The sequence below is a fragment of the Styela clava genome, chromosome 3 (assembly GCF_964204865.1).
Source record: "Styela clava chromosome 3, kaStyClav1.hap1.2, whole genome shotgun sequence".
NCBI lineage: Eukaryota > Metazoa > Chordata > Ascidiacea > Stolidobranchia > Styelidae > Styela > Styela clava.
The window spans coordinates 5,591,410-5,712,143 of NC_135252.1; the positions used below are offsets into that span (position 1 = coordinate 5,591,410).

Sequence of the window (120,734 nt, forward strand, 5' to 3'; positions counted from 1 at the left end):
AAAATGCTGTGTGACCTTTCCTGACCTCAGACAGGGCATTTGCTTTGCAGGCTTTGGCTTCGCCTTCGACTGTATTATGCTGTTTGTTGAAAGCAAGTTCTATACCGCTCTGTGTGAATCATCTTTATACATTTTGTCAATACCGCATTGCCGTTCATCGAAAATATAGTTCAGTAGTTAAGGAGTGGAAAAATTAATTCAATCAATTTTATTTTGGTCACTCCTGCACTCTGAAAGAAACAAAACAACAACAAACAGACAAACAAAGTGCAGAGGACCAGGAGGACGGGCATAACTTAATAAAACAGTTACAAACGTACAAGTACCGTACGTGCCCGTCCACCAAAAACAGTCAAAAGAACACAATCTGACAATAAAGTAAAGACACATGTAAAATCGGGCCATACAGTACCGGTACCGTACCTTTCTGCCTTTAATCTGTTAATTGAAAATTAGTTCTTGTTATACCGGTACCACACAGATATCAGGATATAGACTAGCTGAAGTCAGAATGTAGCTGGGATAGGATCTACGGGTCTTACTACTAACTGAATACAGCGCGAAACCCCGCACAGAGCGCAAAACAGAGGGAAAACAGGAGACGCAGTTATTATCACTTCATGCAGTCATGACGGCTCCTGCCACGAAAGAACCACGGCGCCTCTCGTCATGGTTTTATGACGCTTTTAACGGTATATTTACAAGGTTATGTACCAGATGTTAGGTCATCATGCGAAATTTTATCTACTTTTTTTTTTATCTAACCCTAAAGCCAAATCAATCAAAACTGTATCCATATGGGGAATGTTCCAAATTACGGTACCCAAAATGTGTCACCAGCAGGGGCAGACTTTCTATCAGCCTTGGTTTGTGTTTTTAATTTGCTGCGTGGTAGTCTACCCCGACTAAAAAAAAAGTACCCCAACTCATTGCAAAATTTTTTTTTGCTTTGCACGGTTTCCCTCTGTTCCGCGCTGTTTCCCTCTGTTTTGCGCTGTATTCAGTAAGTAGTAAGACCGAGGATCTACTGATCTACCGCTACATATTTATCTTGGGGGAGAGGAAAGCAGATAATCCAAAGTTTCAACGGTTCCCGACTGTCTGAAGTTATTCGGTAGAATAAAATACGGCATATTATAGCTGTATAGCGCAGCAGTGATAAGTTATCACTGTATCATGACTGGCCACCACATTCTGGCATTTGCTCTATACTGCTGTATTAGTACAAAAATGACGGAGCTTAACAACGATTCACAATTCAAATACAGAAATCATTGACTGATTGAGAAAAAAAATTATTTCATTCACTGAAATTTCCCTGATTATACATATCAGTCACTCTTGGCAGCTTGGGGCATTGATTGACTGATTGAGGAGTTCAGCAATCCTCTCACAAATATTAAACCCGTAACCCACTCACTGCTAATAAAGACATGATTTAGATGTGCATCAGTATGAGTACAAGCAAATTTATCGCTATACAGCTATATTATCAGGCCATGCTCAACAGGAAGTTTTTGGTAATTCTGTAATTGCATTAACGATAACTGAATGATGTTGGATAGGTAAGGTACATTTTGATTAAACTTCAGCAATTCATGCTCGGTAATTTATATATTATCAGTAATATGTGAATAATAAATTACTGACTTGAAATTTGTATGTCTTTTGTGTTCCTTTTATATTTCTAAATGCTGAAATGTTTGTGATTCAGCAGCTGTGTTCATTAGTATATGATCAAAAAGATTTGAATTTGTTAGCTGTATACTAGTTTACTTGCAACATGACGCAGTCTATCATGGTGCAAGTTGGACAATGTGGAAATCAAATTGGATGTAGATTCTGGGATTTATGTCTTCGAGAGCATTCATTCCATGACCAGAAAGGAGTTTATAATGATTCTGTATCAAGTTTCTTTCGGAATACTGACTCTCGTTTTGACTCTGGGGCTGATATACCAGTGGGTCAAGGAAAATCAAAAATAAGCAATTTGAAAGCTCGTGCTATACTCGTGGATATGGAGGAAGGAGTTATAAATGAAATGCTTCAAACTAGATTAGGTTCAATATTTGATCACAAGCAATTAATAACAGATGTATCTGGATCTGGAAATAATTGGGCAGTTGGGAATAAAGAGTATGGTACTCTGTATAAAGACCAAATTATTGAACAAGTTCGTAAAGCTGCAGAAGCGTGTGATTGTTTGCAATGTTTCTTTATTGTTCACTCAATGGGAGGGGGAACTGGTTCAGGTCTTGGGACAGCAATTCTTGCTCTCTTGAAAGACGAATATCCTGAAGTTTATCGGTTTGTCACAGCTGTTTATCCATCACAGGATGATGATGTTATTACATCTCCTTATAATTCTGTTTTAGCTATGAGACAGTTGACTGAATATGCTGACTGTGTGTTACCCATAGATAACCAATCATTGGTAAACATTTATGATAAAGTTAGTCAAGCTCAATCAAAAAATAAATTCAGTTCTGATCGGTCTGTTAAGGCTGATTCACTTGTAACATCTAATAAAGGATGTTTAGAGCAGAAAAAAGAAAAACCCTTTGACAGTATGAATAACATTGTTGCTAATACTATTCTTAACATGACTAGTTCATCAAGATTTGAAGGATCTCTGAATGTTGATCTGAATGAAATTGCAATGAATTTAGTTCCGTTTCCGAAAATGCATTATTTAGTATCTAGCGTTGCGCCACTTTATATTTCTAAAGATGTCGGTTTGCCACCAAGGCGTCTCGATCAAGCATTTGGAGATTTATTTACCAAAGATCATCAACTGGTAACAGCAGATCCTGCTCGTAGTTTATATCTGGCTTGTGCTCTTATGGTACGAGGTTCAGATGTGAGTGTGTCGGATTTGCGCCGTAATATAGATAAATTGAAAGCCAACTTAAATTTTGTGCCTTGGAATATGGAAGGTTGGAAAACAGGATTGTGTAACTTCCCGCCGGTTGGCCAACCTTATTCATTACTTTGTTTATCAAATAATACATGCGTTCAGCATGCATTTAGAAATCTTCGAGAAAGGTTTTCCAAGTTATATAAACGGAAAGCTCATATTCATCATTATGAAAGAGTTGATGGTTTCGATCTCTCACTTTTCGATGAAGGTCGAGAATCATTGAATTCTGTCATTGCAGAATATCAAGAAATGGAAAATATGGTGTTCAAATCGCAAGATGGTGTTTCCAATGTGCCTCGATTGAAATTACTGTAGATCAAATTTTGTTAGTTACAATTGACTCGGAAATATGCAACATTTAATTGATAGCCTACTGGGAGAAAATTAAGAAAAATATTTGTGTTTTTGTCCTTTAACTGGCAAGTGTTTTACTTTTGTTGTAAAGCTAAAGAAAATATTGATTGCCTGAAATAGAAATTTTCCCTTTTTTCTTTTTCAACTATGTAATCACCTAACCTTCATATAATATTTTTTTGCATTTTGTGATTGTGAATATTCATTTTTTATCCAAGTGCCTTTACTATGAAATGTTACCACTGTCTAGGTCTAATTTTTCGAACCACTGGATTTTGTATTTTACCTTTTTTGCTATATTTGTAAACTATTCAAAATTCTTGATAGTGAAATAAAGGTTCCTTCATTTTTTCAGCATTGAGTAAGTTGTATTTCTATCTAGATTGTGAGATTTATTCCTCAACACTGTTATCATGGTGAGTTGAATATAAAGCAGATAGTCGTAAATCCCATTTGTTTTCATTGTTAATTGTGAGAGAATCTTCAGGTAGTTTACCTGTCATACTCAAGTAGTAATCTAATCATTCTGTAGTAAATCTATTTAAATAAATTTCTCTGCAGTCAATTTAAATGATATCGTGATTTTTATTTCTTTGTTTTTTCGCCCCGTTTTGACTTTAAGTTATGGTATTTATTGTTTTATTAAGAGTAAATCCAGCGTTCGAGTGTATGTCAGATTGCGACCGGTCATTCACGAAGAAAATCAAGAACCTGAAGAGACTTGTCTGAGAACCACAAGTCATAATAAAGTAGAGGTAATCAGAAGCAACATTGTTTTGTGTAACCTAATTAATTTATTAAGCTGAAAAATTTATTTAGTTCAAGGATATTTTTTATGTTCTAGCTAGCTGGCATAGATGAAAAATTTCATCATACATTTTGGCAATTCGTTGATAATTTGAAAATATAGTTATAAGGTACGAACTTGATAATGATATACAAACTCAGTTATATTTCGCTATTATATGGATTAGAAATTCATTATGAATCCTTTTTTTTTGGCGTGTGTTGAAGAATACTCTATTTCTGTTTAATTGTTTGTACCGTAATTATTTCTTTAATACATTATTTGTAGCTTCTCAACTGGAGGGACACAAGAGAGACATTGGAATACACATTCAAGCAGGTATTTGCCGAAGATTCCACCCAGGAGGAAGTCTACTGCACTTGTGTTCAACCTGTTTTGTCAAGATTCATTGAACAGAGACAGAATGTTACAATATTTACTTATGGACCAACTGGAGCAGGTAACAACAGAAATTTGTTTTCCATTATATATTACATTCATTTAGAAGTAGTCAGCGAGCTTTTTCTTCCCCTTTTTTTCTAAGAACATCCAATCATGTTTTTTTCTGTACCGGTTAATGGTCTCGGCATTTGAAACCATTACATTGAGTTTTGATCTTTATTAGAAATATGAACCCATCGTCCATTCCTCACAGAGGCGCAGGTCAGTAATGCTAAGCATGAAAGTTTTTTCACTTATGAATCTCTGTGGTTTATGAAATGAGTTTTCATTGTTTGCAGGGAAAACTTTCACAATCTTGGGAACCAATGAACATCCTGGTATCATACCAAGAACCATACGGTCATTGTTTAGTAAAGTTCGTCAAATGACAACACAGGATGACAACTTTTTACTCTCAATGTCCTATTTGGAAATTTACCAAGAAAAGGTAAATTTTTTGTGGAAGCACGGTGTAGTATCTTACTACAAATATACTTCAGTACATATGAGAATATTTTGTTATTTTCACATAACCATCTCATGGTGCCCGGAACATAGGAGGTAATCATCTCAAAATAAAGATGATATAAACTTGATAATATGAAAACCCAGTATAGCTTTAGTTAACTACTTTGTTTTACCTAAAAAAAGTGAGATTAAAGATGTTAATAAATACGTACTCAGTGACGCAGATGCTGAAGATAAATGAAGGGGTGAATCTGCGACTGCAACCCAAATTTTTAGATGAAAAGTGGCGATATAAAATACTAAAAATAAAATGGAAAACACTAAGTCATGTTTTAGGAAGCCTGCGACAAATAAAAAGCATTTTGTACAATGTAAACGCTAAATTTTGCACTATGATTATTTGGCTTTGGAAACCATACTGTCACTGTAATCGAAACACAATCAATTGTACTTTCGATGTACCTTTTGATCCATTCTAAAACTACTGACAGGGTCATGATGTGACTTTTTCCCGGATGATAGTAATATATAAGATAATTAATGTTTAATCAATTTTTCATTGCACTAAAATAAATTTTACTTATTGGGATTTTATTGCAGACCACTAAAAATAACCTGAATGGCAGCATTGGCGTTTCTCTGAGATTTTATCGCAGATCTTTTAGCGGCGATGACCACTTTATATATGCTGAAAAGTCGTCTATTTCAATTTGCGCGTAATTGCACCAACTGTTTCAGAAGCTGTTGCATGGGAATTTCCTATTCTCATTTCAGACCCCTCCCTTATGAAATCCAAATTTTAAACAGGTATATGATCTTCTGAAGAAAGAAAATAAGGATCTCAACATTAGGCAAGACCAAGAGGGAAATATATTTGTTCCTGGTATCACTCAACAGAATATTACTAACTTTGAAACATTCGAAAGATTGTTTATTCCGGCAAGTGAAAACAGACGAGTCGCTGCGACAAAACTTAACACTAGATCAAGTCGTTCACATTCGATATTACAGATACAGGTATCACATATTACTTCATCTTCTGGCTTTTGTATGGGTCAGCCTCCTACAGAGATGTACAATATTTTTCATTTAGCCGTCCCCATTACGTGAAGTGCGACTGCTTTACTAATGGTGTCGTTGGTATTCTCCCCTTGTTGTTATTTTGTGGCTGAAACACACTCCATCACAGCCACAATTTTCATCTTCAACATCTCCAATAATGGACAAACAAAGCATATTGTTTTATTGTAACCTTTCTTTGGGAATAGCAATTCAATCAAGATTTGTGTGTATATGTTTACCCAACTTTGTTGCCCTATTTGATAATGTGTATTCTTGTATTTCAGATGAAAAGTTGGAACACATCGAAACCTAACCATCATCAAATTGCCAAACTTTATCTTATTGATCTTGCAGGTTGTTGATCTTTTGATGCTTTTAGAACTGACATGGGCTAACTACGGCCTGTGGGCCAATTGGGTAATTCAATCAGGCCCGCCTGATGCTGCCACAACCAAACTAAAACCAAATATAGATCTTTTAGCTGAAAAATAACTCAAGAAATTTGTTGATATTTCATTTAAATTTAGTTTTGGCACGAAACTTATTGTTTTTCTTGCTTTTGTAACACTGTAAATATTGTCCATAATATGCAACTTTTGACATCACACTTACATGGCCCGCCAGTCAAGGTGGGCAAAATTTTTAGCCTCTGGTCTAAAAAACCTTGCCCACTCCTGATCTAGAACAATAAAAGGAATAAGAGTGAAAAAAAATATTTTCTCATATTTACTATTTTGATTTTGCTATATCATAGTGATTAGGGCTGGGCAAAATATTCGAATATCGAATCCAAAATCAAACTATTCGAATGGCATTTTACTATTCGAATACCCGGTACCACGTGACCTGCGCCGCGCCGCGCCAAAATCGGAAATTGCCATTGCCGTCTGTAACAGTTACCGTGATTAGGCGCTCGTTAAAGAGACGATTTTTCAGCGTATAATGATTTTTCTGTTGCATAAAATATTCAATCCATGACAACTACAAGATTGTAAAATGTCTTTATATATTAATTTAAATATGTCAAACGTAACTCGCGGTTGCTTCTTCTCAAGTCAAAATTAAAACATTACTTCTCTGAAATGCCACGGTGATCTTTGGACATGAAAGTATGAGATAAACTGCCGTGTGACTCAGTGTTAACTCTAAGCAAATTATGAGTGCGAAAGTGCTTCGCAGTCCAAAAAAAAAAGTGCGAAAGTGCTTTTGCCGATTTTAACAAGTTAGGTGCCCTAGCCTTTCATATAACCCATTTAAAACGGCATAGATACTCGAAAAAGCGCTCCTCCGGTTAATATTATGAATTAAAGAGGAGCCTTTTCGTTAAGGGAGCGAATTCATCGGCAACGAAATGACATCTGCTAACACCTGCCTACCTACTTTCATGCAATGTATCACGGTGTCAGTTGCTTACTCGTGTAAACAGCAAAGACTTTCACATTTGTTACTCCTTCCATCTAACAGACACGAGGCCGGCTGGAAACCATATTAGTTACAGGGTGGATCGTTTGTACAAATCCGGTGCAAAATAACCCCCCCCCCCCCAAATATAAATAGCAATCAACTAATTAGGGTTAGGTGCGCTAGAAATTCAACTTTTCGATTCATCCCTAAACATAATCTGATAATTATTAATTTGTGATTTTGAACCATGTTGAAAGTCGCCACCCGCTGTTTTAAAAGATAGGTTAACCTACGTTCCCTCCGTATATTACGCAGGATACTCCCCTGTTTTAGGAGATAGGTTGACCTACATTCCTTTCAAACTTTTTTCTCCGAAATATTACACAAGATCACTTTGAAAATCCTCCCGTTTCGTGAGCTAGCGTGACCTAATTTCTCATTTACATTTATATTATACTATTTCAGAGCTTACCCAAAGACAAGTAATTTTTAAATGTCCACATGCCTTGGTTTGCGTGCGAGTTAGTTTAAATCGGGCAGAAAACATCATATATTGGCAAAATGTTTAGTAATGTCATGTACTTTCAGCATTCATAAATAGCACTCTTTGTAATGCTGCTGACCTAGTATCAAATATTCGCATCACAACGCCACTTGCGAGGTTTCCATATATTTCAATTACACTAATAGGAAGGATGACATCAAAGAGTTTTCTTTTGCGAAGGTACACTAAATATAACGAGGGTGATTCTTGAGAAAAACATGAATATAAAAAATAAACGAATGATATGATAATGGATCCCAAATAATTTTGAGAGTGTCTCGAAATACCAATCCATTTGATAAATAATTTTTATTCGACCACATGAACGCTGATATCCTGAAAATTAATGTTGAAAGAGAATTACGCATTTTCAGATATCGGACATCCAGTCGCGATATTCAATCGTTCATATGCACAAATCTCACATTAATAGTAATTGCTACCCAAGTTTGTAAAGTTTAGAAACCAACAAACAGAAAATAACTAACCTAAAACACAATTAAAATTCAGTCGGCGATAAATTCGTCGCCAAGACGATGCCATACAAAACAAAAAAGATTTGGTCGCGAGATTTACGTGAGATGACTGCCGTTGTTTTTTAAGCAGAATGTAGAAAAATTTATAATTAATAAACGGGAGTTACCACGCCCTTTACACATCGTGTGTATTAAACTTCCCTGGTAGGTACTTTGGTAAGTACTATTATTATTGTACCTATACACCTGTTGGAGTATTTCGGACAATTTCGAATTTAAAATAAATGAAAACCAGACATATAATGAAGACGCAAAAGTAAAATGAACATTTATTGAAAAAGTTATTATTTAAGAAAGACAACATGATCGTACAATTCCGCCAAAACCTCGATGTTCGCAAGTGAGATGATAAATAAATACTTCCCTGTATTCGATCAATTAACTTTAGCGTATCGTTGTTCTGCCAACAAACAGCCTGGTGCAAAATATTTCCGTCCTGTGATATGCTCAAATATTCTCGATATTAATATCATACCCTCGCGTATGTACTTTCTATTAGCTCTTTAGTGATCCCTTCCATCCTTGGCCAAGTCATGTTTCGAATATGTGAACATTTTATTCGACCATACATGGCCGGCGGGATGTTAAAATTGTAAACAAGAGAGAGGTAAAATCAATCGCGAATTTCGTTATAACGGCTCGTTTACGAATTGTTGCGCCTGCTATCGTCGAAAATGATTACATTTGCTGTATTTTGAGGCATTTAAGCAGTAATAATTAGGGCATGACATCATCAAAATCGTCAAGTGAGATCTTGAAATTGCAAATTCCGTAAATAAAATTGCGAATTATTCGGTAACGAATTCAGCTTTAATGACCGTCGGGGTATTGTTTTGTTGAAAATTATTATTAATTTGAGAGCGCCAAAAACATACAGTCCATACCGATGCGACTGCAATTTATATGGTCGCAATTGGTGTGGCGTGTTTATTAATAGTGTAAAATAAATTATACGAATATCAATTATAACCAAGCCTGTCAGCCTGTTTATTTTCTGTGGGCAGGAATTGTAAAATACCATCTTGAGACAAATTCACTTCTATTATAAAATCTTAATTTTCAGTTATTATCGTTATACAAATAACGTGTGGCAACTTTTTAATTTATCGCCGATCAAAAAACCGCCCCACACTCGTCCAAACGTGTGTCGAGATTGAACGACAGGAACAGATTCATCGACGACCTTAATTAGGGAAAATATGTATTTTATTGGGAATGCAAAATAAATGTAACAAAAGGCATGTTTTGTGATATAACTTTGTATTTTCGGAAACGGGTTGCCGTGAAAGGTAAAATTTGATCTAAATTAATTGCAAAAATGTTTTATTTTAAATGTAACAAAACACATTTTGCGATATAACCTTGTATTTTCGAAAACGGGTTTCCTGAAAAGTAAAATATGATCTAAATTAATCGCAAAAATGTTTTATTTTAAATGTAACAAAACACATTTTCGCGATATAACCTTGTATTTTTGGAAACGGGTGTCGTGAAAAGCAAAATATGATCTAAATTAATCGCAAAAATGTATTATTTTAAATGTAACAAAACACATTTTTCGAGATACAACTGTATTTTCAGATACCGGGTGGCATGGAGAGTAAAATGTGATCTGAATTCACCGTAAATAACGTTTCATTCCAAATGTATCATAACGCATTTTTTTGCGATATAACTTTGTATTTTCGAAAACGGGGCGTCACGAAAATTATTAATCTAATGTTTTATCTATCGTCTAACTAACGTCTGGAACACATCATTTTCGGGGAGAACTCTAGCCCGCGAAACGTCATTTAATTTAAAATAGAGAATGTTTCAGCATTTCAAAACGAAAAATCACCAGTAAGTGGACAGGGATTCAACCCTCCGGATTCAGTATTCTATATCCCCGTGTCAGAACTTTCTGAAGAATGGAACAAAGAACCCGTCAAACGCTGCGGAAGAAGGGGAGTATTTTTGCACTAATAATTAGGGCGTGACAACATCAAAATCGTCAAGAAACTGGTGAATTTGCAAATTCCATAAATAAAATTGTGAATTGCTCGGTAACATTTTAGCTATAATTATCGCCGGGGTATTGTTTTGTTGAAAACACGTTGAAACTTGAGGGAATTAGTTACAATTAGCGCCTGACCTCTATTAGGCACTCGAGCACTCGAAAAAAAGCACTCGAGCCGAATCTTTTTAGCATTAAGTCGCATACGTAAAATATCCTGTAAAAGAAGTGCTGTTCATTAACGTTATCTCGTCTTATGACCACGCAGAAATGCCTTTATAGCCGAATTATTCAATCACTATTTCAAATCAACATTCAGGATTGGCACAATTTTAGATTTGCGAAGTTTATCACCATAGTAATACATGAGAAAGTTAATTATCGTCTTAATAAATATCTGCATCACGGTATGGACAATAATATTACCATTCGCATAAAATTGGGACGGTAAATTTACAAATCTTGATAGGTAATATTAAAGCCAGCGCAAATGTTAATTTGAGTCCTCAATTCTTCAACAGCTGTTGCCGATGTGAACGAACGGGTAAACCCGAAATATAAAACTTCGATTTCCGCCGACCCACAAGAATTCATATTTGTAAAAAAGAGAGGGCGGGAATATAGATTACCCAAAACCTGGATATCGCCGCCAAAGCGATCGGTGACAAGAACAATTAGCGATTACAACGGAATTAACCAGTAAAAAGGCTTTGTTGCCGATTTTTTAATGTTTCCACCACGTTTATTCCGTACTCCTTAAAAATATTCGATTTAAAAAAATATTGAATTTTGCCCACCCCTCCTCGCATATCAATGAGAAATAGTTGTGTAAATATCGCAAAATGCCACGTCCTTTCAACATTGTGATTACAATAAAATGGTATTTTGTGAATTTGTTTATTTGCAAATCTGTGACATGCTGCTAAAAGTTTCGTCTGATTTGAAAATAGTGCAGTTTGGTCACAATTCATCCAAAGTGACTATAACAGGTTACTAACACTTTTTATAGTCATTTTGAATTCATCGATATCATTGATAGTCACATGACCACTCTCGTTCAAAAAAAACGCTCCGGGAGCGTTTTTTTGCGGGAGAAGCGGAATCCGTGTGCTTGTATAATAATCATATTATAAACAAGAATTTTGCCGTTAATGCAAAAGCTTATCTCCTATGTCTGCATCTCATAGGTTAGAATTCCGGTAAATATCGTTATGATATGCAGAATTGAGTTACAAAAGTACCAGTATGTTACTTATTTGTCAACTTAATACTCGAAAATATTTGTTAACTTTGAATTTTTATTTCATTCAAAATCGGAAAAAAGTGCTATTTCTCTTCAAAATCGGAAAAAAGTGCTATTTCGCAGTCCCTAAAAAAAGTTGCGAAAGTGCTTCGCAATTTTCGCAAAAAAGTGCGCTAATAGTGAACACTGCCGTGTGTATTTAATTTTAATGGAATCTTGCGAACTCGTTATCGCCGTTAGAAAAATCTCAATAAATGATATAAAAGTCCGTAGAGTACAATTTTATTTCGTACGATGAAAATACATATCAAAAAATAAATCAAAAATACATATTCATCGCGCGATTAGGCCACTTGTTAAAAGAGCCCACAATGAATAATGACTTTCCTGTTGTGCAAAGTAATAAATTCGTGACCGATAAGGGCATATTCTAAATTTTGAGTCGACAAAATATAATCTCCATAATTTTAAAATACCACGGCAATCTGCGGACACAGTGTGGTAAACTGCCCGAATATATAAAGCTTTGATCCTTATTTTCAGGACTTTATTGATTATCTTATATATATCATCACAACCCGGGGAAAATTGTCCTGTTCCAAACCTTCTATAATGTTGAGAAGAAAATTTTCGACGGCAGTTTAAAGTAATGGATAATAAGGCCAATCTTGTCCACAATTAACAGTGCTTCGATTTCAGTGACGATATGTTTTAAACGCCGACCAAACATAATGTGTGCAAGAGCCAAGAGGCACACAAAATTTTTCGATTTTTAATGTTTAAAAAGGCGTTTTTAAACTGTCGCAGGCCTCAATAAAACTCATATTGTTTATAGTTTTATTTCCAGTATTTTATATTCCCGCTTTTTCAATAAAAAAATTTGCGTTGTCTTCAGAAACTCGCCGCTGATGAACATATATAAATTAAACTATCGCCGGATTCGCAATTCCGTGCGTGTACAAAAATAAAATAATTATCATCGTTAACGTCGCACAACGTTGTGGAAAATTTTTGATTTAGAGGAAATAAAACCAACGTAAAGTTGGTTACGGCCTAAATACCACGTCACGCTGATAATAACAATCAGCGATTATAGCAAAATGCTATTGCACGCGTTTTGGGGAGTTTTTCAGTTTTAAATTTTTTTTATACCTAATATATAAAACTTCGATGTCCCCCGACCTGCAAGAATTAATACTTTCAAAAAATGAATCGGGCGGGAAGACAGATTACGAACTTTAGAATCGCGGCGACAAAAACAATTAGCGATTTTTGATGAATTTAACCAGTAAAAAAAAAACGCTTTGTTGCCGACTTTTCAAAATTTCTTCTAATTTTTGAAGGGAGTATCGGCTTCCGAAGGACACCCCTGTTGTATTTGAAAAAACATATTCGGTATTCGTAAAAAATATTCGAACTATTCGATTCGAAAAAAAATATTAGATTTTGCCACCCCTACTTGTGATATGCAATTTATGTAGACATAATTGACAAATTGTTGTCACTTGTCAGACATTTGACTCTTGGTATTTGGTATTTCCCGATTAAGGTTCAGAGGACAATCGAAGAACTGGTAATACTGGAGTTCGCTTGAAAGAATCAGGATCAATCAACTCATCATTACATGTCCTTGGTAAAGTGGTCGATGCATTAAACGCTGGGACATCTGCTAGAATACCATATAGAGATAGCAAATTAACAAGATTACTTCAGGTAAGAATTGACTTTTAGTTCCTCTTTTCTACAATGGACCCTGATATTTCTAATTTGAACATTATTTATACACCCGATAAATCTTGGCCTAGTCTTGATGAAGACAACTGTTAGAGCAGTGCCAGATCATGAGCTGGGTGAATTGAAGGCACTAGGTCTAGTAATTGAAGAGTCAAAATGGGAAAAATTAGTAGTTTTGATTTTGTACAAGTGATTGGAACTGGTGGCCATGTTATTGGCATTTTGACTTGTGTCTTCTATTCCCATCGCCGGTCTGCGGGAAGATTACTAACGGTCTGCAGAAAGATTACACAAAAACGGACAACGTTCTAAAAACACTTCTACAATCTAACAAAAACGAATCCCCGCGATTAAATTTCAAATTATAAAGAATTGAAAGACGTATTTGCGATATATATCTTGGCAGTCTTTTGGTCGATACTCTTAGATAAATATTCAGACATTGCAAGAGAAGCTTCACAGACAGTGGTCCTTTTTTATGCCAGGTCGTGTTTTCGATATTTACAATAACTGAAAAAACGAAATACCGAAATAGGGTGGACGACTGGACGTAAGAAACACGTTACGTGTATCACTTTCGACCATACCTTCAAATTGGGAACAGTTAATGCCAGCAAACAAATACAGATCTTGCACTAAATAGCATCACCAGTACCCCTGTGGCCCTGTTTTTGAAGATATTTTCAACATGAATTTTCTAACGCGCATAATTTACTACATAAGCTTAGCTCGTTTGTATAAAGGTGGTCCGCCAAAATTTTGGTCAGGTTTTACCGGGCCGTCACTTAAAAAGTTGCCAACCTCTGATATAGATATTCATCAAACAGAGGAAAATTGTCTCAAATTTATCATTTTTTGTAATTCATAACATTGAATGTCAGAAAGGAAACGTTGAATCAGTTGAAATTTGAGAGAAATCAAATATTGCTTCCATCCCAGAGAAGATCAATAAGAATGTAATTGGAAGATAATATCGTTTATTATTCAATAGGATTCTCTCGGAGGTTCGGCTCACACATGCATGATTGTGAATGTTTCACCTGAGATGTCTTCTCTACTCGATACTCATTCAACAATGAATTTCGCTACAAAGAGTAAAAACATAATTAACAGGTAATTATGGTTTTTGATTCCTAACATTGTAAATGCTGTCTAACTCAGGGTTTCCCTAACTTTTTCGGCTGTGGCCCCTGTTTGTGAATTTTATTTTTGACGGACCCCCATCCTATGCACATTAATTTCTGTGCCTAACCAACAAGGAAGGATAATGTTTCATTTATAACACAAGCGACACTAATGTGATGGATGAGGTTGCTTTTCATTGCGCAATTTATCAATTCTCTGAGCAGTTTGTGAAAAGCAAACACGCGGGTCCTACTATACGGCAAGCATCGATCTCTATTTTGTCGTCATACTGGTAAGAGCTGGAAATGCATTGCATTTTCTGACAGCAATGGATATTTGTCCGCAACGCTCAACCAAAAATATGCAATGGCTTTTGGATTGAAATCAATCATACTCTTTTCATATCGTTGCGGACCGACCCCCTGTGCAGTCATCCCGGCCCCCTAGCGGACCCGAGTTTGGGAAACCCCGGTCTAACTAATAGGCGAGAATATATTATTATCTTTAATTTTATGTATCTATGAAGTTTTTTTGTAATATCATAATCCCCCTATTTCAATTATTCTATGTTCAAGTAAATATGTTGCTATGCAAAATTTGTCATTTTTGTATCATATCTTCTGTAACAAAGTACCCTTAAAATATTTAATATTCGAAATCAAATTCCTGTTAACTAAGTTCTCTGAATAAACTCAGGCCTTATATACCGAAGCAATAAAATATAAATTCTAATTCATATTCAGACCATTCACACGTGAAACCAAGTCGGAGGTGGAAGATAAGCCTGTAATAAAACAGGAAACACAACAGAAAGAAACCTGTGATTCACCTGCAGAACAAAATCCCTTACCTTTTCTCAGCCCACTCATAAAAAAGCATGTCAGCAAAATTGAATCAAAGGTACTTTTATGATTTTGGTTAAGCATTTAATACATGATAACTTTATGTAGCATTGTATGTGTCAGAATTCAGAAAATAGGGGTAAATTCTGATTCATAGGCTACCATTTGGTTTTTTAATTAAGTAAATGAATTTACTATTTTTATTTGAATATACTGATTGAACATCAAAAAATTTGGTAAAAAAATTATATTGTGATTAGCAGTTGGAGTCACCTGAGACTTACTACCTATTCCACTCTTGTTCGCCCTTGTGGATCGGCTCGGCATGAGTATAATGCTACGATCCTTCAAGCAAGAAACTTGACGATTTGATAACTATTTTTTATGTCAATGTGATCACTTTTCCTACTGTAGTTGAAATAGGCTTGTCTGAAGAAGTCTGTCTATGGTCAGATGAAATGTTCTCGAAATACATTCGTATTGGTGTGCATCACGACTCCTGCAGCATTCAATAAATAATAATGTGTTGTTTCTCATTTGTGACTTGCAAATTTTATTTCTCAGTTATATAGCAGATTGGAAGATCTTGAAAAATTGGTTATGAAAGCACAAAGTACTCGTGATATAGAATCACATCCAAAACCTTTTTTGCAATTATCGGATCAAGAAGAGAAATTTAGGAAACACGATGATCATTTAGATGAAATTAGGAAATCTTCAAAGCAGTTTAAGGTACTCGTACTACTCAATAGAAGTAAATAATGGTATAATTTCATGCGAGTGGCCTGTTCAAATTCGAGATGATATTCAGGTTCTGTTAAAGATTGCATTCTATCTCTGGTAAACTGGCATATTTGACTAGCAAAATTGTTTTTCCATGAAGTATTTGTAATCCTTTGTACACAAGCATGGTTTCAGAGATTTTGGTTTTGTGAGTAATGTTGTAATGTGGTGTTTCACACATTTGTTCAGTGTCAAGACAAGCTGTTTTTTTTAACGTCATCAATCGCCATGCTGATTTTAAAATTATATTCGACAGTCTCTGCATTATCAGCATAAACTCCTCAAAGAAGAAAAAGAGAATGAAAGAAAAAGGCAGTCAGAGGTAGTCTTGCATGACGACTTTTCTCCATTATTAATCAAGCGTAAGAAAATTTCTACAGCCTCGAAGCTGAATCTGCCTGCCAAGACTACGACTCTTTCGTTACATCGTCGTACATTACTTACTATTGAGAAACAACAGTTATCAAAGACGAGTCAAGAAATTATTACTATAAAAGTACCAGCAGACACCAGGAACATACATGGTTTGTATTTCTCTATTCATGAAGCCTTTTACAATGTGTTGCCAGTTATCATGGCTTAGGTTATAGGATTGCCATAAAATTTGTTATTTATCAAATTCAATCATAATGATATACAGAGAGGTATAATGGGCCATGATTGTTGTTATCTTGAAACCTCTTTGAATATTGGTTGCATTATGATTTCATATTTCGATAGATGTCTTCTGGGATATTCAATATGAAATTGTTTGTGGGGAATTCCAGAATAACTGAAATACTGAACGAACTATTTGTATATGAATATACTCATTCAAAATCATTTTCATCATATCATATTATAAATGCCATGCATATCTTGAATGACTGTCAGATTGAACTAGAACTAGGTCTGCTTAGTAGATGAAATGGAGGATTCAGATCTGAACATCCCTTACAAAAGTTTCAATTGCAATCAAATTGTGATAACATCAAAGCCTGATTTTTCGCAAACAAGATCTCTGTGGGAAGGATTAGGCTTCGGAAGGTGAAGTGAAGTTTTGTTAGAATAGTTGAAATCATCGTGTTTCTTATCCAAAACTTCAAAATGAGGTGCTTGAAATATTATCTCCAATTCAATTTGTTATTCAAGAAAATATTAGATTTATAGAAAATATAGTTTTGATTTAACTGAATTTGGTACCCTTGTTTCACCCTTCTAATCTATTTTTTTACTTCTATCAGATTCAAAACCTTATTAATTGTCATTCATTGTTTTTAGCTTCAAAAATTTTAGAAATCCTTAACAACGGATCAGAAAAAGATTTGAAAAAATTGCATGGAATTGGGGGAGTTAGAGCTTCACAAATATTCAGTTATCGTAATGAGAATGGAAGCTTTGAAAATGTAGAAGACTTAGAAAAAGTTCTGCCAAAACAATTTGTTCATAAATTTTTGGAAGTGAGTATTTAGTTAGCGAATAAGTTTGTGGGATCAAATGGTTGTCATTGTCACCCAGTCAATTCAAATATTAGAGTTCCCTACAATTGACTTTGTACTCCCAAATTATTACTAGCCCAAATTAATTTTTTTCGGGGTGTAGCCAAATTTATCTTATCAAAATATTTTGAATATGATGTAGCTCTAAAAGTCCAGTATAACTGAGGTGGCCTCCTTATGAAACAAGGCATTTGATACTAATAAATACCTGTTACTTAATTTTGTTTTCAGAGTACATTGTTGCACAACTGTCATGTCCAATTGCAATGAAGAATAATATCATGTATATAGAATGTTGTTTTGATGATTTTTATCCTCCCTTTCCAATATCTTGTTAAAATATGAATTTTAGAATGAATTGTTTGTATATTTAGACACTCTAATCTGAAACTATTTTGATACAATCATATGATACAACTGTTTCTAGCACTCATGCTTATTGCCTGCTATTGGTCGATTAGGAATCATGGCCGCTTGTATATAAGTCAAAAGTACTCTCCTAAAAGTGGAAATTTTCAGAAATGAAATTTACCAGTTTTATGATATGTTTGTAATGTATTATTGTGTATTTGTAATATAATGCTATTTAAACAGTTTGCCAAGACTTTACTTATTAAACTTGAATCTTTGACTTTTGATTGCTGTTTATTCATTGAAGTAGAATGTTTGTTTCAAGTTTATGTTACCAATATATTGCTTGAGCTTACTCAACAACAGAAAAGCTTAAAATAAGTCGAAGCGTATCAGCAGTGAACGATTAGACATGGTCGTTTCAACATTTTTGGTTCGCATTGCTCTCTTTTCCAGATAAGACGCATTGGGCTTTTTGAACTTCCCACCTCTATGAAACCTCACAGCAGGCCTTTCCAACCTTTTTGGTGTCACGAGCCACTATTCCATGAGGAACTTCATTGCGGACCACAAACGTTTTTACCAAACTTCAATGCCAGTCAAGTTTTGATTTACGTTAGAAGTTGCATAATACAAGAAAAAAGGGTACTCCTAAAGTAAGTATGCACACCAAGATGTCGCATAACCTGAACCCTAACCTGGTACACAACCTGACTTCAGGAGGTCCAAAAAAAGTTTATTTACGTAAGATCAATCAACACAACATTTACTGGGGTCTGAGTGGGGCTTGTCAAAATATTCGTCAAGATTTTAGAATATCGGTTTACATACAATTCAAATCCAGTGACGCGTCGTTGAATTGCACAACGCGCTTGCCGATTTCTGACGAACACACCAGAATCTGCACACACATTTCGTTAACAGACAAATGTCAATCATTCATCAGAACGAGGCAATTTATATGAATAGATGAAAAAAAGCTACATGTCAGAAAGTATACAAGAAAACCCAATAGCATCTTCAATAATTTTCTACAAAAAACTAAAGAAACCTAGCTATGAGATGAGGTGAAATCATATCAATAGTAAGGATTTGACAGCATTCACTGAGATTAGCTCATCATTGTGTCACATATTCTGCTAATAAATGTTGTTTTAATTTGCGATTGAACAGTTTTAGGGAACATTGTTTTATACTCTGGGGAATGCTCTGACAGACTCCAATGCCCTCTAGCTCAAGCGATTTCTGCATGGCTGACGACCAAAATATATTAATTTGGAAACGTGAAGATGCCAATAAGTCAGGTTTTATTGGGATATTCAACAGATACGCAGTAACGACATTCAGAAGTTTTATTTAACACGAAAATAACATAGCCAATGGACCTTTCCCCGACCTTTGAGCTATACTTTACCATTGCAAAATTTTCAGGGCTATTTTAAGAGTGCTTTTGCGAGTTGGCGCCTGTAAAATGGGGTATGTGTTTTAAACATCTAATGTTTCACCTACATCTAATGTTGGTGTGTCGGGTTCTGTAGCATGCACAGCAAATTATTTTATTTATTTATTTTTCAAATGGCTGTTTACACTCTGACATCTGCATGCGCATGTTCCCTTTTTGCTTAACGTTGGATTTTTGACATTACACATGCATGGTCTTTGTTTCTATATGGGTGGTGTGATACCTTATGAGGGTTAGCTCCTGTACCTATTATTGTAATTAGGCGACCAGTGGAGATATATTGGGTTCTCCCCTTCATTTTGATTTGTTGTGGTATTCTATGATTTGTTTTGTGTGTATACAAAATTTTATCCAAGGTTGAGGTTCTGCTGTGAAGTTAATGTGAAGGCCAACATACGAATGGTCAGTGTGGTTTGAGAGTTTCTGCATGGTTTGCAAGGAATTCACCCTGTGTCCCAACCATATTTCAACTCTGGTCTTTGAACTAGCGTTTTATAGATAGATAACTAATAATCAATATCTACTCGAAATAATAATTAATTCTAAACAAAAGTGTAGGGTAGTGCTGTTTCCAAATATGTAACCCTTGAATATCCTACTCGCAGATTTATTTTCTGTTTTTCAGGTCGTTCCGTGATGATCAATACAATGGCTAGTTTATTGAATATAAATGGTGTCTACAACAACAAAATTCGCAGGCTGATGTCTCATCCACGATAAACTTGAATTGACATCTATTACGCCACAATAATTAAATGAAGAAATGATCCTGTGAAATAACAATACTAATTCCTACATTCCTAATTCCTTTATCCTTGCAGAAGTCAATATCTAAGAATGAAAAAAAAAACCTTATAACCTTAGCAACCAACATATTCCTATACCCTGTCTTTCTACCATAATTAATTATAATTACTCATACTTATAAAGTTACTGATAGATTTAAATACTTATTGCAATCTGGACTATAATAGGCTCTAGTTTGGGCAATGAAGTGGTCTAGCCCAGTGGTTCCCAAACTTTTTGTACCATCGCCCCCCTATAGTAGTTTATACAACTTCATCGCCCCCCGGCACTGCAAAAAAAAAATGAAAGTCTGAAACGAATATATTACAGACCAAATGAGAAGACAAATCATAGTTTATAGTGTTTTTTAATGAGATGGATGAGCTTGGTGTTCTTCAGCGAGTTTTTTTAAAATTACCCCGTTTACTGATTGAAAGGCGATTTAGTTGTTTTGATAGCAATAGCAGCACGGCTAAAAACTCTTTCATCGTATCAGAGGTCGGAAATGAAAGAATCCAGGGTTCTACCTTCTCGAAGATCTTGCCTTATAGCATTTATCTCCCTAAATTCACCCCATTAAACATTAAAATAATGAAAACAAATTTAATTTTCCAAAACAGCCTAATGACCTTCACCAAAATACATGATATATAACGGTCTTCGGTAAAATTCATCCTCGATTCTTCGTCCTCCGGTCCGATCACCAGTCCATAGAATCAATCAGCCCTTTGTCTTCGATTTGTGGACTCGGATGGCCCAGGGGTCGGCAAATTTTACATCGCTCGCGGGACAAAATTTAGGGTTGCTATTTTGCGGATCGCATATATTTTTTGAAAGTTAAAAACGGAACATCGTGCGAAAACTGCGACAATTCGTGAACTCAACTTAGTCGTCTTATTAAAAATTATTACAATGACATTTAATGTGTCACTGTCTTGTTGCCGCATCACGCTTGATAGCTTTACGACGCCAAGATTGGAGGATTTTCTAAATGGGCATCACTAACCTTAGTTTTTTGCTCGTTCTTTGTAATGTTCATTTTCGAAAATAATTGTTCGCACAAATATGTACTTCCAAACATCGAAGTGAATATTTTCGCAGGGTTTCTGAAATTTTGATAAAGTTTTGCTTTAAGAAGATATACATTCTTACAAAAATTAAGCAGTGACGAATCTCTCGAATACAATATGAATTTTATATCTGCGTGTTTCCATTTTTCTAATTATGATTGAATTGTAGGCTCGTTAAACGAGTAGCTGTTCAGGATATATATAATGAAATTTAGTCTAAACGTGTCTCGCGATAAATTCTGTTACGTAAAAAAATGTAATTTACTCCTCGAGCGTAGATAATAAATAAAATTAATTCATCGTTAAAACCGCCGTTTGGATGCTTCCCCTGGCATAGACTTCCTTGTATACTTCATGACGTTGGTCATTGAGCAAAATGCAAAAATAAACGTAACAATGCCCCTTTCGCATCTGCTCAGAGCCTCAGACACATTCCTCGCTCAGACAGACTTTCAGGCGTGGCCGTGAACATTACCTCTTTTTCGCGATTTTGAATTATATTCGTTAGTTTTTAGTTAAATAAGTCAATGATCATTCTATGAGTTTTAGTTCAATTACAGTAATCAAAAATTAGTGTAAAAATAGCTGTGGTAGACTAGGCAAAAATTCTTTACCGGTACTTTTAAAAAGCAGATTGCCGAATGGTATGAATTAGAATGATAGTTTGAAACAAATACTTTATTTTATAGGCAATAACTCGCGAAACCACTCTTGAAATAAGCACCGAAAAAATAAATTTTAGTATATAAAGTAAGGGAAGAATTTACCGGGGTCAAAGGTCGGGAAAAGGTCCATTCAGTGAAGCGTCCCGGGCCAGATTACTTCAGATTTCCCGACCACTGGGATACGCAAACTACCGTACCTTATTACTGCAAAGATGAGTCCAGCAATTCTTTCGCGTGTGACATCGCCCACGTGATTCAAACCTACGAAAGCACGCAGAGTACAGTAATCAAGTGAACGATGCGCCGACCAAAAACAGGTTTCGCGAAATCCGCCCCCTTCTGTATCGTTTTCGCCCACCGGGGGGCGATATCGCCCACTTTGGGAATCACTGGTCTAGCCCACCTCTTCATGCACCCAATTCTGGCAACTTTGGTTGGGCATTTTGGCATTTGACTCCATCTATAATCAGCTTGACAATATATTTTTTTATAAAAGTTTATCTTTACTGTTCACTCCCGTTTATAAAATTGATCAATTTGGCAGTGGCAATCATGATAAATTTTGATCTCATCGTCTGGTTCGATAACATTTATTAATATGGTGTGGCAAATAATTTTTATTTATTTATTTTTTATTAACTACCAGTATGTAATTTTTCATGTTCCCGTTACTTAATAACTTCTATATGGTTGTGTGTGTGGGTGCGTGTGAGCGTGTGTGAAATATTTCAATTATTTTAGGTGAGTGAACACGTACCACATCTTCTTGGCAAAACCTTCCATCTTATATACATTCTGTACGTTTTAAACCTTATCTAAGGTTTTGTTCGCTCTCCTGATTTCATAATCAGTTTTTACTTATTTATTTTTACCATTCATTTCATTGTTTTGCTGATTATGGAGTCGAAATAAACTTATACTTATACTTATAAACCATCACTATGATTCATCGCATACAACAATCTGTTTTTTAAAAGTACCGGTAAAGAATTTCAGGTTAGTCTATCACAGCTATTTTTTCACTAATTTTCATTACTGCAATTAAATCAAAACTTCTAGAAAGACAGAGTGATCATTGAATTATCTGATTTTTATTTAAATTTCCGAAACACAACTGAAAACTAACGAATAGAGTTCAAAATCGCGAAAACGAGGTAATGTTTACAACCACGCTTGAAAATCTGTCTGAGTGAGAAAAGTGTCTGAGCGGATGCGAAAAGGGGGCATTGTTACGTCACTTTTTGCATCTTGCTGATTGGCCAATGTTTCAAAGTAAAGAAGGAAGTCGATGCTCGGGGAACGGTCCATACAACATACAGTACTACAAAAATTTAAAGAGTCATAGTCAATTTTATTATTTCCAACCAGCAGAAAAATAACATACAAAATCAAAAAATAAACAAAATCCAACACACATTTTTACTGGGGAAGGGAAGCCGCGGGGAACCAAATTTGGTTATCGAGCAGCGACACCCAAGATTCTCCATCTAATTTAATTTGGAAGCTCGGAAGTTAAGTTTTAAGAATAAAATTAAGCCCTACTAAGAATAAAAAGTCTCCTAACCAATGCATTTGTAGCACGGGCAACAGTAACAAATTACAATTGTTACGTTACTGTGAACTTCTGTCTGATTGTACATTGCCATGGAAATAAACAAGGTCGTCAAAGCTCGGGTAACATCCACGGATCCATTTTCAGAAAAATCCAAAGTGTTGGCTTATTTCACCACAAGTTGGGACTAGAGACTCCTAAATAACCACAGGCAAGTCAACATAGCGTAAGTTGCTCAGTTCGTTCTACAGGCAGACAGGGGTGGTAGCCTTCAGTTCCAGGGATTTCGAAAGTTTGGCATGTTTTCAATTGGGCTCAATTTGACTATAATTTCAGAATTTGGGGAATGACAGAATGAAGTGGTCTAACCTACCTCTTCATGCAGTCATGTACCCAATTTCTGAAACTTCGGTTGGGCAATTTGACTCCAACTATAACAGTATACATATCTTTTTACTAAATGCAGAAATGTTTTTCTTTACTGTTCACTCACTTTTAGAAAATAGATCAATTTGGCAATGGTATCGGTATCCGTACCCCAACCAATATAAAATTATTACTATGATGTGGCAAGCACCTAATTTTTATTTATTTTTTGTTTACTGTTGTAGTTTATCTTGCGTTTTTCTTACTTCGTAATGTCTCTACAGCTCTATGGTCTGATGGTTGTGTGTCTGTGTGTGGGCATGTGTAAGTGAATTAATTCAATAATTTTAGGTGAGTGGGAACATGTGCCACTTCTTCGTTGTTCTTGCAGTCTTGGCAAAACCTTCCATCTTATATTCTTTTGTTTGCACTCCTGATTTTATAATCAGTTTTTATTCAATTATTTTATTGCCTGTTATGCTGATTATAGAGTCTAAATAAACTTATACTTCAGTACTTATAAGTGTAATACAGTATACTGATATAAATTTGAATTTCCATCCAGCCGATCCAGGAATGGTAGTGATCGAAGTCAAAATTTCCAAAGAAACGAAAAATGTAAAAAGGCACTTGGTTAAATTATTATTCTCAACAGACAACATTGTTAGATTATACTTTAATTTATAGGGGTCCGGTATAGTTCAGTACCACATGCACTTCCAGTTGGCCTGGATCAACAATTTTTCATATGTCATTCCTAATCCCTACCTGACTACGTCACCAGAAAATTACGCCACAGTGGCATAATAAAGCCATCCCCAAAGTGTACATGCGGTTGACCAAAACGCGCAGACGATCACCCAAAATCGAGCAAGCTATTTTTCTTGTTGCAACGATCCCGATATGAGAAAGATCGCTAGCGTTATTGAGTTCGGAATCGGCGGCGCAATGGAATTTCGGGTTGTTGTAGCTATGACATGATTGTGATGTGTCTTGTTTTGATTTCATGAAATTGTATTTGGGTAAATCCTGAAATCAGTGAATTGCTTAATTTAATAACCTATCCAACACTCCAACAGATACCTATTTATGATGTCTACTTAATTAGGACTTATTCTTAGTAATTTAATATTGATATTCAACTAAACATATTTCCTGTGGGCCGGTTACAAAATGGATTTCTTAGCTATGGGTGAATCATCGACTGCACAAGGAACCGAAATTGAGGCCTTGCTTCAAGGCTGTAGAAATGGAAAAACGTTAATGGTGGCAGCTACTTTGATAGAAATGCCCAAGAAAAGGAGAAAAGAAGTTCTAACTATGCAAAGTACTGATGAAAATTGTAAGTCAAACTAGACTACTCATGCATTTAATACCTGAAGTTTTATATATTTTAGATGGAAATCGGCTAAACATTTTACATATTGTTACATATTACAATTACATATTGTTTTATACATACAATTTTGTTATACAATTTGACTCAAAATGCCTTAAATAGCATTCTTTGAACATCATTTAATAAGCTCATAACAAGAGTTCTTGTAACCTTAAATGCAAGTTTTGATATTTTATCACTGAAAGTTTATATGTCATTTATATGTTCAATCCAAACTGTTTCAATTTTAATAAAATAAAATATTATTTTATTATTTAGGTCAAATATTCAGCCCATTTCTTCTTTGTGTAAGAAGTGGACATATTCAACTTGTTCGATTGCTTCTTACAATGTTTTCAATTAATCCAAATGACAAATGTCATACAGGAAATGTCAGTTTTGATGGATATATGGTTGAAGGTGATTCAATATGATATATTGTGTGATTCTAATGAATGTCAAGTTATATTAATTATAAAACTTGTGCGATATGGCCCAGTCTATGATGCCAATATCTAGAAAACAATTTTTCTCAAGCCTAAACGTTACATGTTGTTGTTAGCGTTTATCAATCACCCATACTTGTTGTATTAATCAATGTAGGCTATCTGATACAAAATCTTTATATTTATATAAGGTGTTCATAACTTCTTGTATTAAATTAGGTAAATGGGCTTTGATGAGCCTAGTGGCGATAAGGGTGGGCATGAAAAGATGTATTGATTAAATGAAGTAATATTAAACCTAAACTAACAAACCTGGTGACATATTGAAAGCAGACTTGATAACAAAATTGAAATAAGACTGTAACAGACAGGACTTTAGAAACAGACTTTTTAATGTAATATGTGATTCTAATTTTGAGAATGATTTTGTTTTCTGCTTATAGCTTAATTCATTTGTACCCTTTTTTCAATAAATATTTCTCATAACTACATAATATTTAAGTTTGTAAAATTTAAAGTTTATAATATGCATGAAAGCGCGCTGGAAGATTATGAATGTGTATTCTAAAATTCTCCTTGTCCAATTCTAAGAACTATTTTGTGCAGATGCGATTTGCTAAATAGTTTTGCAAAAACTTAACTTCGTTCATTGTCACAGGTGCAACACCTTTGTGGTGTGCGGCTGCTATTGGAAGTTATGAAATTGTGAAGATGTTGATAGAACATGACGCCAAGATAAATACATGTACAGCAACCAACTCTAGTCCTCTCCGTGCTGCTTGTTTTTGTGGAAACCTTCAGCTCGTTCAGTGAGTCGATGCAGGCGGTTGAATCTCTTAACCATTCAAAATATTATGATAAATAAGAACAAGAGTGCTATGCTCAAATAAATGAACATGAATGTCAAAACAAAGTAGTACGGGTATGCAATCTGGCACACTAGACTAGACTACCTTTATATTTGATGACATCATCACACACAAAGTACTAATGTCATAGAGCCCACAGACATTTATGAAATGAATAAAAGTAATAGTCTTCTAGCGGCAAATACAATCTTTAAGCACTGAAAATTGCAAAACAATTGGTGCAGTAGTTAATAATGAGAAAAGCGATTTTTTACAAGAAGAAAAAAGGAAAATACTAACAAAAACAACATAATAACAAAGTGATTCATAGGTACGTACACTTGTGTTCAATAACATAATCTCTCCTCACAAAATAGCAAGTATATTTGTCTGGGGTCAGTATATTTGTGCTTTTGTCATAGATAGAGATTATGTTATTCATATTTATCATTTTAATACTATCTCGTTCAAGCATCCTTGTGACAACGGCCACATACGATTCCGAAGTAAAAAGTAGCTAAGGAGAAAGGTCTTGTAGTTCAGTACACAACATCCTAGTAGCTAGTACCCGCTTAAATATTGTACTCAATTGTTTTAAAGCATTGGGTCTGTGAAATGGTTACACAGGTTTGCAAGGGCACTAGAAATGGCACATAATTAGATAACCACTTACAAAACTGCATATCGAATTAAGCGTTTTGATATAGGATGTCAGATGTCTATTGGATTGTATGTATAACATTTGATTTTTCAGGAAAAACAGTTGCAAACTGTTTATGTGCCTCTGCTATACTGTATCTGTACCCTCTACGCACAGTATATTGATTTACTTACTACATGGTAATCAAAACTGAGTGTTAGTTGTTAACTGATATTTGTGTAATTTGGTAGAATTATATGAGTGGGTCCGGCCCTAAAAAATTTGGGGCCTGATAATTATTCTGAAAAGAGTGCGTGGTTAAATATGGTGGGAACTCCTATTGTAAAGAACTTATGATATAGATACACTAAAACATGTATCAATATCATATCAAATAAGAAACGCGGAGTATAATAAATTTGAAAAAATTTAACTTCTTTATTTCAAGCACACACAATAACACACTGTGGTTAGCAAGCATAAGCTCATTAGAATACCAATCGACAGCACTATACATATACAGTTTTGATATAATATACAACTCATGTTTGAAAAATAAAACTATATCTACAGATTTTTAATCGAAAGTGGAGCAGATGTTGAAATATCCAATCTGTATGGTAATTCATGTCTGATGGTTGCGTCATATCGTGGTCATATACAAATTGTTGAATATCTGCTTGACAATGGAGCAAATCCCAATGTTCAGGTAAATCATGCTTTCAGATCATAATTATTCATAATGTGAAAGGCTGTATCAAAAATGTTGAAGTTAGCTATATAAATAATTATTTACATATTAATGCGTTTTTGGCTAGGCTCGCAAAAATGGTTTTTAGTTTAAAAAAACATTTTCAATTTTTTGCTGGATTTTATGATGTACCGGTATTTGAAATTGAATAATGGTATTCCATTTCTCGTCACAATGGAAATTTGCATGTTAAGTAAACTGCTGCTAGGTCTATGGCAAACTTTGGCCTGCGGAGTGATATAATCCGGCCCGCGACGCTTCACTGAATAATTGTAACAAAACAGCTGCTCTGACGATTATTTTCTTTACGTAACACAATTTATTGTGAGACACGTGTAGACTGAATTATATTATAATCTAACAAGTACAAAATTCACAATTACTCGTTTAATGAGCCTATAATTTAATTATAATTAGACAAATGGCAACAAAACGCAGAAAAGTTGATGCTAAGTGCAAAGGTTTCAATGGTGCCGAAAATATTCAAATGAAACTTTTTGAGATGCAATGCAATAAGGAATTAATCTTTATTCTATTCGAGACATGTATCACTGCTTGATTTTTATTATAAAAAGTATCATCCGTTCGGTTTTCAACTTTCTGAAAATATGTGTGACCCGCCAATGACTTGCATCCCTTAATTTTGGCCTGCGAGCGACAAAAGTTTGCCGACCCCTGTTCTATGGGGTCCTCGAATGATTGGTTAATCTTGGCTTTATCACATACGGTTTAGCCGGTGACCGTACATTTGAACCCATGTACATTTGAACCCATGCGTATATCCACGGGTTCAATCTATATGCGGGTGCTAAAACCCATGGGTTAGGGTTAGTATGGGTTTAACTATCCGTGAAACAAAAAAAATTCCATAGGTGCAATAGCATACAGGTGAAATTGTCATGGGTTCAAATGTACGTGGGTTCAAATGTAATGGAACCGGTTTAGCCAACTAGGCATCATGTGTATAATATCTTAATAATTTCATTTCAGGATGATTGTAAAGCAACTGCATTGCATTTTTCTGTTGATGGATCGCAACTGGATGTAGCTAGAGAATTAGTACAAAAAGGTGATTATTTTAACAGAATAAAAATTTTCATCTTTTTATAATCAAGAAACTATAAAGTTTTCTCACTGCTCAACAAAAATTAAGATTGAGTTTAGGATAGGATTTACATATTTATCCCGGGGGAGAGGAAAACCGATAAGACGGCTTAATGATATAGCAAACCACGGCCTTTCGTCCGGTTACCAGTTTATCTCGGTGTGAGATTAGTTAGCTAGTTATTTGTTTCAGATGCATGGTCTTGATGGTGGAGGAAGTCTTAACTGACTAATGGTTATGTGAACCACCGTACAGATGCGAAATAATGCTGTACCCGTACCGTACAGTCTACAGATATACATTTGAAAGTTTACCAAATATTCTACCCGTCAATACCACTCAAAAGTTTGTTTTTCGAATGCAGGTTGTGATATACATATTAGAAATGAAAACAGAATGACTGCACCAATGTCTGCTGCTGATAGTTGCAATCCTGAGATGGTAGAATTTTTTTCAAATCTTATTCAAGTCACCATACAGGAGAAAGTTAGTATTTGTTAAGCTTTATCTTTCTTCAACATTGGGATGCAATGGCCTGTTGGCTGAAGTGTTAGACTTAATTACGTTGGTAATGCTGATTAAAAACTCTGGTTCAAATCCCATGGTCACCCACCTGATGTGGGGTATAATAGTTTGAGTAGACATGGCCGAACCAGGAAGTAGCTGGCCTTCCTAAACCATAGGTAACAGTGCCTTGGTTGGATTGAAAGACATAAAAAAATACTGTATTGAAAACAGAATGGAGAATGTTGGGTACTCCCGTAGTTTGTGTACTAGGTTAGGATTGGTCCATAATTTTATTCCGATTTTCCTCATTTTAGTTCTATTAAGAGTTCGGGGACTGTCTGTGTTAACCAGATGAATATATCCCCTGCCCATAGGTTTTACAGTCCGTTTACACAATTTGATGTAAAATAGGCGAACTAAATTAGTTACCTCCATATTTGTACACACAATTCTAAAGCGTAAATTATTATTTCTACATTTGTCACAAATCCTCATTCGTCGCTTTGTTGTTCTCTTTCAGATAATGTTGTTGGAACTTCTAGGAGCATCTTTTGCTAACGATAAAGATCATTATGATGTTGATAAAACGTTTCATTATTTTTATTTGGCAATGCTATTGAGAAGTCAAGGTTTGTTTATATATCAATATTATTCTATCCAATAATGCATCGTTTCTATTTTTAAAAGTATTTAATTGCATATATATATATATCAAATCTTATATGTTCTCTAAACATTAGTTGCTTGTTCATTTAAATATTCCCAAATATTGATGTATACTATAGTACATTTTTTTGTTTAGTCCCATTGGTTCCCAAACTGTTAAAATACATACCCTCTCCAAACCCGTACCTTCTTCAAAAACTTGTTGCTTTTTTCTCTTCTATGAAAATACTAGATTTTGCTGGGGTTTTCATCAGTTATTTTTTGCATCATGTTCAATAATAGAAAGTTGGACAAATTAAATCAATTGAATAAATTTATAACAGTCAATGAATTAAAACAAATCACAGTCAATTTACTTCAAAATAATCTAATCATCATGAATGGTGCGGAGTAAAGGACTTTTACTCATAGTGCTCTAAGAATCACATCATGAACTAGGCCGGAGGCTGGATTGGGGAAACCTTCATTTATTTGTTGATTTTTTAACAAGAGGCTGAACAATCTATATTGAAATAGCTTGATATTCTATAGCAGGGGTTCACGAGAAGATTCCCAGGGGTACTTGGATGACAGTCAAGTTTTTGTATGTTGCTGTTTTGTTAATATCCTTTATTACTACCAGAGGAAAATGCATGCCCATTGAAACTAAACGCCAATTGAAACATAGATTTTCCCTGATCTTGCGTTGTTGTGATTGTGACGCAACAATGTAAAATTCAAGGCTTTGCGTACAAACTGTGAAATCTCTAAAGACAGCGTGCTGCGAGCATTGGAAACGTGATTACGCTTATTGAAACTTGGGAGAGATTTTGAGATTTCATTAGTTAGACAGACGATAAGGGCAGTAATATCAACAAGACGATTTAATTCAGTTAGATATGGTCAATGAATTGGTGTTGCAATAAATTGTTAGTCAATATATCACAATCTTGTTCGGTGTCTGATTACCGGGGGTTCGCATTGATTGTTTCGTGACTCGAGGGGTACTTAACAGAAAAATGTTGAGAACCCCTGTTCTATAGTCTGGTTAATTTAGTTTGAATGTTTCAAATTGTTTTGATTCCTTAAGTTTTCTTTTCTAAGTAATTGTGATGTATATTGTGGTGTTTATTACACAATACTTGAAGGCCGGACTGTGGTGTTGTGGAAATTTTCAATTAACTTCAAATTTGATTACGACTCCAATTCCAGGTCTCAAAATTTTTTTGTTTCCAGCTCCAAGCTCGAAGTAAAATCAACTTCTGATAGCAAAAACATTGATGTATGAAAACCTCCTTTAATAGACCCTAAAAACGTTTAATGAACTTCATGCTATTTGTGATTATTGAAAGTATGTATTTCGACTCCAGTGAATTCAAAATTTTGATTCTTTGCCTATAGGCAGCTTGAAAATTTAAAAAACTGCAACCCTGAATCCAGTGCAAACTTGCAGGAATCTGGCTCCACACACCTGCTTGAAGTCTCAGTAGTTACCTGAAATCTGGAAATACTTCTTTTCTATTTCGATTTCATCCGCTCTTTCATACTATTTTTCTGATGGATCTGTAAGCTTTCAGCTACCTTCTTATTATATGGATGGAATTTTACAGAAAACATTCCTAAAGAAATTCTTCCTCCTGTGCCAGCCTATTTAAACAGAAAAGAATGTCAAACGAAGGAAGAACTTCAGGAAATAGCAAATGACTTGGTGGGTACAAAATTAAATTTCTGATCATTTATGATGATCCTTCATAATGAGACCATAAACATTTTTGAACTATCATTATAATTAATAAAACATATGTCAAACTAGTAAAGCCTTAACCCAGACCTTCCCAAAAATGCTCTTATTTTTTACGCTGATTTCTCGAAATTGTCATTAGAAACAAGATCTGATATCGATTTTAGTATTATCGACGCAGTTACCTCATTAACCATTGAAATATGTGCTGTGAGTTAACTGCACAGGAAGGGTTACTATTACAGTAGAGTTTTTAAGCATATCTTTGTTTGAAACTAATATTTTCTACAGGATGCCCTACATATTGAGTCTCTCATTGTAAGGGAAAGAATTCTGGGCATTGACAATCCTGAAGTACCTCACCCCATCATATACAGAGGAGCGGTATATGCAGACCGTCTACAGTTTGCTAGGTTAGTATACTTAGTTTGCTAGGTTAGTATACAGGGATGACATGCCTCATGCATAATGTCTTATCAGACTTGGTGAAACTTTTTGTGCAGGGCTCGAATTATTTTCCTTCATTAAAATTGATTGGTTTGTGCATGCTGTTACCATTTCATGTTGTTGGGTATATTAGTTTCAGAGTTTATATCCTAATGCAGAAGCATCAGTTTGTGGCAACGTGCACTGGACTTAAAGCAAAAGAATAAAAAAGAGGCGCATGCAGATTTACTTCGTTTTGCAGAGGTTTGTTATCTTTCATGCTCTTTCTTATCATCTAGGTACCACAGTATAATAAAACAATATTGTCCTATCAATAAATATTTTATAGTATATCAGTTGAGAAGAGTTAGTGAGGGCCTAGAAAGTTCTATCACAAAGAGATCTGTGATTATAATCAGTAGTTTAGTGAGGCAATTTATTACAGATACTGGGCATTTAGTGGAATTACCCACTTTAAAGGTCTTACTGTTGCCACTATATTGAGTATTAAAAAATCCTATGTTACAATCCTTTCTAACACTTAACCGTTTTACCACCACTACTTACATAGTTTGTTGCAATTACGAATTTTCATCAAATCGGAAAAATTGTAGAAGTGTTGATTCGATTGGATTAGTATTTATTTGGAACTAATATATACTAAAATTACAATTAATCAGATATCACAATGATGCACTGTTATGTAAAAAAAAAGTCAGATTTTAAAAGGTTATAATAGTGAACGCATTGGAGAATGGTCAATTAATTCAAAAATACAACACAACTGGAACGAACCTCTTATTTTAAGAATAACTGGAACCTTTCCGATTTTCGATTCCCTACCCACCAGGAGATCGTTTAACCTGTGATGGCAAAAGAGTTATATAAGTCTGAACTCTGAAGTCATAATGAAATTTTGCTTTGGGGTATTGTCAAACACTATTTTTAATAATCTTATTTATATTTCTTCAGTATAGTATATAATATATATACATTAAGCTTTTACTTTCCTTCTTTGCAGATATTTTCACAAATGGTTTTATTGAGGGAAGAGATAGATGTGGAGGCTCTGGCTGCTGTGCTGGAATCATGTCTGACTGAACTTATAAGAACTAGAACAAAACTAATAGAAGCAAAGGTACTGTCATGCTCATTGCTCAACTATTTTGCATGAAAAAATTTTTCATTAGCAATTTGAAATTTGTGTAAATTTACAATGTTTTGAACAGTGTTTAATCTTTTGCAGAAAAAAATTCCAAATTTACCAAATTCTAACCCAAAACCTCATTCGTCCAAAAAGTCTTTCAAATCGGTTCATGTTATTTCTGATGAAGAAAAAGTCGATACATTGCAGACACAATTAAAAGGAAATATGCACGTTATGCTTTATTTATTACTTGTTGTCACTAAATCAGCTAAATCAAGAGGAGATTCATATAAATGTGGAAAAGTAACATATCAGTAAGTTATAGCAAAATATTGTTTTAGTTATTAAATAAAATACGTATATGCAGGTGTCAAACTGCGGCACTTCAATAGTGTATATCTATCTGCATTTTCAATATGTTTTATTCAACTTATTCTTTGTGAGGGCATACAATAATATTAATGATAACGGTTATAAATGACATTTATATGCATATGTAACAACATTGAATACGCCATGTTCATAATTTGAATTGTTTTCTTTCTAAGTTGCAACCATTCATTTTCATTTATAAATGAGGTCATGTATCTATTCTCTTTCAACTAAAACCTCCCAATTATTTAGATTCGTTATGCTGGATTTCAGAGACCAACATAATCGTACTCCATTGCACCTTGTCTTGGACGAATCCACTCCAGTTGATGATTTTCATGTCAAGTGGGTATCTGTATGTTATAAATGCATTTTTATTGCTTCAGTTTGCAATGACATAGTTGCTAGGGTGATTAGAACATGTACTTGACATAAAGTAGCGAAATTTACTATGTTCGAATAGGCATTTTAATCTATCGTGGGCCTCCAAAAACAGAAGTTTTGTATTTTATATTGTCGCTTTTCAATCTAGGAAATCTGTGTTGCGGATTCACATCTTTATTTATCTTTAACGTCTCATTGCCTATTAATATATAATAACTAGTTTATCTCAATGGATTCACAGCGAAAACAAAAATGTCCCATTAAAAGTACTTTCATCTATCCTTCCTTCCTTATTCATAGTGAAGGAGCGATAAATTCACAAGAAAAATATCACTCAAAGTTCAATTTTGCCCATTACCATGTTATATGGAGTCTTAATACTAAAGTGAAGTGTAGCAAGCACATTTTATTTGACAGAGATGTATGTTCGTTTCCCAACTCTGAAGTTGCAAGGTTACTGTTATCTTGTGGTGCAGATCCAAATGCTACTTGTGACAAAGGAAATACTCCACTTCATTTAATAGTACAGGTATTTCAATATTTGACAATTTATTGGTTTTGGATTATTTGAAGACAAATAATTCAACAAACCTATCAATAACTAAAAAATAATATTTCATGAATTCATGGTGAATTATCTTGTTAATCAAATGGTTTTGTCGGTGGTTTTTGCACCATGCTGATTGCTAGGAACACGCTTGTTATCGCATGTCTGATTACTCAGCACAGCTTGAAAACCCCTGGAGGATAATTATATGCGAGAGGATTGCTAGATTCTTTGTCGCCTTAGGGTGGTCCACTTGACGGCTGCTTACACCATCAAACCCATGCATCGCATCTGAGACAAATAACTGGTCAACTATTTCATTCCTGGCATGGACTGGTATTTGGAAAATAGGCCTTGGTTTTCCATATGATTAAGCTGTCTCAGCGGTTTTTACTCACTCAGGGATAAATATGAAAATCCTTTTCTATATCTACCATGTTATACCCTATTATACCCTGGTGTTTTTAGAATATTGTCCTTTGCTATTATAATTCTATATTCTATATTTTCAGTATGCCAAGCCCATCAGTGACTTCATGACGTTGCACACCGCAATTATTGATTTACTAGAAGCTGGAGCACATCCAGACATAAGGAATAAAAAACGTCAATCTGCACAGGACTTAGCAACAACTGGTGTAGCAGAAATTATATTAAAAAAGGAATCAAACTGGTCTTTGGCATGTTTTGCAGCTCGTGTCATCAGAAAACATGATATACCGTATATAGGTCAAGTACCGAAAACATTAGAAAATTTTATCGAAATGCATTGACCGTTATGAGGTGTTACTGGTTTACTTGCGGACCTTTTTTTATGTGACGCTTATTCCCGCATTTTGTTCTGAACAGGGCCATGTGCAAAAGCCACTTATATCTAACAATATGTAAGGAGCTGTCATTTTTTAAAACGGCCAGAAGAATTGGCATTGCCCCCCAAGTTATTACACCCAGGATTTGAACCCGAGATGCTAACACAGTTAGTTTATCATTTTAACTGGTAGGCTCCACTTGCCACCATGCTCACTTGACTCTATTCATTATATGCAGGGAAAAATTTAGTTACCATTAAATAGAAATTTTCTATATGATAATATTTCAAGCCGAATTTGTTCAAATTAAAAAAAATTCAAGACGGCAACAAGTCAAATCAGGCACACTTCTGACATCTCTTACTAATTAGCAATTGAAGCCTGTATGTTTTCCGAATAGTTCCATTTCAAAAGCATGAGCGTATAAACTGTAAAATTCACAGTGTTGATAGATTGTGAATTTTCAAAGCCAGTGGCTAAAATTCATGGAGATAAAATGAAGTGGCTAGCAATCCCCTTAGCCAATCCAGACAAATTGTTTGTAAACTTCTGAACTAAGTCTGATTCATACATTCTGATTTATTTTTTGAATTGCTTCATCTCTTCAGCGGTATTGTGCCAATTTTACTGCCATTGTTGACGAGCGCGACCTCGTTTTATCTTTTCTACAAGTTCACACATTATTTTGCAGTTCAAACACTATTCCCAAATTGCCTAATCAGGGGTTCCCAACCTTTTCCATCAAACTTCTCCCTCACTATAATAAAAACGACTTTGTTTGTTCAATCTTTAATGGATCCTTAGCTACCAGTCACACTGTCTCTTTTGTACAGTTCAAAATGTGTGCATAAAGAGGCATTATGGTTTTGTTAAAAAACTACAGCAATAACAAAACAAAATTCTTCTTGGTGGAAAAAGTTGACTTAATTGACTTTACTGGTTGGTAAGGTACCTACTCTATTTATTGCCTTTTAAATAATCTGCTCTTCTATTTTATCTTTATCGCTGGTGAGTATTCACTGTGCTGACCTCGTTTATCTTCCAGCGTAATAAATAAGATATTCATGCAATTATAATGTGTTATATTTCAGGCTAGAAAATATATAAGTTAGCAAGATTTTTGGAAGAACTTAATTTATATACACACAATAAGACGGTCAAGCTAAAGAAATAAGTGAGAAAGTTGACTTTAGGATTATTAAACATCCTGTGTCTAGTTAGTATACTGTGGATGAGTATATGAAGTGAAAGGATTTGCACAGCTATATCAAACCGAAGGTATTTGGATGTCGTGCTTTTGGTTGCCCTGTCATGATATAACGCATGCCTTTTCTGGTGGAAGTGAGTTTGCCTTTGATCGGATTGTCTCTGTAACAAATACATGTTGTTAATAATTATAACTCTCACTCTGAAGTGGGCAGTTTTCTGGGTAATTGTATTTGGGTTTAATATAAAAGTAGCTTGATATAAAAACAATAAAAAATGGTGTTTATGCCTTGTTTGTCCGCCAATTTTGGTCGACTGGCTATCTGAATAACTGATTGTTCTGGACAGATTTAGAGGTTGGGGGATGCAGTGACAAACAAGTGCTAGACCGGTTGGGAGAATTTTTCAACCTGCAGTGCGAGGTGTCGCTGAGACTTGTGAATAATAATCAGTTTACCTGCCACATCTCTCCTTTGAATTGCTACAAGCCCTTCAAATAATGAACGAACAGGGTTTTCTTGTCTAAGTATGCAACCATTTAACCATATGAGTAACATTCTGTATCCATGCTCTTTATAGCTTCGTTCACCAGTATATTGTTCTTCAATGGCCTGTACCTGGATAATAGAACTAATTGCTTTAAAAATTTGTTGGATTTTAATACTTTCTATAAAAGCAGCTTCGATGTCTCTCAGCGAAGTTGCCTGCGTCATCTCAAATATCGGCGCAGGTTCACTAAGCGACGTAAGTACTTCTATTTAGCGTGGAACAACCATTTTTGTATATGTTATTCCTAACCCCCACCTAGCTCCGTCATCCAATGATTACGTCACTCCGACCTCACGATCACGTCACAGAGTTTGCCAAAGTATAGCTACGATCGCCCGAAATGACATCTTGCTCGATTTTGGGTGATCGTCTGCGCGTCTTGGATGACAATTAGTATAGTTTGGAGGGCTTTATTACGTTACTGTGACGTCGTAGTGACATAATTTTTGAATGGCATATTCAGGTGGGGGTTAGGAATAACATATGCAAAAATGCTTGTGCCACGCCAACTAGAAGTACTTACCTACATCGTGTTGTGAACATGGCCCAAAATATCTGATATAGAATTATACCTGAGAATCGGTGAATCCCCACTGGAACGCTAGTTTCCTCCACTCGTCCTTTTTCAAATATTTTGTGGCAAGTTTATATAAAATTGTTCGTATATGTTGTGTTTCTGCGGAATTATCTGGTTTGAATGAAACATCTTGTGGTAGACCATCAAGTACATCATCCATAAAATCATTATTGTCAAGTGGATGACCGTTGTTCAGTTGATTATGTGGTGACTGAAACACAAGTGTCTAAATTATCTGAATGTTTAAAAGAGTTGCAGACAAAAACAAACCTCAGGTCGATTGACCATGTAGGCTACCGTAGGTAAAAATCAAAATGCCGGTTACAAAACATATAAATCTAGAAGACTCTTTCGATGTTGACTCAATATGGTTCAAGAGTTATATAGGTCAACATTCAGATATATATAAATCAATTAAGGACGAGGAAATCTCTCACCTTTAGATACAAATGATGTCGTTCAGCCTTCAATATCATGTCAACAATTGTAATATAACTCCCCCTCGCAGCTACATCTAGTGGGGTCTTGCCTCTCTGTGAAGAGAACCAATCAATCAATCATAATGCGCATATAAACATTGGTTTAGTAAGTTCAATTACAATATCAACAGAAATGTATATTTAGGGTTTCTATTTGGCTCCAATTTATACATGTGGGACATATATTTCTTTAGCATACCAAGGTGGACCTGGTGCCAAGAGCGTAGCCAGCTGAAAATTAGGGGGGAGGGACAAATATTTTTTTGTATAAAGTTGTATTTGCCTTTTGCTCCGAACAAGGCCAGATAAAAGTAGCCACTAATTAATTGCTTTCAAGGTATTACATCGAAAATTCAATATGACATCATAGTAACTAATACAAAATAAGCAATATATATACAAAATATGACATCGTGAAATCTAACACATGCCAATGTCTGTGATGTTTGAATTGAAACCTTGTCACAGAACAGACTTGACCGTCATGCCTATTGAATTAAAATCTTTCTTAATCTTTCTTAATCCTTTTTGTCCTATTTCAGAGTAAAAGGTACTAACTCGTGCCTAATCTAAGATATAATTAGATGATATATAACGGTGACCTTAACATGAGGCACTCCAGCGTAACGACGTAATGCCGGAATTTTTTTCAAAAAAAGAGTTATATAGCCTTTAAAAATGATGTTGAATTGAATATATTGAATGGGGAATGATGCCATATTTATAACAGACCACCCAAACAACCTTCTCACTGTTAGTAAAAAATGTCATTCACTGTTGTCACGTTCTACTAGGGAATTAATTATTTTTATATTTACCTGATCTGTTAATGAAAGGTTCATATTACAGTGGAGTAAAATTTCGGTAATTTCATAATATCCATTCTCCGTTGCTAAATGCAATGGAGTTTCTCTTCTTGCATCTTGAACATTAGCGTCAGCATTGTGCATGGCCAGTATTTGTACAATAGATGTCTTGTTTGCTGTAAAAAACAATATAAAATGGTGAAGTGAAGTAACAGTGAGAAAATGGAAATATTATTCATTGTGGCATTCCAATAAGTACAAAAATAGCACAGTGTTAATGAAAACATTCATAACGTCCTTGTTTTATTTTTTAGCTGTTTGCTCATATATTTACTCTGTCAGTAGATGGCCTCAAACTGAATTTGTTACAGGTGATAAAATCCAAGAAATGTTTATAACACCAATGCTTAACCGATATTGCCAGCCAGAGGCAAAGAAGTCAATATTACAGTTTTAATCTCCAATATTTCTTCTTAAACACCCACATCCGTTCTTAATAAACATCAACATGCAAAAGTAATCACCTTCGGGCTATCCTAATTAAACTACTGATTTCCAGCTTAGTCAACATATTTACTTTTTTTAGCGATCAATACGAACGAAAAACTCATTTCCTATAAATAACTAAATTGGGATAAAAAAGATACACATAATAACGGCAGGCTCCTTGTAAAATTCATTGCATGAAAAAAATGATTTATAAATGTGCCTAATTATGAAAAGGCCAACTTCTTATAATTGATGTCATATTTTTTTAATCGTTTCAAGACATACAGATATCACCTTATTGTTAGCCTACAGCAACTATGTAAAAATTCATAGTCATATTTCATGCATCAGATCATAAAATTAATTTTAGATTTTGAGGTCACAATTCTGTAATGGTTTTTAGGTTTTTGCTTATTATCTTCAATGCTAAACATCGCGACATGAGTCATCAACTATGCAATTCCTAGAAATTTCTAAATCTTGAGTTTCAAATTAAATGCATGGAGGAAACTCATATTGACACCAATGACTTTAAACAAGATTATCCTGAAAACCAAACAGGGAATTAATCAGGTGTTAGCAAAACTGTCAACAATTATTTAAGTTTCAACACTGCTGTTTTCAAGCTTTCTCTACAAGAAGCTGTGAATTATCAATGAGCCATGTGGCAGAGTGTGCTTCAAAAATCAGCCTTGATTCTTAATTAGAGTCTCGCTGATGATTTGCTAGGTTTGAGTCAATTCATGTCACTCAAACAACTCGAGTCTTTGACAAAGATGACGCAAATCTGAGTGGGGCAATCTCTACAAATATATATGTCACAGACAAATAAACGATAGATATGCCAAATTTCTATTTGTAATTTACATTCAAAAAAATATTTTAGTTTGAGTATTACAGTCAGTGGTACTCAGTAGTTCCCCCAAGTGCATGAAATACACTTTGTCAATACCAGGGTGGAGGAAGGCGTGATGAACCGATACTAGTTATCGAGCAGCGACACCCATGATTAGGCCTAACATTAATTGGTAATAGCATAAAAAAAATTCGAATAATAATGATTATTGAAAGAAGTCAAGTACAGAGCCAGAATTTCTGAAAAGAAATGAACAGGCAAGGCATCTCACTCACTTAATTATGATGAGTTGTCCACAAAAAAAAAAACTGTACCGCACTTGTCTCAATCAGAAGAATCCCAATTCATATGCCTACTCTAACCATTTGGCGCAAATTTAGTATTTAGTTTAATTATTTAATCCAGAATAGTGAAACACCACTTGTGATTTACAATTTTTTGAAATCTTTGGATTTTCCATTAATGAAATCACAGAAAAAAAGGTACTAACTTTGTGTCATGTGTATTTTAAAATAATCAGGCCATAAATATGGCCTTACCTTTTAATTATTGTAAAGGCATGGCATTAATATTAAAAGTACTACATAATTCCATTCCTATGAAAATATGTCACTTCATTTCAGAAAACAATTGCTTCTTGTGTTGACTCAAACCCAATTTTATGTTTTCTGTCGATGGCATTTCATCCGGTCTTTTCATTGATACCTTATCTCATTCCTGTTGATGTCATGCCGCACTATGCCATTAGTGAGCTTTTGTCTAGCCATGTTTTTATTATTCATGAATGTTTATAATGTCGCACACCCAGTACAATCTACATCAAAACATATAAATCAACTTGAACATAATCTTTTTCAGTCACTTTAACCTCAGTCAAACTATATTCTTGTAAATGTATAAATGTCTTATGCTCTGTTCTTACCTATAACAGCATAATGGAATGGTGTTTGGTTATGCTTGTTTCCTGCATCAACGTCAGCGCCACCATTTATGAGAGCAATAGTGGCCTCTTCGTGCCTTCCCGATACAGCTAGATGCAGCGGGCAAACTTCGTCCTTGAAAAATATTATTAGTTTTATTGAAATGCATATGCGATGGTATTAGCAATATGAGTGCTATTGACAAATGAAGGTCTCTAACATGTTCAGGGGGGGTACAAAATTTTCATTTTTGGGGGATTTTACCAAATTCAGGGGTAGCGATGAAATCATTTGTAACTTATAAAAATGTATTCGACTGACCATCTACACTGGTAGATACACCAGTGGATCAACACCACTCTATGGATATTCAAATACAATTGGTATATTAAAGTAAGGAGGGAAGTATGGTGTCACACCTCAAAATTAAGTATGTAATTTCCCCAAGTATGCATTTTTATGAAGTTAAAAAACATACAAAGTGCTAGAAATAAATATGTACATGTTATAAACCAGCAACATTCATGCTATACAGAAATGAGTATTTGTGAATGTCTAATTTTAATTTTTTTTTTTTAAATGAATGGAAGTGACCGTACTTCAGTTTCTGCATTGACATCTGCACCAAGTCTTATCAGCTCTTCAATAGCTTCAGTCTTGCCTTCTTCGGCCGCAAGATGCAGTGATGTTTTATTATCCTAGGAATATGAGACCCGGTATGTGAATAGAACTATGATAATTGGGAAAAAATACAGAAAGCATAAGGGCATGATCAATGGGTACTTACTGCATTTTTTTCTTCTATATTCGTTCCAGCATTTACTAAAATTGAAAGTAGTTCAGGGAATCCATTTTTAGCTGCGAGATGCAAAGGTGTGTTCTCTGCCTGAAATAGGATGGAAATTTGTAATGACAAGATACTGCCGATAGCAAACAACAAATTTTATTCAAATATTGTATTTATGTATTTTTTAAAAAAGAATGAGTATGTCTATCTACAGAGCATTTATTTAAATACAGATAGATTAGATACCGAAAGACAATGCTTAAATTGTCATATGGTAAATGGTAATTATTGTTATTATTCAACTTTTTTTTTATTGAGTTTTGTCCATTCACCTTGTCTTTGGCGTTTACGTCACACTGAAGTGCAATAAACGTCTCAAGCATTTCTTTTCTTCCATGTTTAGCTAAAACATGTAAACATGTTCTTCCCGCCTGCATCAAAATATGAACTTGAATGAGATGAAAAATAATTTTAATGAATATTTCATGCTTTGTGCATAACAAGGTTCTAATATATCAGCTTCCAGACTTACGAATAAACAATTCTCAGAATTAATGCTTACGTAACATTACATCATATAGCTTGTTTCTCTAATTCAATACTTAATGAATTCAAAAATTACATTTTATATATTCAAAATTTACTATTATCTATCAAAATGATGTCATATTCATGAAGAATTTATTTTGAGGAAAACAAAATTCTGAAGCTTATTTTCATTAAGGTCAAAAAATGTCATCTAAGTTAGCCTTTATTGTTGGCAATTGCGTCTATTCACACAATTGATATTTACGGTAAGTAAACACAATCTCTGTTGACATTGGAAGGCGGTACTGTGTTTACAGAGTAGGTGGATATGGGAAGCAAATAAATGGAGCATGTATTTTTCAAGGTGGTTCAGAATATTCTTTAGCTTGCACCACTAAGTTCCATATTCCACTCTGTTAACTACATCGACTGATACAATGTGAATAAATGATTGCCATGTATATTTGAAAATCTATAAGAATACTCAATTCATAAACTTGTCAATATTAGTCTTTGTTAAGCTGATTTATCTTATTCAATTATTACTAATTATTAAGTTTTTGTGTCTGTGGTATGATTTAAACTGAATTCAGTTTAAAAAAATAAATAAATGGAAATACCCTGAAATAAATAAATAAAAAAAAATTCTTATCTGTAGGGTGTATATGTAGTATATTAACATTTTGTACATAATAAATATCTGTATATAATATATCACATATAAGATCTCACATCATCTGTAATATTTCTATCAAATTCTTGAAGATCTTCTGTTAATATATGTTCCACCATAATGTGATTATTCTGTGCTGCACAATGTAGAAAACTAAATCCATTTTTGTTTTTGGCAGTGGATTTTGCACCAGCTCGAAGAAGCATTTCGACGCATACTTTGTGACCGAACCATGATGCCCATAGAAGTGCATTCATTCCAAACTGTTAAGGTAAGGAAAAAATTAATTAATTCATCATAGAGAAAAAACAACACAAAATAGCTGGGGAGAAACCTATAACAAAATGTTGCAAAATCAACGCTCCAGAAGTGTGTGAGCGAATATGGATGTAACTAATTTTGTTTGCCTCCTTTACATCAAGTTGTGTAAAGGGACTGAAACCTATGGGCATGGGGGATATTTACTTGGCTAACACAGACAGTCCCCAAACTCGTAAAAGAAATAAAATAAGGAAAATTGGTATAAAATTAGTGCCTAACCATAACCTGTTACACACACTACCGCAGTATTGCAAAATTTGCTTTGGGTGTATTTTCCCTGGTTTGAGTGAACTTTGTAGAAAAATGTTGATTACTTGTTCAAAAAAAAGGGTTGATTTTTTTGCCCAATTGTTTGTATGTGTATGTATACTTCAACTGAAGGAATGTACAGATATTTTCCAATATTCATTGTTTCTTAAATCTCTTTCATTACTAACTTCCCACAGTCAAAATCAAGCGAAAATAGTGCTTTTTGAGCCTATTGCAAAAAAATCTGGTTATTAAGTAAAAAATGATTATGTTTTTTAGATTTTTTATGAGTTGTTTTCACATCTTGACTCTGAACAAGGCTGTTGCAGTAGTGAATTATATTTCGGTATTTATAAAACACCTTGTTATAAAAAAAATTATCTAGCAAAAAAGGTGATTTTAGAAATAAATTTTATAAGAATTATTATTTATTTTTCATCCACACTATTCGCTGCGAACAAGGCAGTGGTACAGCAGATCGTCAGTGATATCTATAGAATGTGAATAGTTATCAGGAAAGTGATTCACTACTTGATTTAAGAAATTACCTTATCGGCAGCTTCTATGTTGGCATCTCTTTCAAGTAATATTTTTAGCACAGAAACATGTCCATTCCCAGCAGCCCAATGTATTGGTGTGCGGTCCGTCTGAAACAATGAATAACAGAAATGAGAAGAAATTTTCCAAAAATACTGTGAATTAATTAAAAGAAACTCAATACCTAAGATATGTCACTCAGAGTTAGAGATTGAATACTATTGAAATACTAAAAATCAGTCAACTAATAAAATGTTAAAAATTAATGATGTTGTTGACTGTATATTTATTACCTCATTTCGACAGTTGATGTCAGTTCCAAGCTCCAGTAATTCATCTACTGTTTCTGAATCTCCTCGTCTTGCCGCTGAATGCAGATCTTTTTCATCTCCCACCACTGAAATAGAATATATAATTTAACAATTGAGGTCACAAGTTAGTTTCAAATAAATTAGGTTGTGCGTCATTTTGCATATTAATCATCCCAGCCAGTTATCAAAGTGGCATGAAATAGCAATATTAAATCCCAAAAATGGGAATATTCCAATCAAACACACTTCCTTCATTCCCAGAATGAGGAGTCCAAATGATTCACATACTTCAGTACTCTGATTCATTTTCAATCCTTCCGTACTTGCCACCCAAACATGAATCTCATAAATACTTACGGTAAGTTGTATTTTTCTATTTCTAGCTATATATCTATGTACATTAGAATTAACAGTGGGTCAAAAATCAAACCGCCTACATTTGTGAAAGGAATAGATAAGATTTGGTGTATATTTAAAGTTTTTCATTATCATTATTAAGTTTCTACTCACATATTTCCTCATCGGGATCTACCATGTTAACAGAGTGTGTTCCACTTGATTTGCTTCCTCGAGATTCTGCTCGAAGAATAACACTGGTAGCTGAACCAATAGAGTCTGTGTCTCCCATATCAATTTTTTGAATTGACAGGCGAGATCCTGCTCTTGAGGTCTGAGATCCATGACCAGATGATTTTCGTGAATGAATTGAAGGTCTGGGTGATTTTGTGATTGGTGCATTTTCAAGAGATTCCGGTGTTGTCATAGGTTTGTTTTCATCAACAATTCCCAATCTCAATATATCTTCTTGCATTGATCTGTCAGAGTGATTGGATTTTTTACGTTGGTTGAAACTATCTTCTGATTCAGAAGTATTTCTGGTGGATGAGTGGGAATTTGGATAATATGCTTTTTCAGATAGAGAACTGGATCGTGTAGAGGTGGTATGGTGAAATCTGGGCTGCTGGCTTTCCGGTAAACTCCGACGCTGTGAGTTTTGTGATTTATGGTAAGCATGTCTTCTGTCCTGCTCATAAGAATGCCTCTGTTTTGTGTAATTATTGTTTACTCTGTTGTCAATAGGAGATTCCTCTACATTTAGAGGTGATTGGGCTTGTTTTATTCTAGATCTACTGCTCACACGTCTGACGCTTCGCATATCTATTTCTTGGTGTCTATGAGGTATTTGTGGCCGGTTTTCAGCTTCTGAATGAATGCTGCTTTCGCCTTCTAAATCTCCTAATGCAAGTGTGGGCGCTGATACAGCAGAAAACGTAGGAATTTTGCCGCCAAAATTTCTATTGGAATTTTGTACTTGGTGGTATTTTGCAGATTTAGGAAGACTACTTGAAGTTATTTCAGAATACCAGCTCTGGGTGTCACTCTGATCTACTGCAACATTGTAGTTCGCGGATAGATAGGTAGGGAATCGTTCTTCTTCCAAACCGCTTTCTGAACGAATTTCTGATATACTTTCGCTATCGTGATCTTGTGCGGTTTTTTTTCGATTAACTTCCCGATTGTAGTTTTTGTATGTGCTTGTTCTGTCAGAACGATTAGACCGTGATGCAACGGTGCTAACAGAAGATAACGAGAAGCGATCTTCCACGTCTACTCTGAGCAACTCATTCTGAAGACCCCGTTCAATACTTTCGTTTGTGTCTTTGTATTCATCAGAAACGAAACCACTTTCATACGTATCTCGTTGCGGTCTCTTATCACTTTCACTGTTTGCTGAAAAATATTCCTTTTCCGAATGTCCGTATCTTTTATTTCTGTGCTTGATTGCTGAATCCGAACCAGGTGCATCAATATTTCGACTTTCACGACTAAGTAAACTATTCAGCAGATAGTCGTCGTCTGTCTTTTTAGCGCTTGAGGCTGTATGTATTTCGGCGGCGTAGGCTTCCTCGTTTGTTTGTCTGTGGCGGCCGTTCCGAGTGGACAATTTTCGAAAATCACGGATTGGAACTGTTCTGTGATTTTCGTCGTTTGTTCGATACGTGATAGACGACGATGCTGACGACATTCTCTCAATATTGTCGTCAATCTTGTACTTCTGCATTCAAAATTCAATGGGTTCAAGAGCTGGTTAGGGGTATTTTCTATAAGCGTTTATGCATGCAATTTTATTGTGCTTTCGTGAACAATTAGACATATTATACAATTCCAGACTGTTGACAACGTATTTGCGTTGCGTTGTCAAATTGTTTTGCTTAAATATGAAGTAAATTTTATAAATCTAAACAAGGACGAACCCGATTAAGTAAAGTGGAACGCATGCCTATGAAATGTGACGATTGTGACTACGATTATGGTATACTAATACCTTCATTCCTACAATCGTAGCCTATTCCCAAATGGACTTATATTGCGCTTTTTGTATTCCCACAAATAGAGAATCACAGAATGTGAAAAATATGAGCTAAATTCCGGAAAAGATTTAGCACTCTGAAGTCGAGTAAATCAGTTTACTTGTAAAAAGGTCGTCAATAACTGTCACGATGAGAGGTTTGTCTGGTGTTCCAAAAGCTTTTCCCTTATGTGAGTAAAATTCAAATATCGTAACTAGATTCGAAATAAAAATATTCTGAAAATATTATAACAAAGTATTCCTGCATAAGTTATGCAGTTTTGTTTTGAGTCAGTGATTTCTTCGTTATAACTATAAATAGCGATATAAAATTTTATTTGTAACTACAATTATGAAACGATTGAGCTGTGAAAATTCTTTCTACTTTCTAGATGAGTGAATTCGTCCATGTACCAAGTTTGAACTATTCCTCGCCTGACAGACTCGCCTGTCTGATCCTGGTTGTATATGGTTTATCCCGTTTGTGATTTGTTGCGAATCCCACAAGAAGAAAACGAGACTGAAGAGCGAAAAATAATATTTGGTATATATACTTGTATTTATTTGTCTCTTTTACGATTCGTTACGAAACACCTAAGTTTACACTTTCTTCATTGTGAACCATATTCTTTGAACTACATTGTTGCCCTCGTATATGTCTTATCACTGCAGGCAAACAAACTTGTCGTTGGCGGAATCCCTTTTCAGTCTAGAAGCTTATCCTGTTCGAACAAACACGAGAACAATATATTTTAGGAGTGCCTTGAAGGAATTTAAACGAGTCTATTTAATTCTTTTCAGTCGTGAAGTATTAGTGCCCGCTTCATATGCTTTATTTTCTTACTTTATGTAAATAAAATTGTCACATCAATCGGAAAGTGGATATTCTGACGAGTGCGGGCCGTGAATAATCTGTGGTACCGAGTAACATATCGCACATAATCTCTTCTTGTTTGGATACGATTGTTTTACTGTGAATGCCAGTTTTCGTATTGAGTAGACGACTGAATGATCATGAATTGTAATTGTAAATTGCTCTGAATGTTTTCAAAAGTCGCCAAGACTGGAATGCTACTACTGAAATATCATTCGCGATTTCTACTTATGCCTTGACGAGAAATTATAATATTTCCCGACATACTCGTCGGGAACATACATCATCATACTCGTAAGTCGGGTTCTCGCAGGATGTTTTCCCAAAACGCGAACTCGACCTGTGACCTATGCAGGCTAATAAGAACCCGCTGATTATTCGTATGACGATCAAATGACATCAGTGGACCAGTGCCCTGCTCGCGCCGACTTGAAATATTTGAAGACCCATGTCAATCGATTTCACCCGCAGCCTTCCAACTACAAGTAGGTCGCATTTCATTTTTGGGGATCAGTCAGTGTTAGTCAATCACTTGCTTTTAGATTACCACACGGGGCGCTTGAGGAAAATCTATCGCAAAATTATGAAGAGGTCTGTCATTCGAGGTTATATTGCCCAATTTCTGCAGTTATTAAATGGTTTCTCAAAATCCCGTTTTAAATATTGTTTTTCGTTGGCTGGAATCCGAAATTACTTGGGCACTCCTCCCCAAGTCGAGAGCAGCCAACTTGCGAGAAGGAATATGCTTTTAAAAATCTAAAATTTGCAAAGCAAGTATTAGCAGGCTTACTTGGAAGAGAAACTGTTGTGGTATGACAATAATGAATAATTCGCCATTTTTCATTTCGGTATCAATCATCTGGTATCATTTAACAGCATGTTACCACAAATTCGCTCGTCTAAAACGTCGTTCTTGCAAATATTCACCCACATATATCTAGGGCTGAATTTGTCGTAAAAGGTATATTCATATGATAGTATATGTATTACAAAGCTAAATTCTGACAATAGTACAATATGCCCGAAACACCAGCCAACACTTCAATATTCGACGTTCATTTTAACACTGCATTCACTACTAATATTCCTTCAATATTTATTTTATCACATGCTTATCTTCCGGTACACCTTGCACCCTTCGGCCCTAAGCTGTCGCTGTCTTCAATGACAGAACCACCGATCTACGTCTGATCAACCTACTTATAGTGCGTTTTTTATGAATAATTTATTCACCATTACGCCAAGAGTTTGTTTTGTGTAGAACTGATAATTATCATTCAGTTGTATATAGTCATAATGTCAACATTTCCTATGGTTGTTTTTAACAGTCAACACACGACAAAGAAATAAGGATGGAATCTCTGATAAATTGTGTTTGACAAGGTAGGAAACAATTTCAGATTCTATGTCTGGTCATTATGTGTATTATACAATAAATAAAAATGTTGTGCCAGAAAAATACTTTGTGTTTTACTGAACTGATGGCATTGTATTAAATTAAAATTATTTAAGTAATATTAAATTTCATAGTAATTCACTTGCGAGAAATTAAACTTAGATATAATAGCCAGACGTCTTCTCACAACTTGAACTAACTTAGCAGAGTACAAGTCAAATTATGCATATAAAACGGGAAACCATTTTAAAGTGTTATTTTATAGGACAATGTAAAAATGCACTGCGACTAATATGCTTTAATTTTGCAATCAGGGTCGTTAATTGTTTAATGATACACGCTGAGTAAACTCGTAAGAAGAAACGATGATAAAACGAGAGTACCATCAACATATTTACTATTTGAAACCTTTCTCTCCGTGGTTGTCGTGGCCGAGTGGTTAAGGCGACAGACTAGAAATCTGTTGGGCTCTGCCCGCGCAGGTTCGAATCCTGCCGACAACGTGGGTTTTGTGTTCGAAAACTGATTTTATAAGGGTATTTTCAATTTTTTCTCAAAACGTTTCATGTAACACGTCATGTGAAGCATTCAAAACTCAACAAATCCGAAAGCTTTAGGAATCAGAAGATACCGAAGGCGAATTTTTCATAGATTCGACCTTTTCGGACAATCTCATCCAACCAAAATGCTGAACTGTTGTTCATGTTCGTATCGGTAATTCACATATGTCCGTATTAGAGAAAGTCGTTAATACAGCTTAGTCGTATATTTATGTCAATCTATAAGAAGCTATACTGATTGATATATTTCATTTAATTTGAAATACTGAGAGTACACGGTGGTAGATTTCGAAATGTCGTTGTTTCAAATTTGTCACGTCGACACGTTTTATGCAATGTCTCACTTTGCATCACCTAGAAATGTAATTTAAAGAATTTGAGTTAATTTTATGCCAACATTATGCCAGATTAAATCTAGCATGACAAAATCCCAGCGCGATGTACCCACTACCCACGTGTGATAGCATTTCATAATGAAAACATGATCGGGTGGCTACGATTAAGTATATATACATATTCTCCAACCAAACATTTAAAGATAGATAGTTTATATTGTAGACTCCATAAAACACACAAGTTATAAATGGAGAATTTTGGAGAGCGAGCAAAACCTTTAAAAAGTTTTAAACATGAGAAATATATTATGTGTCCGCTCACCAGCACACACAAAAATTTTTTCACAAAAAACACAAACTTGATTAAACGAAAGAAATTAACCACCAAAAAATACGAAAATGTATTGAACTTTCGGGCTGGTGTACTTTTAAAACACTTAATTTAATAATAACCCAATCAATCTGATATAGTAGAGTATATGCTTTATTTTGAATGTCTTGAAAGTATGGAAAATTTTCAATCTTAGTACACTGATACAGCAGCTATATACAGATATATATATGTTGGTAATTATTAAAGCGATCTTCATTTCTTCTTCACAAAAACGGTTTCCAATTGATCATCACAAACTAAAACCCGTAACGCCAGGTTACTACTGTATATAAGTATAAGTTTATTTCGACTCCATAATCAGCATAACAATAAAGTGCTTGACAAAAACATATAAATAAAAACTGATTATGAAATCAGGAGAGCAAACAAAACCTTAGATAAGATTTAAAACGTACATAATATAAGATGGAAGGTTTTGCCAACAGCCGCCTACAGTTTTAATACCAGCATCCCAGTATTATTACCAAAATAAACAATAACGGAAGGATGATAACAAAAGAAATTGTTGTGTTCACTTTTATTTCATAATTCCATTATCACGCTGTTTAAACGAACATGTTTTAAATCTGCTCTCGATAATGATTCGATTGAAACCAATTTGTTGTCGAGTAGACACCGTAGAATATTCAACTTACCTGAATTCTAATTTCTAACGTTTTATAGAGAGGGAAATGTAACTTTTTTGTGGATGAAGTTGACGCCAGGTTTTCGTTACAAACGTCAAATTTGCATCAGCTGATTTGAAAACGGTCCAGTCGACAGACGGTTCAATCAAAGATCGACCAGCTGAAATAAAGACCATAAATTGGCATTTTATACATTTTTTTTCACAATAAACCCCACCCAAAATATAAATGACATACATATATATATAGCAATCAATAACACATGTGAACATACCTAACAGTTGGGGTTACGTGAAACTAACTACCTTTCTTTGCTCTATGCCTTTGCGCAGGTGGAATCATATATATGCATATAACGCAAGGATGCTGTAGCAAGTGTGGAAATGACTATTCTATTTAATTCAAGAGTCTTGCTGCACACTTACACAAATATATTTCTGTAACGTTTCGTCTGACCGAGGTCTTGAATTAAATAGACTTGTGAACATGCTGTTAAAATAATAATCAAATGGAACCGTACTCGACCGTTTTGAAATTTTGCAATAGATCTTCAGGACTATGGGGGGTCAGCATAATTAGTACCTTTGTGAGAAAAATATCGATGTGTCATTGAAATTGTTTGACTGAATGAATTACTTTTATTACCCTATCATAATACTGGGCTTGAAAAGATAAATGTAAAATACCTGAAACTTCCGATTCGCATTCTCTTTGTTGCGGACTTCCTGTTGGAGAGGATGGGCCGCTTTCTGGATAACAGTAACAAAATTTTAACGCACCGCAACGCGGACATTTGAATGAAACCTAATAGTCCTCGCTATCATGTCCTGTTAATTCAATCGCGTTTGAATAACGTCACTGTATAAAAGCTACTACTTCACTGTAAATTTTACAAAAAAATGTGTATTCACTTTACAAAAAGAACTCTGACAACCCTCTCGCGCACAGTCGCACCTGATCAACCACCAGCTCCGTTCTTTTGTATTGTGTGCGCGATATCCAAAATTATCACACGACAATTACCGGAATACTAAAAATAGTAGTCATAATTACGCAAAAAAAGTAATGCAGGATTAAGTCGAAAATACCAGTAACTATTGTTGTAACGCTGACGCGATAAAACACAACTTAGGAACCTCGGTTTTCATCTTTTCTCTTGAAGGCAAGTCGTGCACTCCCAGCGTCAATATCTGATGAAACGTTGTCTCCATAATCTTCACTTATGTATGTCGATTCTATTTACACGCAGAAGTAAAAAGCGCTGAGATGTAAAAGCTACTTTTCTGTTCAGCGTGTATAATGTTCTGCGATTTGTTGACAAATAGGATAATTGAATTTGGTACAAAATATCTCTCTTTTCTTTTTGTTAGTCGATTCTTGCGGAACATTCGGCTATTTAAAATTTTTCCAAATATAACCTGGAAGTATAGCTTCACTTTATATGCAGATCTCAGGAAAAATGACCAAAGCTATCAATTCAAAAATTATTTGCTTGGAGCGTACAATATTACTTATACATCTTCCATGTTATTTAGTATAAGTAGAGAAGACAAGCTTTCATATATACATATATATATATATATCTGCAGTTGTACGAATATGTTCTGACCTGGCAATTGTTTTTATTTTTCTGCTAGGGTGCTGTGATCTATTTTAGCATAGATTTATGTAATTTAATAATAAATTCTTAATGTCTTACTGCTCTGTACTGATCCTATAACAGTATCAACAGTGAAAAGAGATTCCGATAAGTTCAAAGCAAGAAAGCTTGACTTTGGTCGCCTTGGATCTCGTCTTGAGTATGTGTGAGGATATCTCTGCATTTTGTCGCATTATCAGTTAAAATCGAAATGAATGATTAAATACGCTATTAAATGTGTTTCATTTAGCTATGTTACGTCACAAACACTCATTTTTATTTATTTTTTTGCTCTTCTTCTGGGCTGAGCATCGAAGTATTTATTGAATCCCATTTGTTCGAATGACCGAGTTAAAATTAGCGTTTTTAAAGGTGCTTAAACTGAAGTTTTAATATAAATATATATATACTTCAATTTATTTCCAGAATATTCACATCAACAATGTTATTACCAAGTGGTTCTAAATAAATGGCGTATTCTAATTTCTAGTGACTAGTCCAAACAAATAAACTTAGGTTCAAGTCAAAACCAGAGGTTTCAATCCAATGGTTTATTTAGGCCACAAAACGAATTAAAATGTATTTATTTTCCAGCAAATCTATCCGGGGTTAGCGAAAGGAATCTGTTATATGGCTCATAGCTTGATAAAACAAAAATTAAGTGCTTAAATTTGCAAATACATATTTGTTTGCAATCACTGCTGGAGACACTGATTTTTCTCTTTGTTTTTATCACGCTGCCTCACTGTGATGTCACAGAGCTGTGGGCCTGTGATATTACAGATATAGTTCAATTGCTGCCATTACAAGTTAATTAACTGCAACGGTGTAGCTGGCGCTGCCTTTTGCAGGTTTGTTGGTATAGGACGGAGTTACAGTAGGCAGTTAATTAAGCTATGCCAGTACGCTTCTAAATGCTGTTTTACAATGAAACAAGTGCACCCATCTCATTAAACTATGTCGTATATTTTTGTTCGTTTCAATGTGCACAAGGCCGGGAATCATTAAAAAAATTGCAAGGGTCCGCCATGGAATTTGTTTTTTTAATTTGGGAACGACTGGGCTTAACGCTTGGCCTACCTCACTGAGAAACTCACTAGCCATTGTCCCACGATTACCTACGGGGTTCGCAAAAAGAACTGCCTCCGATAAAATTGTTAGATTCATTGTCGTGGTAGTGAAATGCGGGCACGTAGCACCATCCTTCGTTCAGTCTGCATGAAATAACTGGCAAACTTTTTCCAAGGACCTATAATCGGATGGGAGTCGGCAATTCGTCACACGATTTAATTGTTTTTATTTGTCGTATATTACGTTATTATACTATAGTTATAAAATCATTAGGTATATTACGAGTAATTGATTGTTTCATATAGATAACACTCATTATATAAAAACCATATATGTATATCACACAAAATATGTATATATGTATATATATCACATATGTGTCCGAAGTTTAGAACCAATTAACTGTTATTTATTAAGTAGATAGTGCGTCCATCGTCGATCAATCTATCTTGATTGGCAGTATATGGTTGCCGGATGCTGGAAATCTGTTTCAACAATATTTTTTTCGTATTTGAGGTAAACATGCGCATTTATTAAACAAAAACTCTATCATGGTATTCGATTCTTCTAAACCACCGGAGAATCAGTAACAAGATTTCTCAGAAATGTTCGAGACTTTCATCAACCAAGTGAAAATCCTGAGAATGTCACAGCAGGATATTGGTAACCGAGAAGTGATCCTGAAAGTATTTCCACCCAGACTTCATCACCTTTTGATAGAGGTAATATGACAGTATTTGTCGACTGACTTTCTTCAGAATCTTTTGCACTGTTGTTTATTTGTAATGAAATCTGTGGGGTTCCGTTCATAACTATGGCAGCGTTGAGATAGCTGAAATTAATAAATATTTAATATAAGTATTTAACTTATAGTCTCATTGAAAAGAATATCTTCTCAACTTTGTTACCGATCAAAATATAATTTTAAGGCAGCGCGTATACCTTGCAAAATGGGTTAATTTTTATTTTATTTATAGGGTAACAAGTTTATTATATTTGTTTATAGGATATTCGATGATCAAATAAACCTATTGTGGAAATACGGCATCTATTCATCATAATTAATTGCCAAAATTCAAAGTCATAAAAATATTATCAAGGACAAGTAATTATATAAATAATATTTAACAGCGTTACCGTTAGATTATATTTTAGTTATGTACGTGACTAAAGTTCGATTTGCCCAGATACGACTCGAAATGTAGGGAAGAAATCTGAGTTATCAATATTTCCACTTAGTACCATTTCCTTAGTGAGTTTAATGAAATATTAAGTTTCATTCAATATCCTTATATCTAAAAGTGTTTGAATATGAATATCACCAGCGGGAATTTTACAACCTATTCATAATATCAGAAAATCACGCGATCACCTGTTTCCGTCCATCACTGTGACAAAGAATACATAATGAGCATTTTCAGGTGCTGTGAATTTTCCTGTGATGAAATTGTATGTTGAACCGTAATTTGCAAATTCGTGATTGAACTTGACGACTCCGCAGCAATAATGTGTTTTCGTCAATCCAGCACTGAATGCGATCTGTGCAACGACAACAGTTCAAATATATATATATCATTATTTATCGTATCGTTTCAGGCTGGTAGACAATCTTCAGTAGGAAAATCCACCAATACTAAATGCATAAGTGTATAAAATCAAAATAGTTTTTCGAATATTGGCCTAGACGCGGAACTTAACTTTTCAAATTTGAATCAACTTCTTATTGAGTTATATTTCACTGAATAACACACCCGACAAATTGTAAAAAATAGTCATTCGGCGCTCTATCGTTCGAACGGGTATGCTGAAAATATTTCTAAGCATTGAAAATTAAAATTATCTTCGAATTTTGAAATACTCCAATAAATGAAAAGTCGGAGATTACAAAGTGGGTTACCTTTCCGACAAATCCGGCCGATGTAGTCAATTGAAGTGGCATTTTTTGATTGTTATTTTTTCTTTCTTCACCATGAAAATTAGCTTGCAAAGGGCCCATCCTTCTCAATAACTTCAACTTTCGCTTGTCCTCTCGGTTTGCAACTCTGAAAAAAGGACTCAGTGAATTTTGATAATTTTTTGACTTATTCACGCGGAACAAGGGATTCGTGCAAGAGGCAACTTCGCCCTAGTGACCTTCTTCATTTATCGGGACTAAGTCTGAAGGACTAATTTGAGAATGGCATATAATACAATATCATTAAAAGAATAAAATGACTTTTCAATATATACGATAATATCAACGAAAAGCCATACTGAAGCTATCATGGGAGGACCGTCCTATTCGCTAAATAATGAAGACTAGTCTGACCACAGACCGCATATGTTTTTTATTGATAGCGTTTCTTCCTCTGCATTTAGTTCATTGAGTGCATTATATGATAAAAAAAAAATTCTGTTTTATTGACAAAACACGCTTCAAATAATAATTAGATTTAATTTCAGATCTAACAATGCTGTTCTCTCATTCGTGATTATTATAATTTTTGCTGGTATTTAAATATCTTCGGCATTTTCTGAATTGTACAAATTTAATTATGGTATGCTACATATTTAATGCTTTTGATTCAGTGAATATACCTTTTTCTTCGTTCCAACGTTTCAAAATCAAAATCGTTCAAGTAACTGTCATCATTATCATCATCGCCGAAACCATCCGATCCTCCTGCCATCCAAGCTTCCACTCTACTATTCACTCTCATTTCATCGGCATCTCCATTTAATACTGCTTCCAAATTGAGCCCACTTCTTTTTCGATCCCGCCCTTCTGATGCTGCAACACAGTTTATAGGAATGTAAACCGTTATATGTATACAGAATAGCAGCTGAACACTCGCACATCCGATGGAAACCTCCTTCAAATTTATATTTTAATCAAGAGATTGTTTTCAACAATATAGCGAATGCATAGGTTTTTTATACCTATCATTTAGACCTAAATGATACCAAATAAAATTCATCTTCAAGGTCTTACAACAAAAACTGCTACAAAATGAATCGAACTACCTTGCGCTATAAATTCGTCTTCTTCTCCTCCACGTCTGGGTATATTTCCTTTTAACGATCTTGTAGCTAAGTCATTCAGCGAAAACAGCGTTCCTTCGTTAGTGGTATTTCGAATTTGGAACAGTCCTAAAACAATCAAATAAGTTGCGGTTACAAACTACGTTGCTTGTCACCTATTGGGTTGACTTCATTTATTTCGGATACCCAACTAACCTTCGTCTACTCCCGTCGCCAGCAAAGCTGGAATAGACAGTCTGAGGAAAAGCATTGTTTCATTCAAAGCTTCCAGTCGATCTCGGTTTTCATCGACAGCTTCATTGCTTTCTCGTACAATCTGAATAAAAACTTTCCTAAAATTGCTGGTTTTATTCAACGTTTTGCTTTGCTAACGTTTTCGTTTTGTTTCATGGTTATTGTATGTGTTCTTTAGTAGGTCAATGCATTCATTATTCAATGTTGCAGAGCAGTCATATCATGAGTATAACTAATGCAGTTGCTCTTCATTTTGTTACTTAATTAATAACAAAACAATGCGTTCCAGGAGAAATTATACGAATGAATTGTAGATCAATTGAGTTTCAACTGGAATGAATGTTTCATTACTCATTCTAAGGCTATTTTAAGTTCACCTGAGTCAGGTAATCGATGCTTGTTGAAAAGTGGTTGAATTGATTCGATGTATTTGCTTTCATTATACGAACTGCGTCTCCATGTCTTGCTAATTGACGATTGGACGTATCAAATGCATCCTGGAATTATACAATTAAATCAGAGGTGTCGGTATATGCATTACATGGTTAGTTGGTAACGCATTCCGAAATCGTCTCGGTGCGACAAGGGCGCTATGTAAAATAACAATACCTCTTAGTGGATTTTTTTTTTGAAAAAAAAACGTCATTACCTCTTTCGATTTTAATTCGTTTGATTTAAATTATTGGATTCTATATACCTTCAATTTATAAATCCTACAATCAAATTTTAATCAAAAAAGAATAGCTGATTATAGGATGAGATACAAGAGTATATATAATATATATCAGTGGTTCTCAAACTTTTTTAGTTCCAGAGCCGCATTTCAAACCTCAAAGTTATAAAGAGCCGCACACAAACAGCGCAAGGTAAAATAGCAACAAACCTAAAGCGCGTATTTAAAATACCAAGTCATCGTAATAACAACACACGTAACAACTAGGGCTGGGCAAAATATTCGAATAGCATTTCCCATAGCATTCGATTTCCCAACGGCGCTCGCTATCAGAAAAAAACGACAAATTTGAAAAATCGTTGTCTTTGCGTTACGTTGTTATATGCTTATCTTTGCACTTAACGTATCGTTTCAATTCCATATTTTGCAAAAAAAACAACTTACGGACCGTTCCGTAAATTTAGAAACGTCAAATCAGATTAGGTATTTAAAATAAATTTCCCAGATTTTAAACTCCGCATGATTGGTGCCATGTCATTAGTCATTTCTTGCATTACCGAACATAAAGTGGATTAAAATTAAATGTTAAAATGACTTTTCGGCGTTTCATTGTGAAAAAGGCGATTTTAGGTCGTTAGAAAACTCTATAAATAGCATGGATTTGTGGTATGGTATGAGTTACTTGTATAAAAAACACTCATTAAGTTGTGACCGGATAGGAAATGTCATGCTCTACTCCCTTTAAAGCAGTGGTGGGATTCAGCCAGTTCGCTCTGGTTCTATAGAACCGTCTCACGGAATTTTTTGAGATCAGCGAACCGGTTAGCATTATCAGTTATCGTCAATGACTTTTTGTAACAGAACCGGCTGAAAAAAAAAATATGACTTTTGTAATGAAACCGGCTGACAGGAAATTTGAATCCCACCACTGCTTTAAAGCACTTTGTATTAGCTCTTTAGTGATCCCTTCCATCCTTGGCCAAGTAATGTTTCGAATATGTAAGCATTTTACTCGACCATGCATGGCTGTTGAGCCAAGGGTAGAACGTAAAATCAATCGTGAATTCCGTTGTAACAATGCACACTGACTATAGTTCACGAATTGTTGCGTCTATTATCATCGAAAATGATTACAATTGTTAAATTTTGAAGCATTTGGGCAGTAATAATTAGGCATTAGGGCATGACATATTCAAAATCATTAAGTGAAGTGCTGAATTGCAAATTCCGTAAATAAAATTGAGCATTACTCAGTAAGTATTTTAGCTATAATAACCATCAAGGTGTTGTTTTGTTGAATAAAGACAACGTTGAAACTTGAAGGACTTGTTATAATTAGCGTCTGAACCTCTATTAGGCACTAAGGTCTAGAAATGCCTTTGTTGCCACTTTATTTAATCGCTATTTTAAATCAACATTCAGGATTCACGTAATCGTAAATTTGATAGGTTTAACTATCTAATACTAATATAACACGAACACCATAGAAAAGCATGGGAAACTCAATTATCATTTTAATAATATCTGCATCTCGGTTACCGTTCACTTTAAACAGGCACTGTTAATTTACAAGCGGTGATAGGGAAGATCAAATCCAAGGCAGAAGATGAAAATCAGAATAAAATTAATTTGGTTTTGAAATCAGCCCCTAATGTATTCAACAGCTGTCGCTGATGTGAACGCAAGGGTATACTAGAAATAAGAAACTTCGATATCCGGCGACCCCTTATTCTTGCAAAAACGAGAAAGGGCGGGAATATAGAATATTAACTTTAGGATATAGCCGCCGAAACGATTGCGGTGACAAAGACAATCAGCGATTATGATGAGATTAACCAGTAAAAAAAGCTTTATTGCCCACTTTTCAATGTTTCTATTAATTTCCGACCTAAGTATCGACCTCCGACGTTCTGGATCCCTGTTATGTATAAAAAATAAAAAAAATATTCATTATTCGACTATTCGTTAAAAATATTCAAATTATTCGATTCGAAAAAAGATTCGATTTTGCTCACCCTAACCTAACAGCCATTTAATTTGGCTTTGATTCCTAATAAGTTTGTCAAAGCGGGTCGTAATCCTGGAGGATGCGAGGTGCATTAGCTGCTTGAGATGATCGCTAGATACTTCGGGACTATTTCCGATTACTGGAACAAAATCAAAATGCTCTAAAATTAAAATAATTATTGAGTTATTTGATTTATACATTTTGATTCATACTCTGAAATGCGACAAAAACTGAAAATCCACGAAAGCAAGCCAAGCCAATGATTACAGCCATGTCTAAAACCTTTCCGAGTGAAAAGTGTCCCAGTGACCGCGAAAACGCTTACTGTTACGTCAATATTGCATCTTGTAGATAAGTCAACGCTACGCAAATAAACACGGGGGAATCCATTCGACTAACTAATAGACTTCCGCATTTTAATTCCAAGTCAATGATTAGTTTTCAATGAAAAATTTTCTTTGAAATTAATTAATTTTTAAAGCATTAACAAGAGCCGCAGGAAAGATTGTTGAGAGGCGCATGCGGCTCTCAAACCCTAGTTTGAGAATCACTGATATATATACTTGCTGACACAATATGGAATACGAATTCTCAACGATTGCTGAAATTTTCTCTAGCTTACCTGGAAGTCATCGACCAATATTTTTAAATCGTTCAAGTCGTATGAGAAGGTTCCATTTATTTCTTGTAAAGAAAATTCCAAACTTGCTACCGATGATGTTAGGCTCGAAAGAAACGCAGTTGTCTGTGGAGAAGTATGAAATGTAATGATTTACCAGGAACCACATTTTATAAAGAAATTCAGTAAAACTTCAACTATTTTCTTTTGGTGGTCAAAGACGGAAAACACACTCGGAATTCAAATTTTGTGGGAGCCTCAAGAACTAACAAAAACATTGTAACTCATCTCAAATCATGGCTTCGCGTATAAGTCGTAAACAGTTCAATAACTGCATGGTTAATATATAGTTTCGAAATATATGTGTATCAATAGATAACATAATATGACGAATCCGCGTTATTTTTTTCTTGATTGCGATAAATATAATAGACTCGTTACTAATTCATCCCAGGAGATAACGAATACTACAAACCGATTCAATATGCAACATTGCATTCTAAACATAAAATACCTAGGTTTTCATGCGCTTGGTGGCCCAAATTTTATCTGTCCACTACATGCTTTGCAACATTAAGATCGTTGAACTCAAATCAAAATTGTGCATCGTTCATTAAGTTTTACCTCCGTATTGATGGTGCTCAACTGTTCATCGTAATTGTATAACTGGTCGAATATTTGCTGTGTTGAGTTATAGTTCAAATCAACATCGCTTGTAAGATACCAGATTTCATCTCCGATCGTTGTTATGTTTTTCTCTGAAAAATATACGTAACGTAATGTCCTCTTGATTAGTTCTATTCTGTACTTCGGTTTTGATTGATATTTCAATGATTTTGAATATATTTTATATATTAAAAAGATACTTACCTATTCCTGATATCTTCATTGACATTTCATCCATCAGTATTTTATCAATTTTCTGCGACGATTCAACACTTATAAGACTGCCCTTGATTTCTCTCAAAAGCTGTGTTGTTGCTAATATGCTATATATATATATATATAATATGAATAGTCAGTATATTGGTTTCCAGGTTTTTTGATATATTAAAAGGTTAAAATTTCTACAATCAATTTTTTTCATTTATTCATGGGCTAATATAACCCAACACATTATATCGACGTATGGATGCAGCCAAATCAAAAATGAATAATCCCTCGGAATTCCCGATTTGGTAACAATATCGCATATTAGGGTAAGAAATACCAGAGCAAAGTTGTTTGAAAGATATCAAATAATGTGTTATCAATACCAATTGATATCATGTCATTTTGATGACAATTGGGAATTTGATGACTGACATCATCAATATATGTTAACTCGGGCTTCGTTGATAGAAAAAGTTGTAAACTTTCGATATCTTATTTATTTAGTGAGACTAGACAATACCCTACATATTTTTGCTACATCCAAATATATTGGGTTGTTGACTGTGTGCATACCTGCTACCGTATTGCTCAATTTGGTCCGGTATAGTCTGTATGAACGAAGTAAGGTTTGAGCTGTTTTTCTTTATCAATATTATAGTGTCTGTATGTGCTTGTATTTTCTTGTTATGTTCTTCCAACTTTTTTGTGTTCTTTAATAGGGTTTCATTCAAAAATTGTATTATTGGATCTTGCTCTTGGACCTATAATGTCAAAAATATGAAAAAAAACTTTCAGAACAAGAATCCTTTGTGTGTGACGTGTATAATCATGAAATAAGTGTTGTTAAAACTATATTCAGGTTTATATAACCCTTCAAATAACCTTCATCTTTCAGCCATGATTAGCAAACATAATCACTGTTAAGATACTTTTAATTAAGTTATTGAGTAATGACTGATAATACACCTCTAGCCCATCACACAGCTTACTTTTCCTATGGCTTCATTCGCCTGGATCTTCCATTGTGTAAGATCTTGCAGTATGCTGGATGCATGTTGCAAATTCACATGTGTTGTTTCATGATGATCTTGTAAATCGACCAATTTGTCTGACAATCTACTGATCCTGTGGCCCTGATTAAAATATTAAATTAACACAAATATAGAGGGAATTCCTTCGATTATATATATTTTTATTTTTATCTCAGTGTGAATTATAAATTGTACACGGCTCACACCTGAACTGGTACTGAACAGTGATGTAGTGCATGTAAAAATTGGTGGTACACGTGTATATGTATAATATATATAAATATTTGGTGCTCCAGAAGTATGCGCACCAAGATGTCGCACAACCTGAATCCTAACCGGTACACACATACTATGTTCGGTTTGTGCGACATCTTGGTGCGCATATTTCTGGAGGTCTGGAGGAGCTCTTTTTTCAGTTTAGTTTGACCAACACAACAATATTTTGGTCTTTCAACATGAAAACTCATTTTATGTAGAATAGGATTAGCATATATCCCCTTTTCCATAAAAAAATGTTTTATACATTAACATTTAATTTCTGCATTATTATTGTTATATCAAAAACGTAAACCTTTTACCATTTCCGAAAAATTGTGAGCGGTGGCATTCAAATCCTTCGAAAGTTCTTTTGACATTTTAAGAATTTGTCTTTCTATTTCATCTTGAATGGTCGTCAAAGTAAACTCAGTTATCACTGCATTATTTTCCAATTGTTCTGTCCGTTGGAGAAGCGAAGTTGTAAGTTTCTGGGACGCCATGAGCGAAACGATATCCATTTTCATCGCTGAGTTCTAAAATACCACAATGTAATTGTATCACCATACATTTGAAATAACAATTGTATTGATTTTTTTTTGATAGAGCCTAGTATATGTCATAGTGTCGGCTGCATGGTGATGTGATCATGATCCTTTTGAGTTTTTTTGTGGCTGGTATTACTTAATAATTGTTAACCCTTTCAGCAATACTTGATAGGTTAAAATGAGAAATGCAAAGATTATGCAGAATTCTCGAATAACAAGCAAAACCTGTCTTATAGAATTTCCATTTGCTTCAACCTCGTTCCCCAGTGTTTGGAGTTTTGCGTTAATACGATTCAATTTGCCTGATTGTGTTCTCTGATTAAGCTTTTCTTCCTGAAAAAAAATTTCATACCATATATGTATCGCTGTCATAACATTAGTTTACTGAATTCACGTTGTTAAACAATTTATTCCCCATGGTTGTTAGGGGGGAGGCCATATTTTAGGACGTGCATATGTGCTTGAAGTAAATAAAGGTAAATAATCTCACTAGAATTATTTTGTTAGAGGGAGAATTATGAAAAAATATTACCTTTTCAATTTCTTCCACTTGTTCTATTAGATCAGAAAATCCGCTCTTCATTTGTTGGATCGTAGCTTTTAAACCCAAATTTGATTTGGTATGAGTTGAATTTATATTCTGACAAGTCTCAAACAAATCTTCTATTCTCAAATCCACTGATCGAATTTGCCTCTTATGACTATAATTGAAAAAACATTTCGCTATTTCTGTTACTGATATTCGCAAATAAATGAACGCAAACGAATACTAACTAACAAACTTACTCTTGGATCTCAAGTAGAGTTGTTTCTAGTCTTTCAGTATTCACCGCCAGTGATGATTTAACCGTTTCCATTGCAATATTTGCTCTTTTACTAGTTGAAAATAATTCTTTGATCACCGTCGATTGAGAATCAAACTTTTGGGCCAACGATTTTTGTCGCGTAGAAAGCGTTGCTTGATTTATGTCCTATATAATATTATGAAGGTTGACCAAATTAATATTTGAATTAAACAGAATACTGCAATACTCACTCAGACGAGTGCATATTGCAACGAGCATAAAATATTAAAACATATGGGACACGGGTTTTCAAGCTATTAGTAAAAGCCATTATTAATGTAAAACGGAATGGCTCTTTGAGATTATTGAAGAAATGCTTTCAAATTTGTATATGTCAAAAAAGATTAAACTCAAAATATTAAATTCAATCATAATTATGAAGAAAAGGGTGGATATGAAACGATATTACATGTGAAAGTTGATCATTCAACACTTCGGTGAGAAGAGACGAAAAATTTTGCATTAATCCTCTCATTGAACGAATATCTTGATCTTGATTTTGCAGTTGTTCGGTGTAAGATTGTTGAATATTTTGTTGACTTTCTACCAAACTTTCATTTAATTTATACATGATTTGTTGTATCGACTTCAGAGCGATTCCTTGCCCTTGTAAGGTTTGTCGCACCTGTTATACATGACATTCTTGTTTGTTTTATTTTATAATTTATGAGGTAATTGTTCAAACCGTTTTTGTATATTAGTATTGCTTCAAATTAAACTAATCAGTACCAACATTATCATAAAGCGCATGACGTGTGAGCAACCCTCTATACATCCGACATATATACCTCACAGCCATCCAAAAGTTGACTGTAAACATACAATTATGATATATCAAAAATGGCAGTAAACATGTCCACGCTACGAAAGGGTGTAACGCATTCATAATAATCTATCGATAAGAACCTTTTTTTTAAATAACCAACTTTACCTTTTGAGAAAGAATTGTTAAGTTTCGTTCAACATAATCTTGCTTTGACAATGTGTTTTGGTATGAGTTTATTGCAGCAGAAACAGCATCTTCAGTTTCTTGTAAGGACCGCATTCCTCCTGTACCATGAAATAAAACAAAATTAATTGCAGCATCCATGTCATAACGAAAAATGCAAGAGGTTTTGCAAATCACTGAATCACTCATCACAAATATATAAAACTAATGTAAGCCATCTACCGAAAATAAAAGTTTGCGTTAGATCCGAACCTCAATTTGCGAGGCTTAAATTACAATCATTTTAAAACTCGAAGAATAGAATGAGTTGAAATAAATGTTCATTATCATATCCAAGCTTGTACTTCGACTATAAATTATTACTTTATTATAAATTACCACCTATTATCAATGTGAATTGTTTCATCATTACCTTTAACTGCTTGCATTTCTTGCGTACATGTTTCCACCCTATTATGCAGGGACGTATTCATACTTTCCAATGCCGAAACGCGGAGTTCCGTTTCGCTAATTCTGTCTTGCATTTGCCTCTCAATATCTGCAGCCTTACCAATGGATATAATAGAATTACCATATTCATTTATTATTATCTTACTCAAAGTGGAGTTGTGTTAAGTGACAAATCCCGAAGTATGTTCTGTCAGAACCTCATTTTCAACCTAGAACCTATTTAATGCTGTGCGGATTTCTTGAAACTCTTTCTATTGAAACTTATATTTTTGGAATAATAATAAAATAATTTTGCTTCATATGTTGTGTTTAAGTGTGTTTGTATGAATATTGAATAAGTATTTATATGAGTATTTTTGTACCAGGTTTGACATATATTCTTTCAAAAATATTTGAAATTGAGTAGAACTGATAAGTATAAATGTATATATAGGTATTTACATATGGAAAATCATACGCTATCTTTTTGGATTATCGTTTGAATTTTATTGTCATCATATATTGCTGAAAAAAGATACCTTTTTTGTTAGACCTTCCTGAATTCTGGCAATTTTGTCAGAAATACTATCTTGTCGGTTGTTTTGTGATCTAATTGAGTTTTGCAAAGTGGTTGAGACGCGTTTTGTTGTGTTGAATAGTTCTCTCAGACCTGTAGTTTACATACTCGTGTTTTATAAATTATAGCATTGCAGATTTTTTACAAACCATATTGCTTTCTTTTTAGTTTTATACAGGAAATTGGTTTATATTTAGACATTAATCTATATCATACCCTAGTCTAAGGCAGGCTATACTGCTATTATCTGAGACTTACTGATTTTATTTGAGGCTATAGACAATTTGGAGGCCTCTATTTCAGTGTGCTGTAGTTTCATTTTTCCACCCAATGTATGTGTAATTTCGTTCAATTGGCCGATTCTAGAAAGGGTTATAAGGTTATTTTGTGACGAATTCGGCACATATGTATGTACATATCCACATACGCACAAACCGTTATTGTTTAATATATAGATTAGGATAATTTTATGCATCAATTATTATTCTTCATATATAAATAGTTTCTTGCAAACATGCGCATGTTGTAGTTTCATTATAAATACTTTGTCTTGATTTCCATCATTTGGATTGTTTTTGTTGTCATCAACGATTCATTCAAGCTTGTCAATTTTTTGTTGGATTGCGAGAGTCGCTTTTCAATATTTTTGAATAAATCTAGATGATCTGTGTCTTCGTTTTCAAGCTTATTGATTCTGGAAATATACATAATGCTTTGTAAATTACTTTACCTTTGGTCTGTTAAGAATAGTGATTTGTGTTGATACCTTATTAACAGCTTCGAGCAGCGTATTTATATATTCAATGAATGGCGTTGTTCATACCTATTTGTAATATTTGAATGGATATGACTTTTGAATCTCTCTATATCTTCAGTATTTTCGTCAATGACTGTTTTGAGTTCTGAATTCTTGGTCGCTAATGTATCGTCAAGTATTTGTAATGAGCTTGACAGCCGGGTCTGTAAAGATTGAAATATAAAAAAGGTATTTATATTTTCCATATATTCGACCCATCCAGTCCAAAGTGACTATAAACCAAGTGAGGACATGCATTGGTAACGTTATAAGCGCTCGTGTGATGTCACACCAGCCATTTTGTGTCCAGAGTTCTATCGCTGTATGATCTTAACCAAGTGATTTAAACCTGCGATCGAAAAAACGATGCTCAATCATTCGGACCGAACTTTCGCAACGCCAAAACGAATGAACACTCTTCTTAAAAATTAATTATTTTCGGATAACTCGGCTCGGCGGTATGGTCAACATATACGAAGTTAAGGTTAAAGTCATCCAACTTCACCCGATAAATCAACAACCCAATAAGACCAATATATTATACAAAAACATACACATTTTTTTTTATTAAATTATTATAAAATTCCTGATGTAAGTATCGCTACTTGCACAGAACCTATTTTAACAAACTGACAGAACTACAATACAAATTATACTACAGAAACTTACACTATTTTTGCGGTACATGTCATGATATTAAAATATGCGTATCGCAAATTTTCAACACGGTGTACATTGCCAAAATAATATTAAAAAAATATACTACATGCATGGAATGAAGGATAACGGCGTATATCAAGTTTACAAGAACATCTAATAATCTGGAGTGTATAAAATAATATATTATCTATTTGAATTGAGCTCTCGCCGCAGGTCTACTAGCATACCGTTTTTCAATAATTTTATTTGTCTCCTTTTTTGCGTAAATATTTAACCTTAAATTAGGAAAAGGTTTTAAAATTTTAAAAGCGATATTGTGGCAAATTGGGAAATTATATTTCAAGCAACTTTATCTGAAAATTAACAGGCGAACATATATTATGAAAGGCATTAATATTTGCGCGAAATATAGTTTATACTTCGCGCAAAAATACGATTGCTTTTTTGGATGGGTGGCATAAATATTGGGTAAAACTATCAATTTTCAAATATTTATCATGTGTGTAAGACCTAAAAAGAGTTAGTAAAGATTGTGGGCATTCATCGGGATTGACACTTTCCATAGAAACAAACAAACAATTTGAACCCCGTGTCTTTATAGGGTTCCCCCGGAAACATCAAGGCTAATTTTTCACTGTTGGATATCGATAAAATTATAGTTAAGTTTTATCAACGAGAACGTAGAAGACATGATGGCGTCGTTAGATCACCTAGTAAATATTTTACATTTTCCGACGCAAAAGAATCGAAATATCCTGCCAATAATAAGTTGATAAGAGCTGCAACACCAGTCGCGGCGGCTGGTTTTTTAAATTTTGTACCTTATAATACATGCTTCGATGAAATTCATTAGGCCGCGCAATGTGCTAGCCATGAGATCGTTTACATTCTATAATTTTTGGAGCAACTGTTGCAACAGCTCGTTAAATTAAGAAACATTTTTCCGAGAAAATTCATTTCATCAGCTTCTGGAATGATTAATGTAAAATGCAGGCTTTAAACTTTCGGCATGGTGTGAACAGGTATCATAATACCAGTTCAAATAGTACTTGATTTAAACGTATGCATTAGGTTAATGACGTTTCACACTTGCGAAGGAAAGCGATATATATGTGTTTTACATACGGAACGTTGCTGCGTTGCGACGTAATTGCGTAACGAAGTAATTAGGGAACGTTGTTGTTTAAATCAAGTTGGCACAGTAAACATTTCAAGAATTGGAGAACATTGGATGAAATAACTTATACAATTTTACTGGTGCACGACAAATTATATCTAATGTCGAAAGCTATTCTTAACCTATGCAAATGTGTCGATGTCATATTAGGTTAAAACAAGCAAATCGAAGTTTTTGTTATTTAATTCGAAAAATTTTCAAAACAATTTCACGCTTCTCAATTTTGCCGATTTTTGTATGATAATCGCGACATTTTATCTTCATCTCATAATTATAATTATTCTCCTAGATTATCTTTCAAACAATATAAAACTTATCTGCATATAATATAAGGTTCGTGAGATATGAGGTTTCAAAGTCGCATAACTCACACGGGATGATAAGATAACTATCGCAACTTTAACGAAACCGCACGATACTAGTATGATTCCACGAGGCAAAAAGCAAAAAAAAATAATGGAATTACCCGAAAAAAATGCAAAACAGTAAAAAATCTTCAAACAAATTGACAAACGAGACCTTCTGACGAAGCTAAAACAAACCGACGCTGCCGCGTTCCCCCGATTCGCTGGACACAAAATGACGTTCGATATGCACCATTGCACTCAGTGTCTCCACTTGGTTTATAGTCACTTTGATCCAGTCATCCTATTTTTCAATCCATGCGACGAATCTTTTTCTTATCAAATTACATCTTCTTTGATAAAATATGTGCCAAAACCGTAACAACTTAAGATCATACGTATCAATATACTTTATTATAACAAAAATAAATGTAGCCTATTTGGCGTTTTTATAAATATCTACATTATTACGAAACATGGCGTCATTAATTACGTCATCATCTCCGAGAGCTATTCGACAATGTGTTAAAATGTACAATCTGTAATATATATATATGTATTGTAGATAACTTTATAAATCACTGCGACAATATAATATGAAATACATACAGATAAAACTATTCCTTATTCAAAAACTCCAGGCGAATTAAATTCCAATACCTGTAAAGATTTCAAGCCACTAAGCTTTTGGTCAATTTCCATAAATTTATGTTCTCCGCGATTGCTTCTCATAGTTAGAGCGTTTTGTTTAGTTCGTAATTTTTCAATTGTAGCATTGGTATAGGCTACAAGATCCAAAATGTTGTTGTAATTTGAAGCCATCTCCTCCTTCGACTCGTTTATTTTCTCTGTGATTTCGCTACGACATTCAGATACAGTTGTGCCAATAAGTGAATCATGGTGATTTATTCTTCCATCTATTATCTTAAATAGAAGACACGGTAATTATCTATTGATATCAGTAAAAACACTGACCTCCATCTAAAATTCTGAATGATTATATTCTTCCAACCTGCAGTTTATCATCAGTCCTTTGGTTTGAAGTTTGAATGTTTCCGACACCCAAACTTAATTTTTCAATCTTCCCGTCGTGATCAAGCGATGTTATCTTGATTTCTGTTATGTTATCGTAAATATTCTCCACCACCTGCTCTAATGAACGATCCATGCTGCAATGGAAATATATACTTTCAGTTTATCTCTAGAGATAGTGTTGTAGTGAAAATATGATACAATACTATGTATCCATGTATTGTCGCACTACCTTAATTTTAGATTATTGTTAGATTCTTCAAAGTCTGCTTCTTTTGTGATTATACTAGCACGGATGTCATTGAGTTCATTCATTAGTTGATTTTCTTTGTCATCCATTTCAACCATGCTGAATTGAATTATAGTAAATATTGAATTCTTTATATAGAATATATATATTATTACCACAGCTCTTCAGAACAATGCGGTTTATGGCTAGTAAGTGGTAAAGCTGTTTATGTATAAATATATGGGCAGTTTTGTGCATGATTTTACCAAGTATAGATTTTCTTCAGAAACACCAGATTGACTATAGGTTATGCTTCTAACTGGCAATTTGCCAGTTAATCAATTGTAACTTGACTAGTTGAATTACCATAAAATTGAAACTGTTTTTCTCGGTTACTATATTATAACGATATGCATTCCCATTTTCTGGCAATGAAACTTTTTAACTTTTAAACCCACCTTCTGCGAACATCAGTTATATTTGATTTCAAACTGTCGAAACGATATTCTTGTATCATTTCGATTTCATCTATTTTGGTTTGACAAGATATAATTTTATCCATTTGTTGACTCAACAGAATTCCGAACGAACTTATTGTGTCATCATTTTGTGCCAAATGATCTTCAATATCAGCAAGTTTGCTTGGTGATCCACCTTTGTACAACTGATTTATAGAATCGTTCATACCCCTTAGATTGGTTTCCAACCTATCTGCATGACGTCAAATAAAGTATTTTGATTAATTTATTCAGAATTAGAATTGGGACGAATGTCAATGAAATGGACAGTGTATTCGATATATAACACGATATCGGAAATAATATTCAACAAACGTGTATCCTGCATTTAATTTTTAATTTCACCACATTGCTGCACGCCCGTGTAATTTTGCCGATAATGATATCAAAAAAGCTGAATGCATTTCCGAGTAACTTTGAATAGGCGCATCGGTTTTAGTGGACAAGTCGCAAACACTTTTTGGTTATGTAGGCTATGGCCGGAAGTCAAGTCAAGTTTATTTATTTCCACCAGTAAAAAATCAGCCATGTATAAATTTCGAGAAAAGAAATAATTACACAGTTTTACAAGTAAAGGGAAGACGCGGAATAAGCTGGCTATCGAGCCGCGACAACCAATGTTCTAATATCCAATATTGAAAGATCGGGAATTTTAGTTACGGAACTATCATTTTAATACGGACATTCCAACGTAACCGGTTGTCTATATCTAGTCTCAGGGATTTATAGTAGGCCTAAGTAACAGAATCTAACTTATTGATGTTGATGGAGACAGCATCACTTTGTTTGGGGATTTGTTTGTTTGGGTTAATTAATCAAACAAAAATGTATATTATATGAAATTGACTAACCAACCATTCTTTGATTTGATTGTGTTGCAATTGTATCGAATTTCTGCATTTCATTTTGTAATATCCTGATACTTCGTCGTTGATTTTCCAATTTTGCATTCATTGTGTCTACTCTTCTATTTTCTAGTCTCGCAGAATTCAAAGCGATATTAGCTTTACTTTGGACCTGGAAAAGTTTGCAATGTACTAATTTTTGATGTTTTTTGATATTCTAATCTTCATTTGATATCCCCATTTCCGAAAAGTGATTCTTTAAAAGTTCAGATTGGCGTTTATGCATACAGTTCAACATACCACACGAGCCTACTTGCCTCTTTTATTCTCTTTTCATGTATACCAATTCTTTTTCCTAATAACTTGTTCATCCCACAGCAACGTTGCAATCTACCAACCCTTGTGTAAAGAGTGTTTACTATTCTATCTTGCTTGATCAAGGTTTCATTCATTGAATCAACAGCTTTTTTAATGGTCGACAAATCTCCTGTCTCTCGAATATTCTAAAAAATGAAGTCCGTGTGATGGCGTATTGGGGATGATTGTTTTAGATATTTGTTTAGAAATTTAAAACTTCAATATCTCTACCTGCCAAGAAGAATGCGTTGACTCAGTTCTATGTTCTGTATCGTCATTTTCATGTGTCCGCTCTCGTCCATTTGGTCCAACCTGCCTCTTTATTGTAACGCTTCTAATTTTCAGATGTTTTGTGATATTTGATATTAGTTCGGCTGCAACATATCACCACGAATGTCACATTATTGGACACGAAATGTACAAATTGATCGTTATGTGGGATGTGGGCTCTATATGATTCGTTTTCTGTGTGCGATGACAACATCAAATTTGAAAATTGCTCACCTTGTGGCGATGCCGCTTTCGCGTTAGTGGTCAGGTGAAGTCGTGGATACTACTTCATTTTGGCTTTCGTACCCATATATTTGAGCATCGCTCTCTTTTTTTAACTGGTACTTTGTTCAAATAATTCACAGCTTATTTTTTATGTTCTCACCGTTTGTACGAGTTTGTTGGACAAGATATCTAAATTCCTCTCTCGTTGGTGAAGATGTCTGCGTTTCTTCTTCAATCGTATGCTTTTCCAAGTTTTTACTTACTTTCAACATGTTACCATCTTGCCGTGTAATGCCGTCAACTCTCTCTGTAATATTTTGCATTGTTTTATGAATTGAACATTTTCGTGCCTGGAAAACTAGATACATTTATCGAGTTATCTAATTGAAAAATTTTCGTGTCTGTACTAAGATTCATGCTCCGATCCTAATGGGTTTTGTGATGCTATAATTTAAATGCTACAAATTAAACTCACTTATGGTGGAACTCGTGATTGGCTCACGAGTCTGTAACTTGAGGTCCTGCACTAATCTTTCCAACGAAGCCATTCTGTCTTCAGACTTCGATTTCCATTTTTCAAAATTACTCATTTTTACTGTCATTTTTCGAATTGTTGCTGTCATTTTACCAACTGTCCTCTGTAAATAATGTACTTGGCTGGCCGCGTAATTGGATACATCTGTATTTGATGTCTATAACAAAATAGTAATGAAATCAATGTCCAACATAACATAACAGAATATAAATGTAGAGAAGTGTTATACAGTCAAACAGAAGTGTTTTTGCGAAGTGTTAGTCTTACATAGTATGGGGGAAAAGACGAATACGATGTACTTGATGAACACGAGTAACATTTTGCCCAACGCGGTCGTCGCTTCAATTTGGTCAGTTCTCGCCTCAGTGATGTCTAAATAAAAGTTTAAATAAAAAAAAGTCTAAATAAAAAAATCACAAGCCAAAACTATATATATATATATATATATATCGGAATACTAGAATTCATCACTTAACCTATTGCTAATTATATTAGTATTTATGTCCAGTCCTATTCGTTTCATATTACCTCAGTATTCATTTGATTTGACGATATGCCGGTGTTATGAATTTGCCTTTTTCTAGCTCTTTGTAAGGCTTGGTAAAAGCTGTTTGCCGATCTTCCTAGTTTCCTCGGTTCATTTCCCTGAGAATACATTGAGTGAAAAATAAAGACAAAATTCGACTTTGATAATTTCAAGTGGAATTTTTTGGTTTTCAGAATACTAATATACCATCCAAAATGTATAATATAATTGAATATTTATTAGATGAAATAATAGTAAATGTATACTCAACAAAATTATCAAAGCCTTTTGAGAGGGCTATCCTGCTTTGTTTTTTTTTATATTTCGATATCTTTTGATTATATATGAAGTATCAAACTGACCTTAATACTAATTATACTGATACTAATTATATATATATAATAGGAACTGGTTCTACTAGTACCACTTTTTGCCTGTCGATGGTCTCCGACATGTCTACTTCATTCCCATCTAACCATGGTCTTTGCTTCACAGCTTCACAACGAAGTTGCTGATGCAATGTTATGAGTAAACATACAACCATGTGGATGGCATTCATCTTTCATGCATTAATAAAGCAGTATAGACATTAAAACGTAAAACTGCTGCTGTTAATAAAGGATCGATTTAAACGCATTCTTTTTTCAATCAGGCTTTTACAAACAATTTTTTAATATTGCATTCAATTGACCTTGAACCAGCTTCTAAAATGTAGAATCAAGCCCAACCCCTATTATTCAATGCAAAGTTTGCCACCGTTACCAAGCTTCATATTTTCATTTTCAACATAAATAAATTAATGTTTATATCTAAATTCATTTCTGCAAACCAAATTTTCAATTATCGCCTATGAACTTTATCTGCCGAAACTTCCAATACGTGTTATTTGGTGTGTACTTTATTTATATATATGATTTGGTCGTTGTCGAATTTGAAGATATTCTCAAGTGGATTCTTCGACATGAAATATTAGATGAACTTTCAATAATTGCTTTTCAAGCATCTATTGTTCATGTTGAAATTGCCAGTCTGAAAAGTCAGTGTCAGGCATTGGAATGCTTCCTGGAATTTGATCTACAACAACCATCATCTGATGGATTGCTATAAACAATTTTACCTCCTACAAACCATAGTTAGTACTAGTTTAAATTTAAATGTGGCTGAAAATTTCATAATAATTTGAAGCACTTCTATGTGGTCCTCGACAAACAAATACTTTTTATAGGGCCATAGGCACCACCATACGACATCGGTTAGGATTTTATCTTTTAAATTAAAAATATATTCATCTTTTTTGAATAAAGAAAGTCAAATGCGCCTTTCAAAACATCTAACTGGGGTCCTGTAATAAATGGACACACCGCGCAGTTGTTATCTTTACCTGGGATTGTCTGATGAAAAACTGGGCGAGGACTCGAATACCTAATTAGTATGACGAACCACATATAAGCCTACAGTGCTTTATATTCTATTTATATGTCATATCCAGTCGTCTAATTTGAATATGTTTTTGTATATAAATCATCATAACGTGATATTGAGAATGAAATACTTCCTATCTAGACGATTCGTCTCCATCGTAGACTTACGCCACCTCGCTAAAATTCGTTTGATCATGGGGGAGACATTTTACATTTTCTTCTCAATTTCTCGTGTGGACCTACATTTGATTTTAGTACTCATTAGGTATTTTTAGTCTTGGTTTGTCTAAGGTATTGATGTTGGAAAGTTATCTTTTTTTTATTTATTTTATTAATATAAATAGTTAGTTAGGTGTATTTCAAACCATCCTGGTAAAGCAGCTACTTATTTTTGAAAGGAACATTATTTATCCTTTTCGGCATTGAGGTAACAAGGCTTGAGGCATAGGACAACGATCTGAAACCTTTACAAGTCCGTCCATTATTGAAAATTTAAATGAAAACAACGACGTGAATCTGAGTGCTTACTCGGTAAGCGCGAGCCTGCGTTTTGCCAGCTTTCTGCGATTATATCTTTGTAAGAATGCAAATAATTCAACATATTCGATGACTATGACTGTTTGTAAATAATAGCCTATGGTGATAAAACATTTTATTTAGTCCAACTTTACCAACACCTGTATATCATGATGCCCATCCTGAATATGTCAATAAAATATGTATCTATATGGTTATTTTTACGAATATTCGAAGCTAATATATATACTCTCGTCTAACGCAATTCACAACACCCTTTGAAAAACATATCCATCTGTACCCGAAGAATGCTATTTTTCTACGACCGTGAATCATTGGTATCTTACTAATTACTGATGTTTTCAAGTGACACTGAGCCGCTAGCACGTTCGAAAACAATCCTTTCTTTATTGTGTCATTTCATTAATCATGCTTAGGTAAGGTGTCGAATGGAAACAAATTTCAAGTAGATGCTTTGAAATTTTGGACAATCATTCGTGCCGTGCATTTCTGGTTCCAATTACCGAATTTGGCCTTTATCACGAAAATCAGAATGCTCAAACGAATTTGATATTGAGTTGCATATGGCCGTGTCTTTTTGGTTGTAAATGTCCCATTCTTCCATTTCCGGTCTAAAAGTGCTTTTTAGCAGATTTTTATTCAGTGGACAGGATCCAACAGAATGCAAACATAACAATGAATGATATGTCTGACATACGATTGATGTGGAAAATTGGACTGGTAATTTGGAGAATATTGCAATGCATGGCCCATATGTCGTTATACTTTGCCTAGCATGAGCCATAGCAGTTTACATTATAAACAAAATGTTTTTTTCGAAGTGGCCAATTATCAATAAGAATTATATGTGGCCCTGCATTTAGTCAGATTTCGAGTCTTCTGATGGACTTGAATTCTGTTGGTCGTTCAAAGTCACAATTTGTTTTTTTGATATCGTTAACTATGAATTCATGTTTTTATGGCTCCATCACAAGAAAATCTTGGATATGACAAAAAATATACATCAGCAAAATAGTAGATGAATGGCCACTATTGACTGTGTTACAATAGTTTTGAGCTGAAGGATGACGCGTCATTTTTATTTTTCTAACAATTGCAAAAGAGACTTCTGTTAATTTCAAACATTGTTGCAAATACTGTATATTATTCCTGCAAATGACGATCTCTATTTACAACAAAATTGATAACATATTAAACTATAAAAATATATAAAATATTCTGTGAAATATATAAATTGATAAAAATATGCAAATACAAAGTTTTTATGAATAATAAGTGCTGCTTTACATACAGTGAATAATTTAAAAAATGCATTAGCAGACAATACACGTTATTAAGTGCAAACACCCCAAAAAACATGTAACTGATTCATTTGAAAAGTATGCGCATTGGAAGTATTTAATGATGTGTTACACTCCTGTTTATGACAAAACATATGCTTCTTGACAATGACGGCATTGGTAATGTTGTTAGGGGTAACAAAGTCTTAAAATTCCTGTGATCAATAGCGCAAGACGTTCCGTAAATATTTCCATCTGGTTAAAATTTCACTGCCTTTTGTTTTGTTATGCTAATGTCTATCCATTGCTTCTCGTATCACGGGATTTCTATAATGTCTTGTTGATCTTGATTTTGTTTTAGGCGAGAATGTAAACTTCGGTCTTCTGTCTCCACCATTGCTGCTGCTACTACTAGCGTTGCTGTGAGTACCAAGTGAGTTTTGCGAACTGGATTTTATTTGAGGTCTAATAATGTCGTCATCTCTTAATCTCCATTTTCTGTTTGTGGGATCTGTACGATTCCCTGTTGGAGGACTTGGGTTTCTTAGCCCATTTGCGCCAGATTTCGGACGCCTCTTCAATCCTGTGTCAACTTTTTTTCGGCTTGCCAGAATGCTCTCTATCCTTCTTTTGGCCAAATTCGAAATTAGGTCATTATCTGAATGGTTGTGAGGCGGTAGTCTTGGCTGGTTATTTTTACGTGATTTTTTCAACTTTTTACCGTTTTTCTTTGAGGAACCATTTGTCACAGGCGTCGTTGAGCGAACCCATTTATCATAGGCGACACGGTCATCAGTTACAACAGATCTTTGGCCTTCTTGAATACCTTTTTGGGAATTTTGTTCCTTGTTTTTGGATTTGCTACTTTCTCCCACCCCAAGGAAACTCTTAAACAAGCTCCCCGTTTTTTCAAAAAATCCTTGTGAATGCGGAGGCTTCTCATCGACGTTTTGTCTTGGCGGAGTCGCTGATCTCGGGCGGGTATTTGATTCTACCACAGGATTGCTGAAAGACACCGTTATTGTGTTGGCCGATTTTGGTCGCGGTTTGCGAGGTTTTGATTTTTCCACAACGTCTGGACTTGCCGATGAGCTACGTAACTCAGAAAATGTTGATCCGATCGATTGCTTTTGTTCCATGGCTGGTGCTGAAAGACACAATAAAATTTTTGTGTTTATGTGCCAACTACTGAATGGTTCTATTTGTACGTATACAAAAGTCTCTACTTACCGGTTCTCGGTCGTTCTTTTCGTTTCTTCACTTTTAGTTCAGCGTGTTTTTTGACGAATGCGGCTGAATTCGCTTCCGTAGTTTCTTTTCTTCGCCGAAGTAAAATTTCCCTAAATCAAGAGATTTCAATTAAACTTTGCATTTTATGTTGTGGGCATACAATTATACAATGTAAGTAAATGTAAAGTAGGTCCCGAACTGCACCAGAGCCGCGGATTCTATTTTATGATGTTAATTTTTGTTTTATTTGACACTTTGCAACCTAACGTTGGCAAAAAAGAGATTACTATTGAGAATCTAAGACGACATTTTGTAAAACTCATTAGTGTCAAGTTATTGTGTTCAAGAATTCATGTGGACCTTCTAATCATATTTTATCACACGCATAAATCAACGCCATAAACGATATAGACGGCGTTGAGCATCACAACATTTCAATGTAGCGATGAACTCTTGCCGCTTGCCTGTCTTTGGCTTTCTTCCACACTTCGTATTGCTTAAGGGCTCTTTCATGCTTTTCTTCAATATCATTTTGCTCGTCAATGAGTCGAGATGTTTTCTTACGTTGTTTCCTTAGTTCGTTTTGCTTCCTAGCGCGAAGTTGAGCATCTTTTCGTCTCAGCCAGGCCTGAATCGCAGGGTTGTCCGTGTTCTTCAATTGATGATCTGAACCCTGAAAAATTATTGTTTGTAGGGAATTGATATTTTTAAATAATAGAGAGCTGACGCCATTTGAAAGAGAATTATATGAATTAATATATTCGGTAGAAATTGAGTATAGTTGAAAAAATATGCAAGTTCTAGTATGTCTACTTCAAGCTTCAAGTATGTCTACTAACTAACAGGGACGTCGAAATTTTGGACTTTTCTGTGTACATGGCGAGTGAATAAAATATGTTCATATGACATTATACATGACTACAAAACAAATAGCGCCTTCTAAGTATATTATGTGACATTATATCAATTATTTATATTTATATTCTACCTTACTGGCAACCAGAAATTCACCTCGTCTAATCAACAAATGTCACTTTAATTCAGGGTATTTTAAAGTGCCAACTCACTGGATATTTTGGTTTATCTGTTGATGGTTCAGAATTCCATGAACATTTTATTGGTCCTGATCCTGGTCGGATTCTAGGATAAGAATTGGTTGAATTGGACGTTCTATTCAAAGAGGACGGCGCGCTCTCCCTCGATGACGACCTTCCCATGCTTTCATCTCTTCGATCATTTATGACACCCTTTGTTTTCTTTTTCTTTTTAGTCAACTTTGGTGACGAACCTGGACTCCTTCTTTCAGATGGCAAACGAGCATGAATTCTTCTCGTACTTTTGGGCGGAGTACTCCAAGCTGGGCCACGATGAACTGGTGCGTGGGTAAGAATGACTCTATTAGTCTGCGAATAATCTTCAGATCGATTTCTTTTTCTGCCATCCATCGCCAGCAAATAGGATAGATAGTAGTAAGGAAACGCATGTCCAGGTATATTATGGTCTTTGTAGAAGTTGTAGTCATCTCGTGATTGTTTTGTATGTCGCTCGCTTTGTGGCCTGTCTCCCCGCCTACCTAAAAACGAGTTGTTGTCATTAACTGAAGAAGGATGTTTTGTGTTGTATAATCCAGGAGCAATCGCGATCCGCACAGACTTATCTTTTTTCTTCTTTCTGTCGATTTTCTTTTCCATGTCTTCTGTGAAGAGAACTCTTTCCAGTTTTGGTTTTTCTTCCATGAAATAGTGTTTTTCTCTATCTTTACTGCTCGTGGATGATGATTTTGAACGAGACTTTTTATCTTTTTTCTTCTTAGATTTTTTATTGTCACTACTACTTTTATTTGATGACACACTTGCGGAAGAATCACTTCGTGCTCTTTGTGATTTTTTAGCAGTTGTGGGGCGTTCTTTTCTGGAATTATCTTTTTTAAATATAGAATGGAATTTTGAACTATGTGAGGAACTTTTAGATGAGCTACGACTTCGCGAACGAGAGGCTTTACTGGAATTTTTCGACGATGACTTTTTAGGTTGTTTCTTTTCTGTGCTGCTGGCACGAGATGTTCTGCTCGTACTTCTAGAGGGCGATCTAGTGCTACTTCGACTCGAAAGTGAACTTTTTCTGGATCCAGTATCAGCAGAGCTACTTCGGCGTCTTCGTGCATTTTTAGTTTTCTTTCCACTTCGACCACGTAGCAGATCGGCTAAACTTGTCTTCTCACCGGATTTTGACGAAGATCTACCCACTCCCTTTTCGAAAGAAACGGAACGTTTTTTGTTATCTTTCTTGGGATTCACTTTGTTTCTCTCTCTTCCGCGACGTGCTGTTGTATTCAAACCGCCCATTTCTCTTGACAAGTTATGGAGTCTACCGTCTAAATAAACCTGTAAAATTATTTTTAAGTTAAAGTTCGTGGATGTTCAGTAAAACATTACTTAAAAAGCTCTAACTCTTTTCGAAGACTTTTGGAATAGTAATAAAATGTGACTCAGAAAATTATACAGTCACTTTGTAAATTTTATATTACTACTTACCGTACGTTCTATAGGTATTGAAGATGTCAAAAATTTAATTTCAACATTGAGATTAGTTACTTACCCAAGTGACGTTCTTTTCTCTAAATTTCTTGATTTGCTTTGGTGACAAAGGTCTTGGTTCTCTTTCGTATTCTCTGAATTGCGCACCTGCTTTTCGTAGTTCTACTTCAAGGTGTTTTTGCAAATACTCTTGGGCAAGAAGACTGTTAAGCTTCTTTTTGTGATGATCTATCAGGCGACGTAATGATTTTTCTCCTACAACAACAAAAATGCAATGTATTGAACATGACTGATCAAACAAAATCGATAACCTATATTGCAGTGGTTTCAACCAGTATTTCGATAGTATTGTCCAGGTGTTTCGCGAATTTACATTCAAATCCGCGTGTGTGTATTATTATTATTATATGCAGGCTACATTGTTTAAATTTAATCAAACACTTTTTAGGTTTGTTATTATCAAATTTGCTACACCTTAAGATCATTTTGTTTTACTGGTATTAGTTTATATATATAAATATATATGTTTATAGTTCGCAATTCTTCTTACGGCCTTACAACAATGGATCATTAGGAAATATATTTTAAAAAAAACGAAAGATAAATACAAAATTAGAGGTTTTTGTATGAGGCAAATAAACTATTGTACAGAGGTTCCTCGAGCCTCTGAAATATCTTTGGTGTGCCGTTCCACCAAAATTGTTCCATTGATCTATTGTAATACTGCTCATGCTCAGTGTATGAATAAGTTAGTGAAATTTAGAAGACGATTTACAACACGTACACAGAAGAAAACAGTTATCACCAGAGTTGTTTCAAGCTTGAATGAACATTTTTGATAGTAAGTTCTAGAATTCTACTTGGGGAGTTATCCTACTCTCCTAGAAGTAAATCAACGTACCTCCTCTAATATCTTCAGTATATGGCCATGGAAATCCTTGCTCTATTGGTCCTTTGATGTATGGATTTTGTACTGGTAATGGCGAAGATTTTTCGGTCAGTAATCTTTGAACTGATTTCGGTTTTTCTTCTGAGAATGTATTCAATTTATAAAATAAGTATTACTGAGGTCATTTTTAAAAATAACAAAATGATAATGTCGAAAAAAATTCAAAACTATCTATAAAATACACAGTAAAATGTGCTACCTACCTTTTTTATGTTTAGAGTGTTGTCGTTGCCTGGGATATGCCGAAGTTGGTCGTTTTCCCTGCCTGCTTGGCGGCCTGTCTTCAGCTGCCGATTCTGTATCTGATGATGGACTCGATGCAGATGTAGTCAATGTATCTCGGGTTTCACTTCCAGTCGAAGTGATAGTTCGTTGAATTTTGGAAACCTGCTCTGGTTTTGATTCGTTTTGAGTTCTATTTAACTCGTATAAATTGGATTGTTCTGAAAGTGCGATTAAAACTTTTGGAGATTCGTTTTTAACAGAGACAACGCTGCTTTTACTGGTAGAACTAGATGATCCCTTTCGCAGTCTTTTGTGCTGCGGTTTTCTTTTTTTGTTTTCTTCGTCTGAACTTGAGGTATTATCACTACCACTTCTATTGTTGGGCTTTGACAAAACCCTTTCAACGTTTTCTGGTTCTGGTTCAAAGTCTCTGCGCAATTTCGCACTTCTTGGTCGAAATCGTCTATTCGCTTGTTGTTCACGAAATTTTCGCAGTAATTCGTCGTCTGTCGACGATGAAAATTTGCCGTCTTTTGGGGAAGCAACCTCTAAGTCTGTCGTGATTTTTTCACTCGATGAATCGCTCAGGATGCTTTGCAATAATCCTTGCTCTGATTCAGTTGTTATGGAAGAATCTTCATTATAAGACTGCTTTGAATGAGATGATCCTACAGAAAAAAAATATTTCGGACTATAGAATGGACTGTACTGCTCGTCAACATTTCAGGTTGTTTATGACGACATAGATCTTGAAGGCAAATCTTGCACTTATTGATTCGTCGTGTTTGTGGGAAAGTAGGCAAAGACATTATAGTAAACTGAGCCAAGAGCTCGAAAGAGGTTTACGGAATCGTGAAATATGACTGATCTTGGTAATATAATTAGGCCTATTTTGATTAACAATATTCCATTTTTTTGAACACTCTAATGCAACAAATTTATGCAACAACAAGAACACTGCTATATATAGAGTCAGATGTTTAACCAAACGATAACAAAAGTTGTATTTGTAAGCGTATAGTGATATTTAATAAAAATAATACGTAAGCCATAATAAGTTATATGGCGATTGCTATGTTTGGAATTAATTAATTACTTTTCCTACAAGAATACGATGCCACTTTCTTGTTTTGATGAATTGAATTCAATAATTAAATTAAAACAAATCTATGCTGCAATGTTTACCCGAATATGACGAATTCCCTTTGGTATCTTTTAATACCTCCTGTTGATCCCCGTTTACTTTGATTTCGCTTGTGTAGGTTGATGTAGTTGACGATTTGGATGACGTTTCTGTGTTGAAGAAACGTGGGTTAGAACTTAGCTTGTGAGTGGAAATGGGCCGATACAAATCAATCCCTAAAATACTCCCCGCTATTTCGCTATTTTGATACCATCCCAGAATGCCTTACAAAGTTTTACGCAGTTAATAGGACTGAATTTTTAGTTGCGATTTCGAAACGTAACTATTGACACCCTTCCATTTAAATTAAGATTTGATCCCTCAAATACACCAACGATATTGTGATAGTTGTCCTTGTATTTTTCTCACCTTTATTATTGGGATCAAGATTTCTCAATATATCTGGAGTGTTTTCTGTGTCTTTTATTGTTGAGCTGGACCTCAAAGACGAGGATTCTGAAGAAGACAGCAGCTGATCGTCTGTCAGGAAAATTCAGAGGTTATAAATTAATTCAATAACGGAATTACTAATTTTCGGCGGAATCAAAATTCTGAATAAGAATAAATCGCGAAGAACGTGCCGATGTATGATAATATTTCAAGCTCTCCATTGAAATAACCGTTTATTTTACTACAATATGAATATGAGTCAATATATTGCACAGTATTTTTTTCAATACATCGCATAATATTTCCATCAGAATATGTGCTCTTCCATATGACCACATTGTCACTTTGCCACATATTGGTGTCGTCAGCTCAAATTTTATGCTCAGCACCTTATACCCCTACAGCAATGAAAAACATGTTAAACTCCTACCCATATACTCCATCTCTGAGGCCTGCTGTGGAATATATTAAGGAGGTAAAAATTCAATCAAAATAATAATTATTTACCCAAATCCGAATGTGATAACGATTTTACAACTTCCCGTTCACTTCTATATGAAGATGACGAATTTGACGACGACAAGTATTTGTTGGGGGTATTCGAGTGTACAACCCGAATTTCTTCGTCCTCATCACTGGAACTGCTAGAAAGACTCGGTCTGATCTCCTCCGAATTCATGGCGAAAGACAATGAGTTGGTTGTCAACAAAACTATAATTGGAGGCTGACTACACTCTAAATTGCCTTTTGTTTATTGTTCTGTTTTTACGCAGTACCCTTTCATTTAAGAAACCGCTTCTTCAATGTACGTATCACCCCATGCCACAGTGTATAAAGGGTTAACTATGTATCGGGACCAATATTCTAACAACAATGAGAACTGTAATAAATATGTCCTCGTTGTGTTGTCTTCGCAACGTAAACCAGGCCTGACGAGATATTGTTTTCTGACAATAAACTAACACGAACCAACGCGGTTTGGCGATTCAATCAATTTAAAATGAAAGCCCCAATCAAATGAAAAAAATAACTACATCGAGGTTGTCAGTTTCCCATTCGGCTCGATATGAGCATGACATTACATGATCAACCATCTGTTCGATACGTTTTCCTATTATGTATAGCCCATGCGTGAGACATTGCACATTAGGAGCACTAGATTGGCATTTGCAGCTACTTATACTTCTCAATCCAAACATGAATGCATTTCGATTGTCTCAAATAAAGTTACAAATAGGCTAGCATTTTTTTCTATCATCTAAGAATATTATAAATTTTATGACGAAACACAGTATTCTATTCACAATGACAACCACTATAAAGCTATCTTGTCTCAACCGAACCTCAACTATAAAATAAGCCCACAATATGATATTACATACTTTGAATTGACGAGAAAGCATGTAAACTGGTAGGTTACTTCAGCGTCGCATATTTATCGTTTCGTATTATAGTGCTGGACTCGTCCTGCGCTCGGCTTTGGAAGAACTTAGACTATAGAAACTCAAAAAGCTTTATTCGACTTTTATGAGCGATTCTACGGTATAAAGTAAAAACAACACCCATAGGCAAATAAAGAGCCGCGTATAATACGCTCAGCTGTATAATAAATCCGTCGATGCGTGTACACTTCAAACTCGCCCCGTTGTAATACAATGAAATTCTTTTCAATGCGATCGACCATATTAAAAGTAGAAAATTTGGTAAGTTATCTATTTTAAACTTAAACGTCAACATTCTTTTATTATGGCGTGCTTTTCGATTAAAATGGAATAATAGCCAATGTCTTCATATTGAAATTGAGCGGATTGCTGGCCCATGAAACTGTCAGCTATTGTTTTTTTTTTTGGTGGTTTAAGCCAATAGTCGTAATTTTTTATATTTTCATGTTGCCAGAATTTACAACATACTGTTTTTATTAATACTTCCTGTACAACTACAACGATTGGTAAGCAATTTAAGAGATATTTTAAATTGCCTAAATCGGCTCAGCAGTCTTGTTCGATTGGTAATTGTTACAGGCTCGCTCATATGAAAACCCCGCGAATTCTATTTAATACGGCACTCGTAGTATTATTTGCAAGCCTAGCTAATCATGTTGCCTTGGCAACGCGGCGAACCTACTCGGATCGTTCTGGGAGTGAGCCATTCATTCGTCAATTACGTGGTATCAAATGAATGATGGCCTGCCGAATGGGTGGTTGTTTCAATGGAATGAAAGCACTGTCTACTACAATAGCTTAGCGAACAAACTTACCTAGGCCGTCTCGTTCTTACAATTACAAAAGTAAACGTTTGCTGTGTCAACAATCCTTTGACATAAAATTTGTAATTATGCCATATATTAAACCAAGTTTTAGGGGACAGGTTCACTGCAAACACAGAGTAAAATACGAGGTTGTTTGAAAAGTGTATTCCTAGAAGCGTCTTCGACCTTCTGTTGCTGTTCATCGACGCTATTGCTACGCTTGGCAAATTAGTAAGCCCGACATACCCAAAGTAAGTGCAAAGTACAAATTCCATCCACAAATGTCTTTTATAACGTAGTCCCATTTCCAACACCCAAAAAGATCATGATATTAATAATAATAATAATTACAAGAGATTCATAGCTACTGGAAGCAAAGTTGTCGTTGTTAATGCATGTAACTAATAAGTTTATTAAAATATTATTTCTTTTTGCGATTATGGGATCTTCGAAACAAGGCTGATGTCTTGTTTCAGCCACTAGAGGACGCTTCGAGTAAGTAGGCCTATGTAAATATCGTCACGCTAATAACGGAATTGCGTAAATCATTTTTGGCGATTTTGAGTTTTTTATAAAATAGGTATTTATGTAATGCTGCGCTCCTGTCTGTTAACTCAGATTTTATTTTAGGAATTCCGAAACCCATAAAAATGGAGATTTAGTATGACATGCACATTTGTGTAATTGTTTCGTCATAATGAATTATCATTGTTACCGCGGGACTATTGTGACGTCACAAAGGCAAAATAACCTCGGCGACGTATTTCCGAGTTTTTGCATCTCGGATTCTAGCTTAGCGCGTATTAATTTGAATTTTTACTACAGTATAGGAAGACGTGCACTTGTGATATTCACTGTCCGAGTCCAATTTACCTTGTTTGGCTTTTATATTGGGTGCATTGCTGTTTTATTCTTTATATTTAATCTTAGTCTTATTTCGGTGGGTGTGCAGAACGTGTTATATTGATGAAATATATATTTTTGAACATAAAAAATAATGTAATTGAAACTGATTAGCTATTTTGGGGATTAGACATTGTAGATACTGAGAATTACATTCGTTTTTGGAATGTTTAGTTTTCAGGACTGGTGCATATAGTGAAGTTGCAAAATTGCGTATGTCCCCAAGTCATAGACACATTTCTGTCTAAGTCACAGTGCGCCATTATGACGTCACTTAACTGCGCCATACAAATTAACTTAAATCCGGCTACGATCAAAAAATTGAACCATGGCAAATTATTGACTCTCAATTGCATAACAAAATCATTAGGAAGTTTTTTACGTTTTTCTCGAAACTGCTAAAAATGACTTACGCAATTCGGTTATTAGCGTGACGATATGGTGGTGCGCGAGTTAGTTAGTAACACATACATGGAATATGTTTCAGTGGTAATTATTGCATTTTGATATATTCACTCCGCACCTGCCCAGTCATGAAAAATCATCACCTTTAAACTAGAAAAAAAACATGAAAGCAATGTTCAAACATAGCGATACAGAAAATGGATTGGCCCAATGCTTGCGGATTTCCCCAACACTAATTTAACAGAACGGTATATTGGCCCAATTCGTGTTTGGCAAAGCGCTGTTTTTTTCACGTTGGATATAACAAGCTTCAATTTCTAGAAATGCAGTTTATTGTATACCCTACTTTATATTTCTCAACTTAACGAATATAGCCTACATCTAACGCATCGATTTGTCTCCGTGATTCGATAATAATTGATTTTTATCTTGGCATGATTTCTTATTTATACTAGTTTACTTATATGTAATAATAATATGGTCTCTGTTTCTCTGATAATTTTGCCATGTTCACTCAATACCTAAAATGCATTTGATGACTACGGAACAAAATCTTACTGTCAGTATTTTTCTTCTTCAAAATTCCAATATTTTCTTGAGTGTCGTTACCATGGTCCATGGCTACCTGAATTTATATTTCTTCTATTTACCATCCTTTTTGTCGAAGTCTCTTTCAGCTTTGACGTATAAATTCTTGTTTTTGCAACTTCATTTGTTGCTATGTATCACTAGAAATGAACTGACTTTCACAAAATAATCACAAAATTTAGGTATATTAGTTGATATAACTTTTATTTGAAATAAGCTTGATCCGATATTTTCATAAGTATCATCTTGATAGCCACCAGCTTCTTTTTATTCTTGTTATTACTGTAACTCTGTAAAGGAGAGGAAATCATCATTTACAGATCAAATGCAGTGTGCCACAAAGTATTGAAATATTTAATTTCTCTTATATTACAAATCTCATTTGTCATTCATGCATATTCCATTAATCTAATGAATATGCACAAATCTAAGCTACAACGCGAACACGGATAGTTGTAGACACGGGAACAAAGCTAATCGCGCCTTTAGCTATTAGTCAAATGTTATCGTGCTGGCGAGATGTAGGAAGTAAGTGGAAGGTGGTCCCGGCCAAGTAAATTATATAGTTGACAAATGAGCTGCATTATTTGTATGTGTAATGCTTAACTAATATTAATTACTTGGGGTACACGAAACAATTTCCAATGTACCATTTTTTGCTCTTGCTGCTTCCACACAAGGTTCTTCTCTCACGCAAGTCTTGTCTGTCAAACTTCTAGGTATATAACCATATTTGCAAGTGCAGAAATCACCCACACCGCATGGAGAGAAACAAATACTCATACCATCTTCTGCAATATCATAAAATTCCAGGTTTGGATTGTCGCATGTTCCACCGCATGGTTCACAGTCAGTATAAATACTTCCTTCTGGACATGACTTATCTGTATATAATACAAAATATAATATATCTCGAAAAAATTTGGAAATTAATATCTATCACATTTTAGTCTTATTTTCTATTTATATTCGTTGAGTCAATATTTAAGATTGAAAATTTTGTCCAATGGTTTGATTAAATCATATTAATCCAAGAGAAACAACCAATATATTTTACCATTCAGCATGGAAGTAAACTTTAAAATACCGAAATAAAATGCATGATTTTTAAAATATGCACAATGTAATGTACGCAATTGTTCAAAAGTTGGTATACCTGGAATTCTCAAATAACAGAAAGGATATCATCAGAAGTCAGTGATATGACTAAAATACCTATATTTCAAAATTGTCGCCTGAGAGCGCTCAACAAACTGCCTTATTAGTAACTAACTATTTTGCTATATACGTCGTTCGAAAGTCATTTCAGTCAATTCATACTCCAAAAAGAATCATGTTTTGGAACAGTAATACAAATAAAGGCGAAAATACACAGTCTGAATAGCTAACTCACCTGTGGAAACGGCACTCGCAAATGAAAAAATTAGTAATATAAAGGTAAGCATAGTGAGTGGCGAACCTATAAACGAGAATTTTCTTTAGTGTTCTTAAAAACCTTAGTTTACAGATATGTGTTACATGCTAATATGGAAATGGTGAACGAAATACAAAAGTTGTAACGGTAACTGTTCTCAAATATATCTTGCAATTATGTAACTGCACACTAAAGCTTATCATAATATTGATATATGTCGCATATAAAGTTGCAAGATTGGATACTGTCTGTTATTCTCTTGTGTCGTTATGTGAGAATATGAGGAGCTGCCTAAACCACAGTAAGGATGAGGTTTCATTAAAAGAGGCCTATTCTTTGAAACTATGCATTTTCGTTCTATAAATTTGGGTTCAAGAATGAAGAGTACGCACTATAAAGCATTCACTGCGTGATTGTTCTCAATAACTATTCTATTGAGATTGTAATTACCACAGTGATGCTTGTGTACTATTCAAGTGTTAATAACGTTCTGGGAATTCGGAAGGAAAGAATTTGTTTACAATGAGATTCACCCAGTCTGAGGCTAAGAAGGTCAAATTGTAGAATGGAAAAATTGGCATTTACAGTATAAAATTAAGTTTTCTCATTCAATACATTTCATGCTATAGTAATTTGATCTGACTAATTAATTTGACTTTTAGAAGACTAGTAATTGATCAGTGTAAAAATGAAATGCGAGCCTGGATTATTTCTTAGATTTGCGACTGAGTGCAAACGAATTTCATAAGAACATCAACATATTACGTTATAATACTCAGTGAATACCCTTTTTCCCGATCATTAATCCGTTAAACTGCGATCGAAATCATATCAATTCTCGAATTCAGTTAAAGCATCATATAAAGGTTTTTGCCTGTAATCATATTACTATAATAAATGGTCACTCAAGTCAGTAAATGTAAATATTAGGCTCCTACTATAACCTGATTTGTACATTTTAAAATGTGATATTTCTTACAATGTGGTATAAATCAGGGGTGACCAACCTGCTTTCGACCGCGATCGACTAAAATCTTCAAAATAGATCGCGATCGACAGATCGATAACAAGGTCCTACACAAAAACGAATGGGCACTGAATGTGCAGATAACTGCACACACGCATTTTAGTCGTAAATGTTGGAAATTCCTCAATGAACCTTGCCAAGTATTATCCAAACAGCGAAAATAAATATTCTCAAACCATGAATGTTACATGACTGCTCCAACTTCAGTATCTAATCTACAATTTCCTCCAAACGCGATTTCTCGCTTGCTCAGAATTAGAACAAATTGGGCATTTTGATGCCACTGCTACCATTGCGAATAAAATTTATCACACTACTCTTGGAGTGAGACAATAACTTTCGTATACTGCAGAAGTTATTGTATGATTGTTTGTCAGTCTAACCACGCGATATTCGGCACTTCATTTTTAAACCTTGGCAGCGGAAAAATTTGCATTTGTTGTGTGATAATATGCTTTATCGGGCTTGCCCAGACTCAAATACTGTATGTGTATATTGTATTTTGCGCATGTAAAGTACGGTATTCTTCCTGTTGCAAAACACACAACTGGTTCGAGGCAATTTTTGGGGGTATTTCAAGAAAATTCTTTCAACATCAGACGCGATCGATTGCTCGAGACGTGGCGATTAAACCGTAATCAGTAAGTTGGCAAAATCATTGGAAAAGTGTAAATGCATACAGTACAAAGAAAATTGCGCAGGTTGTTCACTTTAAAGTCATGGGCGTAATTTACAATGCATGCAACGTCTATTTCTTCTAGGCTCCGACGGCCATGTTCCATAACAGTGTCTAGGCAGCAATAAGTTAAATGTGACGGAACATCCAAAAGTTAACCAGCTGCTCACACACGGAAAACACACAAAATTAGCTGTAGGAATCTTGCAAATGGTGAAATAATATATATATATATATAAATGTTCTGCACAGTTAACCCTTTCTTGGGGGCCAAATGAAGCACTTTACTGATTGCTTATTTGTTCAATGACACAGTTTTCAGTATCCCGTTATAAGGCACAATCTGAGAATCGCCATATGCAAAATACATGCAAAGCACTTGAAGGGGCTAGCTTTTGCGTTTGACATGCACGACTCGGTAACGAGTGATAACATAGTTTACTAATAAATTTTCATGGATATTATGAATGAAAATGATGTTCTGATATCATGATGTTAAGCTAGCTAATCGATCAACTTTGTTGGCTAATCCACTTGCTTCTAGTTCTTTCATAAAATCTGTTGGTCCGTCTTTGTCAAGAACATTTGAAATTTTTTCCAGGAGTTCCTTGGTCTGTAGTAATATAAATTTGTATTTATTTCCCATACCGTGCTGGACTCAATTTAAAAAAAAAACGAAAATTGAGTGCATTCATAATGCCAAAGTAACTATCTTAGAACATGCCTTACCCAAAGCATTCAGCTATGAGATAGAGTGACCTGACATGGGCAAACTACGGCCCGCGGGCCAAATCCGGCCCGTTGACTAATTCAATCTGACCCGACTGATGCTGCCACAACTAAACTAAAACCAAATGTTGATGTTTCAGTTAATAAATAGCTCAAGAAATTTGTTGGAATTGCGATTAAATTTAGTTTTGGCACGAGGCTCATTGTTTTCCACTTTTGCTTTTGTAACACTGTGAATAAAATTTTGTTCATAAAATGTAACATTTAACGTCACGCTTACATGGCCCGCCAGTCTAGGTGGGCAAATTTTTTGGCCCCTGGCCCATAAAACCTTGCCCACCCTGGAGCTAGACCTTAGCAAAGAAATGAACACACAGTCAACATTTTGCAGAAAAGGCAGTATAATCGATTCAGTATTTTTTTTAAATCTTGTAACATTGCAGTTTTGTTTTACACAGTTTAATGCTATGCTGCTGCCTACCTGCTTATATTCAACTCGTAACTGCTTAATTTCTTGCTGTCTTTTCCATTGCTTTTTATGCATTGCCTTCTCTATGTCTTTGTACATGTTTTGTCTCCTTTTTTCAACTTGTCTCGCCATTTCATCACACTCAGCATCGACCTGGAAAAAAAAATACGTCTCACCATCATTGTTTGATATATAAAGTTACATATGATATGTTTGACTAGAATTACACAATGTACCCTCTTTTTTAGATCTTCTCCTTTCATTTCTATACTTGACACAACACTTTGAGATTCCAAAATATTGCCACCTAGCGTTTCAATCTTGCTTGTTAAAGCTTTCGTTGATTGCTTCAACCGACGGCGAATCTCTTTGAATTTTTGTAGAACTTTCAGCGGTGCGATCTAAACGAGGATATTTTAAGATATTTTGTGGTATATATGCAAAGCTATCGAACGTGGACTTCTTCCAGCACATTTGACCTTGGAACCTTGGTTAGATGTCAAAGCTTATATATTTACACAGTAGTAATTAAAATTACTTTTTGCTATTTGAGTGTTGTTTTAATTATATTGGTTTACGGCACAATTCGCTAACGACTGAGAATTTTTTTTTTCCTCGGCAACCAGATGTATCAATTCCGTGTGTTTGTCGTAATTTCGTCGTTTGTTTTAATTAGATGTTTAATTCTAAATATACTCAATAACTTTGTGCATTTTTTGTTAGAAATTTGGTACAGTCGTCGGTAGACTGGCATCCCCCGCTAATCCATTGGTCTAATATATCTTTAGACCATGCTATACATAATATCGACCTATTTGTGTATAAAACTCACCACGTTCTCTATGTTTTAGATGTTGTTTTAAATCCCACTTATCCGCACGATCAATAACAAATTTTGTAACATTTAAGTATTGATTTACCTTATGGTCTTTATGACTGTCTTCCAACGCACAAAGTGGACATAAATTGCAAGCACATGTTTCGCACCACATCAACAGTTCCATGTGAAATTGTCGATGACGACTACACTCTGGATATCGAGTCTTACTTTCAACTTTGAATCTCACAACTGCCTGAAATTTAACATATTCACTAAATCAGATGATGTACAACTTACTAAACTGATTTTTATCTGTCAAGTCTGGGTAAATTTCACATTCTCCTTCTTCTGGAGTCATAATTAATGAAAGGGAGATGTCTCTCAACCGGAATCACTGCTAGAATCTTGTATTTTGAGTCAAAATACAAGATTCTAGCGGTGATTCCGGTATATGTGGATTTATTGCAAACGGATTTATATACTTGATTTACTATCACGCTGTCCTGTATTTATGTATTTAACTATCATTGATTATCGGCGTCGTGAATTCATTTCGTTTTAATCATGGCAATTACGACTTCTTTCCGTGATATATTTAGAGCAGGTTTACAATAATACGGGAATTTAAAGTAAATATAACACGGTATTGGTCTAAATATCTACAGTAAATTTAAAGATGATTGAATTGTTTATTCGACACACTTTTTATAGAATGTTTGTGACATTGACTAGTTTTAAATGTCAATATGCGATTGAATAAATAAATATATCTATCCTCTTATTATTTCGCTTCATTGGAACTGTTAATAATATTCAATATTATACATATGCTTCTACTTACTTGTTCTAAATTAACGTTCCTGGGTAAGCAATCAACCCCTTCTGGTCCGTATTTAATTATATTTCGACATGTCGGACATATAAACCTGCTTCTTTTCTGAAAAACATAACCATTTTTATAAAGTTAATCAATAGAACATTTGATCAGTCTCGAATGCACAAGAATTTATTCACTTCCATATCCAGTGTTATATATACAAGTCCGAGCTTCCCCAACTACTCAAAATTTGTTGCTCGAGAATGTACTTGTGGAAATTTGGTTTTTGTCTAAAATATTCGAAATGTCATACATGGCAGCAATATCTCGGCAAAATTTGGCCGACTAAATCCATATATTCGGAAAATTTGAATGGTTATACCGGGACTCTTCATATTCTATTACTTTATTGTATCGGTGAATAATTCAGAACAGGGGTGGGCAAATTACGTCCCGCGGGCGGGTTTTCATCCGGGCCACTCATGCCAGCTGAAATTATGACTGTATATTTTATGAATATTAATTTCCGTTGAAAATACCGATGAAAATAACGTCATAAAATCCCGATTGTTACTTTGTACTTCTCATTATTATATAAACGTTAGCCCAGCTGTTGGACTAGTTTTTGTGAATAGAGTTTTGAGCCTCCAGCCGAGTAAGCAACTGGCCTACTCAAAAAAGTAATTGCCCACCCCTGGTTTAGAAACTCATATCTACAAACCTGTAAAACTAAATCAGACGTTGTAATCAACATTTCAGTACAGTTTTTACAGAAAGTATGAGAACAGGGTAGAAATAACGGTTTGTCGTACAATTCCAAACATTGTGGACATAGTAGTTCGGGAGGAATACTTGGTAGGTTTGGTGACGTTTCTGGAGGAAGATCCACGACTCTAGATTCAACAACTGCAATGTAAAATGAATGCAATGATCAACAAAATTCATAGCATTTTGCCGGTACGTTTACACATCAAATTTTAAAATATTTGGAAAGAATATAGGCATATGTACAATACCTCTAAATAAACGTTATAAATCTCGTTTTCGGCAAAACAGAATAATTTGTCTTCCAGCGCATCAACGGCATACAGGACAAAGGTTATATATATATGGAAATATTTATTGCTAAAGACAATTATCAGTCTTTCCTCAAAATAACGTTTTTGCAAAAACTTTCTCATCGCATATCCCTACTTAAGATCATGAGGTTAAATAAGGTTGTCTCGGCATTTGGCAATTCTATTTCGCAGTCTCGATAATTATATGTTATGGTCTGACCTGAAGCTAAATAATCATCATTTGCCAGGAGACTCATGTTGTTTATTCTATATTCCAAGGACTCTAATGTGTATTTTTCTACTTCTTCTTTTTCTATTTTTTCTTTGATTGTTATTTCTGGTTGTTGTTCTTTGATTTCTTCTGCTTCAAAAGGTTTGAATCCAGGCATATATATATTTTTCGGGATCGTTTCCCGATAACAGTATTTAAAGTATTTAATTGATAATGTCTGTTTAAGAAACATAATATGTTTATATAATATATATTATATACAATCACCAGAATGAATTATCACAACCAGCAGAAGAGTGAACAACATACATATCATTTGTTTCCACACTTCGAAATAAATACCCGAATCGGCTCAAATGTTTATTTTCACATATATATATATATACGGCCAAAACTGATATACTGTGATTGTGATCAATTGACTATTGTACGGTCGTTGTCCGTTTCAAAAGATTGCACAAGTTGAAATAACGTTTAAAATAAATTTTGTTTTTCAAGGTATTATGTCATTTTATATGTATAACTCAGACAAGAAGCAAGTTAACAAAATGCGGTACATGCCGATGATACCTACACACATGTCGAGCATATAATCCACATTTTATCATTACCAAGTCACACTGACCGCCCTGAAAACTAAATACGAAACCGTCTCACGTTCTTCCATAAGTTTTAACCCAGTTTAACCGCTCGTAAATCACAACCCTAGATAACATGCCTACATGGTATCATATTTTCTTGTACGCTAAAGCATCGTAAACCGATATCGACTTTAACCACTCAAAACGTCGTCGAACTCGTTTGGTAAACCTGACGCAACATCTACTAGATTTATTATTGCCATCAAACGATAGCCGCAGGCAACGTATCTGCTTTTTACTTACCACGAGTGCCGTTAGAGATGCTTATCCTAATTAGAGTGAATTGAAATTACATTTGTATATTTGATTGTCTCAAAATCACGATTTTCCAAATATCTTATTTCTAATACGTTTTTTTTTAAATTTTTTCCGGCATTCGGTAGTCATTCAGTTTAGTTGCGCTCATACCCAGTATGACGTGGGTGATATTGAATTTTTTGAATTTCATCACAGTGGTATGATATTAGCTGCATAGTTTCTGAGGTTTGATTGCAATTGACAAATTACAAGCAGGAACAAAAACGTTAAATTATTGAAAAGATATTTTTTGGCAATTCATTTTATTTTTTTAGTATGCCATTACTTCCATTATATTCTTATGTTAAGGAACACGTCATCGCCATTTTCGGAACAAACTTTTACCAAATTTTACTTCTAATAACATTTTGCACATTTGATATTTAGTTTTGATCTTGTTGTCCCTACCAGTTCATCTCTGAGGCTACAATGAACCGAGTATACCAACCAGCCAATGAGTAGCCTATTACGGTATATTGGTGATCTTTAAACGCGTTTTGCTACGGACGTCAATTTGTGGGATAATGCACTTGCTTCAACTGCATGTAATTTCACAATACTACTCTTAAGCAATAGCTTTATCGCTAGAACGTACTATGTAAAGTCTAACCATGGATTCATACATTGTTTACGTGGAAATGCATTCAGTGAATTATCATTATGCTAAACATCATCCGTGTAAGAGGTATGGGCATGGTTGAATATGTCAATGTGGAATTGACAAACTAAATTTTAAATCTTACGAAATGAATTCTTTTTTATCTCTAACATGCCATCCCTCGTTCCTGTATTTCTAAGCGTTTAAAAGTGGTTGTTGTCATCGGATACTCGTTTCATAGTATAATATGATGTTTCAAGTGAAGAATCGTGAAGGTGAAAGTAGAAAATTTATCAATAAATCTAAGTGAGACTGTTTTGACAGGAAAAGAAAAGGAACAGTTTCGAAATTCTTTTTTTCCGATACTGTTTGTTACCACGAACAAATGACTAATAAAATCGACAAGTACGATATAGTGTTTGATGGGTTGACTAGGGACATTGATTCGCCACCTTTTCAGCGTGCAAAGCTCATGGACCCCCAAAAGTTTATATTCGGACCCCTAGGATGGACCCCCGGTTGGAAATAACTGACTTAGGATGTCTTCCTATTATGAATTGCATTTATGACACTCTACACTGCATAAATTGTATATTTGTTACAATGAGTGTTTTCTGTTATGATGCCGTTTAGTACTGTATTTAAAATTGCAGTTATGTCATATCCCTGAGGTTGGGGAATGTGTCACAGAGGAGAGCAAGGTAATCGATATCTAACAATGGGCAAACGTTATGATGCAACATTTGAGCGCTTCAGTGACATCCGCATGCCTTACGTAATACAATAGTAAACTTAGAAATCTGTTCTTTGTTGACTTCCGATTTGAATAATAACTGTTTTGCTGATGGAAATGAAGTTACTTCCCGTTCGTAACAATCAGACAATTGGTAAAACCCCACACCTACAATTTTACCTATTATTCAATCAAAGTCGTTTTTGTTCCAAAATTTAATCTGTATAACATTTTATAAAACTGGCGTTTGTTTATTCATTTATATTTTAATCCGGTGAATGATGTCGCAACTTTTTTTCTTTGAAAAGGGTAAAAACCAAAAACGGTCGAATAAATGAATTTGTTCACATCAGAGGTGGCCAACCTTTCACATACCATGCGCCACGTTTTAAACATAATGTTTCAGATGCGCCGTAAATCTCTTGTATACCCACGCCTAATGTCCGCTTCTTGTTGAAATTATAAAATTTATCATACACACACATATATACACACGTATATGTAGTTTTTACAATTTACAACTTCACATGAATAGAAATTAAGCAAGGAAGTATAATAAATAGAACTGATCAATTTTATTTAAGTACCGCCTTTATGAGACTTTTGCTGCTGTTTTACTTTCGCCAGTTTTTTTATTCTTGGAGTTAAGTTTGTTACTGAGAGGAGCAGTGCATTCTTCAAATTTGAATGTAAGTCTTGACCTCGCTTTGCTTTTAATTAGTTTCATGGCAGAAAATGTTTGTTCACATCTATATGTCGTTCCGAAACGACATATAAAACCCTGGGCAAATTTTCTCAGTTCTGGAAAATTTTCACGAGGTAACGTTTGCCAGAACTTGATCATGTCAGATGCACTTGGGACTGAAGAATGCTCATCAAATTTAATTTTCAATGATGGATGAGTTTTCAAGTCAATTAGTTCCAATTGTATATTGCTTGGCATCTTCATTATGTTTAGTTCACTAAGTGAAAATAGGTTTATAAAAGCAAGTATAGAGTCTTCTTCTTTTGAAATATCATGAAAACGACTTGAATGAATGAATATAGTATAACGTAAGTAAGTAAGTAATGAATGAATATATAGTATATATATATAGTTAACTCAATGAAAATTCTCGTATCCACGCAAAAATTCGAGCAATTTACGATAAACAGATTACGATTGATTACGAAACAGGGAACCATTGTGACGCCATGCTTCAAGTAAAAACTACAGCCTTCCTGAAAGTAGGAGAAAAACGTATTCTGTCTTATGAGCATTACGCAATAAAGCTGTTTTTACCAACGAAGAGAAAAAGGTACGAATAAGAAGTAAAGTTAGGCGTAATATTGTGACAACAGGCCTTTAGTATCAATATCTACTCTACTCTACCCTCGATTCTAATTGGCCTTTGTTAATCAGCTGTTTGGCCTAGCGTCGCGTGATTTTACTCCAGGCTTCTTCAAAATTAGTACTTGCGTCACAGCAAGCGATTTTACGCTTCGCTTTTGTTGACAACGGTCATTTGAAGTTTGGATGTAAAGGTGGTATTTAAGGGTCATTTTCAGCATGTTGTGGGTGATTTATAATAAACTTTTTAGGCTTGGGCAATTCAACTGGTTGTTCAATAGTTATTGGGAGATATTTGGGAAGTCTGGGCAATGGAAAATCCATGTTTCAAGCTGATAAATGACGATTTTCTATTTTTCCAGAAGTTCTGAACTTTTTACTCCAGTAGGGAAAAAATAGTAAATTTTACTAATTTTTGCTAAAAGTCTAGAATGAATGTCATAAAGTCCGTCCAAAAGCTAACGTCGATAATCGCCTGTTGTTCCTAATTCCAACAAGCCGTAAGTGGACGACGTGGAGTAAGGAGAATAGATTTTAGGTACAATCAAAAGTCACCATGTAAATCGCAAAAAAACGGCTTGGCGAGGAGAAGCCGAGTGCAATTAACAATTTTGGCATGAAAAGGGTTAAAGATGCAATGCGCCACCTCTAATCATGCAATGCGCCACGTTTGGCGCATGCGCCATAGGTTGGCCACCCCTGGTTTACATATATTTGGAAAATCCTCCTCTTTAAGTTCAAAAACTAAACATACCAATTTAATATAATTGGACAATTTTTACCCTATGACTTAATTTTCCGAAAACGATAAGAAATAATTCCAGGTTCTTTGAACTTTTCAGAGTGAATGCAATAAACACATTCAGCTCATCTGAACGGAGCAAGAAAATAGTTCCGTAAGATTCAGATTCAAGACTTTCTCGTGTCGCGGTAACAAACAAACTCATATATATCTATATCTATATACAAATACCAATAATCACAACCTGACATCATATCTATTTTGTATAAGAATTTAATTACATTCCATTCTACGCTGGAGGATTCGATTAAAGTCATCATACTGCGTAAAATATTCAAGATTGGTGGACGGGTCCAAAAATAATATCAATAAAAATCTGATATGAAGTAGAACATTACAGCATATTTCGGTATATTTAAGAACTTTATTACACGAATTGTGTGAAAGCTCACAATACGGCAAATCCCTTTATTCTTCTCGGTAGTGCTTAGAATGATCATGTAAAAAATCATTTCCCACTTCTATTCAATATCAATGAGAAAGTCAAAATAGAAAACAAAATACAAATTGGCATTGGGCAGAAAATGAAAAGTATTGCGTGAAAAAATCAATTTTAATAATAATACAACATTTAAAAAAAGTGGCAGTGTTGGTAACGGGCAGTGAGGAAAGTTGGTTTCACACCCCGTTGTCTATGTAAGCATTGAAGCGAAACAAACAAACAGAAAAACTAGTCAAAGAGGAAATCATGTTTCAACTGCACAAAAACGTACTGGATTACGTTCAATAAATTTGGGTTGATTGGCGGATGCGATTTTGCTAAATATAATAAAATGTGCAAACGAAGATTTCTCCAATATCACGTTTTTTTTCAGACAATTAAGCAGAAATCGGTCGCACCTTTATTTAAGATAGTCTTACTAGTAATTGCAGACACAAAAAATTGTTTTATTTTGTTATTGATCATGGGGCATTGTTAGGGGTCCTTGCAGAAGTATAAAACGCATGAATTTCTGAAGGAAACGGTTGTTCAAATTTATTGTTACACCGAGTTTACGCGTTTTTATAAGATTGTGTATATTGCAACAGGATTTTGCTATCTATGTTTCCTAATATATGGCAGTGGCAATCACGTGTGCTACTGGTATAGGCTTTGCGACGCCAAGAGTTTTTTACCAGATAAACTAAAAACTCGTTTCGCGGGCACACCAAGGCACTTCTCCGCGGGACGCACAATTCTTCCTGGCGGGCCAGCGGGCCGCAGTTTGCATACCCCTTTCATGGAGACAAAAGCTGATGTATTTCTTTTCTTATATATATATGTTACATTATTAGTTTGAAATTATTATCATGTAGTGGATGGAGACAGATACTGATGCATCAATCATCATTTTCAAAACAATTTGTCAATTACGAACCCACAGAAAAGTAAGACATGTAAGAGGTCAGTTCTATGCAGTCGATCATTCCATCGAAATATAGTGGGCGAATACGTCATGGTTTGGATTCGTCGAAATCGCCACTAAATCTTGGTCTTACCTGGCAGTACACCAAGTGGACTTCTCGGAGCATGAAACGGCCAAGTTGTCAATGGCAAAAGCCTTTCCGGACCCCAACCTTTTTTGTTAAATTCCTCCCTTTGACTATTGTGCAACTCTCTATTCCTCTCTCACTACAGCACTACGTATAAAAAATACTTTATCTGTTCAATCGTTCATGGATTCTTTACTACTAGAGTCATGTGCATGTAGCACTACCGTACTGTAGGTGGTTATATCGAAACACCCAATGACAAGATCGCGGCTTCCCTGAATAAACCAATTTAATAATCCACACGTGAATTCCCACCTGGTTAGGGAAGTTCGAGCTTAAATAAGTTGACTAATTACGTGGTATATTTTCTCGAGACACAATAGAACAAATGTCCAATATTGCACCGGCATTTATTCTCATGATAATGATAATCAATATATCAGACATGGAATGAAACTCAAAAGCGATGTTTTCTATTTGAGTCCATGACACGAAATGACATTAAGAACAAAATAGTAACTAAAAAAATATAGGATCACGTCGCACGAGAGTAGCACCATAATATTTGCATTATTCTCCAGGCACTGGCATAAACACTAACATTTTCATACTTGTTTTAGAGCGGAAGAAAATGCGCCATTATCTTCATGTATTTTACTAGCCTATTATATATAGTAACATGATAATTTATGCACACAAGGGATAAGCCAGCAAAAAAGCTGTATATTTACTAAAAATTATGGGAAAAAAATAACATTGCAGTTTCATTCCCGCTAGACATGAACATCAATGTAAAGAGGAATAGTTAAAAAACAACGATAGAAGAGATCAAGATCATCTCATGAAATATGATTTTGAAAACTTCAATTTTCAGAAGAGTCAGAATCAGCATCTAGAATGGTGGGATCAAACATTAAAGGATCATGGAGTATAGTGTCATGGCTAGCTTTTCGGCCACTTTTCTTTTTAATATGTAACTCTTCTCGGATTATGGACTCTTTGCTACCTTCCACCTTTGATTTTATCATTTTGACGTTGACATTTTCAGAAGCAGTTGTTTTGGATCGCTGACCATTTAAAATCAAGGGGGAATCTATTTTGGAGGCAGTGGACAAATTTACTGTTCTTGTCATATTAGTTACAGGTATTTGAAAACTGATAGCGGTGGATGTTGACAAAGAATCTTTTTCAGACTTTGACACCGCCATAGAATTCCCCATTCTCGACTTTACAGTTTGCGTAATAGCTTGAAAAATTTTAGAATTAGCGTTTGAAATGCTTATAAAGCCATTGTTATTTTTCTTTACATTTCCACGCTCCGAACTGTTTTCCACAGAATGTTTAGCAGACATTGTAGTACCGACAACAGCTGTAACACTTGTTGCTGTTGAATTTGTTTTTATAGTATCATTTCTGTTTAGAGATTCAAGAGTAGTTGCAACGTTATTTGAGGTAAATGAACTTATAATGCTCGGGTTTCCGCAATTACTATTAGATTGATTTTGAGTTCTTGAAACTTGTGAATTCGAAGAGTTTGTGTGAATTCTGGAAGCAGGTAGGGCAAGAGATCCCAAGTTCCCCAAGAAAACTCTCTGTGGGATCTGGCAACCAGGGGTAATTTTTTGTGCAGGAAGCAATATCGGCACAGTTGTTCCAGCAATTGATCCATTAATGGCATTCAGGCCTGATGTCCAATTTCCAGCGTTAAGTGAACCGGTTATATATACTGGTAGTGTCAATGTCTGAGCTATCTGTGGTCCAGCAGTGGTAGTTTGGTTCCAATGAACAGTTCCGCTGCTTACAGACGTGCTGGTGTTGGCACCATTAGGAACATTGGATATCGAGCCACTCAACGTATTGGCTTCACTCTCTAATATAACACTTTTTACTCTATTTTGAAATGCCGTTGAGTTGTCAGCATTCCCTTGTAAGACTTTGGAAGAGACCGATGACAAGTTATTATTGGCTTTGTCCAGTAATAAAGCATTTTTAGAAGATTGGGCCACGCTTGCCGAAAGTTTTTGAGATGTCGATTGGGAGACTTTTGATGAACTGGCTACAAATTTTTGAGAAATCTGTGTTGTGGGAAAAACGACAGTCTTCGTCAACCTAGAAAAAAAGATCATTCAGGTTCACTAAAAATCAGTCGCAAATATTAAACAAGCAAATTCCAATATGCAATTTTGATATCACAGGAAATTTTGAATGAGGCACTGAATTGTTAACATAAAATACTTGAGCTGGAAAATTATATTCCTTAATTACCAATTTGTAAACCAAAAAACGAACATCTTACCAGTGCCCATTGCCATCTACATAACGATTTCCAACATTATTTGTCTGAGCGATTCTCGGGGTTGATTTTAACGAATTGAGTGAAGACAAAACCGAATCAATTTGCTGCACTTTCATCATGCTTTGCGATAATGTTTCGGTCGTTGTGGCAGAGACAGGTGTCGAGTCTGTGGTCGCCACTGTTCCTTGTACGTATTTCTTTGTGATAGGATCGAATTTGGCTTTGGCCACTTTCTTTACTGTATTTCGAATCCTTCGTACATGCTGCATTCGTGGTGGAGTTTGTTTCAGAAAAGTTGAATTGACGACTTTCGCTTGGAGAGAAGTTGAAGATTTACTTGTGGGTGTCGTGGTTGGATGCACGGCCTTCAACGATCCTGAAGATGTACAGAGTCGATTCGCTTCAATCGTAACACCAGAAGGGATTCCAATGTTTGCTGATTAAAATTGTTTCGATTAGTTTGACAAGGCAAATGAATACACAAAAACCAACTCTGCAATATTGTTCTATAGCACGGTTTGTTAACCAAGGGACACCCTACGCAGGAGTATTAATCAAGAGGGATGAAAACGTTGATTCTTTTAAGTTTTGTTTTTTCTTAAATAATCCAGTTGCAAATCTGTATCTGTCTTAGTTTTGGTTTTAGGTAGTGCCCTGTGACCATTTTTTGGTTTGGCTGTACAGATATGAAAATTTCAAAAATGTGATTTTTTCACAACCCTCATAATGTAACATAAGTTAATTTGGTTCTACTGTGGCGATGTATTTGTTTCATTAAGCATACAAATACAAACCACAGTAAACCAAACATATTACGAATGAACTTACTTTGTCCAAATTGATTGCCCTTGTTTTGCTTCATGAAAGCATTGACATTAGGTTTAATATTGCATGGGACAGGTTTTGACAAAGTTTGGGAAGCCTTCTGACCTGAAAAGTAATATTTCAGACATGTGGTATTTGAAAAACCAAAACGAAAGTTCAAATGAATATAGATACTCAAAATCTAGAAAATATTCAGGTGAATTTAGTTAACTGAACTATAATTTCTTTGTTTAACTTCAAATGGAGTAAACTTAAAGTTTGAGTTAACTAAAGCTTTCTAAAAAAAATCAGCTAGAGTAATAAGAAAAACGGTCATCTGAATGAGGACTATGCTTTCCAGGCCAGAGTGAAATTGATTGCGTTTACAAAACCAGATAGCTCACCTATCATGCTTAGAATGTTTTGTTGAACCCCAGCAGTGTTTGATGTTTTCAGAACTAAGCCCCGCTGTCCTACAACTGGTGAAGCATTGTTTGTTTTGTGTACCAATGCAATCTGTGACTGCAACGATGCCGACGCATTGTTGACGACAAAAAACTGCTGACCCGCCTGGATAAAACCAAAACACAATTACTCAAATTTCAACAAAGTAAATAGTAATGGTGGATCGACTGTATTGTTGACACTTTATGACAAATTTGATATTCCCAATAATAACAGGAAGTACAGTATGTATTTTTCTTTCATTAAAATAGTTTAATATTCAGATAATTTGTATTTAGAATAACCGTACCTAACACTGTGGATAAATAAATAAGATCTACGTACTATAGAACATATAAATAATAAAAATATTCAATACCTGTAAACTTGAGAGTTGTGTTTTCACCGATGACCCAGAGGTTGGTGGATTGTGGCTCGTTGACAAACTATTGTTTGCGATTGGAATGTTTTGACTTCCAGAAACTATATTAGATTTCATCAATGCACTGACTGGTATAAGTAGCATATTCTGCAAAATGGAAGTGAAATCAAAAACGAAACTTGCTCAAATACTAAAATTCCACCACTGATTACATCGAGTGATTTCAAACTCAATACTATTTCAACGAAATTATTTGTGACGAAATATCTCAATAGCCTATAGAGGTTTTATTCAACTTAAAAATTATACTTCGGTATGAATCCTAAGAAAAATACAGCAAAGGTGCCTACTACATTGCTAATGCTGGCACAAGCGCAGCTTGTAGGAATAGGAAATTTAGTAAAATGAAAGGACAACAAAACTACAGCACAGATAATATTGTTGTCCGATCTTCAATACAACAATTATCCCTGGACTGCAAGTGTGTAAACTGTAAACATTAAACAAATAACTGGTGCATTGATTCGCAAGTTATTTTACATTTATCATACCAAATGCAAGGTTTCAAGTTGTACTATTGGCTAATTGCTATTGAGACTAATCATTATTTCAACTTTGGCATTGCAGTAAAGCATCCTATATCTCATTTACCTGTTGACCTCCACTGTTGTTTACCATGGTGCCAGGTGGAACAATGACTTTGATGACGTTTCCATTCTGCGACGCACTCTGCATGAGAGTAACTGGCAACACAGGATTTGTCAATATAGTGGATGACGGAGCAGGATTTTTACTAGACGATAAAACACCACCACCTGATGGACTCAAAACGGTTTGAGTTACTTGTCGTGGAATTTTCTTTGCAAGTTTACGAGGAGTTTCAGGCGTGCTTGTCAACTTATTAGCAGTGGTCTTCAAAGATGATTTTGATGTCATGTCTAAACGAACTGTATAAGAAAAATGTCACTTATTAATAATTTGGAAACAATTTCAACCAGGTTCAACAAGCTGAAGACAAGACTTGTTGTTGAAGAAGTTTGAGCCGAGCATACCAAAATAGATGGGTCTGGAGCTACCAGCAGTGGCTCAGGCTCCAAATCATCTACCGGTAGTTAATTGTCTACATTTATAACTTTTTAATCCTTTTCAACTTTTGATTTTTTCTAAATTCTAATTTTTAATAATAATTTAAAAGCTTCATGTTGTATTTTTATATTTAACAGTTTAATTTTGATTCCGTGAAACTACACTGATGTTGCAGGGTAGTGGTCATACCAAATAACCTTAAATGTCCAGAGATGGAGCCGAGCTGTGAGGTGAAACTTACCTTGAGTCACAGCTTGTCTAGATCCAACAGAAGCTTTTGAAGGAGTTGATTGCATGTGTGAAGGAAGCAGAGTAGAAGTCGACATATTAAGATTTTGTAAAGAAGTTTGTGTGAAACGTTGTGATGACCCAGATGCAGTACTTTGTGGTATTAGTCCAAGGGATACTGTGGAAATGATAGCAGATGGTTGACCATTAACCAGATCGCCAGTTTCAGTCGAACCGTTCGAATTGAGGTTACTAATATAACGTGTTGTTGACGTTTTGGGAACAGAAGTCTGTTTATCCGCAATAGATCCACTCAAAGTTGCAGATTGAAGTCTGTTATTATTGTTTGTTAGAGGAAGGCTGTAAGTTCTTGTCAAACTGGACGGACTTGAATCTTTGGGAACATTAAAAAGCGAAGGTGACTGTCGAGAAGATGAAAATTGCTTCAGAGATTCAGTTTCCACTTCCTGTAATATAGTGTGTAAAAATAAATTAGTATTCAATATGAGATGCATAACAGAGTGAAAAATTGATGCAGTAAACAAATTCGATAGAAGTCAGAATATATATGTACTTTTACAATTTTACACTTAACAAAAAGAGTTCAAAGCAAAGAAAACAGATGCTCGATTAAAAGGGTTGATGGCTAAGCCTGGTTGCCTACAGGACTTGGGATTAAAACCATGTTCATATGAAGTAAAGTAAGAAATCGAAAGTTTGGGCGAAATGTCGGATCTTATAAGACTCTTGAGAAAATTTGGAAGAAAAAGTAATAGCCTTTTGGCAACTTTTAACAAAATGTATTATGGGTTATAAACCTGAGAAAGCTGTCTGGCAAGCATGCTTGTGTATTGATCAATGGCAGGAGACGACGGTAGTTTAGGAGAATTGATGTCTTCTGCGTCCTTTTGAAGGCTTTCTAGTACTCCTTCAATATCCTGCAACTCCTCGGCAGAAATGAGTGAAGAAGTTAATTCTTCCTCCGTAGTGAAATTGTCACCTGCATACAATAAAGCGAATATAAAAAAGAGATTGCAACCGATACATAGACATATTCAAGACCATTGGTCCCTGAAGTTAGTTTTCTGCTGGAGTCAAGTGGTGTTCTCAACATAGCAACTATGAAAGAATGATAATTGCTATATATCCTATAAATAATGCTGTTATAATACAAATACCTCACTAGTCTGTATCAAAAAAAAATTCTAAATGCAATTTTCTTAATTAAGGCTGCTTTATTTCAAGAAATGTTCTTGATGCAAATGAGCTCTCATATTGAAGAAAATATAACCACTATCTACAATCTATTTATTTGAAATACCTTGGTCACGAAGAAATGAGAAAAATGAAAATACCTGTGTTTGTCTTTTTATTAGTAGTTGCAACTGAACTACTTCCAAACGTATAATGTACACATTGTGATTGGTTGAAATCCTCAATGGGAGGAGGCTGTTCGTTGGTATTGTTAGATCGTGGTGCAACACATACAACCACTGGTACATCTTCTTGCACCAATTTGTTATTATTGCTTCCACTTTTGGAAACAGGAGACCACGTTGGTTTTGGTGTAGATTCTGACACAACTGGTATTTCGAACTTATTATCTTCATGGTCGGGAGTAGGGGAACTTGCATCAAGAAGCAAAGCACGTTCTAATTCTTCAGCACCCTTATCTAAATTGAAGAATAGAATATTTAATAGCAGAGTAGAGTTACAAAAATTTAAACCAGGCTTTAGTGTATATATAAAAATTAATTCGTAAACCAGAAATAACATAAAACAACACAATCCTAGCTCTCAGTTTTTAAAATTTAACTTGGTCTATATACGGATTTTTATATAAGTGAAACGCATGCTCAATAAGTATGCATTTTATAGAAAAAGCATATCAAGATAGCATTTTTACTAGTATCAAAAGATAGCAAAAACTTGATATTGATATCTTATAGAAAAGAAAGATTGTAATAAGATCATTGATCATACGTGACACAAGTCTACATCACACTCACCAGTGGTAAAAAAATCAAAATCTTGAGGATCTTCTGGTAATTTATCGAAAACACCATTTAACATTATTTCATGACCTGCAAAAACAATATTTAGACAATATTTTATACTAACTCAGAATGTACCATCATTTTAATGACAAGGTGAAATACTCTATAATTTAATAAAAGTGATCAGCCTACAGTATTTTCATAACATTGCTTCAGTAATAACGAATTAATAAGCGATTCATACCAGTCAAATAATGCAAATCCTCTTCGCTTGTGTCGGATGGTTTGGTATCATCCAAATCCGAAACATCAATGTTAGTGAGTAATCCCTTATCGCAAAGTTTTGAGGCTTCAATTCTCATGTCTGTTACTATGGCTGATGATGCTTTCAAAGGTGAAGAATCAGTCTGTAATATATGGTCAATTTACAATATTATTACTCATATTCAGGGGTCAAAGGTTAACAAAACTCCATATATATAGTCTCTTATAATTCATTATTACAGTGAGCGGGAGAATTCATCTCTGAAAATTCATTAGGGTAACAACATACTTTTTAGAAACTTTTAACAATTACAATTATCGAATAACAATTTTTTTTATTTCTGTGCCTATTTGAAAACTTATGTAGATATAATATACTATACGTTTTTTTATTTTAAGATTCTAAATAATTTGTTTTAACAGTTGCTTAAATGATCGTTAACATTTACTTCATTAACTTTGTAATACGACTTATGATAAAAAGATAATACGTTGTTCAGTTTCGATATACAAACATAAATAATAACTACAAAATAAGCAAGAAATTCAAATACATATATTGGTATATTGACACAATGATTATAGACCTGGTTTATTTCCTTTGATGAGGAAATTTGCTTTTGTGCTTGATCCTGAACAAGCTCTTGACTTTCATTGTCTTCAATTTTTCTCTTTTTCTTCTTTTTATGCTTCTTAGTCAATGGTAACAATTTTGTCCGTTTTCTTACTTTTTTAACCTTCGGAAATGAAATAGGCATATAAATACAAACTGTTGCTAATAACACGCAACAAAAACGATAAACATGGATGTATAGTATTTGCATCCTTTTACACTGTACTAGAATTATCATTGCATAGCAGACACAGGATTTTAATATCTAGAATCAATGCACTTGTTGTCACTCAGACTGCAAAATTTTACATTGTAAGGTTCTACATCAGGATAGTTGATTTCTAATATCTTTAGGACATCATTGGATTTATTAAAAAAAATAACACAGTTATACAGGTAGACCCAAAGCCATGAACAATATACCTATAAAGGACTCCTGTGGTGTGTGTACCAGGTTAGGTTTCCATGATAATTTCATTCCAATTTTAGTTCTATTACGAGTTTGGGACTGTCTGTGTTGGCCAAGTGAATATACCCCCTGCCCATAGGTTTCAGTCCCTTTACACAACTTGATGTAAAGAAGGCGAACAAAATTAGTTACCCTCATTATGGTACACATACTTCTGAAGCGCCAAAAATACAATATAAATTTACCAATATCAAAGGTTCAGGAACAATATCAGCTGTTGGTTGCATGCTCTGATTTAATTTATACAGACATTGGCTCGGACAATGCCATATGTGCTCTTTGCAATACAGTGCATATGGTAAAGCAGGTGCATCGCAACACAGTGCATTGTTAACAGAAAGATGGCATCGTTTTCTTTTCTTGATTGCAGAAGATTGTGTTCTGCACAAATGAGAAAAAAATTAAAATGCATAATTTTGCAAATTGTTTTCATATCACAAGTCCGACCAAAGGTTATGTAGATGATTTAAAATTTCCTTCAAAACAAAATTACTCTTCTACGATATCTAATTTACAGAAAAGTAAGCATACATATTAGCAGCATCAAATTGCAAAGTGGACTTTAAGTATTTTCCAGTCATATTTGCATCATCTTTGTAAGCATCCATCACAAGTTCAAGCTCTCTTTTATCTCTGCATAACTGTTCTTCTAATTTCTTATATTTATCTCTCAACTGTTGAGTGTGAATTGTGTAACAAATCTCCTCTTCATCATTCCTGTGGATATCAATAAGTAAATACAATTTGCAATAATGTAAAATTGATTCTAAAAAGGTAAGAAAACAAGGCTTAGTGAAACTGAATAGCTACATTTGAAACAAGGGATTAACCCTTCACTTGCTTCTATAGAATATGATTTAACAGTTTCTAATTATCATGCCTGTTATTGATAGCCTCTATAAACTTGAATACCTTTCTTACAGACACAGATACTTCTAATATATATTTGGCAGAAACTAATTATGCAGCGATTGCTAGAGATGTTGTTATTAACATTCTTTATATGTCAAATAATGAGCTACATGAAAATTCTATAGTTAAGAGATTCCATAGTTCAGTCCAATTCCGAAATATGATGAAGTTAACATTAAAAATTGATTGCGTTTATTTTAGACTGGGAATTTCTATATGGAGCATATATTATTAATGTGAAACCAAATTAAAAAAAAAACGAACTGCACAGAAATTACCGACAATACTAAGGCATTGTACTTGTCACCTCATATTTCATAGAATGAATCGTTTTGTGCGAAGATCACAAAAGGAATCCAATAAAAATAGTTGTAAACAGAGCCTTCACCATACCATTCACAAAGCAAATTTTTTGAGACATATGTCAATGCAACTCTAAAATGAATTGATTTTTCACTTACATTGCTAAATCTGGATCACAAGTCAGATCCCCAACTTTGTTGGAATTCTCAACAACATTTTGTGATAGTGCCTCTAATTCCGATTGGAAATCTTTCTCATTCTTGAAATCCTCTAAAAATTTCTCATGGTGCACAGTGGCTTTCAAACTTGAAGTACATTTTGTGAGCGAGTATGAGTTCAACACTGTTTGTGAAGTCGCATAAGCTTTGAGAAAATTTGTATCTTGCAAACTTTTTAAATCGTTCTTATAACCTTTTGGTTTTGATCTTGAGGCTACAAATTTCCGTTTCATAACATGCTTTTTCAATAGTCTGTGTTTCAAGGTCTTAGATTTATCTGGTAAAAATAGAAAAAGATTTGATGAAATTAAAACAAAAAATACTGATTAAGAATATAAAATTGAAGTCCAAATATTGGAGTGAAAGTGGAATTAAAAACTGGTGATATACAAAAAATATTACCACATCTACATGACATACAAAAATAAATATGATTCATGTCTAGAATTCAAAAAGTGAAATCCTGCAAAATATGCCAAATCTGGCAAGATATGAATGAGAATTATTATATCGATCTCAGAGAAGTCAAAAGTCAGTCACTTTGTTGTCATGAAATATGGACTCTGATACTAAATTGACACAGAGCATTCATAATCAAAATTAATCATCCGATTTCCTTAAATATCAAACTACTAAGACTAGGTTATGTTTCGAATTGTAACATAAAAACGCACAATAATACCTGTTTCAACACCGGATTCAGTCGTTACATAGTTTGTGAGAAACAAGTCATGTTTTAAAAACGTCAAGCCACTAATATACTTGGCCAGCTTATAGAGTGAACGAGGAGCACCATGTGGTACAGTCGGTAGTTCAATAGATTTATTACAAGACAGAAACATTTGTAAAGCAACATCTTGTGAAGAAGTCTGAAATATATGAATAAGTATGAATTCTAAATTTATTTCCATAGAAAACCGAGTAAAAATATCACGTCATCAATGACATACATACCGGTATTGTTTTCTGTTTCTTGATTTTCAGTGACTTAACATTTTTGCCTTTTTTCTGCAAGTTTGTAATTTGTTTATCGTTTGGTTTCAGTTGCTTTAACACAGCTGTAGCGGGCATAGGTTTGCTTTTCTTTGACTGAATCATGTCGGAAGGCTTCTAAATGGCAAAGAAAGCATACTTAATAGATACTATGAAATCTAATAAACAATCGATAATTGACTAATATATTTCCACATGGTGATTCTAATATACCAAAACTAATGACCTAATAAACTTGAAAATATAATTTTCATTTACTAAAAAATGGATTTCGGATTTGTTAAGCTAAATAAAGATAAAAAGCTAATTATTCCAATTATTTTATATCACTTCGTGAATAAACTATTCTGAAAACAATAATTGTTTAGCTGAATATCAATTTTTGGATTTCGTTTGTCATCAACTGATAGACGATTGCCAAAGTAAATATACATTCTATGTGTATACGCTTTGTTTACTTTAATTTGCTTTCAATTGCTCTATAAATTAATACCTGTTTCCGTTTGACAGCTACTTTACCAGCAGTCTTCTTTTCCTGAAGAAAACAAATACAAAGTTAATGCCGAGCGGAAAAATCATATAGATAATATTCAATGTCAATCATTCAACTTTTTCAAATATAGAGATTAAAATGCGAAGTTTACCTAATTCTAGATCTTGTAGACATTAGAAATTTCGATATATAAGCTGTAGTGCAAAAACTCGGACGTAAAAATACAGACTTGTTATATTATTTAGAAAGAAGAGTACCGTACCTTAAATTCCTCAGAAATGCTTGCTCTCTCTAAATTCGGTTGTTGAACTGTGTATCCTGGAATGCAAAACAACACCATTAATGTTATCACAGAGCTCCAAAGTAACTAACAAACCTTATAAAGTACCTTATCATGAATTTGACCGTAGAAGAATTTGTTCAAATTTTTATATCTATTGCTTGAATTTATACTTATAGATTTAATCCATGAACAACTGAAAATTAGATAAAAATTTAGACTAACCTCCATCAATTGTCTGTATATTTGATATGAAGTTTGTTTTAGAAGCTGAGACAGATGAAGCAACTTTTCCCATTTTAAACAAGATTGGGCTGCCTGTCCCTGATAACAATAATTGAAAAAAAAAATCCATTACCAAAGACATATCTCAAAATCCAAGTAATAGCCAAACATAAGAAACGCTTGATAAATACTAAATCCATCCTAATAGTTTTAAACTGGCCCTTTCTATGTTGTTAAAACCACTATTAATAACTGTCCTTTATGTGCAATTAGTATTTACCTTTCAATGTAGAAGTTTGAAGTGATGAGGCGTATGCTCCCATATTAGGATGCACAATCTTCTTCTTTACATTAACCTTCTTTGCTTGAATGTTAATAGAAGGTGATGGTTTTCTGTACACATAATTGAAAGAATATTAAATATCTTAGAGAATAGCATATCACAAAATACACTATTACAAAACCATATCTGCATTACAAATATGCGTGAATAATACCAATACAAATTATTCAACTAATTAATACTGAGGCAAGTACATATAAACAACACTCTGTACTGTGGATGAGCATTAAACAAGACATCACTGAAAAAAACAATGTCAAATTGCATACTTTTGAGACATCATGGTCATATTGTTAGTATTCGATGGAGCCTGGACGACCGCTATACCCATGGATCGAAGTAATGATATTTGTTGCTGTGTTGACATGTCACTGCGAGAATTCAACACATCAACGAGTTTTTTCAACGTACTTTCATCCACAACAACAGACTGAGTGGACACCTACAAACAAAAACACCAGAAAATTTACAAGCAATCCCATTGTTACATCAGTACAGGTTTTTAGATTGAAGTGTAGAGAGAGGCACATATTACAGTGAGGATCACAAATAAAAATTAACCCTTTACTCACTACTCACCTTATTTGGAGTTTGAGTAATGCTACTTCCAATACTTGTAGGAGTGGGGCTCTTTGGAAAAGAGTTAACTCTGTGTGTCTGTGCCTTCGTCGCACTTGATTCAACTTTCTTGTAATACGGAAATACACTACTTGATGTTGAGTTTTTCACTACATTCAGACGAACAGCCTGAAGAGGTTGCTGAGAGTTGACAACTGTATGAGATTTCTGATCATTTGATTGAGCAAACTGGGTGAGATTGGTTGTAGATACCGGAACCGTTTTGAAAGCTTTCATCATGTTACCTTCAGACATTTTCATGACAGGCATTCTGTTGGGAACTGTAATTTGTTGTCCAACTTTCCTAACAACACAGTATTTGGATATTTTATCTTTAGTAGGAGTTGAATTGGATCCACCGAAACCTGCCTTGTCTGGAACATCTACTCCTCCAGCCTTCTGAACAATTGCAGAAACTGGTTTTAAAATTGACAAAGGTTTCATAACACATTTCGCATTTGATACATTAATCGGTGATGCAAATGTCACTGTTTGTTTGAGCAAATTTGAAGGTATCGGCTGACCAAGTGAAGGTTTATTCATTCCAGTTGTTGTTACAGTCATTTCAGCACCAAAATGTTGACTGCAAAGCCTTAACAAAAATAAATATTACAATACTTGCAGTTATCTTTCTAAAAAACAGAATACCATACAGGTTATTATCATAAAAAAAATCTCAAAGTAGTGAGAAACTTCTCTATCTAGCATTTGGTAATAGATTTGAAGAGAATATTAATCTGGTGAAAGGAATTCTACATAAAAGACACATAGTTGCACTAAAACGTAATATAGTACTTTATTGCACATCCAGGATTTTACTTTGATCCTGATATCCTGAAAATGTGATTAAATTTTGCAAAACGAAAACTAACCTTTTTCCTTTTATATTGACCAAGTTCGTACAGCGCAAATTGTCAAAGGACACATGACTGCACAAGGATGCGACAGTAACACTACCTGCACTTGGAGAATGATCTGCCAAGTCGGACAGAAATACTTGTTGTTGAATTCCATTCGAGTGTAACTAAAAATATTTTTCATTAGTCGCAAATTTTTTCACTGCATCAAAATATTACAAGGCAAAACAAACTAGAGAGATCTTAACTTATGTAGAGATCTAGAGTACTAGAGATCTAATTATGTAACTAATACTTGAATATATATCAATATAAAACATATTTCATGACATATATTTACCCTAAAAATATATATATTTATGGCCCTGGCTTATACTGCACTCCATCGTATAAGAAAAAATTCATGCTAACCTTCAATGGAGATGTTACAATCGATCTTCCAGAAGTTGAAGAGACAGAAAAGGTTGTGCTACCACATGGTGGAGACTGCTGCAACAATGATGGGGACAGATGATCATTCAGACCTTGCAATGTGGTGGAAGAATCCCCAAAGAGCCCATACAGTGAAATTTGTTCTCTCTGTGAGTTGTCCTCATTGTCCATCGCTGCAGATAGTAGTCAAACTAAAAAAAAAATGTAGGAATATACACTCTGTTTTTCTAAATAAATACTTTCGAGCTAAAAATTAGTGAAACAAGTGATTCTAATCTAGACTGTGGCTCAATAAACTGCAAATTATGCCATATTAAGATATAATACAAATGTTATTATATAAAATAATCATTAAAAGTAAACTTCAGAGGCGGTACGTGTGTCATCGCATTAAACTTGACTTGTCAAATTCAGATACACCTTTCCTATTGATAAATATGAACTTGAGATAACACGAAAATTCAAGCAGATATCGGACTGAATGACTACGATTTTTTGATAGATCTCTAACAAATGATGACTAGTAAACAATCATAATTTAACAATAGCAAAAGTAACAAACACACACTAAAATCTAGGACATGATGATCAGTATGAATGAAATAAAAAGATCTTCATACATATGAAATGTACCTTTACAGAAATATTCCACAACCAGAATAAATACTTTATTCCTTCGAATGTAGAATAATCCTTCAAGGATTTTAATTCATTAAAATCCTCAAAAGAAGATATGAAGTCCATCATCTTTTCCATCACTGAGCTGAAATAGATTAAAGATGAATAACAACACGGATTAATTATACAGAAAACAGATAGCCACAAATATTATAACTTCAGTACAGCTAAGAATTGCACCCAGATTAAATAAAATCAATTATAACAGTAAGTGCAACCCCCTCTTTTACGAGACAGTCTGGGCCCTCCTATTGGCAAACGGGCACTGCGCAATAAACTGAAAGGAAGCGCAATCTAAAAACGTCACCTTTGGATTCCCTGGAAAAAAAATGATCTGATTTACCAAAGGAAAAAATTTTACTGTAGCATTCGCGAGTTTCAAAAAAAAAACACAATTATGTTACATGACAGACAAAGCATGTCGCGACCGATTTAAATTATTATCGAGACAAGCATGGTTTTTATTTATTTATTTTTGTTTCCTTTGTAACTTATCTTAGGTTTCTTTTACCTCATTATATCTCTGTGATTGTGTGCGAGTGTGTGAATTAATTTAATACTTTTACGTGAGTGACACTTCTTATGGCAAAACCTTCAATCCTCTGGCATATAATTTAGGTCTCATGTAGTTTCGTACCTAACATACTTCTAGTGGGTGTACCATGACAATTTTTTCATGTATCAATCCTAACCCCCACCTGACTACACCATCCAAAAATTACATCAACACGACGTCACAGTAACGTAATAGAGCCCTTCAAACTATACGAACTGCCATCCAAGACGCGCAAACGAGCACCCGAAATCGAACAGTTATGTCTCTCGTTTTTTCGTCGCAACGATTCCAATAGGAGAGAGATCGATAATGTCAGTCAGTTCCTTATCGTCGGCGCCAATGCCATTTCGGGCGATTATACGTATATTTGGCAAGCTCTATGAAGTGATTGTGATGTCGTAGTGACATAATTTTTGGATGGTGTAGTCAGATGGGGTTAGGATTGACATATCAAAAAATTGTTATGCTACGCCCACTAGAAGTACGTTAGGTACGAAACTACAAGAGACCCTATAATTTGGGTCTAGTGTAGTTTCGTACCTCAAGTATTTCTAGTGGATCGTAGGTATACTTTGGCAAGCTCTATGAAGTGATTGTGTGTGATGTCATTGTGACATAATTTTTGGATGGTGTAGTCAGGTGGGGGTTACGATTGACATGTACAAAAATCGTTATGCTACGCCCATTAGACAGTTAGAAGTAAGAAACTACACAGAGACCCTATAATTTAACATGTTCAATAAGCTATAAAGTTATTAATAACACAGACTAAATAGGATTTACATATGCCAACTCGCAGACTAGGGTAATGCAGTAATATAATTTTCTTAAAATTATTGTGTCACACTTCTTTTATTCTTGATTTCCAATTATTGCCAAAAGGCAGAGGGTGCAAAAAAAACTATTGCTGTATTCTGGTATTGGTTAACTTAAGTATGATATGATTCTGAAATCAACAAGCCGTGACTTGTCAGAATAATCCTAACCTAAATCAAAAGTGCTGGTGCTGCCATTTCCTTGTCTTAATTTTAATGGGTTAGTTTGGCAGGTTTGAGTCAGTTCAATTATGAACTAACTAGTCTTGCTGAAGTGCCTAATACTTGCAGATGATAGGTACATTCGATTCTGAACTACACTGTATTGTGTTTCCGGCATATAATGTGTTGATTTGAAAATATATTCTTTTCGTCAGTTCGTCGCCATGTGCAATATCATCTACGCTACCGGGAAACAAAGACTCAAGTGACGGCAAATACACAGACGCCCCTCGAAGATTTTAATGTAGCCTAGTCATGTACACCAACACTAGCTCACATATACGCATAAAAATATTTAAACCAAATACCTCAATATTCCTCATTAAATCCATCACTTTTGCTATATTATTAGTTCTCAGCAAATTCGTATTTATCATGGAGGAAGGTGACCAAAGCGAAAAATCCAAGATGGCGGCGAGCGCCTTTTCGCGGCCGTTTCACATAGCGTAACATACAACCGCCGTTGTAAGTAGAGCAATACGCGCGGCAGCACGACAAGGGTTTTTGACAGTGCATTTGAGGTGTGAAGTTGCAAAAAGGCTATTAAATCTGTATTAAAATTTTCCTTATAATGAGTTTTGCTAAAATGCGACATAAATGTTCCTTTGAACCCCAGGTGCATGGTATGGTGATTTAATTTCTCTTCCCAAAACGGTCACATACAACAGATTCACGGCCCAAATTCCATATCCAAAGTGAGGATGAAGTCGTCGAGAGAAATTGGTTACGCCATCAACTGCTTTTTTCTGGTTCACGACAGTTCGTTCCATGGATTTTTTTTGAAACGTGCTGATTTATTTCATAGCCTCATGTAAGTTATCGAAACATTTTCATACCTTATTGTGAGCTGGCCCCGTATGCGATATGGTTACAAAAAGTAAGCCTTTGCGACAGACAACGGGCGTAAACCGAAGTGTTGCAATACAGTTGGACTTGCAAAAGATTATATTAAAGTTTTGGATGCTGAAATGAGTGTGAGCAACCACGGTTTTCTCAAGTGCAGGCCTTGGGAGGGGGGGGGGGTCCTGAATCAGAATTGCGCTGGAGAGAATTGGTCAATTCGCGAAAAAAGATTATATGACGTTGCGAAGTTATTAAATGCATTATTGTGTTAAACACCTTTTTCTTCAATCCTCGTTAGTACAAAACAGCTGATTTCACGGTGAAAACACACAGGCGTAAACACGATTGTTGTAAGCCAGCGGATGAATATGTATTTGCGTCGCAACCAATCGTGACCGTTTCTCATTTATGACGTACATTTTCGCTGCAGCGAGGAGTTCAGTAGCAGCTGTTCTAAAAATAAATCCATCCACAGAGAAATGTGATGAGGGCGACTTGCATGTTATGGCGGAGTAGCCGTTACTATGCGTGGAATTAACAACGCCTTTCGGAATACCAGAGTGCGTTGTTTCATGATTAATTCACCGGTGAAGAATACAATCAGCCTATCATTATTTTTCATCAAAGCCGCCCAGCCTCAACAAATAGATAAGTTCAAATATATTAAGTAGACTTTCTTCACATTGCTCACCAATATCACGTAAACGGTATTTGTGTAACATTTTAAAATAATGTCCTCCCAGAAGTCGAAACTCACCTCTGCCGGTAACTAGCGAAACGCCTCTCTTGTTTAACTTTTTGCATCTGACTAAAAATGTAGGAATGAAACGCTTCAATCTTCAACTCCATAACTAATAGGCAAAGCCCACCAGTCATACCCTACGTACGTCTGAACTATTGCCTCGGCATCATTGGTTGAAACGTACTTCGTTCGACGTAAAGAAAAAACGGACGAAGATCACCGTTGCATATGATTGATTGGCTGTATCGTACATACTGCAACTCTTTCTTATAGCAATTCAATAACGTAGTGTGTGTGGCTTTATCTTATGATTTGAATAAAATGAAGTATGGGAAGAGACCTTTTTTCGTTTGCAATGAGAGAGGAGATGAAGAAGTAGGGAAGATACACGTGTCGATAGGCGTAGTAATTTGGCCATCGCGTAGAGTGATTCCGCTCTCCGAATGTTTTGACGAGTTAAAAAACTCGGGGGTGTTTCTAGACAGTCTTTTCACTGCGATATGCCTCCGCGATCACGTGGTTTAAAGTAGCCTTTGCTTAGCCTTTTTTCGCGCTTTATGTCATGATTATCCACATTTGGCACCCGAGCTTAATAATTTCTAATATAGGTCAACTGTATGAATGACCAGAAAGAAAAAAATTATACACTTACTCCAAGAGTAGTTTGGTTGTGAAAAACAAGACTCAGCTTCCCTGTCTTGGACTCAATACATCGGCATCTAGAATTTTTGAATGCCGGTTCATAACTGACAAATGCAGAAGCATATTCGACAGCTCTAATAGATCACGATTGTTACATACAATCTGACCAATTCCGATATCAACGATTAGTGTCACATTTCATATATATAGTTTTCACCCATTCAAGGTCCAACCGTATATCAATCTCATTTTTTCATCGCTTTCACGTATGTATATGATCGAGTTGATAGTTATTAGCAATACCTTTCGAGCGCTGCCGCCATTGCTAGACCACTCGTTTTGGATAATGACTGGCTCGAATTCATCACGTGATGCGTAGTAAGTGACATTTTCTCTCGTAAACGTCACCATCCAATAGTATTCCAGTGATGTCGTTAGCATTTGTTGTCAATTTGCCCGTGGCTAGTCTTGCATGTTCGATTCCCAACTTTGACGTTAGATCGCGCATATTTCCCTGATTGAGGCCAAGTACTTCCAAATTTTCACAAGCTTTGTCCTATTATACTGCTTATCATTACAGATCCACAAGGTTAGATAATTCTGATTATTTGCATGATTTGGAGAAATGTATGTATGTTTATTCGTCTTGTAATAGTGAAAAGTATAAATAAATTGACAATTAATAATATTTGAGATGGGATGCATGCACAAGACCTACTGGCCTAAAACACAAATGTGTGGCGTTAGATTGAATAGTATAATATGGTCCCTTATACAGACAGTTGTGAAAGTGGGGCAATGGGTTGGTGTGGTGAAAGTGGTCAGGGAGAAGTATACAAAACTGTTTATACATGGGAGTTTATAAGACAGGGCAATATATATAAGTAGGGACGGACCTCCTGAAGTATGCGCACCAAGATGGCGCACAACCTGAACTCAGGTTGTGTACCAGGTTATGGTTCAGGTTGTGCGACATCTTGGTGCGCATACTTCAGGAGTACCGTAGGGACAACACAACACCAAATATACATAACGATGAAATTAAAATTTTGGCGTAAATGCAGCACCCTTGAGTGGTGATACCATATAATATGAATGGGCGAAGTATTGTAATACTTATGCTATAATCAGTTTTATTTATTT

At 34.7% G+C, this 120,734-nt stretch overlaps 10 protein-coding genes, 1 long non-coding RNA gene and 1 other non-coding gene across 19 annotated transcripts; 4 read left to right on the top strand and 8 right to left on the bottom strand.

Annotated features, from left to right (window-relative positions):
• The first annotated feature begins 994 nt into the window (after nucleotides 1–994).
• Nucleotides 995–3,629, top strand: LOC120343491 (tubulin epsilon chain-like). The gene has a single exon (XM_039412686.2). It carries the CDS (start codon nucleotides 1,784–1,786, stop codon nucleotides 3,233–3,235), a length of 1,452 nt encoding a protein of 483 aa, XP_039268620.2. The 5' UTR covers nucleotides 995–1,783; the 3' UTR covers nucleotides 3,236–3,629.
• LOC120343487 (kinesin-like protein KIF22) lies at nucleotides 3,554–18,355 on the top strand. The gene is made up of 13 exons (XM_039412679.2): nucleotides 3,554–3,690; nucleotides 3,922–4,029; nucleotides 4,350–4,521; nucleotides 4,802–4,950; nucleotides 5,778–5,987; nucleotides 6,317–6,386; nucleotides 13,305–13,468; nucleotides 14,481–14,602; nucleotides 15,358–15,514; nucleotides 16,021–16,188; nucleotides 16,496–16,763; nucleotides 17,500–17,678; nucleotides 17,949–18,355. The coding sequence occupies exons 1-13, from the start codon at nucleotides 3,688–3,690 to the stop codon at nucleotides 17,985–17,987; spliced, it is 1,809 nt and encodes a 602-aa protein (XP_039268613.2). The 5' UTR covers nucleotides 3,554–3,687; the 3' UTR covers nucleotides 17,988–18,355.
• Nucleotides 18,356–25,052: 6,697 nt separating this feature from the next.
• On the top strand, nucleotides 25,053–36,785 carry LOC120343485 (protein fem-1 homolog B-like). The gene is made up of 15 exons (XM_039412677.2): nucleotides 25,053–25,311; nucleotides 25,627–25,767; nucleotides 26,452–26,602; nucleotides 27,855–27,990; nucleotides 29,023–29,101; nucleotides 29,502–29,623; nucleotides 30,165–30,273; nucleotides 31,900–31,997; nucleotides 32,322–32,443; nucleotides 32,636–32,720; nucleotides 33,478–33,594; nucleotides 33,703–33,917; nucleotides 34,228–34,320; nucleotides 34,777–34,888; nucleotides 35,419–36,785. Exons 1-15 carry the CDS (start codon nucleotides 25,143–25,145, stop codon nucleotides 35,677–35,679), a joined length of 2,010 nt encoding a protein of 669 aa, XP_039268611.2. The 5' UTR covers nucleotides 25,053–25,142; the 3' UTR covers nucleotides 35,680–36,785.
• On the bottom strand, nucleotides 36,588–47,059 carry LOC120343479 (uncharacterized). The gene is made up of 13 exons (XM_039412670.2): nucleotides 45,514–47,059; nucleotides 44,986–45,089; nucleotides 44,704–44,802; nucleotides 43,645–43,848; nucleotides 42,717–42,815; nucleotides 42,385–42,483; nucleotides 42,197–42,295; nucleotides 41,600–41,732; nucleotides 39,345–39,508; nucleotides 38,485–38,580; nucleotides 38,043–38,258; nucleotides 37,379–37,538; nucleotides 36,588–37,083 (listed from the first exon to the last, which is right to left on the bottom strand). The coding sequence occupies exons 1-13, from the start codon at nucleotides 47,027–47,029 to the stop codon at nucleotides 37,025–37,027; spliced, it is 3,048 nt and encodes a 1,015-aa protein (XP_039268604.2). The 5' UTR covers nucleotides 47,030–47,059; the 3' UTR covers nucleotides 36,588–37,024.
• Nucleotides 47,060–49,029: 1,970 nt separating this feature from the next.
• Nucleotides 49,030–53,384, bottom strand: LOC120343499 (uncharacterized). The gene is made up of 5 exons (XM_039412701.2): nucleotides 53,238–53,384; nucleotides 52,675–52,773; nucleotides 52,225–52,287; nucleotides 51,548–51,698; nucleotides 49,030–50,537 (listed from the first exon to the last, which is right to left on the bottom strand). Exons 1-4 carry the CDS (start codon nucleotides 53,359–53,361, stop codon nucleotides 51,562–51,564), a joined length of 423 nt encoding a protein of 140 aa, XP_039268635.2. The 5' UTR covers nucleotides 53,362–53,384; the 3' UTR covers nucleotides 49,030–50,537; nucleotides 51,548–51,561.
• Trnas-aga (transfer RNA serine (anticodon AGA)) lies at nucleotides 50,045–50,126 on the top strand. The gene has a single exon. It is a non-coding gene; the product is annotated as a tRNA-Ser (tRNA).
• Nucleotides 53,385–54,467: 1,083 nt separating the features above from the next.
• Nucleotides 54,468–72,079, bottom strand: LOC120341825 (uncharacterized). The gene is made up of 28 exons (XM_039410384.2): nucleotides 71,918–72,079; nucleotides 71,007–71,259; nucleotides 70,552–70,668; nucleotides 70,300–70,456; nucleotides 69,948–70,211; nucleotides 67,134–67,270; nucleotides 66,855–67,004; nucleotides 66,569–66,672; nucleotides 66,273–66,403; nucleotides 65,717–65,849; nucleotides 65,287–65,405; nucleotides 64,765–64,980; nucleotides 64,297–64,481; nucleotides 64,043–64,211; nucleotides 63,736–63,843; nucleotides 63,286–63,498; nucleotides 62,666–62,809; nucleotides 62,250–62,437; nucleotides 61,674–61,792; nucleotides 61,428–61,561; nucleotides 60,807–60,929; nucleotides 57,881–58,000; nucleotides 57,465–57,585; nucleotides 57,252–57,377; nucleotides 56,826–57,018; nucleotides 56,146–56,290; nucleotides 55,621–55,787; nucleotides 54,468–55,080 (listed from the first exon to the last, which is right to left on the bottom strand). The coding sequence occupies exons 1-28, from the start codon at nucleotides 72,018–72,020 to the stop codon at nucleotides 54,870–54,872; spliced, it is 4,350 nt and encodes a 1,449-aa protein (XP_039266318.2). The 5' UTR covers nucleotides 72,021–72,079; the 3' UTR covers nucleotides 54,468–54,869.
• A 110-nt stretch (nucleotides 72,080–72,189) lies between these two features.
• Nucleotides 72,190–74,428, bottom strand: LOC144420826 (uncharacterized). The gene is made up of 7 exons (XM_078110496.1): nucleotides 74,249–74,428; nucleotides 73,827–73,943; nucleotides 73,566–73,670; nucleotides 73,239–73,455; nucleotides 72,924–73,070; nucleotides 72,500–72,642; nucleotides 72,190–72,414 (listed from the first exon to the last, which is right to left on the bottom strand). The coding sequence occupies exons 1-7, from the start codon at nucleotides 74,381–74,383 to the stop codon at nucleotides 72,190–72,192; spliced, it is 1,089 nt and encodes a 362-aa protein (XP_077966622.1). The 5' UTR covers nucleotides 74,384–74,428.
• Nucleotides 74,429–76,899: 2,471 nt separating this feature from the next.
• On the bottom strand, nucleotides 76,900–84,568 carry LOC120343476 (uncharacterized). Of its 3 annotated transcripts, none has more exons than XM_078111187.1 (10): nucleotides 84,084–84,493; nucleotides 83,556–83,666; nucleotides 83,189–83,296; nucleotides 81,982–82,671; nucleotides 81,731–81,856; nucleotides 80,891–81,084; nucleotides 79,360–80,676; nucleotides 78,757–78,965; nucleotides 78,293–78,402; nucleotides 76,900–78,209 (listed from the first exon to the last, which is right to left on the bottom strand). In XM_078111187.1, exons 1-10 carry the CDS (start codon nucleotides 84,253–84,255, stop codon nucleotides 77,353–77,355), a joined length of 3,894 nt encoding a protein of 1,297 aa, XP_077967313.1. In that variant the 5' UTR covers nucleotides 84,256–84,493; the 3' UTR covers nucleotides 76,900–77,352. The 3 variants fall into 3 exon arrangements, with proteins under 3 accessions (XP_077967313.1, XP_039268599.2, XP_039268600.2); XM_039412665.2 differs by having other exon boundaries at nucleotides 76,901–78,209; nucleotides 81,731–81,859; nucleotides 84,084–84,491; XM_039412666.2 differs by having other exon boundaries at nucleotides 78,069–78,209; nucleotides 78,857–78,965; nucleotides 81,731–81,859; nucleotides 84,084–84,568.
• A 3,242-nt stretch (nucleotides 84,569–87,810) lies between these two features.
• LOC120343500 (uncharacterized) lies at nucleotides 87,811–89,902 on the bottom strand. The gene is made up of 3 exons (XR_013474949.1): nucleotides 89,114–89,902; nucleotides 88,371–88,604; nucleotides 87,811–88,010 (listed from the first exon to the last, which is right to left on the bottom strand). It is a non-coding gene; the product is annotated as an uncharacterized LOC120343500 (long non-coding RNA).
• Nucleotides 89,903–91,038: 1,136 nt separating this feature from the next.
• On the bottom strand, nucleotides 91,039–95,175 carry LOC120343496 (tripartite motif-containing protein 54-like). 2 transcript variants are annotated; one of them, XM_039412696.2, is made up of 7 exons: nucleotides 94,951–95,175; nucleotides 94,394–94,578; nucleotides 93,697–93,792; nucleotides 92,956–93,108; nucleotides 92,272–92,436; nucleotides 92,048–92,188; nucleotides 91,039–91,450 (listed from the first exon to the last, which is right to left on the bottom strand). In XM_039412696.2, exons 1-7 carry the CDS (start codon nucleotides 95,117–95,119, stop codon nucleotides 91,325–91,327), a joined length of 1,035 nt encoding a protein of 344 aa, XP_039268630.2. In that variant the 5' UTR covers nucleotides 95,120–95,175; the 3' UTR covers nucleotides 91,039–91,324. The 2 variants fall into 2 exon arrangements, with proteins under 2 accessions (XP_039268630.2, XP_039268631.1); XM_039412697.2 differs by lacking the exon at nucleotides 92,272–92,436.
• Nucleotides 95,176–101,227: 6,052 nt separating this feature from the next.
• LOC120343473 (uncharacterized) lies at nucleotides 101,228–119,300 on the bottom strand. Of its 5 annotated transcripts, none has more exons than XM_039412659.2 (27): nucleotides 118,965–119,300; nucleotides 115,727–115,856; nucleotides 115,073–115,284; nucleotides 114,677–114,828; nucleotides 113,766–114,396; nucleotides 113,456–113,628; nucleotides 113,124–113,236; nucleotides 112,844–112,942; nucleotides 112,601–112,656; nucleotides 112,339–112,380; nucleotides 111,807–111,962; nucleotides 111,535–111,721; nucleotides 110,793–111,129; nucleotides 109,951–110,136; nucleotides 109,605–109,800; nucleotides 108,925–109,074; nucleotides 108,318–108,480; nucleotides 108,086–108,160; nucleotides 107,432–107,749; nucleotides 106,895–107,076; nucleotides 106,090–106,543; nucleotides 105,414–105,709; nucleotides 104,760–104,909; nucleotides 104,341–104,506; nucleotides 103,961–104,062; nucleotides 103,133–103,568; nucleotides 101,228–102,945 (listed from the first exon to the last, which is right to left on the bottom strand). In XM_039412659.2, exons 3-27 carry the CDS (start codon nucleotides 115,262–115,264, stop codon nucleotides 101,700–101,702), a joined length of 6,258 nt encoding a protein of 2,085 aa, XP_039268593.2. In that variant the 5' UTR covers nucleotides 115,265–115,284; nucleotides 115,727–115,856; nucleotides 118,965–119,300; the 3' UTR covers nucleotides 101,228–101,699. The 5 variants fall into 5 exon arrangements, with proteins under 5 accessions (XP_039268593.2, XP_077966636.1, XP_039268592.2 ...); XM_078110510.1 differs by lacking the exon at nucleotides 118,965–119,300 and adding an exon at nucleotides 117,673–118,730 and having other exon boundaries at nucleotides 111,807–111,959; XM_039412658.2 differs by lacking the exon at nucleotides 118,965–119,300 and adding an exon at nucleotides 117,673–118,730.
• Nucleotides 119,301–120,734: the final 1,434 nt, after the last annotated feature.

Coding starts and splice junctions, on each gene's coding strand:
- LOC120343491 (XM_039412686.2), top strand. CDS start 1,784: ATGACGCAGTCTATCATGGTGCAAGTTGGACAATGTGGAAATCAAATT.
- LOC120343487 (XM_039412679.2), top strand. Junction 6,387..13,304: donor TTATCTTATTGATCTTGCAG/GTTGTTGATCTT, acceptor TTCCCGATTAAG/GTTCAGAGGACAATCGAAGA. Junction 16,189..16,495: donor AATCTTCAAAGCAGTTTAAG/GTACTCGTACTA, acceptor TATATTCGACAG/TCTCTGCATTATCAGCATAA.
- LOC120343485 (XM_039412677.2), top strand. CDS start 25,143: ATGGATTTCTTAGCTATGGGTGAATCATCGACTGCACAAGGAACCGAA. Junction 29,624..30,164: donor AAGTCACCATACAGGAGAAA/GTTAGTATTTGT, acceptor GTTCTCTTTCAG/ATAATGTTGTTGGAACTTCT. Junction 34,321..34,776: donor GTTGATGATTTTCATGTCAA/GTGGGTATCTGT, acceptor TTTATTTGACAG/AGATGTATGTTCGTTTCCCA.
- LOC120343479 (XM_039412670.2), bottom strand. CDS start 47,029: ATGTCGTCAGCATCGTCGTCTATCACGTATCGAACAAACGACGAAAAT. Junction 42,296..42,384: donor ATATAGAAGAAAAAAATGCA/GTAAGTACCCAT, acceptor TCATATTCCTAG/GATAATAAAACATCACTGCA. Junction 41,733..42,196: donor ATGTCAATGCAGAAACTGAA/GTACGGTCACTT, acceptor ATATTTTTCAAG/GACGAAGTTTGCCCGCTGCA.
- LOC120343499 (XM_039412701.2), bottom strand. CDS start 53,361: ATGCAGAGATATCCTCACACATACTCAAGACGAGATCCAAGGCGACCA. Junction 52,774..53,237: donor TATAGGATCAGTACAGAGCA/GTAAGACATTAA, acceptor GCGTGTAAATAG/AATCGACATACATAAGTGAA. Junction 51,699..52,224: donor ATGCGAATCGGAAGTTTCAG/GTATTTTACATT, acceptor TCTTTATTTCAG/CTGGTCGATCTTTGATTGAA.
- LOC120341825 (XM_039410384.2), bottom strand. CDS start 72,020: ATGAATGCAAAATTGGAAAATCAACGACGAAGTATCAGGATATTACAA. Junction 62,438..62,665: donor CGAATGAAGCCATAGGAAAA/GTAAGCTGTGTG, acceptor TTGACATTATAG/GTCCAAGAGCAAGATCCAAT. Junction 55,081..55,620: donor ACAGTGATGGACGGAAACAG/GTGATCGCGTGA, acceptor TATTAATTTCAG/CTATCTCAACGCTGCCATAG.
- LOC144420826 (XM_078110496.1), bottom strand. CDS start 74,383: ATGAATGCCATCCACATGGTTGTATGTTTACTCATAACATTGCATCAG. Junction 73,944..74,248: donor CCATCGACAGGCAAAAAGTG/GTACTAGTAGAA, acceptor ATGTATTCTCAG/GGAAATGAACCGAGGAAACT. Junction 72,643..72,923: donor CCAACAAACTCGTACAAACG/GTGAGAACATAA, acceptor GATATGTTGCAG/CCGAACTAATATCAAATATC.
- LOC120343476 (XM_039412665.2), bottom strand. CDS start 84,255: ATGAATTCGGAGGAGATCAGACCGAGTCTTTCTAGCAGTTCCAGTGAT. Junction 81,085..81,730: donor TACTGAAGATATTAGAGGAG/GTACGTTGATTT, acceptor TTGTTGTTGTAG/GAGAAAAATCATTACGTCGC. Junction 78,210..78,292: donor AAAAGAACGACCGAGAACCG/GTAAGTAGAGAC, acceptor TGTGTCTTTCAG/CACCAGCCATGGAACAAAAG.
- LOC120343496 (XM_039412696.2), bottom strand. CDS start 95,119: ATGCCTGGATTCAAACCTTTTGAAGCAGAAGAAATCAAAGAACAACAA. Junction 94,579..94,950: donor TGATGATTATTTAGCTTCAG/GTCAGACCATAA, acceptor TTTACATTGCAG/TTGTTGAATCTAGAGTCGTG. Junction 93,109..93,696: donor GGAACGTTAATTTAGAACAA/GTAAGTAGAAGC, acceptor GTTAAATTTCAG/GCAGTTGTGAGATTCAAAGT.
- LOC120343473 (XM_039412659.2), bottom strand. CDS start 115,264: ATGGACAATGAGGACAACTCACAGAGAGAACAAATTTCACTGTATGGG. Junction 112,657..112,843: donor TATACAGACAATTGATGGAG/GTTAGTCTAAAT, acceptor TTTGCATTCCAG/GATACACAGTTCAACAACCG. Junction 103,569..103,960: donor GGGCAATCAATTTGGACAAA/GTAAGTTCATTC, acceptor AATTTTAATCAG/CAAACATTGGAATCCCTTCT.